The sequence below is a fragment of the Acomys minous genome (genome assembly GCF_964271855.1).
Source record: "Acomys minous genome assembly, chromosome: 7".
Lineage (NCBI taxonomy): Eukaryota > Metazoa > Chordata > Mammalia > Rodentia > Muridae > Acomys > Acomys minous.
This window is the reverse complement of record NC_140488.1, coordinates 76,861,071-77,004,647: the sequence shown is the minus strand read 5'-3', so window position 1 is coordinate 77,004,647 and position 143,577 is coordinate 76,861,071. Positions and strand designations below refer to the sequence as shown.

Here is a 143,577-nt window from a genome sequence, read left to right as displayed (position 1 = left end):
GTTCGGGTGGGAGCCTCTGGGATCCATTGTGTTTGGCTGTGTGTCGCTGGGTTTTGCTGCATTCGGCTAGGATAGGCTGTGAGCCAACTAGGTTCATCTGTGCTCTGCTGGGCTAGGCTTGACTGGGAGCTTCGGGGATCGACTATGTTCGGCTGTGCGCAGCTGGGCTAGGCTGCATTCGGCTAGGATCGGCTGCGCGCTACTGAGCTCGACTAGGTTCGGCTGTGAGCTTCTGGGCTCGACTGTGTTCGGCTGTGAGCCTCTGGGCTCGGCTGCGTTCGGCTAGGATCGACTGTGCGCTACTGGGCTCGGCTAGATTCGACTGGGAGCTTCTGGGCTCGACTGTGTTCGGCTGTGTGCCGCTGGGCTCGGCTGCGTTCGGCTAGGATCGGCTGTGCGCTGCTGGGCTCGGCTGTGTTCGGCTAGGCTCGGCTGTGTTTGGCTAGGTTCGGCTGGGAGCTTCTGGGGTCGACTGTGTTCGGCTAGGATCGGCTGCGTTCGGCTGGGATCGGCTAGGTTCGGCTGGGAGCTTCTGGGGTCGACTGTGTTCGGCTAGGATCGGCTGCGTTCGGCTAGGATCGGCTGTGCGCTGCTGGGCTCGGCTGTGTTCGGCTAGGTTCGGCTGGGAGCTTCTGGGGTCGACTGTGTTCAGCTGTGTGCCGCTGGGCTCGGCTGCGTTCGGCTAGGTTCGGCTGTGCGCTACTGGGTTCGGCTGCTGCATTCCTTTAGGTTCAGCTGTGCGCCACCGAGCTCGACTGTGTTCGGCTAGGTTGGGAGCTTCTGGGCTCGATTCTGTTCAGCTGTGCCCGGGTGGGCTCGGCTAGGTTCAGCTGTGTGCTGCTGGGCTCGTGTTTGGCTGGACTGCCCTGGACGCTTCGGGGAGTCGAGCTTGAGCTCGTAAGGCGGAGCGCCATCTAGCGGTACCGGCCCCCAAAAGTGAGCAACGAGGAGCTCGGCCTTGAGCTCAGAGGCTACCAGACCACAGGGGTCAGCCTTGAGCTGCAGCAGCCAGGCTCAGGCGCTTCCGTGACGCCGCCTTCACGCAATAGCGTGCTGACCAGCCCTGCTCTCCACGTCTCAGGTTTCGCAAAGACGCATGGGAGCACCCGCGACGAAGGCGTGTCAAGATGGCGGAAGCGGAGGAGTCTCCTGGAGAACAGGAAACATCACCATCTAAGCCTTTGGTGAGCTAGATTACTGTGACGGAAGGGACCGAGGGTGAGGCAGAGCTCTTGGTATGGAAGTCGGGAGCGGGGCGAGGCTTGAGAGAGCTGGAGCTGCTTGTCTCTGCAGGCCCTTGCGTCTACAGCCAGTCATTACAACAGCACCTGTTCTTTCGGTTAACTGCCTTCCCGCTCCTTCCGCGGTCCTTCCGCGACTTTCTGTGAATCTCTCCTCCCCTTGCACACTCCAGGGATTCCTTGACTCCTCCATTGTGTTCAATGTTGGATGCTTTCTGAAGTATTTTTTTTTCTGCCACTGTTATTTTATCCAGACTTGTCACCAGCCATTGTCAAGTACTACAGAAGTAATGAGAAACTGCTTCCCACAGGACCTTGTCTTTTTATTGGCTTTAACTTGAATCATTACTTGTTCAGTGACCGTCGCAGGCTAGTTAGTATTTCCAAGTCGTTGTCATCTTTTTCAAGACATACGAGAGTAAGAGCCACAGCGCATACTATTTAAGAACGCAGAGCTTTACAGTCAAACTTAGGTGTACTAGAGTCCGATCACACTGAGGTGTGTGTGAGTTTGAGCAATTCATTTCAGCGAAGGGTGTTTATCTCTTAAACTAAAACGAAGATATCCGCCTTTAAGACTCTTCAGGAAGCTGAAAGGACATAACTTACATGAATGAAGGAATATAAGGAAGTCAGTGTTAACCTGTTCTACCTCCCCAACGGTATTTGCTTATACAGTGTTTGCTCAATAAATGATTCCATTTCCTTTGTTTCGAATTGGCAGCTTAACAGTAGAGAAATGAACTGAGAGCAAAGTGATCTTGATTCTAGTCCCAGCTCTGCTGCTTACTCACACTAGTTGTTCATTTTTTTATTCAGCAAAAATATTTATTGAGCATCTGTTGTGTTCCAGGCAGTCTTTAGGCCCCAGGAATGAAACTGTCAAAGTCTGTATTGAGTTTGGGGATGTAGCTCTGTGAGAACATGATTGCTTTGCATGCAAGACCCTATAGGTCTGATCCCTGGCGCTGAAGGGACAAGTTAATTTGGGTCATCTCATGTATCAATTGTGACCTTGAGTAAAATCATTCTGAACCCCAGTTTACTCATTTGGAAAATGATGAAACTCATCACAGAATAGGCAAAAGTCCACAAACCAATGCAAACAGTATGCTTACAGTGACGTAGTTACAGGTATACAGGTAACCTGGCTGTTTTTAGCTTCTCTTGACTCCAGACTGTTTTCATTTCTGTGAAGCCTATGATGTATGTAAATAGGTATGTTTGTATGTATGTATGAATGTATACATGTATGTATAGACAGGGCCTTACTGTGTTAACCAGGCTGGCCCAGAACTCATGCCTGAAAGAAACTGAATATTTGAAGGCAAGTGTCTGGCATTTACTTTCAGTATTTTTTTTTTTCATTTTATTCCACCACCTTTCATTTAAAGGGGGTGCTTGAGAATTAACTGTAGTACTTCATGTCAGTTGAGCTGACATTTACTTTTAGCTATTATGCAAAGCCCTAAAGAAAGATCCTGCCCCAATGCTAGGAAATAGTGATGCTTTTGAGACAGTTTGCAATTATAAGCTTAATTGTCTTTCCCCCATCTTTTCTCAGTTTGCTGGCCTTTCGGATATATCAATTTCCCAAGACATCCCAATAGAAGGCGAGATTACTATCCCAGTGAGTGCTCGTGCTCACGAACGGAACAGCTCTACACTAAATGAATCTGTTCGTCATACCATCGTAAGTTGCACTTGTTGAAAGAGCCCTTCAGCAGTATGGGAGGAAATAGCCACTAATACTTTGAAATGTTTTTCGTTGGTTCTTTGATTTTTCATATATTTTTCAATTGAAATGTAAGATTCTCCCTCTGAGTGAGTTGTTGCCATCTTCTTGGCAAATGGAGGGGACCGCGTGGTAACTTTGATTGGTACAGCACATTGAGTTGTTTTTCTCTTTCAGATGCGTGATCTGAAAGCTGTGGGAAAGAAATTTATGCACGTTTTATATCCAAGGAAAAGCAATGCTCTGTTAAGAGATTGTGAGTATGTGAGGTTTTGGAGGATTTGCTTCATATCATTTTATAAAGCAAAGGCAAAAGTAGTAAAGCTGATGCTGTTTTACAGGAACCAGCAGTTGTATGAATGAAATTTTCGGCAGAGTTTACAATGGGATTTTATAAGTTGAAAAACTTGGCTCCTTATATTAAGTTCATCAATAAATGTGAACTTAAAAAAATAGTCATAGCTGAACTTGGTAATATGATTCGACTCTAGTTGGGAATTTGAGGTGATTGTCACCTAAGTCCTTTGATGAGCTTCAGATTCTCCTCAGGCCCTGAAGGCACGGGCAGAAATTTTTATTTGAATATTATGTCCATGTTGGGGACAGATTGTCCATAGCCCTCAGTGTGCTAGAATGGGGATCAGGAAACTAAGACAAAGTAATTTATGAAGGAAACAAACCTTGAAGGGTAGGTGAAGACAGGTAGGGAGACAAAAATGGCGAAGGCTTAGGTAAAACTTGCTACTAGAGTTCTGAGTGGAAGGTAAGTATTAGGATAAAGATAGGAAATATGGCATTTTTGTTTCTTAGCAGCTTGTCTTTCATTTCCTTGTAGGGGATTTGTGGGGCCCATTAATACTCTGCGTAACACTTGCATTGTAAGTATTTACATTTCCTTTCTCATTTGAGCTGGGCATTTTTTTATTTTGGGTTTTTTTTTTTTGTTTTTTTTTTTTTGGTTTTCTTGAGACAGGATTTCTCTGTGTGGCCTTGGCTTTCCTTGAACTCATAGAGATCTGCCTGCCTCAGCTTCTGAGTGCTGGGAGTACAGGCATGTGCCACCACTGCCCAGCTGACTTTTTTTTTATGCAGTTCCAGAATTAAGTAAAATTTTGACTGGGCCTTTAGGGCCTCTGTCTGTCTGTCTGTCTGTCTGTCTGTCTGTCTTTCTATTAATTTATTCATCCTTTTTTTTTTTTTTGAAGACATGAGCTGTGCTATGTAGCCCATACGATTCTGGAATTTTCTGAGTAGCCCAGGTTGGCTTCAAGCTTGTGCTTCTCCTACCTCTCCCTTCTGAGTGCTACAGTTATAAGTATGCACCACCATACCAAAACTTTTTTTTTCCCAGGGCAGGGTTTCTCTTGTAGTCCTTGCTGTCCTCGAACTCTCTTTGTAGAGGAGGCTGGACTTGAACCTCACAGAGATCCTCCTGCCTCTGCCTCCTGAGTGCTGGCATTAAAGGTGTGCGCCACCACGCCTAGCTCATATACTCATTTAGATTATAATGTAGCATCACTTTCTTGTACTTTTAATAATCATAATCATATTAAGGGAATTAATTCTGTGCTTTGAGAGGATATGTTAAGGGCTCTTGAATGAACATATATACATATATATATATTTTGCAAGATCAACCTTGGAGCTCATGTAGTTTTACTACACTTATTTGCAGAGAAAACAGTAGGTCTGAAATAAAATTGAGTGACATGTCAAGTGACAGAACTAGGATCAATGTCTGGGTCACCTGCCTCCCATATTAGTTAGTTGTTTTGTTTTGTTTTGTTTTCAGCATACCATGCTCAAATAATAGACAACAAAGATTTACAGCTCATTCTTTGCACTTGATGGTCAGGATTTGAAATGGAATACACATAGCCAAAGAAAACAAAAGCCTCCACATTCTTCCAGGCCACATAACCAGATAAGATTTAATATATGACTTCTCTTTCCTATGTAGTAAGAGGTTATGGACTTTTTTAAAAATTAGGTTTCAAGGAAAACATACCAAATCTTAAGTATTCTAAGTTCAGAATTCAAAACATTTTACATCTGTTAAATTCTTAGACATAGAATATTTAAGTGAATCTTCAGTATTTGCTCAGTTTTCAAAGCAAAGTCCTTTAGTAGTGATATTTACATTCTTATTTTTTAAACTCAGCAACTAAATACGTTTCAAGACTATATGTTACTGAGCATGCGCTCTAAAACCTTAGTACAGGAATTGGAAGTTCATAGCTGAGGATGCTGCCTGTAATCCTGAACTCAAGAAGCTGAGGCAGCAAGATGACACGTTAGAGGCTCGGCCTAGGCCATAACGACAGACCTTATTTAAAAAGCAAGCATGTAAACAGTCAGATTTGCTAACAGCTAGAAAAGTAACCTAAGCACACAGAATATTGCTCTGATGACTAGAAAGGCCTTACTGCTATGCCAGCTACACCCAACGCTGTGTTGGGATGGAGGTCACATGTGAAAAACAAATCCCACTTCACATAAATACAGATTCCTTTTTGTTTTGCTTGGGAATGTAACCCAGGGCCTCAGAGATGCTAGGTAGATACTATACCACTGAGCTAATCCTGACCAGAAAGGTACTTTTTTTTTTTAACTCAAGAGCCTTCTGACTCCAACCTTCCCAGTATTGGGAATATGATAACAGACCACCAAACCCATCTTTAGAAATACATAGTGTTAGGTGAAGCATCCCAACTTAAAGATACTGTCAAACTAAATTTTAAGCTACTTTACATGTTATATGAACAACAACAACAATTGGCCCTTAAGTTCAGTAACTTCTGCTTGGGCTGAAGTAAGCAAGCTAAACATTCCAGAATGGTCAAAGAGCATTTGGATGTTTAAATAAGGAGACCTTGCCAGATTCTGTTAGTGTTTTCCTTACTACACAAAGTACACGTTACAGGACAGATAAAGTATGCATGTTCTAATGAGGTATACCATAGCAATCTGGCAAGAATGCATGCCTTTGTTGCTTTCTATAAAAGGTTATGTAGTTTTCATGTTGTTTTCTTAGGATGCTACAGAAAAATTCTATGGATGGAGAAAAAGATGGAGGACCACAGTTTGCAGAAGTATTTGTTGTCGTCTGGTTTGGAGCAGTCACCATCACACTCAATTCAAAACTTCTTGGCGGAAACATGCAAGTATCATGTGTATCACCTTTTTCCCCCTTTGCTAGGTAAACATATCATGGATTTTAGGGAAACAGTGCTGTTTTGATTTTTTTAAAAGAAAATTTGACTTAAGGACCGAATAAAAAGTTACCTTAACACCACTAGAATAGAGAGACACTTCATTTGAAATAAATTTTGGAGTTCACTGGTAAGCTTCAGATTTTCTCTCTAAACTTTGAAGTTATAGGCAAAATTATTCTAAGAAGATACATACATTTGGGAGTAACCTATGGTAAAAACACATTCTCAAATTGATCTCTAACTAGAACAGATTTAAAACTATAATAGAGGATCAATGGAATATCTCTAGGAATTAAAAATATATCATCTGATAATAGAATGTTGACTCTTGTTTTTCTTTTTATTTGTTTGTTTTGTTTTGTTTTGTTTTGGGCTCATTTGGTTTGCTTTGGTTCGGTTTTTTGAGACAGGATTTCTCTGTATAGCCCTGGCTGTCCTGAAACTCTCTTTGTAGAGGAGGCTGGCCTCCATCTCACTGTGCTCTGCCTGTTTCTGCCTCCCAAGCGCTGGGATTAAAGGCGTGCTCCACCACACCCAGCCAAAAGTTGACTCTTAAAGGGGCCTAGGGGAACAGGAAGAGTATAGAGAAAATGAAAGTGTTTGATACAGGAGACATGAAGTGACCATTAGGATAAAGGAAATCAGAGGAGGCAATGGTCCATAGAACCTATAGGACATCTGTACAGTAAGCTATGTCTTGATACTACTCAGTGATACTTATGATCTGTGGATGTGTGTTGTTTGTAGTTCCTTCTTTCAGAGCCTCTGTGTGCTGGGATACTGTATACTTCCTTTGACGGTTGCAATGCTGATTTGCCGCCTGCTGCTTTTGGCAGGACAAGGACCAGTAAACTTCATGATTCGGCTTTTTGTGGTATTGGTGATGTTTAGTTGGTCTGTGATTGGTGAGTATGCACTTAAATGTATAGTTCTAAAACACTGAAAAAAAAGTTAAAGGTAAAGAGCAGATTATGATCAATGAAATTCTGCTGTCAAATGAAAGTAGTACCCATGGAACCCTAGGTTCTAAATAAAGATTGAAGGTAATGGTGTCCATGTGTTGTGAGTTGGCTATCTGAACTTAGAAGATGTGGAAAGTCGCTAGGTATGGTGGTGTGCACTTATAATCCCAGCTACTTTGGAGACTGGGGCAAAACAATTGCAAGTTCAAGGCCAGCCTGGGCAGTTTAGCAATACTCTGTCTCAGAATGAAAACTTGAGAACAAAGCTGGGAATATAGTAATCCTTACGTCCTTGTGATAGAGTGCTTGCCTACTATCTCTGGGCCCTGGGCTCAAGATACTGTACCACCGAACTAAACAAAATAAACAGGTGTACATAGCCGCAATTTTTGAGACAGAATCTCTGTGTTACTCATGCTAGCCTTGGCCTGTGCCACTCTGTCTAGCCTATAGGCTTATTCTTGAGTAAGGAGATGAGTAGGCTTTGCGTGGATGGATAGAATCATAGCAGAGAAATGATAACTTGCAGGCACTTGGGAGGTAGGAGCAGGAGGGTTATGAGTTCAAAGTCACCTTCAGCTACCTAGTACGTTCAGGGCCTTGTTTGAAAAAGAATGACAATAGCAACAGTAACAAAACAGACCCCCCCCCCAATTAACGCACAAAAATGAAGGGAGCAGTGTAAGACCATTTAGCATAGGAGCAAATAACCTTACACATATTTAAAGCTGCTAAGCATACTTCGGCATCTTTCCAGAATAGGTCAAGAGACCTGCTTACAAAGCGTTTCTGTTCAAAATAGTCAAAAACAAAAAACAAAAGACAAAAAACTTTTGTAGCTTTAGTATTTGAAAGAAGCTGCCCTGGGCTATTGTAAGATGACAGATCTGTGAACTCTGCTTATGAGTGTGTCCTTATAGATGGAACCTAGGGCCTTGCCCATGCTAAGTAAGTGCTCTCCCGCTGAGCCACACACTCCTGCTTTGTAACTGAACCAATCACATTGGAGTTTAGTAAATAGTAGTTCTGATAATATGGTTATATTAAATAATCTTTTTTTGTTTCCTTTAGCATCTACAGCCTTTCTCGCTGATAGCCAACCTCCAAACCGCAAAGCTCTGGCTGTGTACCCAGTCTTTTTATTCTACTTCGTCATCAGTTGGATGATACTCACCTTCACTCCATAAGTCCGAATCCGCACACTGAGACCCAAGGAACTGAAGGTTCACCTGAAAGATAGTGGGTTACCAACAGCAACTTCCCCACTCTCTTGTTCAGTATTTGAGGTATTAAAAGGGAGCCATGTAGCACTGTTGTCATTTACATAAGGAACGGATATTTGCAAGGCTGTCCTTTTCCTCTTAATGTTATTACTTTCAAATACTTGTGCACATCACACATAGTAACATGCCTCCTTAAGGCAGGAAGGATAGTGTCACTGGTTCATTTGTGTGACAACCAGTGACTTGAGCAAGTAGATCCACTCTACAAATTCAAAAGAGTTGGTGACCATCTTTCAGCTTGGAGAATATCTGTTCAGGTGCAGCTCTAAAACACATTGCCTTATGACTGTTAGAATATGCCTCTTTTCATAAATAATAGTCTGTATCCACTTTTTTCTTTCCTGCCCTAAACATGAGAAGGCAACGGCAGAGGTTAGGAATGAGGTTTGTAGATGTGGGAGAAAAAACCATGCATTAACCAATTTTTAGATTTTGATCAGAGGTACTGCTATACTTGGTTTGTTTGTTTTTAAGCCAACGACATCTTAGGACTCAGCTTTCTGTCAAGTGTAATAGGAACTTGGCTAACATTCCTAGTTTTGGTTTGGTTTGGGGTTTTTTGTTTTGGTTTGGTTTTGGTTTTATGAGACAGGGTCTCTCTGTGTTAGCCTTGGCTGTCCTGGGCTTGTTTTGTTGTTCAGGCTGGCCTCAAACTCATAGCTGCCTCTGCCTCTCGAGTGCTGAGATTAAAGGTGTGCACCACCATGCCCAGTTTTTACATTCTAGTTTTTAATTTTTCTTCCACACCATGAAAATACAGTGCTAGCAGTCAGATATGCAACTGTCTTTTGAAGTTCTCAATGGGCCAATGGTTGAGCTTTTCTAAGTAGCAGAAGATCGTAGACATCTAGGTTCAGGGTTTGTAATGCATATTATCATGTGGATACCTTCCTTTAAGGTATAGCTAACATATAAGGTAATGTATAACATAGCTAAAAGGACCTATTATACCTATTATTTTGTATGGTCCAGCCTCAGACTAGAAAGGAAGGCTACATCAGAAGTGCATTTAACCAAATGAACATAGAGAATCTAGTGTTCTGAAGGCTGGGTAGCAGAAGGACACTTATATATGTGACGAAAGGTGAGTTGAGTTTACAGCTGCTGCCCTTCTGTAGTAGGCTCAGCGGCTTTTTTCATTACATATGGAGGAGTTTTTTTTGGGGGGGGGAGGCTGAGGAATAGCAATTTATTTTGTGTGTTTTAGACTTTATTTGTAAAGCGGATAAGCTCCCCTTTAATATGTACATTTTGCACACGTGCACCTACCTGTACTGTCATATATATGCACACAAGTGTGAAGGTTTTTCAGGGAACAGAACATCTGAGACAGGCTGATTCTCAGCTAAACAGGACTCCTGTAAGGTAGTAAGAACTGATGCCTTCTATATATTTCACATTGAAGAACTCTAATAGACAAAGATTAGGAGTCAGAGAACATTCATTGTAAATACACAGTTACTTACCAAGATAGAATTTCTTATTCCATGTGTTTCCTTTATCATAGAATTTAAATATTTATTAATTTTGGTATTTAAAGACTATCTTCATATACTATATAATTCTAAAAACATAATTTCTCCCATTCTCAGAGTAACCAAATGAGCAACACTAGGCCAAATGTGTTCATGGGACAAGTTACGAAGCATTACTCAGTTTATCCTCCTTGTCCCAGCCTTGTCTAATGGTTTGGGGGTATATGAATTCATTGTAATTTATCTTCTAAAGTATAAACCCTGTGAGGATAAATCTGGTGTTTCACTCTTGAGTTAGTAAAGGAAAAAATTTTAAACTAAGCCTAATTTTTGAAATTTGTCATAAATTATCTCTTTCCATTATCTGAAAAATTTAAATGTTCTACTGAAATATCTTTCCTAAGTTGTTTTCCAATCTGCCCAAGTAATTATAATAAAGAAGTGACCATACTTCTCAAAGGAAATTTAATCTTTACTGGATTTTACTCAGGTGAAACATTTACTCTGAAATTCTTAAGACCATAAACTCTAATGGTTTGGGGGGGTTAGATACATTCAATAGAAGGCACATTGACTCTGTGTGTTAATCGTTTGCTCTTGAGTGATTTGATGAATGGTTTTATATGGTTTGAAATGGAAATGTAGGCCTGAAGCCGTAGAGCATTTGCCAGGCATGCACAGTACTCTAGGTTCAATCCTTGGCATTGCCAAAAAAAAAAAAAAAAAAAGTGGATAAACTGTAGGCTTAATTACATTTTTCTGGAACTGAATGAATGATCAAAGGGTATAAATATTTTTAATATATGCAAAAAGTGTGTTGCTTTCTGTGACAAGTGAAGTCCTGACTCTGGAAATTGTAATAGAGCTTTTCCTGGTTTGCTGCAAAGGCACATGGTTGATTGTAGAAATGAAGACTGGCAGGGCAGAAACATCCAGCAGAGGAACTCCTAGTCTAAGATGGAGAAGTTTCATGCTTCTGGTGAATTCCAGCTTTTGGTTATCCCTGCAGAATGTGCATGGGTATCATAGCCAGCTCGGATGACCGCCTGCAGCTTCTACATCTGAGACCGTGACACTGTCATTACCTGTCTTAGCAATAGGAATGGTGAAGATTTGATTCAATTGGCATTCTGATTACAAGAACTCTACTGATAACAACGTATTTGAATGTTGTGTTTCTTAAAAGTCATCAGTAAGTGTGTGTGTGTGTGTGTGTGTGTGTGTGTGTGTGTGTGTTGTGTGTGTTTGGGGCCTCAAAGTTATGTAAGTTGAATTTGACCTTTTCATTATGGGATCTTTTGTTGGGCAAACTTACATAGCATGAGACTGATAAGCATTTTACTGTTGACTCTGTCTTATAAATAGTACCCCCCCAAATGTGATTATAAAACTAATAAGCCTGTACTTGGAGATATAATATAATCTGTGACTTTCTGCATTTGAGCTGCCTGCTTATTTCTGGAGATGAAAATGAAAAATTTTCAGTTGGTATTTTTGGGTACCATCAAGTCATACTGGTTGATGTTCTAGTATGGTTTGAGCACTGAATTGATCCTTAACTAGGCTGCCAGTTTCTGAGATGGTTGGATGGAAGTAAATGTATGAATGTTGACGATCCCTGTATGTAAATTAGAGACCCTTCTCTAGATTCTGTGTGCTTTTGTTATAAGTATGAGACTGACAGGGATAATAATTTTATGATTATTAATAGCTAGCATTCCGATTATTAGTAGCTAACAGTAATTGGGAATTCACTGTATGCCAATTTACCATTATAATTTTAAAAGATGTTTTGTAATAGCTTTATTAAAGTACACAGTACCATGAAAATTCATCCTTTCAAAGTGTGCAACTTCGCAGTTCTTGCTATATTCACAAAATAACACAACGGTCACCACTATCTAATTTGAGAATGTCCATTTTTATCACTCTGCAGAGAACCCAGTCATTCCTGTTCTCTAAGCCCCTTCAGTCCTTGCCAACCACTGGTCTGCTTTCTGTCTGCTCATCTGGCCAGGCACTGGTCTTAAGGCTTGCTCTACTTCCCCCACTCCTCAACATAAAGTGCTGTAATTCTCATTTTACAGTAGAAAACCGAGGCACAGAAATGTTAAGTGGTTGCGCAAGGTCATACAGGAGTGAACTGATGGTAAGAGCACATTAGATGAGATGCAGTTTGTGTTGTACTGTTAGGCACATGGAATGAACACGGTCCTTCCCAGGGCGTGTCTCCTCTTACTACCCTTTGCTCCCTAGAACTGAATGCAGGCAGATATATCTTGTCCTTTTTTTTTTTCCAGAGTTATGGAACTCTGGCATCTGAGCATGGAAAGCAGGTGGACTTAGACAGCTTTGCAGCCCTTACTCCTCCTTGACCAACCCTTTTTCTCCTTTTCCTCTTTTCACACACATATAATCTGTTTTTCTTTTTAAGTGTGAAGAATCAAACTACTTTAAAAGTTCCATTCCACCTATACATAGTCTGTTTCTCTTAAAGTTTGAAGACTCAACTACTGCTTTTAATTTTCTAAAGCAATGGTTAATGCCTCAAAATGTACCGTCTCTTCAAATGTTTATAGTCTAAGGGTGTAAGTCATTACATCGGGTACGGGCTATATTTCTGGGATTTAAGATTAAAGTCATTGGAGAACTGAATGCCTTTCTATTTGGATAGATGTGATGAGAATAAAGATTTTGCCTTAATGATGCTTGTTCATTTCTGGTCATCTTTGGTACTCTAATCCTGATCTTTTCTATGAACAATAGACCTGTGCAAAGAAACCTGTAAAATGGTTTATGAATGTTGTACATGGCAATAAAAACATTAGAAAAGGGAAATTTGTGTCTGCCTGTGTACTGAAGGCACAGAAGTACTTGCACTTTTGATGGCAAGGTGATACATGTATTCTAAAGAAACAATATCAAATGTGTAGTGCTGTGGAACAAGCTTAAAGGAAGTCACATTTGTTGAGCAAATACGGTATGTCAGGCTCTATATTAACCCCTAATACATTGTATCTCCTGTATTCATAACAGCCTTTTTGTAATTAAATGCAAGGCCAAGCCCATAAGAACAATGAGGACATCAAAGAGTGAAAAAAGGTTTCTTGGAGCAAATAGTCATTGAAAACTTAGGGAGTAGTAACAAATTATAGAAATGATCCCTGAAGCTGGGGCTTCAGGTGGGTCCCCTAGTAAGGGGAGCAGGGACCGTCTCTGACATGGACTCTGTTGCCTGCTTTTCGATCACTAACCTCCCCCTCCCCCTCCCCATGGGGCTGCCTCACTTGGCCACAGGGGAAGAGCATGCTCTCCATCGTGTGACTTGGTGTGCTAGGGTGAGTTGGGGAAGGGGGATCCCCTTTTCCGAGGAGTGGGGGAGGTAGGATAGGGGGAAGAGGGAGGGAGATTGGGAGCTGGAGGAAAGGAGGGAGGGGCAACAATCGGACATGTAAACTGAATTAAAAAGATGTATGAGGGTATAGAAGTGGAGTTTGCTAGGAAGTAGACGCCCTTCAGCATAATATCTTGCTGAAAGTAGCTTCAAAGCAATATGCAAGTACATGGAGAACAATTGGATTAAGAGGGAAGTCGAGGTAGGGGAAAGTCCCTGTAAAATTTGGAAGCCGGAAGCGTAGAAGAATGTGTGCTTCTGAGAACAGCTGAGTAGGTGCTTCCTCTGGCTGGCAAAGTGATGCTGTTTTTTTGAGGACTGCAGATACAAGCCTGCCGGGTAGCAACCATAGCTTACAGGTGTCAGTGTTGAAGGAGCATGCTATCTTGGACCATCTTGATGCGTGAGTGGCATCAAAGGGCAAGAGTGAAGGACTAGAAGTATATTATATACCTCGATTTCACATGTTTTCATCTAACACTTAACCCCATAAGGATGCTGCTATCTTACAGTGCTGAGGGTCAAACTCAGGGCCTTGTGCATGGGAAACAAGCGCTCCACCACTGAGCTCTATCCCTGACCCTTGGTATTTTGAGACATTCTTTGCTTTGGCCTCCTGAATATTGAGATTACAAGGTATATACATCACAAGGTTCAACTCATAAGGAGGATGTTCTGATTCAAGCCTTTGCCCATAGTAAAAAACAGGTAAGTACATCCATTGAAGCATAGTGTTGACACTTAAAAGTCACGAATGAAGGCTGTTAAGAGCCCACAGAGGAGACATGTTCATGCTCAGTTGTGAAAGTAGCCCGTGAAACTGGTTACTCTGCAGTCTTCTCTGAAAAGAAGAGAGCCCTCTGGTAACAATGGAGAGACTGTGCTGCACATTTCATGTGTACCTTCATGGAACACTTCATATTAGTCCAAGACACGGATGAGCACCAACATGCCACATAAATACTAAATAACAAAGCTGATATTTGAACCCAGACCTGCCTCTGGAGAGCATATTCAGGTTGAATTAGTTGAATATGGGCTGCATATAATAGGAAAATCAGAAGTGGGTGATCTAAAGGCTTATTTCTCATCAAAAAAGCTCTAAAGCTGGGAGTGGTGGTGCACGCCTTTATTCCTAGCATTTGGGAGGCAGAGGCCGGCGGATTGCTGTGAATTCAAAGCCAGCCTGGTCTACAAAGTTAGTCCAGGACAGCCAAGGCTGCACAGAGAAACCCTGTCTTGAAAAACCCAAAAGCAAACATTCTGTAACTCCATTTCCAGGGGATCCAGGAACTGGATCAGAAACAGGACATCACTAGCCATCAGGCAGGTACATGATTGACATACCTACGTGCAGGCAGAGTAAACTCTTTTTTTAAAAAAATTAAAGATGACAAGTTACAAACAGCTCTGGCAGTTCCCTGGTATCATCTAGAACCCAAATTTCAATTCTTTGTGTCATCATTTTCAGTTTCCCTCCTAGATGTGGCACGGACCAAGATTGCTGCAGGCTGCAGGTGCCTAATTCGTTATGCCCACACAATGCTTAAACACATAAAGACAACAAACAGGCAGCTTTTTTTGTGGCTGAATTACCGTCTTAGACGCTGACAGAGAACGTCTGTTTTCTAAGGAGATGTATTTGGGGCATCTCTAGCTGCAGAGACAGGCTCGGAAGCACACTCTTGCCTATATGTATCACTGCTCCACATCAAGTTGGATGCTGCTCTTAAGGAGGGCTGGATATTGGTTGCAGCAGGTCTCTTCCTTTACTGTGCTTCACTGAAATCAATTTTTAAAAGATTTAGTTACATGTCTGCACCCCAGAAGAGGGCACAAGATGTCACTGTATATGGTTGTGAGCCACCATGTGGTTGCTGGGAATTGAACTCAGGGCCTTTGGAAGAATAGACCAGTACTCTTAACCTCTGTGCCATCTCTCTGGCTCCACTTAAATCAATTTTAAGAGTGCTTTTTTAGGGGTCAGGGTTGCCAGGAGTTAGACTGAGTTTATCACACATGCTAGGCAAACACTCTACCACTGGAGCTACATTCCCACCCTTACAAATGCACTTAGTTTTGGAAACAGGATTATCTTTATTTTTTAAATCTTTCACAATTGCATATACCCACAATGCAATTTGATCTTATTCCCCCTACATCACCCTTTTCCTCCTCCTACCAAACTTTTTTCTTCTTCTCAACAAGTCCCCTTCCTATTTCCATATCTTTTTGTATGTGTGTACTCCACTGCATTTCATTGAGGTTGCTTCCATGAGCGTGGAGTGGCTGTTACCTGAGCAAGGGCAGTTTACCAGTGGCTACACCAGAGGATGACTCTGCAGGGAAGGGTGGAGCCGAATGAGACCCTTCAATTCACAACAGAGCATCGATGGAGCCATTCTTGTGCTGAGCCCTGGCTTCTGGGAGCTAAGACAGTCTCTCTGCAGTTCCTTTGACCCCAGAGGTATCTAAAACCAGATGGCTTTAAGACTGTGGTGTTTTGTTTCACTTTTCCTTTTATTATTTTCTTGTCTCACTCTTTAGCTCAGGCTCTGGCTCGGCCTTCTAAGTGTTGGGATTAGCGGGCTATGTCACCATACTTTTCTGGGACTAGAACCCATGGTCTTTGCACCCACCAATCTTTCTTCGTTTTTGGTGGTTCACATTTCTAGCATAACTTCAATTCTGTGTGAAGAACACTCCTCAGTGATCATTATGGAATGCATCTGCTGGCAATGGCTTTTCCTAGTTTCAATTTGAGAATATCCCTGAGAATATTTTTACTTACTTTCTCAACCATATTTCCACCTAATACAAAACTCCAAGATGACAATCAGTTTTCACACTTTGAGTTCCCTGCTCTTCTTGTTTTCTGTGGCACTTTGTTTACAGTTCCATAGATCAATCAAAGCCAGGGCCATGCCAGGCAAGCACTCTGCCACTGAAACACACCATATGTCTCCCCCTCCCTCTTTTTGAGACAAGGTCTCTAGGCTAGCCTCAAATTCCTAATCATCCTGCTTCAGCCTCCCACGTGCTGGGGAACTTGTAACTTTCAGACTGTCACCAACTTTTGGAAATTTTTTTAGCTATTACTATTTTCAAAAAATTTCCTTCATTTCACCCTTCCTTTCCTCAGAGGTTCTAAAGGCATGTTAGGGTTTGGGAGAATTGTCCCACTATTGTTTGAGGCTCTGTTAAATTCTTTGCTTTTCTTTGCACGTTTTAGATAGAATGACTGTAAAGGAGTTTTTAACCCAGCACACCTTTAATCCCTCTGGCTGGAATACAGACACACCCTTAGTACACACCTTTAATCCCAAACAATACAGGTAAGGTTAGTTTCTAGAAGGAAGCAACCATGTTTGATAGTGACATCTAATTGAGAAGCAGACAAAGTGATGGATCACAGCAAGATTTGACAGAATAGGATATGCTCAACTCTCAGGAGAACAAAGGGGAAAGAGAGATGACTTAAGGGTAAGCAGCACAGAGGAGTGGACAGGGTGGGGGTGGGGGGAGGAGAGGAAGTTTTACTGGGACAGTGGTACAGAGACAGGTTGCAGAGAGAGAACAAGCTGGACAATGAGAAGATTAGAACATATTGCCAAAGTTACTATGAAGCCAAACAGAGCAATTCAGTCAGAAGTCTAGAAAAGCCCGTTTGAATCAGACAGCTTGGAGTGGAGTTTGAGTCAGAACAGCTGAGTTGAACCAGCAAGCCAGAGTCCAGAAAGAACTAGAAAGTGTGAGCTTATTAAGCAGTAAGTCGGGCTGGAGAGATGGCTCAGAGGGTAAGAGCACTGACTGTTCTTCCAAAGGTCATGAGTTCAATTCCCAGCAACCACATGTTGGCTCACAACCATCTATAACAAAATCTGTATACATAATAAATAAATAAATCTTTAAAAAAAAAAAAGCAGTAAGTCTCAGAGGCTGAAAACATTCTAGGCCTAGATTAGGTTGTATAGAGGCTAGAAGCTTCCAAGACTAGGCGTAGGTTAGCAGACAGATGTAGTAAGCCTCCAAGATGACAATCACATCTAGTGAATTATAATTATACATGACTATTACTTAGTTTGCTCTTGTTCTGTGTTTTAATACTGCTCAATGTAGCCCTGTTGCTAATCCTGACTTTATTTTAAAATGTGGTATGTTGTTCATTCTGGAGATTTTTAACTTTGTTTTGTTAAAATTGTGTCACTTGGTCCAACCACTAAGAAAATAAGTATGGAGGTTCTTTTTTTTTTTAAACCACTGGTAATATAATTACTATATGACTTTTTTATAGTACTTCTGGATATATATATACATGAAGTCATAACACAGATGTAGGTACACATGCATGTTTATAGGGCTGCTATCCATATAGGCAAGTTATAAAATCAGCCTATGTAGCTATCAGTAGGATGAGTGGAGTGAGGGTGATTGGAGATCATGTTAAATATATTAACAAAATAATTCAGGTGGAAAAGGAAAATATCCCATATTTTCTCTCATTTATAAGCTCTAGAATTCTTTATAGAGGATAAAACCATGCATGTATATAAAAGCATGAAAGCAGAAAGGAGACGTGACTGGGGAAGGGAGGAGACTAGAAGAAGAAAGAAGAGGGTAAGGAGGGGTTAAAAGGAAAGAATAGGAGTGGGTGCACATGGTATACTTGAAAGGAATAGACTATATGAAAATAGATTTTTAAAGGATTTATAATACCTTATTCTTTTGTCAGATTTCCAAGACTAGTGCTATTGTTATATTGATCTTTGGATTTTTTCCCCCTTGTACGTTAAAGTTCTTTATATACCCTGTAATTTTGTATACTATTCTGGACACTTTAAATAATATTATTTCTTTTTTATTTTATTTTATTAATTTATTCATATTACATCTAAATGGTTATCCCATCCCTTGTATCCTCCTATTCCTCCCTCCCTCCCATTTTCCCCTTATTCCCCTCCCCTATGACTGTGACTGAGGGGGACTTCCTCCCCCTCTATATGCTCATAGGGTATCAAGTCTCTTCTTGGTAGCCTGCTATCCTTCCTCTGAGTGTCACCAGGTCTCCCCATTCAGGGGACATGGCCAAATATTATTCACGGTGCCCTGAATAATGTTATTTCTTATTCAAACCTTAAAGAGAATGGTTGTAGCTTTTGTTTCTACAGGCAGCTGGGCAGGTGGGTTCTGACCGGCAAGCAGGCTGCAGTTTCTGGGCCCATTGTTTTCAAAGCTGCCAAGGCTGGTGCCATCTAGTGGTCAGTGTGAGACTTTGCAGTGTTCTTCCCCTTCCAATCTCTTGGCAAACAGTAAAAGGCAAGTACCACATGTTCTTTCATATGTGAAAACTCAAAAAGTTGACTTGAAATATTATCAAGGGCTAAAGGGGTACAGGGTGGGGTAAATGTGGAAAATAAATGTTGAATTTGATTGGCACATACTGTATGCATGCATGACAATATCACACCAAATCTATTATAGCATTACTTTTTAATATTAGTATTAATAGATATTAATTGAAAGATTGTTTTATTTTGGGTCATTTTCATGCATATTCTACTTGATGTATAAGTGTAAGGGTCTATGACTGCCATTAAGAGCTCCCAGTGAGCTTCCTGACACTTTCTTTTCAAGAATACTCTGTTTGGCTACTTCAGCCAGAAATCAGGGACCCTGGGAAGTCGGCTCTGCCATCTACTTCATGAAACTGCTTACATTTTAGCTAAGTTGCATGAGAACAAAGTGAGGTAAAAATGCCACAGGGGTGTGTGGGACCATGGCAGTTCCACTTGCAGATGAATTATTTCCTCCCTCTAGTATTTTCCTTTTGCATCCTAAGGGATAAGGGTGCTGCTCCTGGCACTGCGGCACAAGGCTTCATGGGACCTCGAGTGCCAGGGAAAGCAAGCATAATAAGAAGACAAAAGCAGTGACCGGAGAACTTCCGCACCCTCTTAGGGCACCAAGAGACATTTTTCTCAGCTCATTGTATGGGAATTATAGGGTCTCCAGAAACCATCTACAGCTGATGCTTACTTTTGCTGTGGAGCTCCATTGAATCCAAGCTGGCGAGCATTGCACAAAAAAAAAAAAAAAAAAAAAAAAAAAAAAAAAAAAAGCGTAGACTTCCCCAGTGGTGAGTACTTTGGATTCCAAACTTTCCCAATCCTCCTGCTCCTCCTCTGTTTTTCCAGAACCTTTCAATCTACCAGATGTCAAAGCCGTCCTCAGTGAGGCAGCATACAGTCTGCTTACCTAGAACTGGAATTGCTGGCTGTTACTGTTAACATTTATTGATTGAATGATTTGCTAGGAATAGCAGGGATCGACCCAGGACCTTGTGCATACTAGAGAAGCAGTCTGCCACTGAGCCACCTCCTCACAGTATCACTGTCATTAAAAAAAAAAGAATTACTAAAGGTTGGGACTGTAACTCAGTGATGGAGTGTTCATCAAGCCCAGTCAAGTCCCTGTGCTCCATTTCCAGCATCCCAAGGAAACAAAGGGAAAAAAAAATCACTACCTGAGATGATTTGCTGTCATCTCAGAAACAAACAGTGAGCCACAGTCTCACTGCCCCAAGCACAGCCTGTCTCAGTTACTGACAAAATAACATCTAGGTTATTTCCTAAAGATCTGGTTATGATGTTCCCTTGGGAATCTCTAGGGCAGTTCAATGTGGCGATGATGGTAGAAGTGAAGAGGCGAGGTGAGCTACAAAAACAAGGGTGTCAAAAATCTGAGACTCTTATGGGATATTTCCCCTCTTTTTAAAAGATTGGTTTATTATTTAGACAGTGTTCTGCCCACATGTATGCCTGCACTCCAGAAGAGGGCACCAGATCTCAGATGGTTGTGAGCCACCATGCCATTGCTGGGAATTGAACTCAGGACCTTTGGAAGAATGGACAGTTCTCTTAACCTCTGAACCATCTCTCCAGCCCCATTTCCCCTCTTCTTAAAAGCCAGCTTGTAGGCCCAATTTTCTTAACCAATATATTTTATTAACAACTTAGTGACTGAGCATACATCACTTATAACCCGACTAACCAAAACAATAGGAAATGAGGATTAATGGACACAATAACAAAACCTTAAGGATATCAGTTCCGAGGAACGATTCTCCGGTTGTGAGCCGCAGGATTTCTTCTGCTGGAACCTGGGGTAACCAGAACCCAGAACCTCAGCAGAAGCCAGAGCCCCGAAACCTTCCCTCCAGCGGTTTTCTCTAGGAGTGTCTTGAAGTGCAGCGATGAACAGCCAAATCTATCCCAAGTCTCCAAAAAGCCCCGCCTCCAGTTCTGGGCTCATTTATATATCTCCTCCCAGAGTCTGTTCACAGGATCTTTTCAGCTGGCAACAATTGAGCTCCTGCACAAGGTGGTTGCTTGTCTAGTGAATTAACCTCACCTGCTCTCTCATGAGACTGTTCCAATCCTGAACTTGGGATCCTAAAAACCAGGTCTATCTCTCCTTCACCAGCTATTTTTTTTTTCTTTTTCTTCCTGAGACAGGGTTTCTCTGTATAATAGCCCTGGCTGTCTTGGAACTCGCTCTGTAGACCAAGTTGGCCTCGAACTCACAGAGATCCGCCTACCTTTGCCTCCTGAGTGCCGGGATTAAAGGCAAGTGCCACCATGCTCCGCAAAAGCAAGCTATTCTTGACTCAAGTGAAATTCCATGAGGAAGCTCAGTCCATCTTCTAGATGCACAGAGGAGCAGCCTTGGCTAATTGACTGAAAACACCTTCAATGCTCTCTGTCTCTCTGTCTCTCTCTCTGTGTGTCTGTCTCTCTCTGTCTCTGTCTCTGTCTCTCTCTGTCTCTCTCTGTCACTCTCTCTCTGTCTCTCTCTCTCTGTCTCTCTCTCTGTCTCTCTCTCTCTCTGTCTCTCTCTGTCTCTGTCTCTCTCTGTCTCTGTCTCTGTCTCTGTCTCTCTCTCTGTCTCTCTCTCTCTCTGTCTCTCTCTCTCTCTCTCTGTCTCTCTCTCTGTCTCTCTCTCTCTGTCTCTCTCTCTCTGTCTCTCTCTCTGTCTCTCTCTCTCTCTCTCTCTCTCTCTCTCTGTCTCTCTCTCTCTCTCTGTCTCTCTCTCTCTCTGTCTCTCTCTGTCTCTCTCTCTGTCTCTCTCTCTCTCTGTCTCTGTCTCTCTCTCTCTCTGTGTGTGTGTGTGTGTGTCTCTCTCTGTGTCTCTGTCTCTGTCTCTCTCTGTGTCTCTGTCTCTGTCTCTCTCTTTCTCTGTTTTTTGTTTGTTTGTTTTTCGAGACAGGATTTCTCTGTGTAACAGCTCTGGCTGTCCTGGAATCACTTTGTAGACCAGGCTGGCCTCGAACTCACAGAGATCCACCTGCCTCTGCCTCCTGAGTGCTGGGATTAAAGGCGTGCGCCACAACTGCCTGGCTTCCAATGCTCTCTTAATCACCAGGTCAATTTTGATCTCATGAAAACTTACTAGTGTGGTCTCACGTTTCAGAACCACACAGGACCATTTTGAGCAAGTCAGATCAGCCTCCTGTGCTTCTGCATCTTTAAAATATGTTTCTAAGGACTAGGCTGGTGCAATGGGTCAGTGGGTAAAGATGCCTGATGTTAAGCCTGAAGACCTTTAGGCTTGATCCATGGTGGCACACCATCCCACACATATGTATGTACATACCAACAAAATAAATGTAAAAAAAATAAAGTTGGGGGGAAGAAGAGTGGGTAGGGTAGGATTTGGAGGGGTAGGAACGTGTGTGTGTGTGTGTGTGTGTGTGTGTGTGTGTGTGTGTGTTTATAGAGGTAGCTGAGAGTTCTACATTCAAATCCACAGGCAGCAAAGTCCACCCCGAGTTATACACTTCCTCCAATAAGGCTACATCTTCAATAATGCCACTCCCTATGAGTTTATGGGGGCCATTTTCATTCAGTCTACCACACTTCCTATGATCTATATATATCATACATATGAAAGTGATAATACACAACCCTTTAATGCAAGCAGTGTCATGCATCTTAACTAGGCTGATGTATGCAAAATATTGGGTGACAGTGGCACTTGGTATAAATGAGCTATTTTCTGGGTAAGAGGACAAGTGATGTTGCAGTGAATTACTCCTCCATGACATAGTATCACCTGAGTCCCATCTTTTCTCCTCTGGCAACCTTTAGTCATTCCTGAGCTGAAAGCTCTGCTGACTTTGCTTGCTGTGGTTTGGAATTTGTTGTTGTTTATTTGTTTCTGTTCTTGTTGCTTTGAGACAGGGTCTTGCTCCCAAACACTGAAGTTATAAGCATGAGCCACCACACCTGGCTTTACTGAGTCATGAAAATTATTATGGTTTCTCAATCAAAACAACTTCTCTGAGCCTTTACTCCCTCCACGCCCCACCCCGCCCCACCCCGACCCTGTTTAGACTAGAGAATTCTGCAGACCTCCTCTGGCCATAACACCTGGGAGAAAAAGAGTCTATGATAATTTAAAGCAGCAAGGGCCATTGGTACACACCTGTAATTCCAGCACGGAAGAGGTAGAGAAACAGGAGGGTTGCGTACATAGTGAGGCACCTGTTTAGAAAAAAAAGCTCTCCTTTGCTGCAAACTTTTTTGATGCTCTTCCTTCATCCAGCAGTTTCAGAGACCCACCACCAAGCAATAGACCGAGCTCGTGGAGTTCTGTGGAAGAGTAAGAGGAAGGATTGAGGGATTCGGAGGGGCCAAGGCTACCACAAGACTGTAAACATACAGTTAGTAGCAGTCTGAGCTTTGGGGGAGGCAGCCGATAAGGGTATACATATAAGCAAAAACTAGTGGAAAACAAAGGAATGCTGTTACTTAGTGGCAGAAAGTTTAACAATGTTGTTACCGGAAACGTCTTAGAACATAGGAAATGTGTGTGATGAGATGGATGATCCAGTTACAGAAACTTCCCACCAACTGCATGCAAGGTGCTGCCTGGTCTCTTCTTGCTGCAGAGAGCAAAATGTGCAAGGACAGAGATAAAGTGAATGGAGGCCCTGTTAAGCTGGGAGTCTGGAAGCACTGGCTCTGAAGATTCATTCCTAGATGGTGAACAGTGCTAAAATAAGAAATGGCTTTGGGAAGAAAAAAAGAAAAACATCAAATTCAAGGCACTCTTAGGAAAGCATGCTCTAAAACTAAAGCTAAAGGTCAGACTGTAAAATCTTTACCACTAAGACCATAAGAGGATCCAAGGTCCTGCCTCTAAGACTCAGTCAGCGGGGTGCTTAAGAAGCTTAGGCACTTTACTGTTCAGTGGTATCTGCCAAAGCCTCAGGTGAGGAGGGGCTTAGCTCAAAGCTCTTTTTCTTTTTTTCAATGAAGCTTTGGTGTAATGGAATAAACCTTAATGCGATTCATAGAGTTTTAAAGACAAGTATACTTAGAAAAGTGCTCCAGCACGGACCAAAAGGGATAGAGACTGTAGAAAACAAGAATAGACCTTGGGCCCTTCAACCCCTACTGGTAAGAAGAGAGCCTAAATAATCCCATGCTGCTGCGAACACGAACACTGATGCTCTGTCACTTGGAAAGAAAAATGAGTCAGAGGATGGGCCCAAGAGCCCAGAGGCCAGAATCAGGGACCGTGGCTAATTATTTCCAGGCGGGTGGCGAAGAACAACCTGACCCAGAACTTAACATTTCCCCATGTACTTTTCAGAATCGTTTCTGCAACTATGGCTCCTTTTAAAAAGTGCTTTATTTTATTCCTGTGTGAATATGCATGCCACATGTGTCTGGGTATCCACAGAGGCCAGACGAAGGCATCAGGTCCTCCAGAACTGGACTCGTAGGCAGTTGTGGGCCACCTGATGCGGGTGGTGGGCACTGAAGTCAGGTCCTCTGCAAGAGCAACAGGCGTTAAGGGCTCTTAACTACTGAGCCTTCTCTGCAGCCCAACAATGGTTCATGTTTTGGGGCGAGGGGCGGGAGAGAATGGTGAAGAGTGAAACCAAGGGTCTGATACATGCTAGGCTGATCTCAAAGTCCAGGCCCTCCTCCCTGGTGTTGGGATTAGAGGTGTGTTCCACGGTGCCCAGCTTCCCACCTCATTTTGTTCACTAATACCCAGTGAAGTTATCTTCTGGTCACCTACTGTTCCACGCTGGCCGTGGCCTGGGGCTAGTAATGTGTTCATAGGTCATCGGGTTGAGATTTGTGCCTGCCCTGCTGGAGATGATGGGCGTCTTTGCCCTGCCGCTGTGATGAGAGGACTGCAGGGCTTTAGAAACATGTCCCCAATTTCTTTCTCATTCCTTCCTTCCAAAGGCAGACACCAATTTCTCTCCCCTTGGATGTGAGAAATCGGAACATCTTGCTTCTGATGAATGTGCTAAAGACAGTTGGAGTAGCCTGTGTGACTCTGATTTCAGAGAATGAGGGTGCGGTGGGGTGGGGTTCATAAAGAAGGTCGTGCAGGCTGCTGTGTACCCTGCATTAGATGTTTCACTCCAGAGTATGTTTGGAGACGTGTTGTTTCTTTGTTTGAGACAGGGCTTTATTCTGTAACCCAGGGTGCTCAAGAATTCTTGGTGTTTTTGCCTGTACTATCTATGTCCTGGGATTGCAAACACCTGCCATCACACCTCAGGATGCCATGATGACATCTGAGTAATTTGTGGAGGTCTACATGGTGAGACGCTGAGGTTTTCTGGCAACAACAACATGGCTGGGCCATCAAGAAAACAGATCCTCTAGCTCCATTCAAGCCTTTAAGTGCCTATAGTGCTTGCCAAATCCAGCTTGAGTCCAGCATGCACGAGACTTGAGTCATGACCTCCCAGCTAAACTGCTCCTGATTTTTTTTTACCCATATAATGTTTTCTAAAGATATTTAGTATAGGGGCTGGGTGTGGTGGCGCACACCTTTAATTCCAGCACTGGGGAGGCAGAGGCTGTCCTCGACTCACTTTGTAGACCAGGCTGACCTTGAACTCACAGAGATCCTCCTGTCTCTGTCTCCCTGGGTGCTGAGATTGAAGGTATTCACCACCACACCCACCTGGCCAACTTCTGATTCTTTTGTTTCCTGAGTACTGATTACAGATGTGTGCGAGCACAGATGAGAAGCTGACATTTTAATGAAGGCCTGACTACAGTGAAATACTGACCATGGGGAAAGGGGTTTAAAAGAAGAAAGAACAAGTCAGCAACAGCCCGAGACATGAACAGACCAGTGTGCATGAGGAATAGGAGGAACACCAGGCCACTCGGAGCCAGTTTATAAAGATTATAAGAACAGATTCCTACATACTATGCCATATATTCTTGACTATCTGAGGTACCAAAGGAAGAAACTCCGAGATTTTTATTACTACACAGGTCATTACCTTGGCGGGGCTCTAACTGCCTCTGTATCTACCATTCTCTTATTTGCGTTTAGAAATGATTTCACTTCTTGGAGTTTTGTCCAAAAAGAAACAGTATGAGGCCCATCTCCCCACCACCAAACCCACGACTCTGCCACCGTCTGTTCTCATTCTCTCTGCCTTTTCTGGTACAAAGTTTGAGCCCACTGTGCCCTTAGCATAGCTCTATATCTCCCTACTGTGCACTGGACCTCACATCCTACTCTCAATTCAAAGATGTCACTCCTGTAAACAAATTATTTCATTCTTGTGCAACCATAACTGTTTTTCTGTCTGCTTGACCACACCTCTATGTGTAGAAGGAATCTCTTGTGTATTGTATGGATGCAACACCTGTCAATTAAAAAAAACCTATGGTCTATACTTTAGGCAGGAAATAGGGGTGAGACATCCGGTAGGCAGAAGGGATTCTGGGATAGAGGTAGGTATGCAAGATCCAGCCATAAAATGGGAAGAGGATGGACGAGGGTGGATGGATGTTGTCTGAGCACAGGTAACCAGCTACGTGGCAGAACGTAGATTAGTATAATGGGTTATTTAACGTGATGAGCTAGTCAGAGAAGAGCCTAGCTATATGGCCTAAGTATTTGTATAACATTTAGTGAGTCTCATAAGTTGTTATTCCGGGAGCTAAAAAATGGGAGGAAAAACCACCTGAAACATAATGGCATCCTATAACATCTACACTTTTCTATACCACAAGTCAAGTACCAAGAACACTCCAATCATCTGCTATACAAAGAGCTCTCCTTTTATCTTCTTGGTTTGGTGTTCTCAACTCTTATTCATTCATTCATTCATTCATTCCATTTCATTTTTTTTACAACTCCCACAGACTTATTTTGAAAGTAGTGGACCAAGGGAGAAATGGGACATAGAAGTACAGAATAAAAACTAAATACAAGCCGGGCACAGTGGCACATGCCTGTAATCCCAGCACTCAGGGAGGTAGAGGCAGGCAAATTGCTGTGAGTTTGAAGCCAGCCTGGTCTACAAAGAGAGTCCGGGACAACCAATGCTACACAGAGAAAATCTAAATCTAGAAAGCAAAAATAATAAAAAATAAAAAATAAGGGGCTGGAGAGATGGCTCAGCAGTCAAGAGCACTGGCTGCTCTTCCAGAGGTCCTGAGTTCAATTCCCAGCAACCACATGGTGGCTCACAACCATCAATAATGTGATCTGGTGCCCTTTTCTGGCATTCATGTATACATGTATATAAAGCACTCATATAAAATAAATAAATAAATCTTTAAAAAATAAAAAAGATATAATTGTAAACTCTGTCCCTAATTACTTTATAATCACAAACTAGTATAGAGGCTGCCTTGTACAAAAACGCAGTAAATAATAACTCATGGACTATAATTGGTGCTCCAATTTGTGTATGTGGAGCCATTCACTAGAGCCTGGTTCCTGGGACTCTTAACAAAACAAAGACAAAAATTTCAAAGGCACCTTTGAATTCTTATTTTCTTTAAACTCTACAAGTAATCCATAAACAATACCTATCAAGTCTGCTTTAGATGATGACCATGATCCAAGCACGATATCATCAACTTCACAGCTGTCCTCTGTTATGGAAATTTGGTTTCTCAGCTATGTTATGTAAACATGTTTTTGTTTTAATCCCAGGTATGGGATATGAGATTGTCCACAGCAGCAGACTATTTGCCTCGTGTGGCTCTGAAAAGAGTGTGGTCTTTGCCAGATGCATTTAGTTTAATTCTGAAGACTCTGGAGAGGGAATAAATTCCAGAGCCCAGAGAGAGACAGGGGCCTCAGAGAAGGAAGATGAATGCTGCTGCTCCTCCCTGCTGCTCCTAGTTGCTGTTGATGAAGTGTTGCAGAAGTGATGCAGAAGTTGGAGATATTCGGAAAAGAAGATTGGTAGTGCTCCAAGGAACCCAATGACCTTTAAATAGCAGGAAGTAGCTAAAGAGACCTACGCCTTTCTCTCCTACCTAGTGTTGGGGTGTTGAAAGGGATTGGGGTGGGGAAGGGAAAAGAGATGTAAGAAACTAAAATAAAAATAGATTTTAAAAGTACATCAAGAGATGCCAGGTGTGCTGGCGCACACCTTTAATTTCAGCATTCAGGAGGCAGAGGCAGGTGGATCACTGTGAGTTCGAGGCCAGCCAGGTCTACGAAGAGAGTCCAGGACAGCCAAGGCTACACAGAGAAACCCTGTCTCGAAACCAACAAACAAACAAACAAAAAGTACACTAATAGTCCTCCAGCACACGCCATCATCATCGCTCTCCAGGGTAATGGATAGAGTCTGTGGTCTGAACCCATCAAGAGCCTGAAAGTGGAGGAATAAGTGAACCTAAATGGCCTCTATTTATTTTCTAGATTCCATATCATTCTTTGAGCTGGATGGCACATTGAAACTCCCATACTTTCTCTACTGGCTAGATTTATGTCAACTTGACACAAGCTAAAGTCATCTGAAAATGCCTTCATAAGATCTAGCTGTAGACAAGACCGTAGGGCATCTTCTTTTAAAATTTCTTTTGTTGTTACTATTCTTATTGAAACTAGTTTTTTCAGCTAAGAAGTGGTGGCACGTGCCTAGGCTTGTGGTCCTGGGTTCTATAAGAAAGTACGCTGAGCAAGCCATAAGAAGCAAGGCAATAAGCAGCACTCCATCATGATTTAAGCATCAGCTGCTTCCTCCAGATTCCTGCCCAGTTTGAACTCCTGACTTGGCATCCCTCAGTGATATGTAAGCCAAATAAACCCTTCCTTCCCCAGGTTGGATCAGCTTTTTAATACTTTCAATTTTTAATAATTAAGTTTATTTATTATAATTTATCCACATTACATCCCAACTGTTATCCCCTTGCTCTTATCTTTCTGTTCCCACCCTCCCTCCCTCTCTCTATTCCCCTTTCCTGTGGGGGGTGGCAGGGGGAGAGAGACACTCCCCCTCCACTAGCTGACCACAGACCTCAGGTCTCATCCTGATAGCCTGCATCCCTTCCTCTGTGTGCCCACAAGGCCTCCCTGCCAAGAGGAAGTGTTCAAATAGCAGGCACCAGAGTTCATGTTAGAGGCAGTTCCCGCTCCCTCCCTACCCCCACCATGAAGATTGAGCTGTTCATTGGCTACATCTGAACAGGGCATCTAGGTTCTTTGCATACACTGTCTTTGGTTGGTGCTTCAATTTGTAATACTTTCATTTCTTTCCTTGTGTCATGTTTCAAACTAGCTTTCATAACAATAATGCTGACTCTTCGAGACTATGCTTATAGTTACCCATGGCTGGATTGTCGCTGGTCTCTTCTGATCCCACTGGAATCACCTTAGCATTATAATGAGGTAACATGGGGTCATCCTATGCTCCTTAGGATGGCCTATTTTGAAACATAAATGAAAACTGCACCTTTTTTTTTCCAAATATGGATATGTAGGAAAGAGTTTTGACGTGTGATTCTGTTCTCCTCCTACTGCCTGCTGGAGAGGAACAAACATAGATATCTAAGAGAGAGAGAGAGAGAGAGAGAGAGAGAGAGAGAGAGAGAGAGAGAGATCTACTGACTAGTCTAGCTAAGATCACACACGTTAGTAGATGTTAGTTACCATTAGTGAATATCAATGACTCTAACTTACTTATTCTGAAAACTAAAGGGCTCTTGTCCTTCTTTACCTAATATGGAGAAAGCATGCAAATAATAAGTATAGGAGCATTTTTTTCTTATCTAGCCAAAAATGAAAAATAGTTATTATTATTAAGGCATAGCTATTTCCAATGGGAACTCCAAAAAAATTGGTGGATTCAGGCATTGTGCATTAGTAGTCAGTAACAACAAAACAAAATAAAACCCAAAACCAAAAAAAAAAAAAAAAAAAAGAAGAAAAAGAAAAAGAAACAAGCAAACAAAAAGCAAGACTCTAGATACTACAATACTACATCCCCAGTGTTAACTAGCACACTAGCATCTGGGGAGATGGCTTGGCTTTTAAGAGCACTGGTTGCTCTTCCAGAGAACGCAGGGTTCAATCCCTAGCACCCACATGATGGTGCACAAGTACCTGAAACTCTCTCCTTTAGCCACCTTGGACACTAGGCATGTAAGTGGTGCACAGACATGAACAAAAGCAAAATACCCCCCCCCCACACACAAGTAAAACTAAATGATAAAATATCAAAAAAGAAAGAGTATACAATTTTAACTTGGCCTGTTGATAAGCAAGCAAGTTGATTCCATATTTTTGTTATTTAGAATAATCTCCAATTAACACAGAGTAGCTATTTGATGCAGACATTTTATATATCCTTTGAATATATACCCAATAGTGAGATTACTAGAGCATATGGTTAGTTCTACTTTTAATTTTGTGAATTACTTCCATGCTGGCTGTATTAAGGCAGCTCTACTGCCCATTCCCAGCAAAAGTGTATGAGATGGGCCTAATAAGATGCTTCTGGGGACAAAGGTGCTTGCTATACAAACCTGACAACTTGAGTTCAATATCCTTGGAACCCACATAAAGATAGAAAGAGAGAACTGACTCCACACCATGGGCCATGAGCTCTCACATGACATTTTTCTCTGTGTCTGTCTGTCTGTCTGTCTGTCTGTCTGTCTGTCTGTCTGGGTTTCACTCTGTAGCACATGTTAAGCTTGAAATCACAATACTTTTGTCAAAACCTTCCAAGTCCATATTGGACCTCACACTAGACTCTACTTTAACTCTTACTGATTTAGAGAATGCCCATTCTTACAAAGGTGAGGTATATCATTGTCATTTTACTTTGAATCTCCCTGTTAGGTGATGTTGTATATTTTAGATATTAATCCCTTATCAGATATAGTTTGCAAATAAATCCTCCTCACCTGTAGGTTTTGCTTCCCTCTGTTGCTTGCTGCCTGTTTTCTGAAGAAGCTTTTATTTGATGTAATTTATCTTTGCTTTTGTTGCTGGTGCTTTAGGGGTAATAGAAAAATATCAGTGTCTAGACCAACAACATAGAGGTTCCCCTTGTATAGAAGATTTCTCTACGACTGAAACACTTTATTCTTGAAGGAAGTGCCTGAAGACATAAGATAAAGCACTCCGACAGTTTCAGGAAGTCACTGAAATTAATCAGATGCGCTAGGGTTCTCCATCCCAAGAGTAAACAGTGAAGATGTCTAACAGTCAGTCCCAGGCAAACCAAGTGGCAAAGCCGACTCTGAGAGAAGCAAAGCAGCCTGAGAGAAGCAGAAGCCAGCTGAAGGGCATGGAAGAAGTTTAGCCTAACCAAGCTACCTGGGAAGGACACTCTCCAGCATGTTGAGCTGCCTGCAGGCTGTGCAGTGTGCTCCAGGCTTTCAGCTTTGTGAGTTGTGGCACGCATACCAGATGGGCTTTGGTGACACAGCTGTCTTTGAGTCATTTTTGCTCCTGTAAGTAACCTCTCACCCATATTCCTATAAATAACCTCAATAAAACCAAGTTGGTTCACCAAGTTGGACTTAGGTGGTATCCACATGTTGGTCTGGCACAGGTTTGCTATCTGGGTGAGTAGATATTTGTGTTGAGTCTCCCCAGGAAAGTAGTGTCACAAAGCATACCCATATTTTCTTCTAGTTGTTTTATAGGTTCAGGTCATGGGTTCAATTTTCTCAATTTCAAGTTTGTTTTTATACATAGTATGGTACAAGGATCTAATTTCCTTCACCTGGATATGGTAGTTGCACTACTTCACCACCAGCCATGGCTAAGGATTCTGATATTCCCACACATTTGTTACACTTTTCTCATTGGCTATCTTTTGTAATGGAAGTTTTGGGTTCTTTGTAAACTCAGTTATCCTATGTAAATATGTTTTTGTTTAATCCCAAGTGTGGGGTTTCAGTTTGGGCTTTAGTTTGTCTACACCTGATAATTGTCTCATGTGAGACTTAGTCTTTGCCAGCTGCTGACAGCCTGCCTCTTTCAGCTCAGAGAAGGGCGTGGTCTGGGACTCTGAGGAGAAAGTGTAGAATGTGGTAGTGGTGTGAGGCCTATAGCAGTTTGGAGAGACCAGAGACCAGTATGGCGGATGGAGTGAAACGTTTTGACACAGAGGCTCGGAGGAGACTGCTTGCTGCACTTGCTGTTGGTGGAGATTGGTATTGCCCCAAAAGAACTCAATTTGACCCTAAACAGCTGGGGGAACTAAAGAGGTCTATACCCCTCTCCCCACTAACATTCTTTCTCATACTCAGGGTTAAGGGGTTAGGTAGCCCAAATAAAATAGAGTTTAAAAATCAAGCGTCAACAGTCTTTTGATCCTCACCACTCTCACAGGTATAAAGCGTATCTGCTCTGATTTGTATCTCCCTAAGGACTGCTGATGCTGAACATCTTTCTAAGTTTATTGGCCATTTATTCAGATATTTTCTTTGGAGAAACACCCATTTAGATTCTTCCCATTCTCATATTAGGTTAATTTCTTCTTTGTGTTGTTAAATTTCTTTACGTATTCTGTGTATGAGGCCCTTATCAGAGATATGATTGGTAAATATTTTCTGCCATTCTGTGAGCTGTCGTGTCACTGTATTGATACAGTTCTTCAATACACATGTTTTTAGCTTTGATGAAGCTAAATTTGTTATTTTTATGCGGTTGCTAGTGCTTTGTTTACTGTTTGTTGTTGTTGTTTTTTTTCAAAACAGGGTTTCTCTGTGTAGCCTTGGCTGTCCTGGACTTTCTTTGTAGACCAGGCTGGTCTTGAACTCACAGCCATCTGCCTGCCTCTCCCACCCTGAGTGCTGAGATCACAGGTGTTTGATAGCATGCATTAGAAATCAGTGCCTGGGGGGCTGGAGAGATGGCTCCGCGGTTAAGAGCACTGATGCTCTTCCAGAGGTCATGAGTTCAATTCCCAGCAACCACATGGTGGCTCACAACTATCTATAATGTGATCTGATGTCCTCCTCTGCCTGCACATGTACATAATAAATAAATAAATCTTAAAAAAAAAAAAAGAAATCAGTGCCTGAGTGAAAGATACTGAAATGAAAGAGGAATACCAATGTATTCGTCTCAGAGTTTTATAGGTTTGACTTTGACGTCTTTGGCTTATTTTGAGTTAAATTCTTGTGTATATGTGCGGTAAATGTTTATTTTAATTCTGGTGCATGTGAATATCCATTTGTGCTGGAACATGTGTGGACAAGATTATTCTTCCCCTTGTTTAATTGCACTGTTGCTTTTGTCTAAAATCAATTGACCATAAATGGAAAACTTTATTGCTGGCACCTTGATTCTGTTACATCGCTCTCTGTGTAGTTTCTTATTCTAAGCTCTGTGCTCCTGACAAATAACCCCAACATACAGGAAACAAAAATTCCAGAATTGAAAAGATAAATAGACAATTTAACAGTAAGGTTGGAGAGGCCAATACCACATTTTCAATTGTGGATATAACAGCTAAATGGAAGTTTAATAAGAAAATAAAACTAGCCAGGTGTGGTGGCGCATGCCTTTAATCCCAGCACTCGGGAGGTGGAGGCAGAGGCAGGCAGATCGCTGTGAGTTCGAGGCCAGCCTGGTCTACAAAGTGAGTCCAGGACAGCCAGGGCTACACAGAGAAACCCTGTCTCAAAAAAACAAAGAAAGAAAGAAAGAAAGAAAGAAAGAAAGAAAGAAAGAAAGAAAGAAAATAAAACTCACTCTACCAATAAGATGTGCAAGGATAAAGATAGAAGAGATAGAGCTGAGATCGAGGGAATGTCCAACCAATGCCTGACCTAGCCTGAGACCCACCCCATGGAAGAGAGCCCTGATACTATTAACTATACTCTGCTATGCTTGCAGACAGGACCCTAGCAGAGTTGTCCTCTGAGAGGCTCCACTCAGCAGCTGTTTGAAACATGCTGAGACTCAAAGCCAAACATAGCATGAAACATTGGGAGTCTAGTGGGAAAGTGGGGGGAGGATGAGAGGACCTAGAAGTGACAATAGCTCCACAAGAAGGTCAGCAGAGCCAACTAACCAGGGCCCAGAGGGGCCTGTGGAGTCTGAAGCACCAAGGACCTTGCATGGACTGGACCTAGGTCCTCTACATAGATGTAGCCGATGGGCAGCTCAGGCTTCATGTGAGTCCACTAGTAAGGGGAGCGGGGGCTGCCTCTGACATGGACTTTGTTGCCTGCTTTTTGATCACTTCCCCCTGTAGGGACTCCTTCCAGGTCACAGAGAACAAGGATGAACTCGGTCCTGATGCAACTTGATGAGCTGGGGTGCATGGGTAGGGAGGCTCCCCTTTACAGAGGAATATGGGGAGGGGGCATGAGGGAGGGAACGTGGAAGTGGGAGGAGAGGAGGGAAGGGGATATGACTGGATGTGAAGTGAATAAATAAATTAATAAAAAGAAAATAGAAAAGTTGAATAATACTATATTTCTATTATACATCTATAGACTATTTCACACAACTAAAGCAGAATACATATTTATATCAGTTGAACTTGGACTGTCGACCAGGGTAGATTGAAATGGAAGAAAAGTTTTCAAATTTTCAATAGACTTAAAAGCCTGAAAAATCATATAAAATATCTTCAGCAATAATAATGGATTGATATTAGTAATTACTGCATATAAATTAGGTAGCACAATTCTATTTTTTATATTTGTATTTTTTGATACAGTGTTTCTTTGTGTAACTCTAGTTGTCCTGGAACTCACTCAATAGACCAGGCTGGCCCCAAACTCATAGAAATCCACCTTCTTGTACCTTCAGAGTGCTGGGATTAAAAGCATGCACCACCAGCATCTGGTACAATTCTACTTTTTAAATTTTTATCTTATTATTATTGAGGAAAGTAGGGCACTCATATGCCCCAGTGTATGTGTGGAGATTAGAAGGAAACCTTCAGGACATTATTAGTAGTCTTACAGAAAAAAAAGACTATATGCACATATATATTTCACATATATTAAATAGCTTAGATGAATTAGATAAATTTCCAAAACTATGTAAGTACCAAAAATGACCAAAAAAGAAAGAGAAGATATGAATAAGCCACAAGTAAGGCAATTTTTTAAAATATTAAGAAACATTCTACAAAGAAAGGCCCAGGGCCAAAATGGCTCCAATAATGAATTCTATCAAATAGTAGCATGAATTTTTAACAGGGCTTTCCAAATAAATGAAAGAAGAAAGAATAAGATGTTTATTATTCAGTTACAATAAACAGAAAATTACATCATAGGGGAAAAATCTAGCACCCAGGTATCTTAAGAATACAAACACAAATCAGCAGGATACTAACATACTGGGCCAATAACATAAAAAAGACTGATTGACCATGAAAGAGTGTACTATCCCAGGATACAAGGCTGAGTCAAGATACGAAAACAACCCCACCCAACCACTGATGTAATATACCATGACAGAACTGAAATCATATCAATGTCTCCAAATAGAAAAACACATTTATCATTGTTTCACAAGAAAGTTCACCAAACTAAGACTAGCAGGGAACTTCTTTAACCTGTTAGAAGATTCCTATGAATTATCTAACAGAAAAAAAATCCTAAGAAAATATTAAAATATTTTTAACATTTCTATAGGAAAAAGAAGTGAAAGCTGTCCAGATCAAGAAGAAAGTGAAAGTATAACTATTTGCAGATGATATTATATTGTGAGTAGAAAACTGGGAAATGAGTGTGGTGGTACATATACGCAATACAAGAACTCAGGGGATGAGGCAGGAGAATCCCAAATTTGAGGCCATCCTGGGCTATATATCAAGATCCTATATCCTGTATATGTCTTCCTAGGAAAAGTATTGCACAAAACACACCCCCATGTTTTCTTGTAATGCTTTTATGGTTTCAGGTCTTGTGTTTGAGTTTTTGCTCAATTGATTCAAGGACCTAATTTCATTTATCTAGATATGACCCATCAGGTGGCCTTTAGTTTTAGCTGCTCCTTCCCATATTCCCTCCCTCACCCTCCTCTCTCTTTCTCCTTGTTTGATCCTCCCATTCCAGTGCCCCATTCATCCATAACTATCTAGTCTATTTCCCTTTCCTGGCTAGTCCCTTACTATATACCTAACTTCTATGGTTATATAGATTGTAGCGTGCTTATCAAATGCCAAAGAGCTACCATACACTAAGTGAGTAATGGTAACAATTTTTGTCATAGCTATTTTTTTCTGATATTACTATAGTCACTGAAGCTCTTTTGACTAGTGATTACATTATATATACATACACGCACACACACACACACATACACACACATACACACATAACACACACAATCAGTTTACTTTCAACATATTTGTGCCTTTGCGGCTAATGTGCCAGCTGTAGCACACAGCTGCATTTTGTTTCTCATTATGAAAATCTTGAGACTGAGATGTGCATAAGGACCTTGGAGGAGCTCTGACAATTCCTGAGAAGCTAGAAGATTCTGTATATGCATATAATGTAAGCATGATGAAAGCCTTATGCAAACTCAGAAAAACCTTAAGTTAGGCCTGTGTTTGTGCCATTTAAAAAAAAAAGATGTATTTATTTTATGTACGAGTGCTCTAGCAGCACATACACCTGCAGGCCAGAAGGGGGCATCAGATACCATTAAAGATAATTGTGAGCCACCATGTGGTTATCAGGAATTGAACTCAGGACCTCTGGGAGAGCAAACAGTGCTCTTAACCACTGAGCCATCTCTCAAGTCCCTCCTCCCTTTTTTTTCTGAGACAGGGTTTCTCTGTGTAGCCTTGGCTGTCCTGGACTTGCTTTGTAGATCAGGCTGGACTTGATCTCAGAGAGATCTGCCTGCCTCTGTTTCTGCCTCCCAAGTGCTGGGATTTACAGGCCTGTGCCTCTGTGCCCAGCTTGCCATTTGTTTTCTTAAGCCTCCAAGGTTAAACAACTGTCTCTGAGTCTTTAAAAGAACAATAACAAAATACCACCCATGGGTAAGAAAGAGGTGAGAATTTTTTTTCCCTGATGAGGTCTCTCTATGTAGCCCAGGTTGGCCTTGAACGCAACATCATCCTTCCTCTACCTCGGGAGTGCTGGGATTGCAGGCATATACCCCAGATGCAGCTGGCAGAGAATCATTTCTTCATACCTTCTCCGCTCTATGAACAATTATTTAAATTATTTTCATTAGCAATCCTGATGGTAGCTGGGAAGGAAGCAATGAACTCTCTGTTTCATGGCATTTTATTGATAGTCATAGTGATATGACAGCTTTTCAGATGTTCCTTATGAATGAACTGTAGTAGTCGCGAACATAAACTGTGTCTAAAGCGGACACAGACACTTCTGAGTCCTTCTGATCCATGCTGCTGAAGCAGCTCGTTGAAGGCTCACTAACAAAATGGAATTCTTAAAATTGATTTCCATGTACAGCACAATGTTTCTCATGAAAGGATCGCCAACAAACACATGCTAATTTGAACCAGGAGAAGGAGCCTATACTTTAATCCTGGCATTTTTGAGTTTCAGAGCAGCCTGCCCTACATAAGTGAGAGCCCTTCTCAAGAAAAGCAAAACAAATCATGCTAATTTGATACTTGTGCGTACATTAATAAAACACAGCAGCGGCTGCAACCGTTGTTGTGTCTAAGGCTTTACATCTTAGAATAATACAAGCTTTTGTTGCTTGAGGAGTGATTTTTTTTTTCATCATTTAGAATTGCTGCCATGTGGTAGGCAATAGTAAAACCGAGACTGGCTTGCTTGCCAGTGGGGTTTGGACACAGGGCACTGGGCAAGTTAGGCTTACCCGAGGCCTAATTTTCTCTCTAAAGTCTGCACAGATAGTGCACACTTATCCAGGGTAGACCAAGCCTATCCCTAGGCCCTTGATAAAAAAAAAGATGCATGGGAGTATTTTCGGGCAAAAGGGAAGGAGAGAAAAGGGAGAAGGCAGAAGGAAGTTGAATGAAGATGTAACTTCGGCTAGAGACAAGCTTCCAGTGGATCCCCCAGCAGCCGTAGAGCAGGAATTCCATTGCAGAGGCAGGGAAAGGGGAAAGCACAATCTCAATGCCCTCACCTTCACCCAAGAGCAATCCTCTAGAGGTCAGATTTATTTATTCATTCTTTCTTTCTTTTCTTTTCTTTTCTTTTTTTTTTTTTTAAGACAGGATCTCCTGTAGTCCACTCTGACCTCAAACTCCCTATGTAACCAAGAATGACCTTGGATGCCTGATCCTCCTGCCTCTTGCCAGAGTGCTGGGATTATGGGTGTGTCCTACCACCCTGGATTCAGGTGGTGCTGAGGCTTCAGTCCAAGGCTTTGTGCATGTTAGACATGCACTTTCCCAACTAAAGCATGTTGCCAGTTCTGGAGATGAGGGTTTGCGCCAACACCCACAGTGCCAAAAGGCGAGACTAGCCGGTGAAGGGAAATGGAGGTGGAGGACCAGTATCAGTGAATGAGATCCTAGCAGGAACTAAGTGGATGATGTTTAAATGTATAGCAACATACATAGCAATGCTCAAAAGGTGTAACTGAAAGAAATAGAAAGACTATACATTTGGGAAGTCAGAATAGGAACATGGAGAGGCAGAGTTTTCAATTCATTAAAGCTCATCTGAACTATTTCTCTTTAATATTATGTATGTCCATTACATTTTAAAAATTCGTTGAAGGGCTGGAGAGATGGCTCAGTGGTTAAGAGCACTGACTGCTCTTTTAAAGGACCCACATGGTTCAATTCCCAGCACCCACATGATGGCTCACAAGTGCCTGTAACTCCAAGATCTGACACTCTCACACAGTCATACATGCAGGCAAAACACCAATGCACATGAAATAAAAATAAAAATTTAAACATTCGTTGAAATATTTGATAATGCCAAGTACAATATAGTGAAATAGAAGCCCCTATCCACTCCTAATACAAGCTAGTAGAAATATTTTGAAGAGCACTTTGAAAATATTTGATACATGACTGACTTTTCCTGTGAAGATGTGAATTAATGTCTATTCACTCTGGGCAGGACACTGATTAATAACACAGAAATACATTCATCCGCGTCTGCTTAGGTGAACCAGTGAGTTCACTGAGGTTACTTACAGGGTTAGTTACAGGAGCATATGTGACTCAAAGGCAGCTGAAGCCTTAACAGTTCACCCTAACAAAACTGTACTTCTGGAGCACCCTGCATAACTGGCTGGTCTCTGGAGCACCCTGCATAACTAACTGGCTGGTCTCTGGAGCACCCTGCATAACTAACTGGCTGGTCTCTGGAGCACCCTGCATAACTAACTGGCTGGTCTCTGGAGCACCCTGCATAACTAACTGGCTGGTCTCTGGAGCACCCTGCATAACTGGCTGGTCTCTGGAGCACCCTGCATAACTAACTGGCTGGTCTCTGGAGCTCTGGAGCACCCTGCATAACTGGCTGACAGTGCCATTCTACTGTTCCCCAGCAACTCCTTGTAGCTTACATAACTGTGCAGAGGGAGAGGACTTGTCAATCTTTTCCTTCTTCTTTTTTTTTTTTTTTTTTTTTTTTTTTTTTTTTTTGAGACAGCGTTTCTCCTTGTTAACCTTGGCTATCCTCCTGGACTCACTTTGTAGACCAGGCTGGCCTCGAACTCACAGCGATCCCCTTGTCTCTGCCTCCCAAGTGCTGAGATTAAAAGCATGCACCACCAAGCCTGGCTGCTTCTGAGCTTCTAAGGTTCACTAGGTTTCGGGAGTTTTCTAAGGCACAGCCTCCTCTTCTCCCTCCTGGAGGGAGTGTTTCAGTTCAGAGAAAATGGGTATACGACATTCAGTAAAGTTGAAAATGCATATACTCTAAGGCCTAGTACAGTCAATTCTAGGTATATCTCAGAAGATAAATCTGTGTATAAGGATATGAGTGCAAATTTTTCCATTGTCAAAGCATTTAGGGGGAAATATTAAATCATCCAATAATTAGTATAGGAAATAAGTTGCAATATATTTATACAATGGTGTATTTATGCTGCATTTTTAAATTGTTAAACTGGATTTCTCTACATGGAAGGGGAAAACTAGGAGGAAGTGTACAAAATAACAGTGGAGGCCATAATTTAGCCATAGTGCAAGGCTAGCAGTCCATAAGCATATACCCCTAAGAGAAGTCATCATGACTTCCCCCAAACGATAACTCCAGTCATAATCAAAACACAAAAGGAAAGTATTGCATTCCTGAGTGAAGTTAAACCAATCAGCCTAAACAATAGTGCCTTGTTCTACTTGCCCCGAGGAATCTTAATGTATAATATGTAAGAGGAAATAGGTCAAAATACATCCTCCTTTATGCTTTAGAAAGTATACTGGGCTGCCTACGGAGTGCTTCTGACCACTTTGTCTTCAAAGTCTCCTGGTTCAGGAACTGGTCTTTTGTATGCACAATAAACATTTACACGCTGTAATCTAATTAATACTTTGACAAATATAACATGAACATGTTCAAAATCCCTAAATGCTGTTAATTGAAATAGAGATAGAGGGCTGGGTGGTGGTGGCGCACGCCTTTAATCCCAGCACTCAGGAGGCAGAGGCAGGTGGATTGCTGTAAGTTAGAGGCCAGTCTGGTCTACAGAGTCCAGGACAGCCAAGGCTACACAGAGAAATCCTGTCTCAAAAAACAAAAACAAAAACAAAAAACAAAAAAAACCAAAACAACAAAACAAAAAACCAAAACCAAAACAAAACAAAACAAAAAGAAAGAAAAAGAAAAAAAAGGAAAAAAATAAAGATAGCTTATCTTCCAAGAAAATGATACTTTGTAACCTAATATCAAGGTAATACATGGGCAAGGGGAAAAAATGATGTAAAAATGGCTAAGGAAAATTGGGAAATATTTGTTAAATGTGAGTAACTGGCACATAGATAGTATATTATTCCCTGTTACTGTGTTAAACTATTCTCAATTTAACAGCTGTTGTTTATGTATGGTACGTTACTGCCAACTCCAAAGGCTCTGCATCTCATAGTGCACTTATTACTTGTACATTTACTCATTTCATGGACAAGAAAATGCTCAGAGAACTTCAGATGTGTCTCCAGGATGTTCATGATCACTGGGTGATGCTATGCTCCTTGTGTTTTCATTTGCAGTGAGAGAAACATCTGTTTAGAAGCTACTGACATGGCCAAAGGTCATCATATCACACGGGCAGATGAGCAAAGGACTTCTCAATGCCCAAGTCCTTTCAGGTGACCAGATCCAAGAAAGATCCACACCTTTCTAAAGGAGAACTGGGATAGGGACAGAATGTCCTCCCATTGCCCTCTAGAGGATACCACTGCATACATACACACACACACATATACATACATACATACATACGTACATACATACATACACAAAGGGAAGGTAAAGGCCTGCTACCAGGAAGACTTTCACTACTCTTTTCCATGGAGGCAAATAATTCAGGGATATCAGCAGCGGGATACAAAATGTAGAAAAGAGGGATAAATGACTCCTGGAGGAGAAAAGCTGCAAAGAAGACTCTGAGACCAGAATGGCTGTTTGCAAGAGGAAGAAACCAGCTGAGCTTCCTGGAAGAGTTTTGGACCAAGGGAGGCTCCTGGAAAGGACACTCCAACTTGTTGAGCTTCCTGCAGGCTGTGCTCCTGGTTTTCAGCTTTGTGAGCCGTCGCCACACTGGGATGGGTTTTGGTGATGCAGCTCTGTCTTTGAGTCATTTCTGCTCCTGTAAGCAATTCCTCATCCATATTCCTGTAAGTAACCCCAATAAAACCCAAGGTCAGAGAAGCTACTTTTGTAGTAGGTGACATTCAATGCAGAGATTTATCTTTGGACAAAGTGATGTGAGTGAGTGACTGCAGAATGGTGAGCCTTAAATGAAACAGCTATAGCATGAACACACACCACCACCACCACCACCACCACTAGGGAACGTCATGGAAGAAGAGGAGGAAACAGTCGAAGAGCTGAAAGATGGGGTGGAGTGCCATGAAATGCTGCCAATCAGATATTACATAGCTACATTTCCTGAACACAGAGCAGCTGTGGGTACCTTTACAATATTAGGTCCTTCAATGTTCCATCATGGACAGAGACAATGGCCATGAAGCCCCACCCCTTCCTGAGAAGCTAAAGATTGTTAATAGTTGCTGTGAGATGGGATATCATTTTCTTCAATGGTGCATTCCCTGGGAGACTAGTTGAGAGGAAGGAGGGACTCAGACAGAAAAGGAAGGATAGCAAAGGATACTAGGTAGTTAATATAATAAAAATATATATTGTGTGAGTGTGAAACTGTCAAGGATACTATGAAGAATATCTCATTTTCCTATTTCAAATGGGAAGACTTAGGCTTTGCCTTAGAGTTTCTATTTCTATGATAAAACTCCACTGCCAAAAACAATTTGGGGAGGAAAGGGTTTATTGGATGTACAAGGAAATGCCAAGGCAGGAACCTAGAAGCAGAGGCCATGTGTGTGTGTGTGCGTGCGCACGCACGATCCTTATTAGCTTGCTTACCCTGGCTTGCTCAGCCTTTCTTTCTTCCTTTTTTTTTTTTTGGAGACAAGGTTTCTCTGTGTAATATCCCTGGCTGTCCTGGACTCACTTTGTAGACCGAGCTGGCCTTGAACTCACAGCGATCTACCTGCCTCTGCCTCCCGAGCGCTGGGATTAAAGGTGTGCACCACCATGTCTGTCATAGCCTGTTCTCTTAATGAACCTAGGACCACCTACCTGCCAGGGGATGACACCACTCCTAGTGAGATGGGCCCTCCTACATCAATCATTAATCGAGAAAATGCCCTAGAAATTTGCCTACAAGTAATATGATGGAGGCATTTTTTTCTCAGTTGAAGGTCCCTCTTCTCAAATAACTTCATCTTGTGTCAAGTTGATAAAAAACTAACCAGCACAGACATTCATTAGTTTGCTCTAGGACAGTGGTTCTCAACCTTTCTAATGCTGCGACCCTTTAATACTGTTCTTCATGTTGTGGTGACCCCAACTATAAAAACATTACTTTTGTTGCTACTTCATAACTATAATTTTGCTACTGTTATGAATCATAATCTGGTTTTGTTGTTGGGGTTTGTTGTTGTTGTTGTTGTTTGGGTTTTTCTTTTTTTCTTTTTTAGGTTTCTCGAGACAGGTTTTCTGTGTGTAACAGCCCTGGCTGTCATGAACTCACTTTGTAGACCAGGCTGGCCTCAAATGCACAGAGATCCTCTTGCCTCTGCCTCTTGGGTGCTGGCATTAAAAGCATAGGCCACCACGCCCAGCTACGAATCATAATCTGACATGCAGGATATCTGATATGCAACCCCCAAAAGGGTCATGGCCCACAGGTTGAGAAGCAGTGCTCTAGAGTAACAGAATTAATAAAATGACTATGCATTTAAAATGGTAAAAATGGGTTGAATTTCTAGTTGCATTACTCCCTAGCTGTTGGGATTGTAAGAAAGCTGTGCAACCTTTCAGAGGTCATTTGTAAGATGTAAGGATGGAGTGAAAGAACAGGGGCTCAGGGAAAGATTCGCTGTTGCAGGAATACCCTTGTGCTTAAACATGCTATTTAGCAGGTACACATTCTTTGGACTATATCCTGATGGGTCGGAGTGTTGGTCTCTTAGTTGCTTTTTATGGCCGTGATAAGATACCCTGACCAAGGTAACTTAGAGAAGAAAGATTTTAGTTTCAACGTCAAAGGGTAAGTCCATGACCATCATTCAGGGAGCAGAGAAGCTGAAAGGCAGGTATGGTGCTAGAGTAAATAGCTAAGAATTTATACCCTTATCCAAAGGTAGGAGGCAGAGGAGGAGGAAAGGTCAAGAATCTTGAGATAAGTACTTCTCCTTTGACCATGGGCTGAATACCCACCATTGTTTCTTTCTAGATTTATTTATTTATTTGCTTATTTATCTATTATGTATACTGTGCTCTGCCTGCATATACACCTGCAGGCCAGAAGAGGGCATCAGATCACATTATAGCTGGTTGTGAGCCACCATTTCGTTGTTAGGAATTGAACTCAGGACCTCTGGAAGAGCAGTCAGTGCTCTGAACCTCAGAGCCATCTCTCCAGCCCCACACCTTTGTTTCTTTACTTTGAGTCGAAGGTAGAGCCTGAGAGTGAGGAGAATAGGGACAGAGACCTACTCTGACCAGGGTAACAGTAGTAGAGCTACAGCATGAGTGAGCTGAAGTCCTAGCCAAAGACTCTCTTTGTTCCCTTGAACTTTGAGAGTTCAAACCATCTAGTGTGAGATGAATCAGGACTCAGAGAAATGGCTAGCTACCTATCTAGCTGGCTTTTCCGGGCCATTCATTTCTTCACTCATTCACCAAGCCATTGAACCAAACACACTCAGGCTCTACTTCGTGCCAAGTATTATAGTGAGCACATTCATTCAGAAATGAATCATATATAGCCTCAGCCCCCATGGGACTCACAGTCTAATGGAAGAGGCAGGCCCACAAACAACTTCCAAGCCAGTATACTGCCTTTTATTTTGTTTATTTGTGTACACACTGGTTTTATTGTAACAAAGCAACTTGTACACTTCAGCATTTAAAATGAGCTTCTTTTTCATTCCACTCAAAAAAAGTTTTAAATAAAAACTTCAAAATAAAGTTACAACAGAAAATGTCAACTCAAAATAAAACCCAACAGATTCTGCTGACCTTCTATACCCCCTTTTTAATTTTATTTTATTTATTTATTTATTTATTTTGGTTTTTCGAGACAGAGTTTCTCTGTGTAGCCCTGGCTGTCCTGGACTCACTTTGTAGACCAGGCTGGCCTCAAACTCACAGCGATCTACCTGCCTCTGCCTCCTGAGTGCTGGGATTAAAGGCGTGCGTCACCACGCCCGGCCTTATTTTATTTTTTATTAAACAAGAGAAAGGAATGTTGGTGAATGCTAACTGTCTGTATTCACATAGAGACACAGTGGAATCTCTGAGCCCAATATATAGAGAAAGAAAAAGAGCTAGAATTCTTTCACTACTACACAGGGGTCTAGCACCCTCCAGTGGAGACAAGGAGCTGGAGGAGCTGGAGGGCTTCTCTTTTTCCCACACAGCATAGTACTAATATTGAATCCACAGTTTTTGAGACAAGAAAGGATAAAAATGAATTAAAAACAGAAAAGTGGAGGTTCTTTTCCTGTTGTATTTTGCTCAAGGTATTTTCCCCCAAACAAATTGAGAACCATGGTGCTAAGAGGGACCTCGAAACGGGGCGACTGAGCACAAGTGGGGGAGGGAAATGACTGCAACTTGCTCTCAAAGACTGGAGAAAATTAAAAATAAAAATAAAAAAATGTTTGAATCCATCAGTCCTCCTCGCCTTCATCCTCCTCTCCTTCCTCCCCTTCATCATCATCTTCATCTTCTTCACCTTCATCTTCACCCCCTTCTTCCTCAGTATCTTCCAACCTTTCCTCCTCCTCCTCCTCCTCCTCCTCCTCTTCTTCTTCTTCTTCTTCTTCTTCTTCTTCTTCTTCTTCTTCTTCTTCTTCTTCTTCTTCTTCTTCCACCTCTCCTTCTTCATCCTCATCCATATCAGGAACCAAATAGTACTACAAGGGATTTGGCCAAATATCACCTTTGATGATATTTGCTAGAATACCGTATATATTAACTAGTTACGGTGCTTTCAACTACAAGTAAGTGAATTCCCAACTAAAGAGATCATGAGTAAAAGTTGGCTCATGGCAGGATGTCCAAACAAAAGTGCTTCCCAGACAGGTCCAGTGACTCAGTAATGGCATCAAGGGCCTGGAGCCTTCTTGTTTACATTACTGTGATAATGTATCTGAGAAAATCAGCTTAAAGAAGAAGAGGTTTATTGTGGCCCATAGTTTCAGTTCAGGATTGACTGTGAAGAGCTGCAATGGAGCCAAGACTGCTTAGTTCCTGGCAGCCTGGAAGTCGGGAGGGAGGAAGGAAAGGAAGACAAGACAGTGGGGAGAGGAGAGGGAGGGAGGTAGAAAATATATTCTTTAAAGTTCAAAGCCTGGCTAGGTAGCAAGTTCCAAGCTGGCTTGATCTATATAGTAAGACTTTAAAGCAAAACAGAAAAGCAACACAAACCCACAAACGAAACCCAATATCTAATTGAAGGACACATCCCTAATGACCCACATCCTCCAATTGGGCCCTACTTCCTAAAGTTTTCAGTGGTCCAATGAGCTATGAATGCATAGATGGATGAACTCATTCATGTGACTGGAGCCCTCATGAGCCAGTCATCTCCCTGCTGCCCCATTACTCAATTCTGGTGCCTTGAGGACCAAGCATTCAAGACATAGGCTTTGAGAACAGTTGAGATCCAAACATTGTCTTTCTGCTCTATTATTCATGATTTGTCCACAGCATCTCTCTTCTTGATGGTAAAGTAGCTCCTGAATCACATGAGGTCAACTACAACCAGGAAATAAGAACAACACTGCAGTCTCTCGTAGAGAGGCAAGCCTGCAAGCTTCCTGGGAGTCTTCCTGCCTCTGCCTTCCATCTCAGCATCAGGACCCTGGGTTACTGATATGAACTGCTGTGTCCCACTCTACATAGTTTCTGGGAATTTAGACTTAGATCCTTTCTTCCATGGCAAGCACTTTCCATACTGAGCCATCTCTCTAGCCCTGGATCATTTTCTTTGGGCTGCCACATTAAGTCTTTGTCCTCCCGAGGGTATGGGAAAGCTATGAGGCCCCTTTCCACCTAAGGCTGGACCATGGTGCAGCATGGTATCCTTTGAGGACCTCAGGAAGACCCAAGGAACTCATTCACCCTGTAGCAATATATGCTCATTTTTTTGATGTCAGAAGCCTTTATCTTCTAGATAGTCAGGCCTCACTGAAGAATCCAAAGTTAGAAGGTTATAGAAGGAGATGTAATGTGATCTACATTTGATAATAGTAACACAATTGTCATGGTGTTTCCAACTTGCAGAAACCATTTCATGTCTATTAACTTGCTTATTTCTTGGTGAAGGTCACCAAGACCTGTATTAGATTGGACATAGGTGTTTGTATATTTTTATTATTTATTTTAAAATTTTAATTAATTAATTTATTTATTCACTTTACATTCTAATCGTAGCCCCCTCCCTCCTATCCTCTCAGTCCCACTCTCCTACCCTCCTATCCTTCTTCCTACTTCCTGTCTTCCCCCTCCCTTCCCTCTCAGAAAGAGGTGCACTCCCTTATTAACTCACCCCAACACGCCAAGTCACGTCAGGACTGAGCAGGTCCTCTTCCCCTGTGGCCTGGCAAGGCAGACCCACCAGAGGGAAGTGATCAAAAAGCAGGCAACATAGTCCATGTCAGAGACAGCCCCCGCTCTTCTTAGTAGTGGACTACATGAAGCCTCCATCAGCTACATCTGTGTAGGGGGCCTGGGTCCTGTCCATTCAGTTTCCACAAGCTCCCCTGGGCTCAGGTTAGATGTCCTTGTTGGTCTTCTTGGGGAGTTCATGTGTTTTGTATATTTTAACATGCTGCATCAGTTTGCATTTAATTTACATGTCTCCCTTGGCAAATGGTTATGTGCAAGCCAAGTTGGATTTCTAGAGTTCTCTTTGCTTGTTTGGTTGGTTTTGTTTGGTTTGGTTTGGTTTGGATTGGTTGGTTGATTGGTTTTGTTTGTTTGTTTTGTTTTGTTTTGTTTTTTTCAAGACAAGGTTTCTCTGTGTAGCCTTGGCTATCCTGGACTCACTTTGTAGACCAGGCTGGCCTCCAACTCACATCAATCCACCTGCCTCTGCCTCCCGAGTACTGGGATTAAAGCCGTGTGCCACCGTGCCCAGCCTGGTTTGGCTTTTTGAGACAGGGTTTCTCTGTGTAGCGCTGGCTGTCCTGGAACTCTCTTTGTAGGACCAAGCTGGCCTCGAACTCACAGAGACCTGCCTGCCTCTGCCTGGGACTACGGGCTGGGATTACAGGCATCCTGGAGTTAGAGTTCTCTTTGTATGACAAAGGTGGAAATGGGGCGACAAGCACAACACTCTCCTTGTCTCAGTTAACTCCCCACGCCCTGCTCCACAGAGCCCCTTCCAACTGTGTGGCACTTTACAGAGTCTGCTTCTCCTCGCATCCTCCCTCTCGTTTACGTTTATGAATAACTCTAGGGGGTTCTCAACCCTCCTAATGCTGCAACCCTTTAACTCAGTTCGTCATGTCGTGGTGAGCCCCAACCATAAATTTATTTTTGTTCCTACTTCATGACTGTAATTTTGCAAATGTTCGGAATGGTAATGCAAATACCTGTGTCTTAGATGACCCCTGTGAAAGGACTCCCGGGGGTTGTGGGGCGGGGTTCGCGACCCACAAGCTGAGAACAGCTGCTCTAGGGTGTGGGAAGGTCAGAGACTCCATTTGGATTTGAGGCACAGAGGGATGTGGGGCTTTTTCCAAGACTATGGAAGTTCCTAGAACTTCCAAGAAAACTAGCCTCTCTGCCCATTGCCTGGTCCTGCCACTAGAGGTCAGCAAAAGAGTGGGATGCAGGGAAAGGGAGTACAAGTGCTGTTTCTAATAGGTAGTAAGAGGATGTTGCCTATGGCGGAACCTACTCAGCATGTATCCTGTACCCTGGGTTTGCTAGGAGATGCTGGAACATAGGGATTCTGGAGGGGCTGGTGAAAAGAAAGACGGAGGCGAAAGAGACAGTTGGATGGCATCAAAGGAAGCTTGAGCTGAGCTGTAATATACTAGGGCTCTAATTCTAGCCCTGAGGCCTTGATGTCTGTGACTTCAAACACACATCCGTTGCTCTCTCGGTTTCCCTTCCTGCTGCATGGGCCTTGTTAGTTCAGAGCAGTGGCTGATAGCCAGGGCTGCTTATTAGCATACCATGAGAAGCTTCTTTTCAAACACAGGATACCCAGATCCCACACCCAGTCTAAGGGGGCAGAACCTCAGGAGGCAGGATCACAGCTGTGTCTTTGCATCTAGTTCTTGGTGCTGCCTGCTGAACTCTGGTGTTTTATGAACCGCTAGGCTGGACCATCACTGGGGCCCTTCCCTGCTTCTCCATGGGCAATACTAAGCAAGGGAGTGGGTGGTCATTTTCTAGTCTAGTGGCCTCTAAGAATCACTCTTACTCTCCTCCTAAGAGTGCCTCCTGGCTGTCTAGGGACAACCCTCACAGCTCCCCCCACCCTCTCTGGACTGGTTCTCTGGCTTTCCTGGGTGGAAGGCATGGGGCTCCAGAAGTGCCACTTCCTTGGCACAAGGGCCGAACACTCAGGCCTCTGGTATCTGCTCTGCCTTCTTCCTGGGGAAGTGTCCTTTGTGTAAAGAGGAACTACCAGGCAGAACTAACAGAGGAAGGGAAGTATCCTTAAGGCAGCGGCTGGAAGAAGGGGGGAGTCCTCCATAGAGACAAAACCACAAAAGGCAGGACTGGAGACACTGGCTGCTCAGCAGTTAAGAGCTCTTCCAGGGGACTGGGGGTTTGATTGCCATCACCCACATTGGTCAGTTCATATAAGCTGTTAACCCTGGGCTCCAGAGATGACTTATACCTCTGATTTCTCTGGGCATCTGCCAGCCCCTGACCCCATTAAAAAATTAAATCTTTAAAAAAAACAAAGGCAAAAGAGGTCTTTCTAGGCACTAGGGCTAGAAGTAAGATTCATTCTTCCCAATTTTCAGTCTTCAGCACTTGATAGTCCAGTCTTGACCACAGCAAGGCGAGGCAGGGGCCATCATCCCCAGATTGCTAGACTCAGCTTTCCTAAAGACATCCTCACTGAAGCAGGCCACTAGTCTGATCTTTGTTGTCTTCTTCCACAGCCACATCTTGTATGGCCTTTATCATCTGTACTTTTGTTTTTACTATAGATTCAGTTACTTCTTGCTTATCCTGTCCACTAGAATACAAACTCCAGGAGGGCAGGAACTGTACCCAGACCAATTACTATTGTGTTGCTAGTGATTAGAAAAGTGACTGGCTATGAGGATAAATATTGGCTCCTTACATAAATGAAATGCACAAATGGGGAACTCAAGATACACAAAGAGATTGGTCCTGAGTTCCATGACTAGAGCTCAGGGTTGTAGACCATGGGTACAATACCAGCACTCAGTAGGCTATAACAGTAGAATCTCAAATTCAAGGCCAGCCTGGGCTACATTGTGAGACTTTGTAAGAGAGAGGAGGAAGAGGATAGAGAGAGGAGGGAAAGAGAAATTTGTGTCTATTTACACTGGACCCCATTTTGCTCTTTGTCCTGGCTCTCATGGCAGTGATCTCTGATCCCCTGGAATCAAAGTTTAACATTACATCTGAACACTAGGTATCCAGGATACTAGAAAGAATATTTTATGTAGTGTACGGATCTGTACCAAGAAGCCAATTGCAATTGCCATAGTCTTAAGCTGTCCCCAGAAGGCCTTGTCCTTAGCCACAAGCTGTGCCCTCAGAGCTGGTTGGCTAAGGCCATTCAGTAGTCTAGGAGACTGAAGAAAGTGTGTGTCATGACTAGCTTATCCCCACTATTGGAGACACTCCAATGAATTGAAAATGAATTGGCAGAGGTAGCTGGGGACTTGGAAAATGATGTGTTAATTGTATATATTAATATTCAGTGTGACTTTACATGCATGCATGCAATGTGCACTGATTAAATCCAACCTCCTTTTGTCCTTCATCCTCTTCTTCCTAACCTCTAGTATTCTCGATTTTACTTTCTTCTTTAAAAAAAATGTGTGTGTGTGTGTGTGTGTGTGTGTGTGTGTGTGTGTAGTGTATGAGTACCCTATCTGCATTTACACCTGCATGCCAGAAGAGGACATCAAATCCTAATATAAAGGGTTGTGAACCACTATGTGGTTGTCAGGAATTGAACTCAAGACCTCTAGAAGAGAAAACAGTGCTCTTAACTGCTGAGCCATCTCTCCAGTCCAAAATATGAAATGTTATTATGTTTTTTTGTTTCTTTGTTTTTGTTTTGTTTTTGAGATAGAGTCTCTTTGTGTAGCCTTGGTTGTCCTGGAACTCACTCTGTAGACTAGGCTGGCCTCGAACTCACAGAGTTTTGCTTGCCTCTGCCTACCGAGTGTTGGGATCAAAGTCATGTGCCACCCCTGGCCAGAATGATTATACTTTCAAGTAGATTCTTTTTAGATTGTGAATAAAAGATGAGACAGTTACTACCAATCATTCTATGTCTGGCTTACTTTATTAACATTATACCTTTCAGTTCCTCCCACTTTGCTGCAAATAACCAAATTTCCTTCTTTTCTTGGCTGAATAGTATTACACCTACCACATTTTCTTTTTTTCAATGTATCATTTGATAGACACTTAGATTGCTTCCATTTTTTCAGCTATTGTGAATAGCACTGCAATGAACATGAAAGTGCAAGCATCTATTTGACATACTAGTTTTGTTTCCTTTGGCTATTTCTCCAGTAATAGGATCTCTGAAACATTTGGAAGGGTTGTTTTTTTTTTTTTTAATTTCTTTTTATTTTTGCTTATGTGTATGTTTGTGAGTGTCTATGTACATATGTGCGCATGTGTACCAGAAGCCATGGAGGTCAGAATAAGATGTTCAATCGCCTAGAATTGGTTTTACAGAATTTCTAAGAGGCCAAACGTGGGTGCTGGGAACTGAATTAGGTCTTCTGTAAGAGCAGTGAGCACTCTGTATTATGTTTCTATTGGTGTGGTAAAAACAGCAGGACCAAAGGGGCTTATAGAATGAAGAGTTTAGTTAGGCTTATAGATAGATCCTGAAGGTTAAGAGTCCATCATGGTAGGTAGACACAGCTTTAAGAGGCAAGCATAGCTACAGGAACAGGAAGCTGGGAGCTCACATCTTCAAACCCACACATGAAGCAGAAAACAACCGGAAGGGGAGTGGTGAGACACCCAAAACCAACCCTGGTAACATACTTCCTCCACAAAGACTGCAACACCCAAAGACCCCACAGCCTCCACAAACAGCTCCACCAACTGGGGACCAAGTGTTCAAACGCCTGAAATTATGAGGACATTTTTTCATTCAACTACCACACACTCTTAGCTAATGAGCTATCTTTCCAGGCCTCATAGTGTGTGTGTGTGTGTGTGTGTGTGTGTGTGTGTGTGTGTGTGTGTGTGTGTGCGCGCGCGCGCGCCTCTGGGGATGTCTGTGGAGGTTAGAGATTGATGTTACTATTTTCTTCTATCGGTCTCCTTCTCATTTTTGAGACAGTCTCTCACTGAATTTCAAGCTCACTGATCGGCTAGATTTTCCAGCTAGTAACTTTATGGATCCTCTGTTTTCACTTCCCAGTGCTGTAATTTTGGGTATGTGTTGGTGCTGAAGATCCAAACTCAGGCACTAATTAATGCTTGAAAAGAAAGCACTGTAGCCAACGAACAAGCTCTTCATCTCTATTTCTGAGGGCCATTCATATTGTTTTCCATAATGGCAAAACTAATTTAGTTTTCATTACCAAGATATGAGTTCCTTTTGACACTTTTGCCAGCATTTTATTTGAAGAGGAAGTAGATATTCTAACTGGGATGAGAGCAGAAAAGCAAAACAAGCAAGTTGAGCAAAAGGAGACAACCTAAAGAATGGGAAAAATATTTGCCAACTCTTCGTCTGATAATATCACTGATTCCCAGCATGTATACAGAATCCAAAACTTTCAAAAGCAACAGAATCTGTGAGTCATGCAGTCTTCTAAAAACTGGCAAGTGATCTGAGTGGGGACCTCGCAAAAGAAGAACTACAAGGGGCTTGATTTACATTTCTCTTTTTAAAGAACTTCCCTGCAAAAGGCAGTTGAGCATGAAGGCTGCTTATGTTGATTCAGAATCAAGCCTACCAGAATTAGAAGCCTGGCCCTACTACATAGCAACCGTATGGGTTGGGGCAAAGCTCTTGGAACCGCCTTAAACTTCTCATCACTACATAATCCACAAGATTTGTGTGAGTGTTAAAAGAGGCAGTCCATAAAATGCGTTCATTGTAAGTGCTCAGTGCATAGTAGCCACAGCTGTGGTTGTTCATTATATTCCCTCCTTGTTGCTATCAGATTTTTGCCATCTTTATCACAGTTATTGTGGTTTATGTTTTTATTCTTCTATGTATTCCAGGTATTCTATGTATTCCAGGAGATAGCTGTGTCTCCAAGGAGCACTCATGGTACCGGGCTCCTGAGCCTCGCAAGGAACCGCAGAAGAACTTGAACTGTGTGCCTTCTAGCACCTGCTCTGCCTCTACCTTTCAATGTACTGGCTCTCTCACAGCTGAGAAAAGAGCTGCTGGGGGAGGGGGGGCTTGCTGGCCAGCATCCAACTGTGGCAGAGGGCAGGAAAGGGACATTTTGCAGGAAGGAAGTGATTGGCTGCTTCCCAGATGCCAGAAGTTACCCTGCTGGGAAGATTTAACATGGTGACCTCTAGGACCTGGGAGACAAATAAAAGGGAGTTCCAAAGTCATTGGTGAAAAGGCTTGGGCCTTGCTGATGAGTAAACTCAGGGGGCAGAAGAGACTTATGGAGTTATTTGAGTAAAGGTGTCATAGATCCCTTATATAATCAAGTCTTGACTTAGTAGCAAAGCACAGTTGGACTAGAAGGGCTCTTAGGGTCAACTGGCTGGTTTGGAAACTCATCTATTCATCAGAATCACCAGAGTCAAACTATACTCAAGGCTCTCACTAAGAATATATGAGGAGTGCATTAGGCACCTGTATTTGTAAATTGTTTTGCTCCAAGAGAATACCCAACAAAACCAATTTAAGTAGGAGGAAGGTTTATCTTGGTTTATAGCTCTAGGAGATAAACTGTATCGTGGCAGGGGAGGGGTGACAAGAGGAGAAGGAGATGGTCAGCTGATCACATCGCACCCACAGTTTGTAAGCAAAGAGTGATGAGTAATGTTTTCCCTATGTTAGCTTTCTTAATTTTATTCAGTTTATGACCACAGCCCACAGAATGGTGCTGGCCACAGTTGCAGTGGGGTTTGGCCCCTCAGTCTAATTCAGAAAGGTCCTCACAGACATGCGCAGAGGCTTATCTGTTCTGTTGTTCTAGATTCTGTCCAACGGACAATATGAACTGTCACAAGTTGACACCCAAGATCATCACTTATGATCCATAACTTCCCACCCCTTTTCTTCCTAGGCCCTTGTCCATCTCACAATGCCAAATAAAAGCAGTTCAACCTCTAAAGTCCCTATAGTCTTTAACAGTTCCACGACTGTTGAAAAGTCCAAGTATCATCTGAGATACAAGGCCATTTCTTAGCTGTGAGTACCTATAAAATAAAAAATAAGCTACATAGTTCCAATATACAATAGCACAGAATAAACAACCCCAATTCAAAAGAGAGGAAAGGGGGATGTAGCAAGGAAAAATTGGACCAAAGCAAGACCAAAATCCAGCAGGGTGACACCAAATCCTGCATCTCTGTGCCCAGCATCTGAGAATTGTGATAAAATCATCTGAGTTTCAAATGGTTTGAGTAGCCCCACCTTTCCATCTCTGCTGCCTGGTGTATCATTAGCCTCTTCCTTAGGCCAGCCCTACTCTATCTCCAATTTTTTTCAGGAGACATTGGGTGGATTTGGTATCTCCATCATCTTGGGGTCTCCATTTGAACCTAGGTTTAGCATTCACAGCTTCCTATAGGGAACCCGACCCCGCTCACATTGCCTTGCCCCAGTAGCCTTCAGGAACCTTGACACAGACCTGCAGGATGTCCTCATTCTTTCCTCTTTCATGTCTATAACACCAGCACATATGAGTGGTCCTGCCGAGCTCTGCTGTCAGCTTCAGATGCAGCCTGGCCCTCTTAGGCCTTAATTGTTGCAGTCTCTGTGTGCCAACCCTAGAGAAACATCTTCCTAGTTTATTTTTCCCTCAGAAAAGGATTTTCTGTGTAGCTCTGGTTGTCCTAGAACACACTAGGTAGACTAAGCCGGCCTCAAACTCACACAGATGTACCTGCTTCTGCACCCTGAGTGCTGGGATTAAAAGTGTGTGTCATTATGTCCAGCTTGTTGTTGTTGTTGTTGTTGTTGTTTAAAGCAGGGAACTACTGCAGTGGAATTGTCAGTTTAGACTCTCTTATCAAATAAATTTGCCTTTTCACAAGCTAAAGGCCCCATGAATATCTCTCCAGGGCACTTTTCCTATTGTCTCAGTGCCTCGTCCAGGTTTCTCTTTCTTTTTCTTTAATTAATTAATTGATTGATTGATTATTGTGTGGGTCTGTGCATCTGTGTACAGGAGGATATGTGTCACAGAGTGCGTACGGAGGTCAGATGAAAATGTTGGGAAGTCGATTCTCTCCATCCACCTTTACCTAAGCTCTGGAGATTGAACTCAGGTCTCCAGGCTTGTTCGGCACATGCCTTTGCCAGCGGAGCAGCTGCTCTATGGCTTCTCTTTAACAAAGCTAATGAAGGTAACAGTTACAGCTACTTTGAGGCCAGTAAGCACACTTAGGGGATAAAAACGCTTGCCACGCGAGCTTGAGGATCTGAGTTTAATCCCTATAACTCACAGTAGAAGAAAAGCACCAGTTCCCCAACGTTGTCCGGTAACTTCCACACAGATGCTGTGTCATGTGGTCATGCACACCACACACACACACACACACACACACACACACACACACACACACACACACACCCCACACATCAGATGCATAATAATAATAAATACAATTAAATATTTAAAATGATCTCTTCTTTTGAACCTGACTCATTCCCTTCTGAGCCTTGTGAGCTGGGCTGCCACGGTGTGAATCTCCATATTCAGCTCTTCTGAATTACCATCACAATGGTCCGTTAGCCCCTACTTACAGCATCAAGAGCTTTTCTACCCCCAAAGTCCTCAACGTTTCCACATTCCTCTCACAAACCATTTCCACAAACCTAAGAACCACAAATTCAGGATCATTGCCTCAATGGCCCCACTCTTCATATCCATTTTCTCTGTCTTCGTTATTTTTCTCATTGCTACAACAAAATTCCTGGCAAAAACAACTTTTAAAAGGCAAGATATTTACATGACCTTGAGAGAAGCCAGAATAAGAAAATCGGCTTATCATGTCCCCTGGAGGGGGAGACCTGGTGGCACTCAGAGGAAGGACAGCAGGTTACCAAGGAGAGACTTGATACCCTATGAGCATATACAGGGGGAGGAGGTCCCCCTCAGGCACAGTCATAGGGGAGGGGAATAAGGGGAAAATAGGAGGGAGGGAAGAATGGGAGGATACAAGGGATGGGATAACCATTGAGATGTAACAAGAATAAATTAATAAAAGATTTAAAAAAAAAAAAGAAAAGAAAATCGGCTTATTTGGGTTAACAGTTTCCAGGAGTGTACGTCATCATGGCAGAGAAGGTCGGGCAGCAGGACGCAGCTCGCCATGCTCTGTCCACACTGTGGAAGCAGAAAGTGGTGAATGAACGCCTGTGCTCAGCAGTTTTTCTCCTTTTTGTGTAGCCTGGGATTCCCGCCCATGGAATGGTGTCTCCCACATTTACAGTGGGTCTTCCTACCTCAATTAACCTAATCCATATAAACCCTCCCCACTTTGCCCAGACACTTGCCACCTTTGTGATTCTATATTCTATCAAGCTGGCAATATTAATCATCGCAACAAGTATATAGTTCAAAGAAGTACGCGCTACACGTAGGGAGTACTGGTATAGTCTACTGTTCTCACATTTACAGACGGGGGAGGGGGAAGCAGGCTCAGGGAGGCGTGCTTTCACGGTCAAGTTGACTACTACTTCACTTGACATTGGAGACCTACTACGATCTGTTTCTGAACTAAATTTTTTCATTTTACCATGCCATTTATGCACCCTTGGAGTTGGCACAGAAAACAAAGGAAACTAGCTAAACTGAGTTTCAGACCCACTAAGAATGGATATGTTGCCTTTCTAGAATTCAAAGTTAACTTGGCAATCCTATAGTCTTATTTGTTCAATATAGCACCTAAGTCAAGTTTCTCATGTGTACCTATGTAATTCCTCCTTTCAGATCTTTGAAAATGCTCTTCCCTCTGTCTGGACTACTTATATCATTATTTCCCCAATTCTACCTGTCTTTGAACCCAAATATCACCTCTTCCCTTAAGTCTTTTAAATCCCTTGACCAGGCCTGCACCTAGGCTCTGAGAACACCCTTCGCATCTCTCTACTTCCATGTTCCTGGCTTCTATTTTTAGATCAAAGCTCTTTGTCTACTTGGTTTAACTCTCCCATGGAACAAGAGCCAGCCCTGTACTCTTGCAGGGGTCGCATCTGAGCGGAGGGTGAAGTGTAACACCACGAGTTCTGGATTCCAGGGGCCTTTATGTGTCCTCCAGCCTGTAACTTGTCTATGTGACAATGGATAAAATTTGCCACCTTCAGGTTTTTTTTTTAATGGTAAACATGTCTTTATTTCATCTCGGATCCAACAATTATCCTTTTAGCTACTTATCTGTGAGTAGTAAAATCATGTTCATAACAGCTCTCATATATAAAAGTTGAAAAAGAAAGAAACCTCAAGTGTCCACCAGCAAGTAAATGAATAAACTGTGCTGTAATATAACAACAAAAATATGACCTCTTCTAAACTCACTTTCCTCATCTGTAAAGTGGCAATTCTAAGAATAGTTTCTGTATAGAGTTGCTTTTCAAAACCAAATAGGTTTTTGATGGTATTTTTAGACCAGAAGTAATATACATAAAGTAAGTGCTCAAGAAGTGTTGAGTATTGTTACAAATGGTTGTGAAATGCTGTCCTCTGTGCTTAATGGCCGTTATGCACTCTTTGTTATTGTTATTGTTTTGCTTTTTAAATTTTTTTTATTTATTACATATACAGTGTTCTACTTGCATATAACTCCTTCAGGCCGAAGAGGGCATCAGATCTCATCATAGATGGTTGAGAGCCACCATGTGGTTGCTGGGAATTGAACTCAGGACCTTTGGAAGAGCAGCCAGTGTTCTTAACCTCTGAGCCATCTCTCCAGCCCTGCTGTTTGTTTTTCCCAGTCTGATTTACTTAGCTAATACGTTAATCTCTGGTTACACCCACATTTTTAGAAACAAACTTTCCTGTACAGTTTTTCTTTCTTCCAATATGGATATCTGCAGTTACGCACTGCTGTATAAACATATGCATGTATATCTATATTTTAGGTATTATATATTTATGTGTATTTTTAATTACAAAATTTATTCACATAATTATTTTTGCTTGTTAAAATGGTTTTTTGTTTTTATATATAAACACTTTTTTTTTTTTTGGAGACATAGCTTCTCTGTGTAGCCTTGGCTGTCCTGGACTTGCTTTGTAGACCAGTCTGGCTCCAAACTCACAGAGATCTGCCTGCCTCTGCCTCCCAAGTGCCAGGATTAAAGTGGTGTTCTAACACTGCCTGGCTAATAATTTTTATTTTTAAATTTTACGTATTTCTACTGTATTTTTCTCTCTAACTTCTCTCAAGTCCTCCTACTCCCTCTTAAATTCATGACTTCTTTTTATTTAATTATTATATGTGTGTCTGTATATATGTATATGTGTATATATATGAGTAAACATATATATGAGTGCATATATATGTACTTATATATATATATATATATTTTTTTTTTAAGTACAACGTGCTGAGTTCATTTAATGTATGTATATGTTTTAGGGCTGACCACTTGGTACTGGATAACCAAAGACTGATTCTCCTTCTTTCAGCAATCATTAATTGCTTATAGCTCTTAATCTAGGGGTAGGACCTTGTTATATCTCTTCCATACATATTTGTGTGTCAACTGGTGTCATTGTTCATGTTTTGTTTAAGTGACCATATTCTTGAGATTTCATGGGTGCAGCTTCCATGACATATAGAAGGGACACATATTACAGCAGTTGTCTAGTCATGGGGTTTTTGTCACAGTAATAGAAAAGGAATTAAAACACGTTCCATTGCGCATGGTCTCAGGAGGTGCTAGTGGATTTAAGGAGTGAAGCATTAACTCTATGCAGTTATGAGGAACTCACCATCCATGCTGGGGGTCATAATTTAATGATATGGCTACCTTGGGTATGCCCACAGTTTTGTCACCATCCCTTCAGCCATGTTTCTGTAAGAAAGTCTAGTAAATTCACTGGTTCTCCAAGCTAGATTTGGATGGAATGTGTAAGTTTACACTGCTGCTGGATTTTAACTTTCCAGGAAAGTTCACGCAACACAAATCATCATCTCTGTATCTTCAAGGTATTGAACACTAAGTCCTACCAGATGAATTAATGACTAAAAGCAATGGGTCTGGATATAAGATCATGTCATCTGTTGGTAGAATGTACTGGATGCCAATCTGAGTAGCTTCCCATTGAAGATGCATGTACACTGGACAGCTGTTCTCTCAGGAGAATTTCCTGCCTTTGAGCATCTGTCTGTAATAGCATAGCTATTATAACTTCTCTCCAGAGAAGGAAAGCTGTTGCTTGGAGATTGTAGCACAAATGTTTGTCTCCTAGAAGCACTTGTACATTTCTATTCCTCCAGCAATGGTCAGAAAAGGAAATCTAACCTTTCAAAAGTTTCTTCTTTCATACAACAGACCTTGCCTAATACACTGTAGATGTCAAATAAATATTTATGGTGTGAATTACAATAAAAGATAAAATAAAAGATAGGGAGTAAATGGATAAATAAATAAATGTTTTTAATGAAATGTAGCTTTTACTTTTTCTTTAAAAATGTAATCTCAGTTACTGACTTGGTTGTGTAGTTTAGGACATGCTCAGTGCCACAGCACTGGTAGGTCAGAAGATAGCTTGCAGGGACTTCTCTCCTTCCTCCAGGCCAGTCCCAGGGACAGAAGTCAGGTTGTCATGCTTGGCGACAAGAACCTTTACCTACTGAGCCTTCTCATGGCCTCCAACTTTACTCTCTCTTTTTATGTTGAAGCCTGTGCTTTGATCTTTTGATGATTTATAAAGCTGTAACTGCTTCATCGGTTACAGACCTGGTGCTGGTACCCAAGCCTCTCTGTCAGCAGAATGCAGGACTCTCCACCAGGCCACAGATTTCACCCACAGAATTAAAAGGGTTATTTCATTAAAAAGCAGTCAGAAAACAACTTTCCTAGGAGGCGGGAGACCTAGATCCAGCCAAGCTTGAGCTCTGCCACTGGCCTGCTGTGTGCAACTGGGTAACCCCTTTCCTCAGTCGGGTCATGTGTTCCCATTTTGTACAATGAGAGCTTTCAAACTGGATGCTCTGAAAGAATTCTAGCTCAGATGTTCCAGGATGCTCTGATGTGGTTTAATTTGGATCTTCTAATACAGTGTTTCTCTGCGTGTGGCTCAAGAATCTCTGGGAGCCTTTTCTTTACAAAACCTCCTCATTCTCTTCCTCCCTCCTTCCCCCTTGTTTTGAGATTGTGTTTTAAATTCAACATTTCTCCCTCCCCTTCTTCCCCCCAAAGCTTGCCATATGTCCTTCCCTGTTCGCCTTCAAATTCATGGTCTTTTTTTTTTTTTGAATCAATGGCTATTGTATGCTTATATGTATTTATATATACATGTATCCCCAAATATAAGCAGTTGAGTCCATATAATGTTATTTGCATGTACGGCTTCAAGGCTGACCATTGGGCACTGGAAAACCAACTAACGTGCTCTTTCCTGGAGAGGGCCACCTCTCCTGCTCTCATTTTTACTCAGTTGCCTGTAGTTCTTTGTGTGCTTTTGAGGCCTCATGGGCCTTTCCTCATGCAGATTGGTATATTCATTGCTGTCCTCCTGCTCAGCTCACGTCTGGGCCGCCATGGGTAGAACTTTGCTGGTGGAGCTTCTGATGTTACTATGAGACACAATCTCACAGCATTCTGTATACAGAATTGTGGATCCCAGTCCCGATGGCTACATCTACAAAGTACTCTCACACCTAAGGCTCAAGGAACATTGTGAAGGGGCAGAAAGATTGAAAGAGCCAGAGGATCTGGGAACCTCGTAAGGAACACTGAGGTCTCCCATTGTAAATTACTTACTTGCAGAACGCAGGATTTCTTCATATATTTTAATCTAAACCACATCGTCAATGGGTTCTGTGTCATAGCAACGCAGAAGTTGCTATGAGAATCTCCATGTAAGATACTTCCAGAAATGTAAAACAGTGATGCTCAGCAGCTTTATCTTTGCCCTGTAAATATCATTATGTATAGATTATATAAGATATGCTCTAATATTTATGTTAGTATTTAAGAATTTCAAATAAGCCGGGCGCTGGTGGCGCACACCTTTAATCCCAGCACTTGGGAGGCAGAGGCAGGTGGATCTCTGTGTGTTTGAGGCCAGCCTCGTCTACAGAGAGAGTCCAGGACAGCCAAGGCTACACAGAGAGACCCTGTCTCAAAACAAACAAACAAATAAACAAACAAAAAAAGAATTTCAAATATGTTTAAAAAGTCAGTCAATATTCTTTAAGTGTTTTCATCTTGATTCATAGAATGATAAATGCTGCTAGATACAAGCCAAATCCAATTCCTTGGAGCCCTTCATATTTAGTAGTGTAAAGCAGTCTTGCTTTTGCATTTCTCTGACATCCTGTTGTATTCTATTCCACCCACTCCCTAGTGCCACAGTTCTCATCTGATCAAGAGCCTGCACACAGTTACCTTGGAAACAAGACCTCTCTTTCGTCTTCTCCACCTTTGACTATAGTGGGCCTTCCTTTACTTGGGTTTCTTGACATAAAATATTCATTGGGGCTCTAGACAGGATACCCCATTGTATCTTATCCAGAGACTGCAGTGTCAGTCACTGGATGACAACATAAGGCAGCGGGAAAGATGAGTGCTAGATGAAGCAGCCTCCTTGGCTGCCCGTGCACAGCTGTCCAGCCACTCCAGTCTACCGTCCTTAATGGTTACATTCTGCAAAACCTCTCACCCTAAAAATGAAGGCTAACTGGCCACGCTGCTGACCCATCATGGCAGGCCTTTCTGTCAGGTAAGGAAGCCCACTTGGATTTAGAGCCCTCTTGTGTGTAGAGAGGGGAAGGAGAACAGAGATCTTGTGTGGCTAGAGACACCCCCCCACACACACACACTTCACATTAAGTCTACTTGTTCCCTGTTCATAATGATGACACCCCTGGGAAATGGTTAGAGATTTGCATGCTCCCAGGATGGCCAGAAAACACAAGGCTTCGTCCTAAGGTGCTCACACAACCCAAAGTAAACAAGGATTAGATTTGAATTCACTTAAGGATGATGCCAAATCAAGGCTAACCTTGTTCTTCCAGAGGCAAGGAATCAGGAGCATCTAGGACAGAAAAAGGAGGCAGGGACTAACATGTAAAGAATGTTCAGTGGAACCCAAGCACGTTATCTCATGAGCTCCTAACAGCAAAGTGTCAAGCCACAGCCAGGCTTAGAGAAGGATGGGGCTGTGATAAAGCCACGTTGCCACAAGATAAACTCAAGATTTAAGTCAGCCAGGCTCTAAAGCATCTGTTTCTTCACAAACAGTAAATAACATTGACAAAGAGCCTAAATTGTGCTAGACATAGCTCTAAATCCTGTACCCCATTCAGTTTACCCCCCAACGAAATAGGTGCTCTTATTATCTCTTGCTGTACAGATGGGAAAACTAAAGCATTAACCGGCCTAGGGCCACCCAGTTAGAGAGTAACAGAACTGGTTTGGAATCTAGGCAGTCTACGTCTGGGGCTCACGGACTTGGCCACTTCAAGGCTACACCCGTGTGGAAGGTCAGGGTTGAAATAGAAATCTGTGGCTTTCCAAGGCCAGTGTGGAATGTTGTGCACTATTGCTTGATGAGTGAATACCCAAAGCTGCAGAGGATGTACTTCCTCCCTGGGGCTGGTTCCAAAGACAGAGATCAACTCCAGGGAGCAAGAGACTATGCAGTCATTGAGAGCAGCCACACTCTATCCCATAGCAGTTGCTGCATACTTGTTTGTGCCCAGGCTTCTCGACGAAGGGGCAGAGGGTACACAGTCAAATAAATGCTTTCTCTGTCATGGCTTGCCATGCCATGTAGAGGAGTTTCTTGCTTTAAGCCTGGACTCAACTGGAGGTGGCCGAGAAGGAGCCATTTGCCTTAGCTTTGGTTATCTTTCTGACCAGACCCCATGTAAGATAACTCTCAAACCAGAGATAGGGAAAAGGTGGGAAAAAAAGAGTTCTGTAACTCCTCGAGGTATAAATGGGGAAACTGAGGGTCATAGGGTAAGTTATAAGCAGTTATAGGAGCAGACTCTGAATAAATTTCAAGGCAAAAACCACTGATGAGGAAACTCCTCAAAGGCAGGCAGAGGCTTGCTCAAAGCAGGCTTGGGATCTTTCAGGGTCTCAGAACTTGGCCCTTTGCCGGGCCAACTTAGCCTCTGAAAGGGAAGTAAGGCCACGGGGAGTAAGTTATTCTGGGCCTCATGGTGACACGCACCCCGCTCCCCAGAGACCTAAGTCTGGCTCTTTGTCATGGGGTCTCCGAGAGCCTCTGGACACCAGCCATGGCACCCTGCCTTCTGAGGTCTAGGGAAGGGTGGGTGCCCTGTGGAAAGATCACTGTTTTCTAAATGGCTTCCTGCCCAGAAAGCCTCCAGAACTGCCCACTGCTCTATTTCTGCTAATAGAACTGGCTTCATAACATCCAGAGGGCTCAAGTTTAGATTTTAGGACTTGACGGGCTCTTGGCATGGGTGCAGATAAAGGAAGGAAGTCGTCATTTCTTCAGAAGCTGTTCATTAAAATGTATACACCCAATCTATGTGAGCTGGGGAAGAGCTGCTCTGTCCTGAGGCAGGCGGGTGGATGAAATGACATTTTCTGTCTGGGGGTGTGTGTGGTCTGAATTTCTGTGGACTCTCAGGGGCAGTTCAGGAATTCTGAGAGATGTTCTTGTCCACAATAGGGTTTTTCCAGACTTGCCTTGTACCTAACTCCATAACAGGAGTCAAATTCATGACACAGTGAAACCCCCTAGCCTTGCCTTTCACTGTACAGTTGGGAACACTGAGACCCGGAAGGCTATGCCCTCTGTAGGGTGCCAGACTGAGGCAAGACTGCTGGCGTTAGAACTGGTCTGGAAATCGAACATGCTGATGCAGGGCTCAGAGGTCCTGTCTGAAGGATGTCCAAGGCCACAGACTTTTCCCCCTTCACACTTTTCTTGTTCTTCCTGTGCAGGATGTGCTCCCCCAGTCCTTTCCTGGCATGACCCACAGCTCCCGTGTGGTCTTGGTTGTGTCTGGAGTTGCGGGGAACAGCTTGTATGTTACTTAGTAGACCAGGAGGCAATCTGGCCAGTGTACCAGTGCACAGGTAGCAAGGTGAGCATGTGAGCCAAGGAGACAAACTGGACAACCAGGCTGGGGAAACTGTAGTATTCAGGGAATTTCAGTCAGTGTCGCTGTTTGTCCTGGCCAACTGGCTAACTGTGCGGAGTTTGAATCAGTGACCCGCCTCCTGGTCCCTCCTCCTTAGCCAGCCTCTCTCCCTCCCTCCTTCCTTCTTTCCAGTCTTTCCCTCCCTTTAACCCTCCAGGAGGGGCCTGCCGATGAGCTGTTGAGCTGAACAGGCTGCTGCTGTTCGCTCCTCTCCACTCCCAGTGGCGCTGATGGAGTGCAGGGCGAGGGCTGGTTCTTCCAGAGCCCTGGGTCTCTTCTCGGTTTTCCCCTAGACAGAGAGGTTCAGGCCCAGCAGATCCCTGCTGAGTCCCTCTAACCTCTCACGCCCCAAGATGCCTCTGCTGGATGTGTTCTGGGCTTGCTTCAGGAAAGTGAAGGTAAGTGTCTGGCCAGCTGCAGCCCAGCTAAGGCCCCTGTTCATGGGGGAAGCAGGCAGCCGAGCCCATTGAATGATGACAGGGAAGGCCTGGCCAGCTTTGAGACTGGGCAAGGCTCTTGGAGCCAGACAGGGTTTGATTCAACCCCTGCGCCTTGCCACTTGACTGAATCTCTGAACTTCTCTCCTATGGAAACAAGGACGTTAGCTGGCTCTTGTTTTCACCAAATCTGTCTCTAGGTTCTCAAGCCTGGCACAGAGATAAAACACTTGACCTCTTTGAGCGTCCGTTTTTCTAGCTTTAAAGGGGGGATGGCTAAGCTAACCTTGGAGGGTAAGGAGGCTGCTGTTAATTGTTCACATAGTAAATATTCGCAAACACAAAGAGCTAAGGTGTGAGATTTCTAGCCTGGTGCCTGGCATGTGGCATCCACACAAGAAATGGTGTGGATTATTATTACTCACATTGAAATTCATCAACATGGAGCAACCATCTACTGTGCACTAGGTACCAGGAACTACATGAGGCAGAGAGGGTGTGGCTTGTACGCTTTCAAAAGGAAATGAGGACCATGGTAGAGAGATGTTCATCAAGCTTTCTTTACATGCCAAGCGCTATACTACATAGCCCGGCAGGCAGGCAGGCACTAAATATTCGTTGAAGACCTGCTCTGTCCTGGTCATGGGGAATGTGGGAACACAGGAGAGTTCATAAGTATGTGCAATACAATTTCTGTTCTCAAGTACCAAGGCACTAACATGTATTTAGTATCTGCATGTGCCAGACCTGGGGGATCTTTACCACTATCTGGTAATTTCCTTCTTTGATAGCTGTGGAAGAGACACTGTGAATGGCTAAGCGCTACTTACAACAGCACTCAACTATGGCTGGCACAGTTGGAGTCTGGACTCCAAAGTCTGTGCTTTTCTTGATATGCTATCACTCCTCAAAGCGCAGTCTTCCGGGAAGACTTTTGAGTAACTATCCTGAGTGTAAGATAGGTTGGAAGACTTGCCAGGGGCTCTTAGGAGGGGAAGCTCCCTTCCTCCCAGGGGGACTTGGAAAGATTTCACAGGAGGTCACATCTGGGTTGGGTCTGAGGGTGGAAGGAAGAGAAAAGTTTGTCAGTCCACAAAAGAGGGGCAGGGAATTCCAGGCATGCCTGACAGAGGGAACTACATGAGCAAGAACTGGCAGAGGGTGGTGGATCTGGAAGCTGGCACACGATCAGTGGGGCTGCACATGGGGCACAATTCACGGTGTGGCTCAAGTCAAGAGTTGAAAATGGGGCTGCCTCTCAAAGGCTTTAAAATTGATCTGGGGGGATCATGGTCTTCTCTTTTTTGTTTTTGTTTTTTCAAGACAGGGTTTCTCTGTGTAGCCTTGGCTGTCTTCAACTCACTTTGTAGCTCAAGCTGGCCTCGAACTCACAGCGATCCACCTGCCTCTGCTTCCCGAGTGTTGGGATTATATGGTCTTCTATTAGTGGGGATTTTTTTAAGTGAAAAATTCGTCCATATGTGGTAGAATTTGAGAAAAGTAAAAAACAATGTGCAGTTTTCGTAAATAGAAATTATTTCAACTCAATGAACAAATCTTTTGAGACTTTCCTATGAGGCTAGGGTTCAAATGGTATATATATATTAACAAAAGATTGAGAAAGTTTTAATGACTGTTTTCAGCAAAATTAAAGATTGTGACACTGTTTCGCTATATTTCAAAATCGTTAACCTTACCCATGAAATTTTAACATCTAGAGCCTGTTGTTCTGGGGCTTGGGGGGGGGGCAATTTTAAGAAAGCAGGCATATAATTAAATGGGTGTTTTTAGGAGAAGCACCTCAGCAGCACGAGCAGGCCAGGGCAATGTGAAAGGGTCCAAGTGGAGACAGGGGCTGGGAAGGAGATAGCTGCAGTGGCCACGGTGCTGGATACGGGCGGGGAGAGCTGGTGACTTGGCTAGAATGATGAAGATAAAGGAAAGGGGCATTGAAAGTGACTTTGGGGTTTGATGCCTGAGAGCCTTCCCATATACCGTCCTATTAATGAGCAATGCTAGGTGCTTGACATGAACTTCCATTGCCTTGTCCTCATTAGTCCAAGATGCTCAGCAAATACTCATGATTCATGACAGTCAGTTAGAAAGCACTGGACTAGAGAAATTAAAAGAGGAGGTCAGACTCCAGGGGTGGTGGTGCACACCTGTGATCCCAGCACTCAGGAGGCAGAGGCAGGCAGATTTCTTTGAGTTCAAAGACAGCCTGGTCTACAGAGCAAATCCAAGAAAGCCAGGGGTACATGGAGCAACCCTGTCTCAAAAGCAAAAACAAAACAAAAGAACAACAACAACAACAAAAAAGAAGTGAAAAATATCCATCCCAGGTCAAGAAACATATATGATTCCATGCATGTATATGGCCACAGACAAAAAAACCCCATACATTTACATTTGTGACATTCAGCCATATACAGCTAGGCATATCAATCAAGTGTACATACAAAAGCACATGAATGTAGATGTATACACAGACAACACACACACACAAGTATGTAGATTAGTCGTTCTCAACCTGTGGGGTCATGACTCCTTTGGGGAACTAATGACCCCTTCACAGGGGTCACATAAGATCGTCAGAAAACATAGATATTTACATTATTATTCTTAACAGTAGTAAAATTATAATTAGGAAATAGCAGCAAAATACAATTTTACTCATGAGGGTCCTCACAACATAAGGAACCGTATTAAAGGGTCGCAGCATTAGGAAGATTGAGAGACACACGTACATACAACTGCATACACCTCTGAGCACATGTATAAAGATATATAGATCCGGGCATATCCACAAAATTATATAGAGTACAAGGTCACATGTGCATTTGTGCATGTGCGTGCATACACATACGGGGTTGGGGGGGTAGTGACAAGGAGAGGAACGCAGGCGTCCTGTGGTCATATGAGATCTTTAGAGATACAAAGCGACACATGACTAGATCCCAGAGCTAAGAGGCACATTGCCAGACCCACACTTAAACTTGGGCTTCATGTCCCCCTTTCCAATGCTGTTGCTTTAAGACCCCAGTCAAAGGCTGGGTGCTCAAAAGAAGGTACTGTTCTGAGTTACCCTTCTTTTCTGAGCCAGGCCTCCCATGAACAGCCACACAGCTGTGGGCACACTGCCTGAAGGTGGCCATGGTTGTGCAGGGGCTGCTGTAGCCAAAAGACCCCTCATGTCATCCAGATCTGCTTTTTTGGAGGCCTGATAGGGAAACGAAGCCCCAGGAATTTTGTACTCCATGAGCTGAAGAGATGAAGGGGAGGAAAGCAGACAAACTGGGTTTAAATTCTACCACAAACCTTCATGCATGCATTTTAGCTATGCACCTTTGACATGATCTTTGTGAGCCACAGCCTACAGGCCTGAAGAAGTATATTGCCAGTGTTGGCAGCGCAAAGGAACTGTGAGGACACTGTGAGCCGGTCCTGCTAAAAGCAGATTTTCCAAGCAGTGCACCGGGAGTGACCAAAGCAAAGGGCAGAGTTTATTCTTTGTTTGGAGAGTGAGGTTAGGGTCTCATATCTTGTCCAATCCTTTGTCACCATTATCTCTCAGCTCTCTACTTTGACCCTGCCTTGATCTAAGAGCAGCAGTGACTCATTGAGGAACTGAAGGCTGACAACTCAGAAGCAAAGGCTACTACAAAGGTGCAAGAGGCCTCGGGATTGTTTTCCATTTCTCTAGTTTAGGGGTATCCTAAGCAAAGGCATTTGGGAGTGAAACAAGCCTAATATACAGTTCCCAATGTGTCTTCCTTGGGGTTAGCAGGGCTAGGAAGGTAGCTATGGCCACCTCTCTATATGATAAAGCATGCATAAGACCCTCCTTCCATGCCATTGGGCTAATCATTTCTTTGATTCTTTGGCATGACCTTTTGCTCCTTCCTAGAACCTAGCTTGGTGCTGTGTACATAATCTGCGTGGGCATGAATCCCCTGCTTCAGTTGAGCACACCAGTCCCTAGAGGGTACTACTCTAAGAGGTAGAGCTCTAGCTCTGTCATCACCTCTGGGGCACTTTGAAACCGGTACATTTTCCTATTGTCCCTCATTTCCTTCCTCTTAAAACTTAAGTATGCAACTGCACACTATATAGAGATTGCATAGATATAGAAAGGCCCTAAGAAGTCAAATGTTTCCTCCTCTAAACTTCTCATAAGGAAACTGGGTCCTGGAGAGGAGTGAGATGCCCAAGACCATATGAGGAGGCAGGATACAGACGGGTCAAGTGTAGTCTCTCTTACGTCCTGTACTCTCCATACTGGCTGTGTTACAAAATTCAAATGCAGCTTAACTCTGGTAGAAATCTAACAGCGATGCTAGTGGGGGGAATCGATGCACATTCCACTCATACACACATAATGCACATATGTTTATATGTGAAACAAGCCTCATTTACCCACAAGGAGTCTGTGGTAGTTGAAGAAATCATGGTTAGGGAAGTCTCGTGGGAAGGCTCACAGAAGTTAACCTGCCAGGTGTAGTCCAATGTGGGTCAACATGCCTTTTCCCACTCACTATATTCATGTACTGAAGGCATGCTCTGAGTGCATATGTGTTTAGAGCTCTCCCGAATTCATCTATGTACATAGTCTCAAGCACTCTCTCGTAAATGGTCTCTTCCAAGTGCATATAAGACTTCTACATGGCTGCTCTTTTTGTTTTCTCTTTATTTCTGTTCTTTTAAGACTAGGTCTCACTTTGTAGCCCAGGCTGGATTCGGGACAATCTGCCTGCCTGAGCCCCCAAGTCCTAGGATATGTTTGTACTCAGCAACCAGCTCCATGCAGCTGTTCAAACACCACACAGTCTCACATTCACGTACCCATATACATGTACATGAAGTGAGCATCCATTCTTATACGTGTTTGTTCATACCCCAGGCCTTCTCTGCCCCTATGCCAACTCATGGTGTCTCATTGTGCTGGGAATCAGCCTGGCTGGATAAGGGGTGTCAGCGTGACAATGATTCAGTGCTTCCAGTCCTAGCCAGCAGGACAGCCCTGCCTTTTCCATTCCTCTGCCCTTATCTCTACAAACAAGATACACATCACGCGCACTGTGTGTTGATTGTGAGAGGGGCGAGGAGAATGTGGAGAATGTGAGTATACACAAATGTATACAAACTCTCAGGGCTAGGGAAGGACTTCAGCCTTCTGGATCCTATCTCTACATTCCATAGGTTAATTAACCCGTTTCTGGTAAGTGTGTATATGTGTAAATAAACATGCACATGCAAGCTGTGAATATACAGTCACCTCTCAATCATTGGATCCAAAGAAATTATCACATACAGTCTCAGGTCATGAGAAAACTTCTTTTTTGTTGTTTTGTTTTCATTTTTGTTTTTGTTTTGTTTTTCAAGACAGGGTTTCTCTGTGTAGCCTTGGCTGTCCCGGACTCACTCTGTAGACCAGGCTGGCGGCAAACTCACAATGATCCGCCTGCCTCTGCCTCCCGAGTGCTGGGATTAAAGGCATGTACCACCACACCCGGCCGAGAAAACTTCTTTAAAGGAAAAAGGCAAAGCCCTGGGTCTGAAAGATAGAGGGGTTAACTGGCTTCTCTGTGCAGAACTCTTCAGCCAAGTCAACTGTTATACTAGCTGAGTAGTGGGTGCTGCCTCTCCACTCTCCTATGAACAATCCATACTGTGGGTTATTCCTGCATGGCTAAATGTAAGTTGACTAGGTGCTGAGAACTTTACTGGCCTAGTTTCCAGGTACTCTGAGAAACTTCCTGGGAAAAGCTTTTAGCATAGAATGGGAGACAACTGGGTAGAGAAGAAAGCATTGGACAACTGCTATATTTTGGCTGAGGGGTCTTCTTGGCCCAGAAGCTTCTTTAGTGGGCTTGCCAAGGAACTGATAGATAAGAGTCAGGCACATGAATCTTAATCTGAAGGATTGGCCTATTGATGAAAAGAACAAGAAAATTTCAGGGAAAGTAAGGATAGAAACAGGAGAAGGAGGTAGAGATTCAGGGACCCCACCCCCACCCCGGGTTTAGGGGTTGGAAATGAATGACGATTGGAAGAGAAGGTGTTGATTATGAGCCTGAAAGACTACTGATTAAGTTCTGCTGGCGGTGGGTATACAATCCAGCGCCTTTTACAGACTATACAAGTGCTCTGCCACTGAGCTATGCCTTCATCCCGAGACCTGGAAATGTCCATGTGGAATTTCTACTTTGATGTTCGTGATGTAGTCAAAAATCCCAGGTGTTTAGAGTGAGAAGACGTGTCATTCATCCTTTTCACCTATTTGATCCATAACTTTGCCTTCAGCTTCTTCTTTGGTGCCAAAATAATGTATGGACGACTGTGGGATGCATCTGACACCAGAACTGCTGAGGAGAGAAGAGGTGGAGACAGCTATAGACTAAAAACTAAAGAAGGTTCAAACTCCTGCTGCTTAGTATTTGTAATGTGCACACCATGGCACTTACCCTGTAAGAGAGTACTGTTATCTCCATCATCTTCATTTTACGGAAACGCAGAAATGTTAGCTATTATGTGGTGACCTTGGACATTTTAACCCAGGGAATCTAGTTCCAAAGTCTACTGTGGTTATATGCAATCCAGGCCTGTTCTTCTGCCTACAAACTTTGAAGGTTGGATTGCTTGTTGAGTCCTTCCTGCTTTGATAGTTTTACTCTCAGAGTTACACACACACCACACGAATAAATAAAATATAAAATACTGCTCCTAAAATGTCAGTGATTTCCATTCCCAGTTCCCTAGGGAGGGAGGGAGGGAGCCCAGGCTCAGGGAAAAGAGCCTGTATTGATGATTGTTCTTCATAGCAGCCCCTGGGGCCTGAGAACAGCTGGAGACCCGGGAAGCTCTGAAAGCCAGGCTTTGGCTTATGTTTCCAAATCACTGGTAAAAATAACAAGAAGAGCAGCCCAGATGGCCTGTCCTGGGGTTTGGAGTCAGAGGTTTCTGAGGAGGGTAGGGGAAGGGCATTCTTCAACCCCATCTCTCTGTTCAGACTTTGGTGGCCACCTGTGCCTTTGATACCAGGGAGCATATAGTCCAGTGGGTAGTTCTGAGGCTGGACTGCCCAGGCACAGAGAGAAGGAAGTTGGATACTTGGAGAATGGAGTTGGGGTGGAGGGGTGGGCTTGAAATGGTCACAGGCAAACCTTCTCTTGGCCTTTCCTTTGCCCTGAGTTGGATCACCTACTGAGAGCTGGAGGAAAAAAGGGGGATGTAGTGGTGCACTGAAGCAACTGCAAGCGATTGACCCAGGTTCTGCCTCTTCACCTTTCTTGGTGCCTCAGTTTCCTTATCTACAACACAGTGAAGAATGCACGCTCCATCTCGTAAGCACGGGAATGTCTATGTGACAAAATCCTGCCATATAGTAGGGGCTCTGTAAGTATGGCTGCACATGAAGATAGAAGGCTTACTACTCTGAGATCTCAGACACATGACTCGGGCCCTCGCTGGTCTCACTTATGAAATAAAGGAGACTTACACCGGCCATTTCTTTCTTCCTTGGACTTTGGAAAGCCTGTTGCTGAAGGCATCTTGTGGAAGCAAATGGTTGACAGAAAACACTGATAATGCTATCACCTTGTATTTCAGGAAGTGAGTTGTTTAAACAATCTCCTATTCTTCTTATCCCCAACTCTCTCCTCCCAGCTCTGGTCACACGGGTTCAGAGGCAGGAGATGAGACCCCACCCACACTGAAAGCACTGTATCTTTCCCCACCAGCCACTTCCTACCCCGTTCTCTCTAAGGCTGCTCTGCTCTTCCTACAAAGATTCCCAAGGTTTCAGCAGGAAGGAGCATCTGTGTTGACTGGTGGGAAAGTCAACTCTTCGGGACAGGACATTCCTGAGATTAGCTAGGCAACCCCTGGGGGTTGCAGCTTCTCCCTTATTCTCTTTCTTAGCTTGGCTGTTAGCCTGCTAAGGCAACACAGTGGAGCGAAACTGGAGACTTGAGGGAAAGGGGCTAAATGCAAGGGGCCAGCCCTGAGGGACAGCAGAGGAGTTAGGGTGGAGAAAGAAGGAAGCCCTAACAGAACTGGAGGGGAATATGCCCAAATCAGCTGGAATTTCTATGTGTGTTTGTGAATGTAACTTATAGAGTGACTGGTGAGAATGAGGCTACTGGTTAGGGACTCCTTGCTGGAGGTGGTGACCAGACAGAAGATTACAGTAGTTGTAAGGGCATGAATGGACACTCAGGTCTTCTGAGAGGCCATAGTCTCCAAGTTGGCATGGGACAGCTAGCACCTTCAGTGAGAAGACAGGAGGACAGGTGTGATGTTCATTCAAAAAAGTTGTCCCAGGGCCCCAGGACGTAACTCAGGTGAGAGAGTGCTTGCATGCATGAAACTCTGGAGTCCATCCAGAGTGTGTGACATATAACTAGATGTGGTGATGCACACCTGTATTTTGCAGGGGCCCAGGAGGTGGAGGCAGAAGGATCTGGAGTCCAATATCATCCTTAGCTCTAGTGACTTCCAAGCCAGCCTGGACTACAAGAGACCCTGTCTTAAAAGGGGGGAGGGGTTGTCTCAGAAGAAGCCTTGTAGAAGCATTTCTTCTATTGTTTTCAACCAACTAGGAGTCTCTTTCCGCCTTCTGTTACATGGAAGGATATGGATTGCTAAGGACCTATCGTTATAAGGGGCAAGCAAAGTCTAGAGTACCCATGTGAGATAATCCTTCTTAAAACCAACTCTCAGGCCGGGCATGGTGGCATACATCTTTAATCCCAGCACTCGGGAGGCAGAGGCAGACGGATCTCTGTGAGTTCGAGGCCAGCCTGGTCTACAGAATGAGTCCAGGACAGCCAAGGCTACACAGAGAAACCTTGTCTTGGAAAACTAAAGCCAAAAAATCCCCCAAAACAAAAACAAACAAACAAACAAACAAACAAAACCCCAGCTCTCTGCTGCCCTTTTTAGGGCAGAGATTTATATCTTCCGCCATCAGCAGACATATACTGAACACTAGTGCATGTTCTCAGGACACTGGCGTGGGGTGGAACCATGACCAAAGTGTTCCAATGTAGGACTTAGTGCCAAGCTCAGTCTAGTCCCAACCAACATACCATCTTCCATATAATCCAGCTGTTGTCATACTAAACTGTGAGCTTCTTTAAGAGCCCAGCATGTGTCCCAGCTGCTCATATCCAGTGCAAGCCTGGCTCGATCCAGCACTAGTTCTAGTATAGTAAACAACGCACACGTGTGCATGCATACACACATAGGCTGGAAAAGTCATGTACCCACCTACCAGTTGAAAGACTTTGGGAGGCTGAACACTCAGCTCTAGAGGGGCCGGGGGAGCTTGCTTTCCACAGAAGCCATAGTCTATGTTGGCAAAAGCTGGGTTGGGCCTGGGGGTGGTGAGGTCCCAGTGCAAAGGGAGGAGGGCCAGGCCATGAATAGGGCTCTGTGTGGCCAAACTGAGAGGACTGGGGGAGGCTGGAATGTGAGGAACGTGCTCTCATGACTGTGGCCTGAGGCCTGGGTCTACAGCACAGGGTTGATTAGGGGTGACGGGATGTCGGGGAAACAAAGGTGGAGCTTGAGGCCGAGAATACAGACAGGGAAAGGACAAAATGACTTTCCAGGTCTCTCCTCAGATAGCAAGTCAAGGACTGTGGAGGGTCTGTAGGCTGGGCAGAGAAGATACTAGGAGCAGCGAGCTTGGGTCCATCCATATGGCTGACAGTTCTTTGGGTTTCCATCAAGCCTGTTGGCAGCTTTTGCAGTTTCTATTCAAAGTACCTGACTAAGACCTTTCTACTTTCCACCAGCAGCAGGCATCTTTATGCTTTTTCATCTCTCTCTCTCTCTCTCTCTCTCTCTCTCTCTCTCTCTCTCTCTCTCTCTCTCTCTCTCCCCTCCCTCTCCTTCAATCTATTATTTGTCTCCTTTTTGCTTTGATGGAGGGACTCTAACTACAGCTCATGCTGGCCTGGAACTCATGATCCTTATACCTCAGGCTCCAAAAGACTGGAGTATAGGTGTGTTTCCCTAAACTCAGCCTCTCTTTCTTTCCAAAATTCATCTTTTCCCCCTGCCTGGTCACTTTCTTTCCTACAATCCTGAAGGTTCTTTGATGGCAGAGACGGCATCTTCCTTCGTTTATCTTTGCATTAGCAAGTGTACCCAGTACCTATTAGACCTCTCTAGAGAGATGTTCCAGTCTCCTAAAATCTAGCAGATTCAGGACAAGATTCATGGGAATAGGAAGATTTCCTCCCATAAACTCCAGAACCGCCTTCTCTTCTGTTTCTGACTGTAGTGCCAGCATTCACCCAGTAGCCAGGCCAGATACCTAGATGCCATCCAGGAATCTTTTCTTTAATTTTCTCATCCTCTGTCCTTTATCTGGCTTCTACCATGTGAATAGTCCATTTGCTTGTTGGTACCCCCATTCCTATTCCAAAGGTCTCCATCCAATCCAGAGCTCCAATCTCCCTTCTGGTTTTGCTTAATGCCATGCCCATCCCTCACTCAACATCTAGGGCAGTGTTCTCAACTTTTCTAATGCGGCAACCCTTTAATATAGTTCTGCATCTTGTGGTGACCCTCAACCATGACTGTAATTTTGTCACTGTTATGGACTATAATGTAAATATCTGATATGCAGGATATCTGCTATATGACTTGATATGTGACCACTGCACAAGTGAGAACCGCTGGTCCACGGTAACATTCTGAAACATGACTCTATGGGCTGAGATGTATGTAGTTCACTTACCAAGCATCTGTGAGGCCCCAGGTTCAGTCCCCAGCACACAAACCAACAAATACAACATAACTCAAATAATATGACCAGCTCAAAGGTGTTCATGTCTGTAACCTCAACATTTAGGTCATTGAATGGATAAGATTGGATTGTTTGAGGCTAACTTGGACCGTATAGTGAGTTCTAGAATAGTCTGAGCCATGAAATAGTACTGTCTAAAACAGCAACAGAGGCAACAACAGCAGCAGCAGCAGCAGCAAACCAAACCAAACCAAGCAAACAGCAACAACAACAACAATTCCAGACCAAATCAACCAAATTACAACACGCACCTAACTGTGTTCCTTTTTTCCTCAGGTACTTTCAACGATTTCCCAAACTGACAGGCCCTTCCTAATCTGGGCCCTATCTGTTGATCTCGTTGCATCTGAGGCTCTACACTCCAGCCAGACTACACACAGTTTCAGTTTCTCAAAGAACCTGTTTGGACACCTCCTTGCCCTTTTCTATGTTCTTCCGTTTGACCGTCATTCTTTTTCACCCCTTGTCTGCCTTTAAGATCTGACCCAAGTGCTTTGAGAAGTGTCCCCCTCCTACCCAAAATGGTTCCCCCTGCTCAGTACAGAAAGCTTTATGCAGCGGGTTGGTAAGATTCAAACATATGACAGCTTGCACATATAGCTTGAATTCACATGCAGAGAAGGAACCTGTCTGATTTGTCTAAATGCCTGAGTACCTAACATAGGACCAAGTCCTGGGGGGACATCAACGGAATGAATAAGGAAATGAATAAATACATTATGAATAAATGGCTCACTGAGGAAGAAGTGATCACTACTAATCTTGGCCTTTTTCATTTGTCTTTTTTGTTATTTATTTATTTATTTATTTATTTATTTATTTATTTGCCTTTTTGTTTTTTCCTTTAGGATCTTACTGTGTACCCAGGCTAGCCTCAACCTTGTAATTCTGCTTCAATTTCTAGATTTCTGGAATTACAGGTGTCCACCACCACTTCCAGCTCAGAGTGACTGTGTTTTGTTGATGTTGCCCTTATAGCTCTTGGGTTCAGAACTCTCAGATCTGGCAGGAATATGTTCCACAACCAGGAGACAAGAAGTACCACTGTAGCCTAACACCAGAGCGCAGAAATTCACGCCCCATCTTCTTCTAGAAGGCTTTCATCTACCAGATAAACATCACACCTGAGGACAAAATTAAGTCAGAATAGATGTGGCAGCCTGTAGTCCATGCAATTCATTAGTGAAGGTAGAAGAATCATGGATTTGAAAGCAGCCTGGATTATTTGAGACCAAGTCTGGAGGATGGAGTGGAGGATGAGAGAGGGAGCACTCCCTTTTCAACTTTTTATTTTGGGACAGGGTCTCACTACATAGCTCAGGATAGCCTTGGCTTCACTCTGTAGCACAGGTGGGCACTAGACTTGTGCTCTTGTCTTGGCCTCCTGAGTATCTAGTTTTATAGGCCCACACCACCGGGCTCTCCTCTGTCTTTTGAACAACCTTTAATTTTATTATGCCCATGGTTACTTGGTCTGGTAGTAGAATAGGAGAGAAAAGATATAATATGACTATAGAAGGACTGCAGAGTAGATGTCTGTCCCAACTGTTAGTTCATTTCCTAATTTATCAAAATTGTCATATATAGGAACTCTGGGTCCCTGCTTTGTCCTTTTCATCCACCTATTCATTCTTTCTCGTTCCTGTATTCCCTTTTGTCCACTAGTGAGAATTATATTGACTTGCTTATTCAAAGTTCCACTCTCTTCCTCTTCCTCTCTGACTTTCTTCCACTGTCTCTGTTTCAGTCTCTGTCCCTTTCTCTATCTCTCTCTGGGGTACCCCTCCCCCTTTCCTTCTCTCCCCATGCTCACTTAATAAACTCCTCTATAACATAAAAACAAACAAACAAACAAACAAAACAAAACAAAACACCCAAAAGTTCTACTTTGTAGCTTTCAGGGGGACTTTTATATCTGTACCTCTCTGATTCTAGAACTTTCTGCCTACCTGACTGACATCCTTCAAGGGCCTTACCAGTGAACACTAACATGGATATGCTTCAATGCCTTCTTTTTCTTGTGGACAAATGTGCTCCTCGAGGACAGACCTGATTTGTAGCTATTCTAGGGTGATCCAAGATGGAAACAAGTCCTCCCGGGACTAGGGCTCATTGAGACTAAGTGTCTGTACCACCGTGTCCTTAGGGTAAGAAACATGGCACCGACTCTGACAGCCCCTTTCCTGATAATCTTTTGGTTGATTTCAAGTTGTATAAAGGACAGAGCAAGCAAGAAGATGCTATCTCTGAGAAATAGGCCTTTCCTTCCTTCCTTCGTTTTTTTCTTTCCTTAACAGATCGATCACTATCATTTTAGTCCGACATTGTTTGCCCGACAACACACAAAAGCCTTCTGACAGATCTCTGCTTCCATGGCAGCATTGCCAGCCCTCCCTGTGCAGCAGCCCAAATGACCCTTTGGAGGTTGAAGGCACTTATCATTTCACCCTTTGCTCCCCAACTGCTGCCTGCTTGCACTTCCCAGCAAAGCCAAGAGCCTCTTGTCCGGTTTTCAAAGCCCTGCAGATTTTTTGGCTGTTACCTCCACCTCCCCCACCCCCGCCCCCTCTCTCTCTCTCCAGATTTTTCCTGGAATTCCCGGAATGTTCTGCATCAGGTAGATCTCTCCTTATCATCCAGGTCACTGTTCAAAGTTCAGTTCCTGGGAGAGCCTCACCTTGCCCATCTTCCTAGTCACACTTTCCTATCATAGTGTAGCTCATGGTTTTTTTTTTTTTTTAAAGTTTCTCCTTGGCTTTTGTAATGCCTGAAATGTCTTTGTTTCTTTATTGATTGTTACTTCCCACTAAGAAGTACCTGCCACAAGGACCTTATTTGGTTGGAGGGCTGTTATTCTCTTAACATTTCTGGCTTTCTGTAAACATTTGTCCAATGAAGTCATAACATTTTTTAAGGTACTGAAACCCACTTATATATGTTTCTTTTTGTTGTTGTTGTTCTGTTTTTTTGTGTGTGTGTTTCCCAATACAGGGTCTCTCTGTGTAGCTTTGGCTGTTCTGGACTCACTCTGTAGACCAGGCTGGCCTAGAACTCACAGAGATCCACCTGCCTCTGCCTCCCAAGTGCTGGGATTACAGGTGTGTGCCACCACATCTGGCTATATATGTTTCTTTACAAAGCCTGTGAGGTCAGGATTTTTACTCTCCTGTTCCTAAGTATACAGAAACCGAGACTCAAGTGATTGTGTTATTTGGTGTCACATAAAATCAATAAGAAAAGAAAGGCTGTCCTCAACTTGGGCTTCCCAGTTCTAAATACTACTATTTCCACCAAAGAACCTTACTTCTAGACTGCCCCAAGCTAAACATCTGTGACATCAGATGCTTACAGATTTTCTGACAGTCTCTATGTCAGATATTGAAACTGTGCTGTGTACTACTTGGAGCATTCTCCCTTCCGTAAGACAAAAATGAATCACGAGAAGCAGCCAGTGGAGTGGGAAGTAGTAGAATGGAGTAGGTAGGTAGGAGTCTGGGGTTGTCGGCTCTACTTTTCCCTTCAGTCATCCTTCTCTTCTGCGGGCCTCTATATGCCCTTCCATAAAATGGGTAGATTGAGCTTGCTAGTCCTAAAGACCCTTTTCAGTTTTGAATATATATATTTGTCTCTTGTGCGAGTGCAATGTGTGCTTGCTGTGGCACAGATATGAAGATCAGAGGATAAAGTTGCAGGAATTGGTTCTCTCCTTCTGTCCTGAGGAGCCTGGTAATCAAACTCCGGGGGACAGGCTTGGCAGCAAGCACCGTTACCAGCTTAGCCACCTCACTTGGCCCACTTTCAATTTTAACATTGTTCTCTCTGTGATGCCATGACTTTTTCTCTGTTTCCTTTGCAGTGCTTCCCATTGCTGCCAGTGAGGAAGAATGTTGGTAAGTAGCCGAGATACACCTCACACCTCACAAATGACTTACAGTGGGATACAGCTTCCTTGTGATCTGTATGGGTCAGCTGATTGCCCTAAGGAATTGAGGCAAGGGCTGAGTGGCAAAGCTGGAGACATTCTCTCTGTCTCCCTCCCCTGGGCACATCCTGGCCTCTTTCCATCCTGCTTTTTGGCTCTCGCTTATGGGCAGCGCCTCTTTATTTCTCAGATGAAGGTCTGGTTCTTGTCTGTGAGGCAGGGGAGGATTTCCCTCCGGAGCTATCAACAGGCGGCAGCCACCCATGTGCTTCCCTTGCTCTCGGCTGCCTTCTCACTGGCACGTGTACTACAGACAGGCAACGTGTCAGGAACGGGGCGCAGGTAAATGAAGGGAGAAGGAAGGAACTTGATATTGGAGGTCTGTGCCCAAGACATGCCAAATACTTGCTGTGTCTGGAAGGATTCCAAGAGGAGGTAGGCCTCCAGACTAGTTAGATTAAGCGGACATGTGTAATTCAGTAATTCCCTCTGCTCTCTGGCAAGTTCCTTTGAGTCTGACCAGCTCTCTTCCTTCTGCCCCCTGGTGTCAACTTGGATGTGAGTAAGGCAGTTCGCAGTCTGCGATCAACTTCACTGTGCTGAAGAGAATGCAGCTATCTAGAGAGGGAGGATTGCTTTGGCAAACCAGAGAAGGTGGGATGCTAGCCAGGAAACGGCTGGCAGTCACTGGCAAAACTCATAGCTGAGGTCAGACTTTGCTGGGGTCACCAAGGCCTCAGCCGTTGCCATTCGCTCTCCCCCCCCCCACCCCCTTCCATCAAGAGCAGCTCATGCATGACTTGAATGTGCATTACTCCTAGGTGGCAGTTATGGCTAGAGGTGGTCACTGAAAGAGTGAGGCATCAGTGAAGTGTCACGCTGAAGGCAGAGGTGAGGCATCTTGTGAGGGTGTTGGAAAGGGTCCTGGCTGCCAAGGACCAAGAGTTGGAACTGCTTTAGGTACAGTCTTAGCAGGAGTCAGGGGGGCTTTTGGTGACTTCCCAAGGACTTTTCCACTTGAGGAACCCGAGTTCTGGGGGGGGGGTGGCTACTAAAAAGGAGAACTGCCAGGGTGGGGTGTTTGTTTGCATTTGCTATGACAGCACATGAGAGGCTCCTCTTTTGAAGAAGCAACATTGCTTTGACAAGCACACAGCATGCATCTGCCTCTCAAGCCCCAGCATCATTCCAGGACTTCTTGCTGAGCACAGTTTCTTCTCTGCACCAGGGACCTTGGGGAGGACAAGTTCTGGGTGCTCCCCATATTAGGAGAACAACAAACTTCTTCATTTTCCAGACACCAGCTGCATGGGCTAAAAGAAACCCCTCAAGGCCCTGAAATAGTGACCCTCCCCCTATAGCAGACAAATGCACTTACAGCTGCCAGGTTGTCCCATTAGAATATCTGTGCCGGAGGAGGCAGATACAGCTCAGTTGGTAGAGCATTTGCTTAACACGCACGAAACTCTGGGTTCAATACACAGCACAGAAACAAACGGGATATGGTAGGGTAGACAACAAGGCAGAGGGATCAAGTTCAAGGTAATCCGTGTATACAAAGTTGACAAACTGGTGCTGAGCCCTGGGAGGGTGGATATCATACCATGTGGCCTCCAGAGAGGAGAGGAATGCCTTCTCTAGGGTGGCATGGGAGGTTGCTGTCTATGAAGCCGGGCTGGCACTTCTCTTCCTGCTATTGGTTTGGGTTCAAGCTTGGGAAACAAATCTCTATTGAAGGGTAAATGTGAGTACACAGTCTCAGGCCAAATTAAGGCCAAATCACCAGAAATCATGGGTTTATAGGAGGATGGTAAGGCACTAGCCTGGAGTTCCTTACAGCTCCTATGGTATGAGCCCCAGCCAATTGTTTCCTCTCTGGAGTGCGGTCCACATCAGTAACATGGACTTCTTCTATGAGACTCATATGGATCACAAGGACTAGTGCATTACAGACATCAAAGTTGCGCTTACCAGCACCACATGTACTACAACTGGAACAAGTCGAAGAAAAGGAGCATGGTCCTTGTACAAAGACTAGACACAGAAATAGTGAGATGCTGAGCTGGGCGTGTGGCTTACACCTGCAATCTCAGCATGTAGGAAGCAGAGGCAGAGAGGTCCAAGGATGACGGCTTCTAGGCTGGCCTAGTTATAGTGAGAGCCTGTATCCGAAAGGTGTGTGTGTGTGTGTGTGTGTGTCAAAATACTGAACAAAGTGATTCTTTCTGATGTTTTGCTGATAGAAGGAGTAGAAACACTGCTTTACTTTATTATTTTTTGGTTGAAAAGGCAGTGCTTTTGTGTCTCAAAACTCAGGAGTTTTACAAAACCAAAATGTCGTCTGTTCCTTGTTAGCTTCTTGATCCCTCAATGAGTTTAGATGGTCTGAAGAAAGTGAGCTGCTTGATAGGGTGGGGGTAGGGGGAGGGGTGTGTGGAGAGGGTTGCCAGAGGAAGAGCTATAGGGGAAGGAAACTCGCTGTGGTAGAATCAGCATTTGTTTGGGAGTCTTGACTCTACCCCCTCTGCCGGAACTAGCCTTAGGAAGATGCTTTCCCTCCTAGGAATCTCAGTACAGCCACACAGGAGTGAGTGCTAGCATAGCAGAACAGGGTGGTGGAGGAGAGGACCAGCCAGATTCTTTTTAGAGGCGAAGAGCCAATCTAGCACTAGGAATCTGGTAGTTGCCTATGATTAGCACATATAATCTTATTAGGAGCAGTCAAACAAATAGTTTTCTGGATAGTTCTGCTTTCCTCTGTTCCATGGGCAGAAACAAAACAAAACAACTTGGTATGAGAGTTCCTGGGATCTCTTGCTATGGTCTTGTCTTACCTTACCAAAGAGCGAGACGAGTGTCCAGCTCACGACAATTCAAGTGGACTTTCCAAGACCCCTGCTAGCACGATCATCCTGCAGATCCCCTAGCACAGTGCTCCCCAAATTTCACATTTCTTCACATCTGCTCCACCCCCGACCCCTGCCACTTCATCCTGTGACCTGCGTACTCAATCTCTTTCTTTAAATCAATCAAGGAGGCTACTCTAAACAGTAGCGTTTATTAGGTTTTATGGTACTTAGTTATGTTTTTTCCTGATATATGGTAGATGGAACCAATGGCTATTTCAAGTCAGAGGGCTAACTAACTTGCTGCAGCAGATCACCTCTGGCTAAAATATAGTGAACAGTAGAAAATTACAGAGTATGGGAATAGGAACCAGCAGGTCAAGAGGAGTGGAGTCCTTGGTGCCTTTGCTACACTCAAGCTTTCAGCATCCCTGCCTTACCCTTTACTTCAACCAAGGCCTTCTGCCATGTTTCTTGAGCATTGATAGTTTCTGGAACCTAATAGAAACTAACTTCCTCCAAATAAAACCATATTTCAAACCAGTCTCTAATACTTGAATGGGGTGGCATGAGGCTGGCAGAAGATCTCTCTATTTTGGTTTTGGCTTTGTCCTTTACCAGCTGTGTGATTTTAGGCTTCTTCCTTCTCCTCTATGGGTGTAAGTGTCCCTAGCTATACAATGAATTAGCCTTCACTAAAGTGTCACTAAGGTCTATGTTGCTCTGAAATCCAATGACACCACCACAGACTCCACATTTCTATGGAAGCCATTAGCTCCCCTGTCCAGCAGCATGTAAAGATGGGGGGGGGTGCACAGGCCTTTCTTCCTACCACTTTTATGCCAAATCCTCTCTGAGGCCTCTTGCTCCTACTGCACAAAGCTCTTTTGTTGCCCAAAGCCCTGCAGAGCCTCTCTCCAGGCTGCTGCTAAAGTGGCTGCAACAACCTGGGGGGTAATACTTTGCCTGTAACCAGAGCTTCCACTCCCAACCAGACTGGCTCCAGTCTGGCTGCAGGCTTGTCTTCTTACTGCACTCTGCCTATCAGCTGTCCAGTACCCTCCCTCCAATTCCTGGGGGTGGGTAGGACTGCCTGTGTAAATGGTAGAAAATAGAAACAGATTTCTTCAATTGAATACATGAATTCACGATGCTATTGGGTACCACCTCTCAAACTCAGGAGGGCAGGAGACTAAAACACCAAGCATATGAAAACCATCATCATCATCATCATCATCATCATCATCATCATCATCATCATCACAACTCAAAGCATTTTATTCATTTGAAAAGCACCAAATCATTCTTATATCTGATTCTTGATGGATTCAATCACTCCATATTTGCTATTTTGCAATGAACATTTGCAGATCATGACTTGATTATCATTTGACAGATATTTTCTCCAGCAACTTAGAAGATTATAAACAACTACTTAGTTGGAGGGGTATCTGGAATGGATTATCATTTGAGACAGGAAATCTTTCAGCCATAATCTAAATTCAGCTAAGGCAGAAACACTGGCTTTGAGCTGAGAGGACCTAGCATCTCTGCCGTTAACTTCTCCTCTGACAGTGAGTCAGTTGCTTTCACTGAACCTTAATTTCATTATCTGACCAAACCAAAAAGTCACCACGATCTCCTGCGTTTTGACTCTGTGTTGTCTCCTATATCTCAGCCCCATACTATGCTGCATCATGTCAGGAGTCAAACTGAAACAGGAGTATGCTTGGTAGAAGGGTAATTTCAAGATTTTTCGGGGCAGGGAGGATGTGGCAAGGGTTTCTAGGACTGTGGAGAATCATAAGTACTCCCCTTGAGGTGAAAGGTGCTATGAAGCCTAGCCTCATGGTTCCTGTTTTTCTTTTCTTTTTTTTTTTCTTTTCTTTTCTTTTCTTTCTTTCTTTCTTTCTTTTTTGAGACAGGGTTTCTCTGTGTTACCTGGACTCACTCTGTACACCAGGCTGGCCTCGAACTCACAGAGATCCACCTGCCTCTGCCTCCCGAGTGCTGGGATTAAAGGTGTGTGCCACCATGCCCTGCTCCTGTTTTTCAAGAGTACAAAGCAGAGTTTATCACAGGCTTATAGAGGCAGGTCAAATGAATGCACCAAGGCACAGTCCTAAGCCAATCCAGAAGATTAGAGGGTATAGAGGAATAGGAATTGTAGGTAAAGTGCCAGAGAAGGATCTGGAAGGTGCTGTTGGACACTGTCACAGAAAGGGGCCTGTGGTTCCTTCAAATTCACCACCAGTGAGCACAGTCTTTCTTCAGGCCTCAGGAAACTGTCTCATCCAGGACTCCCTTGGTTAATGCACCAGTAGCCACTCAAGCAAGAATCATGGGTGTCACATGGACTCTGTCATCCTTCTTACTTGCTACCATTCAGCCACTAAGTCTTGCACAAGAGATCTCATTGTAATGTAATGCTTTCTAAATCTGCCCTTTTTTTGCTACCCACACCTGTCACAGCCCTCCTTCTGGACCTACAGGAGCTCAGTCATGAATGGATTCTGTTTCATAACTGCTTCTTCTTCTTCTTCTTCTTCTTCTTCTTCTTCTTCTTCTTCTTCTTCTTCTTCTTCTTCTTCTTCTTCTTCTCCTTCTTCTCCTCCTCCTCCTCCTCCTCTTCCTCCTCCTCCACCACCCCTCCTCTTCCTCCTCTTTCTTCTTCTTCCTCCTCCTCCTCCTTTCTCATTTTACTTATAGTATCGAGACACAAACCTATGGCCACATATGTTAGGCAAGTACTCTTCCACTGAACTCTATCCTTAGCTTTGCCAGCTTGTCAAGCCACCATTATGCCCATTTTTCCTGTTTCCATTATAACACATTACCTTATCTGATTTTGTCTTATTCTCTTGTCTCTACAGTAGACCATGAGCTTTCACAGACTGTCTACATGCCTGACCCCATATCCCTAGATGTAAGGCCAGGACTTCACATAAACAGGGAATCTGCCATGGGCTGCCTTTAAAAATTTTTTTAATAGTATAGATAAAGAACTTCTGACAATAGGATTGGTGAGTCTTTATACTTCCTTCCCTATCATTTCAGTTCCACTGGCTTCAGATGATAAAGTGTCCTAAGGCATGGCTGTGAGGGTACAGAAGCCTCAACCAATGGTCCAGATCCATGTGAGCCATTAGAACTTGGAGCCTGCCCCACATCTCAACATAGAAAGAAAGAAAGGGCCGTGTTAGTTAATGCCTCTCACAAGGAAAACTGAGGAGCCCTAGAAGCCTTAGAGAGTCCTTGGGGGCCATGAGAGAGGACAGAGTTGAGGGCTAGCTCATATCTGCTTCATTTGATTAGTTTTTTGTTTTTGTTTTTGTTTTTGTTTTTGTTTTTGTTTTCAGGACAGGGTTTCTCTGTGTAGCCTTGGCTGTTCTGGACTCACTTTGTAGTCCAGGCTGGCCTCAAACTCACAGTGATCCTCCTGCCTCTGCCTTCCAAGTGCTGGGATTAAAAGCATGTGCCACTACTGCCGGGCTCAATTAGTTCTATCTTTACAAATTGGAGATCTCCTGAGGATGCCATTTGGAGTCTTGAGTTTTCTACCTAAAAGCAATTGTTAGAGATTACAGCTGAACCTGGTATTCCGGTGTTAGCTGGCTCCCCTTTTATACCATTCTTGCTATCTGACTACTTTGGTTCTGACCAAACTCTGTAGGTATGGTGAAGCCTTTGTTATTCTATACTCAGTCCAAAGACCTCCTCCTCCTCCTCCTCCTCCTCCTCCTCCTCCTCCTCCTGTTGTGTTGTTTTGAGGTAGAGCCTCTCTATGTAGTCTAAGAGGGCTTCAAGCTTGCAATAATTCCCATGTCTCATTTTTCTGAGTGTTAAGACTTCAGGTACCTGCCTCTATGCCCAGTGAATGTTATTAATATTGAGTCCGAATTGGGGGTAAATCAAGTTTTACTTACTAATCTCATTTTTACTCCTTGGAGATTCGTGAGGGCGGTATATTCCTTATTCCCTCGGACCACTGGCATTTATGCTTTTCTGGTGTTTGAGGGAGAAGGGAATCTTTTCATTTATTTATTTATTTTTATTATTATTATTTATTCACATTATATCTGTGGAAGGGATCTCACTGCTTGTGTAGACTGATGTGCTCATTGAAGTTGGGAACTTAAAGCTCAACGCAAGTAAGTGCCTGCAGCAGAACTTATAGATAGCTACGTGAGTGATGAAAGAGAGACAAGTGTTTACTCTTCTACAATGCTCTCCTCAGACTCTGTCCTTCCGCAGAGTGAACAGCCTTGTCTCTAAGATTTTCTCCCGAAGTCCCTGTGACCTTCCCAATTAGCCTACCGATGGACAGGGAGATCAAGCCTTTGGTCTGCCACGGAAAAACAGGCTAAACTGGTGTCAGAAGCAGGCTTGATCCTTGCCACAACCCGGATGCTGCTTCTCATCCCACTCTTCTTCTCACAGGTCTGAATCCACTCAAACAGCCACCCCCCACCTCCCCACCCCACCCCCCACCCCAGCCCCACTGCAAGACAGCCCAGGGCCAGCTTTCTGAACTATTTACTGGAGGTTCCTGCTGTGTGACCTTCCACATCCCAAACCCAGAAACAGGAAGAGTTGATTTGGTTTGCATTTTTTTAGAAGAAAAACGAAAACATAGGAAGCAGAGTTCCTGGGAACACAGGCTTCCAACTCTGTGTTCATTTATCCCTGGAACAGGCTAGCTCAGGGCATACATTCCACAGAGGAAGGGAATGGCTTCCCTTGTTAGAAAACAAAACGCAGAGCCCTACAAGGTTCGGAAAGAGAAATAGGCCGAAAGGGGACTTTTAAGGAGGGGAAGAGCCGTAGGTTGAGAATCTCCAGCCCTTTCTCGCATTCCAGTCTCATTTGCAACTGCCATACTACTGTCATCGGCATATCTGACTCCAGAGATGTCCTGCTCCTTATGCTATGGCTAAAGAAAGATTTGGACTTCTCTATTCTCTGAGGATAACCGAAGTACACAGGTACTCAGAGCCTTCCCTTAAAGCTTAGAGGGAACAGACATTACTTACACATGCAAAAACAGCATATAGCACATATAGTACATATAGTATACGCTTCTTGGTTTTAGAGAGCCGGTGAAGAGAAGTGACTTACCATACCTCAGCTGTCTCCTACGATAACCACTTTACCACTCCTGAGAGCTGCTGTGAGTTTGCCTGGCTTTGGTGTCTCAGCTCATTACTCCTGAGAAGTGGATACCATCATGTGTTCCACGCAAACTAATAGGGCCAATACAAAAGGGTGAACCAGAAAAACAGGGAAAAAAATCCAATATTCCTGGACCTCTATACTTTTTTAAAGTTCTGGTTTCTGGGCTGAAAAAAAAAAACATGAATAGTCCATAGGGTGGAAGTGTAGTCCACCTTTGGGTCTCAGAGTAATATAAACAGCTCTGTAAGAAAAATCAATGCTCCCTACCTCTGGAGTTTCTATAGGCATATGTGTCACAGGGGCATCTATTGTCTCCCTGAAGGCAAAGGAGACAGAATCTCCTTATGGAGGATGATTCCAGGACTATCCATCCACATATGATGGCTTGATTGCCCTCAAAGATTGGAGTGTGTGGAGGGAGGACGTCATTTTAGATTAAAACTAGGATGTGGAATTTTTCTTCAGCTCCAGAGGCTGGTGTGGGAAAGGGTTTCACTGTGCTTGGTGTCTGGGAGAGAGGAACGCTTTGGTACAAAAGCCTGAGCAGCAACCTTGTCTCATCTCTCTTTGTAAACTCATATTTGATGTAGAGCCAGACACAGGGAGGACATTTGGGAACTGTTTCATCATGCAGCACCTATCCATCCATTTGTCAGAAGTGGCAGTGGATGGGAGTCAGAGACACAGCAACAGTCTAAGGAGGGCCCTAATCCTTTAGGGACTCCACTTAGGAAAAGTTGCGTTCTTGATTTTGTTGTAGAAAGTTAATTGCAGGACAAAGTAGTTCAGGGAGTGAGGGGATCTTCGCTGTAAACACAAATTAATGATCTTGCTTGTGTGATTCCCAGGAAGAATCCAGAGGAGTAAGGCCATGCTCAAGGCTATCCATGCTTAGACCTTAAGCACAGTTTATTGCTATTTTTACATTTTCATTTGAAAATTATATATAATACTATGTAAAAGAAATACTGTCTCTATGTGGACAATGTCCCCTGAAAATGTTGATTGTGCTAAAATTCCTCATTTTCACTTGACCAATATCCACCAGACCCCAGAGTGAGAAATTCCTTTTACTTCCTGTATTGGCACTGTTTTTCTATCCTTCCTTACAATGACCTATGGACCCTTGCCACAAAACCAGAAAAAGAAAGAAAAAAGAAAGAAAGAAAGGAAGGAAGGAAGGAAGGAAAAGAAAAAGTAACTCCAGAATGGCAAGAGAATTTATACAGTTCTGAGTCCGAATTGTGACTGTTAGCCCTGTACTACCTCTCTGAGCCTTAGGTCTCCCTCTCTTTTGTTTGTGGTCTAGGCTGACCTGGAACTCCTTATGTAGTCCAGGATGGCTTTGAACTAGTGCCGCTTGTGTTTTAGCCTTCTGAGCACTTGGATTAAGGCATGCACCACTACCCCTGGCATCTCTCTACATTTAAAAACAGAGCTCCCGATACTTTGCTCTTAGATTGTAGGCTCTATGCACGGGTGTGCGAATGGGAATGCCCTATAAATGCTCAGACAAGACATAAATGGCATTTATCAAATGATGATTAAATTACCACCATCACTGACTCAGGCAGCAAAGTGGCTTTAAGGAGAGACTTTGTCTTCCATCCGGAAATCTGACTTGAGAGCACAGAAGCATCAGCTGAGGCTCAAGGAATAAATCAGGATTCCAGAGCCCCAACACCCCCCCCCCCACTCCAGGGAGGCCATAGCATGCAGGCCAGGGAGAAACTGCTGGTAGAGTGGTGGAAGGATCAGAAACAAATGCCTTGTGATTTCAAGTCTCTAAAGACCAGATGTGCTTTCCGTCTCATGTCTGCGAATGAGCATCTTTGAAAAGGCCCAGTTCCCAGGCCAGTCATTCATCACCGTCATGCGGACTAAAGTACAACCAGGCAGGATGTGTTGACTTCACTCCTAACAGACCCTCTCTGACCTTCGCCAGATCCTTGTTCTCTCTGGATCCCAATTTTCTCATCCTTAAAATGAGAGAATTTGAGTCTGGTTTTAAAGGTCTGTGTGTGTGTGTGTGTGTGTGTGTGTGTGTGTGTGTATCTACATTGTTTCTATGATCCTTAGGTAGAAAGTGATTTGGCCTTGACTTACCAAAATCGTGATCAGTCTGATCATCGGGTAGTATGACACAGAAGCCTGGGTTCTGGTACGCAATGGCAAAAAGCAGTTGGAGGAGGGACCTTGACTAGTCCCTATAATCCCTTCTGTCTGTGTCTAGCTGAACTGGTCCAGTTGGAGCTGCTCAGGGAAAACTGAAGGACATATGGATCAAAGCAGGTGTTTCCCAAGCCTGGGGCTCCACCACAGGTACCACAATATAGCATGAAGTAAGGTAGGAAACAGGAAATCCTACATGGCCTGTGCACCTAATTGTTCATGAAGAATTCCTTTGCTGCAGGCCTGTTGTCTCGGAAGTTAGCAACTGCTGCCAAGTGTGGATGGCAAACTTTCCAGAGTCTGCCATTCTGGATGTCCCTTCCCCCATCATCTCAGTCTGTTTAGACCTTTGCCGTTCTTGGAAGCCTAGGTCAAATATTGTCTTCTCCTTCTTCCAGATCCCCAGCATACTGTATATCTGCTGTCTCACAGGAATCATATCCTGCCTTCTGTTTAAGCTATGTCCTTTCATATAGAGATAATACATGCCTCCGGTCAAGATGTAAACCTCTCCCCCCCCCTCTCTCTCTCTCTGTGTGTGTGTGTGTGTGTGTGTGTGTCTTTAAGGAAAAAATGCAAAAGTCTATAAAGCCTAGTGGCCCAAACCAATAATCCCAGATAGCAGGATGCTGAGGCAGGAGGATTACAAGTTTAAGGCTAGCCTGGGCAATTTAACAAGACCCTGACTTAAAGTAAAAAATACCAAATACAGTAAAATACAATAAAATACTGAGTATATAGTTCAGCATGCAGTGCTTGCCTAGCATGTATGAAACTCTGGGTTCTGTTTCCAGTACCTTAAAAAAAAAAAAGCAGGGGTGTGAGGGTTTTGAATGAACAACTCCAGTGTTGGCTCAGGAGTCCAAACACTCAGGGTTAAGGTCTGGCTAGCCTCTTGCTGTCAGATCAACTTGAGTAGATTCTGTCTCCTCTTTGATCTGTAAATGGGATAACCTTCCTATCTCACTATCTGTACAGGGTTGCTGTAAAAGCAAACCAGATGAAAGCGTCTTGGGAACTGCAAGGGGGCTCTCTATTAATCTCCATGTTGTCTCTGCACCTTTGAAATAGAAACCTCAGCCCATCGGGAGCTCTGTCCCCGGTGCCCCTGGCTCCCGCATGTCTTGTGCAAAGCAGGCAGCTGGTGACAGTGGGCAATGTGGGGCAGTACCTCGGGTTCTGTGCTACACACCTAGAGTGGCTGATGCTCTGCTCCTTCCTATCTGCTGACTCCAAGTCCCTTGACCTCTCTTTGAAGCTAAACCTGCCTAAGGGGACCATTTTTCTAAAATTGCTTGGCTTATCAAATATTGTTGCTCCACCCAGTGGCCACTGGCCTGGCCTTGTCCCTGAGCACTTTCATCACTTTGACATTTCTGCAAGCCTTGTTTCCGCTTTCTGCCTCCTTTAGCATCTAGTTCCTCAGATTCTGTTTTCAATGGATTCTTTCAAAGTTTCCTGCCCATAAAAGAAATGTGTATTCATATAAAGGAAGTAGAAGGATAGGGAGAAGAATATTGAGCATCTAAGTGAACCAGATATAAAACTTTTGGCAGTGAGAGGTGGAAAGTGCCTTAGAATGTCAAGCACTCCAACCAATCTCTATCTGTCCCTTTTTAAACAGTTGACAAACAGATGGGGGAACTGAGAGACCTGGAAGAAGATAAGGGACTTGTCCAGACAGTGAGCGCCTTGGATGGCTAGGTAAATTAGGAAGGGGCAAGCCTCTGCAACATACCTGTAGGCTGAGAGGTTAAAGTTGAGGGAACTAGCCTGGGGGAGGTAGGAGTGCCCAGAATACGGATGAATGTGGCCACTGAGAAGGAAGAATCAATCAGAAGAAGCAGTCAGACCAGCTGCAAAATTCCCCTGGAAAGTGGAACTAGAAGAGGGCTGTGGCTTAGCAAGTTATTAGGAATCTTGCTGAGCAAGGAGAGGGAGGAGAGAGGAAGACAAAGGTAGAGGGGCCAGAGGAAAAAGTGAAAAGAGGAAGGAAGCAAGCTAAACTGGGAGGATGGGGGTGATCGATTGGGAGTAACCAGGTGGATAAAAACTGAAAAGGAGAAAATCTGTAAAATCCTACACTGTGGGGGGTACCCGACCCCCTTCTAAGACCCACCACAGCCGCTATTGCTTGTTTTTTTGCTTTTGTTTTTTGTTTTGGGTTTGTTTGTTTTTTTTGTTTTGTTTTGTTTTGTTTTGTTTTTTTGGCTCTGAAAACATCAACTGAGCCTCATTTCAAAACAAAACAAAAACTCGGCACTGTGACACTGCCGGCTCTTTGGAGAAATGGCCCGAGGCAAGATTTGCCTCAGCAAATCTGGCACATCCACGGGAGCACAAGCTTCCAGAACAAGGCCTAAGTTACCCCCAATCACTTGTGTTTGACCACCAGATGCAGCCCTCCTTCACACTGTGTGACCTTGAACAAATTGCCAAAGTTCTCCGTGCCTCAGGGACGGGATTTATAAAGTGAGGGTAGTAGCCTTCAGAGAAGGTGCTGAAGGGGCAAAGAGGTGGATTCGGGGTTAGCATGTGAACAGTGCCTGGGTCATCCTGAGTGCTCACAACTGCTAAGTGGGCCAGTGGCATAGCTCAGTGAGTAAAGGAACTTCCTGCCTAGCCTGACAGCCTGAGTTAAGTCCCAGAACCCATAGAATAACACGGCGGAAGGGGGAATCTATTCCAGGTTGTCCTCTGACTGCCAGGCAGGTACACCATAACAGAAACAAATAAATAAGTAACTGCCATTTTCCAAATGGGAAGAAGTACTGTGATGTGCTGGGTTCAATGGTAAATGGGTAGACCACTGAGGCTCATGTGCAGGAGCAATACATCGAAAGCTGGCCAAGGGGATGCAGGCTTACAATTCCAGCAGCCCAGAATCTGAGGCAGGAGGATTTAGAGTCTGAGGCCAGTCTGAGATACTAGTGAGACCCTGTTTCAAAAATGAACAAAAACTCTTCTTAGGACAAGAAATAATGCTAGCTAAATGTCAATAAACTATTTTTACTCTTTTCCCGTGAAATGTACAATCCTTTGGGTTTGGCAGGTGCAGTGGTATTTCTTGTCACTTTATATAAACACTTTAGCACTTTCATCAATATTGCCATCGCCTGTTGATGATCCCAGTATATTTTCTCAGTCTGTTTAGTTAAATTGTATGGAATGACATGACTAATAACCGATGGAATCAAATTCAACACACACACACATATACACAAACACACACACACACACACACACACACACACACACACACACACGTCTTAACCGTTGAACTATCTCTTCAGCTCCTCCCCACTTTTGAGACAGGGTTTCACCATGTAATCCTGCCTGGACTACAATTCACTATGTAAAACCAGGATGGCCTTCAAGTCACGGAGCTCTTCCTGACTCTTTCTCCATAGTGGTGGAATTAAAGGCATGCACTACCATGTCTATTGGCTTTAAATTTCTCCTTTGATGGACACTCACCCTGGCCTCATCCAGCTAAATCCTAAATGAAATCCACTATATAAAACATATCCAAACAATATGGTTTTGATCGGAACAAGGAAGGCCAGGCATGGGGTCCATCTTTTTCTAGGTCTCACTTCACTCAACTCCCCCATGGTAAACCTCATGATAAGATGAAGAAAGAACAATCCAGAGAGGGCAGGTTATGGGGCCAGAGTATAGCAAGTAAGTGGTGGTCAGAGTGGGACATAGGTGGCACTACTAGGCTTGGAGGACAGATAGTAAGTTGGACAAGGAGAAGAGCCTCCTTGGGTCAGCTAGAATATAGAACATCCATCCCAAGGCTTAGGTAGAGAAAAAGTAGGGAAAAGGCTGAGCAGGACAGAAGGGAGGTGCCTGAGTGTGATCAGCCTTACTGGATAGCCTTACTGGGCTACCTCAAACTTCAAGACAGCAAACCAAGGACCTCTTCTTGCTCTTATTGTGCTGTGACAAGGGCTGTAGTTCTTACCCTTGGGTCTCCAGTATGAGGGATACAGTCAAGCTGAGTCTAAATCCCACCCTACAGATTTTAATCAGGCTCTTGGCCCAAGTTGACATTTTTTCACAAAACTCCTCCCCGGGGGTTCCAGCAGTTTGAAAGCCTGACTTCTATATTTGTAGAGGAAGTACAGGCATTGGGGGAAAGCCTGGCATTCCACCCTTTGCACAGCGGATGTGTGCATGGGCCTCTAGCTGGCCAGGGTGTTCTACCACCACTGCAATTTATCTAAGAACGCCTGAGTTGCTGACTTTTATTTCCAGGACTTTAACACGAGTTATCTGGAGATATCACCCTGAAGAGAAATTACGGACTAAATTCTCCCAGTCAACATTAGGGTTTCTGTGGAATTAGTTTTTCCTGGAAGATCTCTGGAGCCACTGAGGTGTAGTGAGAAGCCTGGAACACTGAATTTGGGAGCCAGGCAAGGCAAAGGCACATATAGGGTACAAAGATGTGGATGGCTTGCTTCTCGCTGTATGGCCTCAGCACCTCTCTCTGGACAAGAAATGGATTTGCTGCTCACTGAAGATGCCAAGTCTAGGCTGGTCCTGCTTTACAGGCCCTGAACCCCCAGTGTCCACTTATACATTGGTTTTTGAATCCCAGAAGAGCATATTAAGGGATGAGCTTCCAAGAAGGCCCTCATGGTTAAAGGGTGAGTGGTAGATTTTTGAGTCTCAGGATGCAAAATCAAAGATTTTGTTCATGGCCAGGCCAGGCTACTTGCTCAGATAGACAGGATCTAGAAACCCAAGCCAGCTTTCAGGGCATTGTATATTAGTGTTCTTCCCTGTCAGGTGATGAGCAGAGGACCAGGGGCTCCTCCAAGTTTTGACTGAGGTTGAGGTAAGTGTACTAAGGCCAGGGAGTGTGGCTAGGGATCAGAGTCACCTGTGAGGACTCACCAGATGAATGTAGAAAGAATTAGTGGGCATTGGAACTGAGCACCCTGCTCAGGGCGGGAACAAGAAGGTATTAATGAAGTAGAGAGAGGGCTGTGCTTCTTATTAGCGTACACATCTGAGGGATGCTCTTGTCTTTGAGCTACTTAATAGGAAGGTAGGTATTCATTGTCTCCCATTTTCCAATCCCCTTCTTCTAGCTGTGCAGCTGAATTCAGGGCTCAGTCTTGGTGGTTGAGCCACGCTGTCCCACTACTGAGCTACAGCCCCCAGTTGTATTTCCCTTATTTAACAAGTAGTGGTATGACACAGCATCTGTTGAGAGTAGTGTCTACCTACCAGGCTTCTTGAGAGGTTCAGTCATCAGTGGCTGTTTTTTCAGCACTGGGGAAAAAAAAAGCTATACTCATATGCCTCTTGGCCACCTATCTAATAAGCACCTACGGTAGTGGTTCTCAATCTCCCTAATGCTGTGACCCTCATGTTGTGGTGACCCCCAACCATAAAATCATTTTATTGCTACTTCATAACTGTTAGGAATCGTAACGTACACATCTGATATACAGGATATCTGATACGCGACTCCCTGGATGGGTCACGACCCACAGGTTGAGAACAACTGATCTAAGTTTTGTCTGCAGATGCTTAGGAATTTTCCTTTCATTCTACTTAAGGCAAGCCAGGCTACTGGGTGTCTAGAATTGAGCCATAAACATTCCAGGCAAGGCGGAGGAAGGCCTGAGACTCACCTTTGGGAAGGGGTGGCCTACGACTAGAAGGAGCGCCAAGTCTGCAAGACCATCTGTGTCAAGTCATTTTGTACTCACAAAGTGCTCATCTGCCCACCCATTCTCTCCATGTTTATAGCACAGAGGGGAAAAAAATCTACTTTCCGGGTGAAGAAACTTGCCAATGGTTATATAACTACTGTGTGCCATAGCCAGGACTCAAGCCCAGAGTTGTGCCCAAACTTCCCCTTTCGTTTTCCACAAAGTACATTTGGCCAGGCAGGGGAGGACAGAATAAGTTCACCACTGAAGCATAGTGTTTCAGACCAAAAACAACAAACACCAACTCCCTGGGGTTTCAATCTTTTCCATATGAACTGAAATGTGGAGGCAACCATGGGGCCTTTGAGAGGGAAACAGGGGGAAGCCGTTCCGGGCGCGCAGGGGGTGGAGGTGGGGGGAGGGGTGGGGGGAGGGGGAGGGGCAGAGCTGCTGGCTTAGGAGACTAGCTAAACACCTCCTCATCCAGAGCGACACTGAGCCTATGATGCTGGATTGTCACAGGATTGTCTTCTTCCTACCACCTGACATTGCAATCCTTGCTTGGTTACTGAGTTGGTTTTCTGCCCTTTCGTTCCACACACTGGGGAAAGAACGTCCCAAGGCTTTCGGACAGCGTTGGATTCGGTTAAGGCTCCTTCCAGGCTTGTTACTTACCTGCCCAGGCAGTCCTTCAATTACTGCTCATTCAAGCCTTTCACAAGTGTTCTCTGAGTACCAGCCCTGTGCCAAACTCCTTCCTGAGAAATGAGGATTCTATAAACAACATAAGGCAGTCTCTACACTCAGAGAATTGACTCTTATGGGACAGAAAGATATGTATAGATAATTAAGTTCAGTGTGGAATCGCCATTAATATAGTTGAGCTGTGGATTCATCAAGGAAGGGAATGGGGGGAGGGCGTAGAGAGATGGCTCAGTGGTTAAGACCGCTTACCACTTTTGCAGAAGATCAGAGTTCAGTTCCTGGCACTTACATGGTAGCTTACAACCACCTTGAACTACAATTTCAGAAGATCAGACCCCCTCTTCCGGCCCCTGCAGGCTCCTGCACACACATGGTGCATCTATACTCATGCAGGCTCACACACGTGCACATCATTTTTTAAAAGAGAGGTAATAATTTGTATTCTCTATAGGGGAATCTCTAAAAGATATGTGAGGCCTTTTTGAGATGCAGTACCCAGGGCAATACTTCAGCATCTTTGTGCCTCAGTTTCTTCACTTGTAAAATGGGATGATAATAGGACTTGCAGAAGCTGAGCAGTGCTAGCACATGCCTTTCATCCCAGAACTAAGAAGGCAGAGGCAGGTAGATCATTGAGTTTGAGGCCAGCCTGGTGAGTTCCAGAACAGCCAGGGCTACACAGAGAAACCCTGTCTCGGGGGGGGGGGGGAAGTACCTGCAATGTTTCAAGTACACTGGAGTTTTCCAGGTAAATGTTTGTGGTATAAGAAGGAAATCAGATAAATATTCCTGGAAGAGGGATGGGCATGTGGAATATGTTGGAAAAGTTAGAGCATCACAGCATGTTCTGGGAAGGCCAACTGAGTTGGCTGTGTGAGCTTAGGCAGAATTTTGAATGCTAACCTTAGAAGCATGGACTTGTTCCTGGAGGTGGTGGGCAGCATTTCTGAAGCCTGGTTTTTGCACGAAGGATAGCAGAGGACCAGTGTGTAAAAAGCCAGTGCTGTCTCGAAGCAAACAAATGAACAAGCACTATGTGAATTATACAAATTGTATGGAAAAAAAGTGCTCAGAATGTTGATTCCTATCACAAGCACTCCGCAAATGTTAGCTGTTCTGATTGACTGGAGGGCTAGGCTACTCCAGGTGTCTGGAATTCCTGGGATACAGAGAAGTGATGTAGGAGCATTTGAATCGGTGAGACCAAAGTTAGCCATCTTCCTTGGGTGCCAAACCAATTTAAAGGCTTAAAGAAGAAAACACCAATGAGGATATAGACCAGAGTCAACTGGATAATTCAAAAGGATGTTTAAGATAAGAACAGAGACTTCAAAGACATTCCCTGCTTGGAACCAAAGCTTCAGGTTACATCTTCAACATTCTTCCCTTCAGCCCCTAGGGGGTAAATGAGCGCAAAAGTTGCAGCAACTCAGAAGTGTGAGCCTCCGTCTGTGGAGGTGAAAATAGCAATCCAGCTGCGACTTCTGCCGTTGCTACTTACAGGCTGCGCGAGCTCAGCCTCCATCAGTTTCTACATGGATAAAGTGGGGGAATGTTGCAGATAATAAATACTAAAATATCTATCTTAGAATGTCTTTGTTAGCATTAAATATTGCTTTAAGTGCTGCCGTACAATGACTGACACAGCTAGTGCCAAATACACTTTGGCTTTTATTAAATTTTTCTGTGCCAGGTGTGGTAGCACCCATCTGTACTTAGGAGTCTGAGGCAGGAGAATTGCTGCTAGTTCAAGGCCAGCCTAAGATTGATATAAAGGCCCTGTAATTTTAATTTATATATTTTTATATATAATTTATGTGTATTATATAATTTATATATAAATTTAAATTTATTTTTTTGCATACCGATTTATAGCAACATTGTTGGCTAGGTGTCCATTTTGTGGATATGGTCCTTTGACACCGTAAGGGATTAGGTAATATCCTCTCTGCTGCAAGGGCTGGCAGTCCTGTAGGGAGGGAATAAGTGATTTCAGTGGTCTTTCCAGCTCAAAGGTCTGGGTTTCAAAGCAATCTCTGGAGTCCTTTCCTTTCACTGTTCTGGCCCATTGCAGGCACAGAACTCGGGAAGTCGGGGAGAGACAGACAGGGAGGGAGGTGCCTTTGCAGGATAGGAAATGGCTACTGCCGCCCTTCCTCCTAAGTTGCTGCCATCCAGGGGCCGCGCTCCATACTCTTGCCCAAGGAGAGAGCGAAAGGGACTCCTGGCATTGAAGGAAGTTGACTGGAGCCTCCTTTTCCTCAGGAAGATCTTGCCCCTGTGTCAGCGACAGGACAGGGGCTTGCTTTAAAAGCAGAAGTCCCAAGGTCCAGTTGGTAGTACCAAACTGGGCACAGAGGAGCCATCCCGATAGCGAACTGTCCTAGTCCAGAATACGTCTGATGATTGGCTGGAAGGTAGGGAGAGAGGAGAGCAGAGTCCTCACTGATTTGTGATCATTTGGGAGAGGGACAAAGACAATTCTGTAATGTAGAATGGCTGCGTGAAAGGCGGCACACAGTCAGATTTCTAAGTTCTGAAATGGACTCACTGTGTGACCTTGAACAAATCCTCACCCCCACTTGTAGAGCACACGCATCTGATCAGCAAACATTTTGTCAAAGCCTCTATTGCCCTAGGGAGGAGAGATGAAAATGCAGCCCTCTTGGTTCTTTTCCAGTGCCGACAGTCTCCGGAAAGAGACCTTCTCTGGCTAGCTTACACTAGCGAATAGAATTGATTCACTTAAATTAAAAGGACAAGGCGTGGAGCTAGTGTGTGTGTGTGTGTGTGTGTGTGTGTGTGTGTGTGTGTGTGTGTATGTGTGTCCTGTCTTACAATAAGAATATGGAACATGCTTTGCAAATGATAAGAGGTGCAAACAATGCTCTGTTTACAAGCTGTGTTGATTATTCCCACTGTGTAATGGGGTTAGTATCCTTATTTTACAAACAAGGAAGCTGAGGCCCACCATCACGGCCCAGGTTATGCCATGGTTCTCACAGAGCCAGAATGAGGGTGGTGGCCCCTTGACTGGCTGTCAAGAGAACTGGAGTAGAAGTGACAAAGTCTGTGACAAAGTCTGGCGATTTTCTGCCTTTTCCTTCCTAGAAAACAGCGAAATTAGGCCCGACACCACCTCTACAAGAAAACAAGTTTGCTTGTAGCAAGGAGAGGCTATATGCTTTACAATGAACGGCTAATTGTTCTTTATGGAGCTTGGACTCCATCCCACATGCCATCTATGTTCAAAGCTTTTCAGATCCTCAGGTAGTCCTGAAACATTGAGGTAATTGTCCCTGCTTCAGGATGGCCAAATCATTTGCATTCTTGGCCTTTCATTTACCATCTTTAGCATAGGGGAGTCTCTAAAGACTGCCTCCACGCCAGGAGATTCCTAGTACTAGGACACCAATATGTCTTTGTTGATATTAATAGCTTCATTGTACACTGGGCAGCCAGTGTGAAAGTGGGGTGAGGGTGTGGGTGGAGGAAGCTGTGCCAGAGAGTTTACCAAGATGTCGAGAGTCACCATCATTTGTCTCTTCATCTAACTGCTGTACAAGGTCTCCTTCCTTGCTACTCACTCAGATGGTGAAGTTTAAGGCCTATAGGAAGAGAAGGGACTGGTTTGTGACTAATAAGCCATGCCTCTCCCCCAGTGCCTCACATTGGTGGAAGGAGTAGTAGCAGTGAAACACTTTGTGAAGGCCAAGCAGGAGAGGGGGTCCAATGGGGTGACTTGAGTGGTGAGGTAGAGTTACCCAAAGAAGACCCGGCTAGAGAAGGGGAAGTTCCTAAGCAAAGTGGCTGCATGGAACTTTCCAGTCCTCACCTGTGGGCCAGTGGGCTGGGGGGTGGGGGCAGGGCATCCACAACCTGGCTGTCCTCGCAGCCCTTCCCTCCGAGCTTTCCTCCCTCAAACTTCCTGGCCAGGAGCTCAATCCAGCGCAGCCACCTGCAGAACTCCTCCTGCTCCGGAGCCTCCTGGTGCAGGGTGCCCAACAACACACAGCTGGAGTGCAGAGCCTAGAGTGTGGATGCTCTGGCATGTGAAGGGCACCCGGTGGGACTCGCTGCGCTGGAAACCAGGTGGACAGAGGCCAGCAGACCTGGACAGGGAGGTCAGCGCCAGGTCTCCTCCCCGCAGGCTCTGGAAGTCCTGAGCTCTCCTCCTGTCCTAGGTTCTAGGTGTGCTTTCATCTTTTAGCCCTGGGTCCCTTACTTCTAATGCTCTATGCCTGGCTGAGAGTCGGTCCCCTTTTCAGGTCTTCCACTCTTCATGCCTGCTTCTTGTAATTCTTAACCAGTCCTCGTTTAATCCCATCGGTACCCCATCCTCTAAGAACCCTGCTACCAGCTTCCACTCAACGATCTAGCGACAGACAGACAGTTGGCATTTGTAAAGACTATGTCCGTTACCATCTCTTCCTTTGAGACTTTACCTCTGCTGTCAAACTGTCCACTCTACTACCTGTCTTCCTGTCCCTCTGTGTGACTAACCTGGGATGATATTATTCCCTTACCATTCCTTTATTGGTCTGTCCTTTCATCCTTCCTTTCTCTTTTTGGACTCCATATCTTCTGGATCTTAGCATCTAGATAGCAGAATCCTACATCCTCTGTCATTTCAAATAACTAGCCTCTCACCCCCTCATCCAGTGTCTCAGACCCATACCATGGCACCCGCTGCTGACAGCACCTTTTGTTTGTTTGGCTTTTTGAGACAAGGTTTCTCTGTGTAACAGCTCTGGCTGTCCTGGACTCACTTTGTTGACCAGGTTGGCCTCAAACTTACAACGATCCACCTGCCTCTGCCTCCTGAGTGCTGGGATTACAAGCATGCACCACCAGGCCCGGCTCCAACAGCACCTTTTTAGCAGGCATTTATTGCCTGAAAACCCCATCCTAGGCTGTCTTTCGAACCCCCAGGAGGATGCCAAAGTGTCTGGCATTTCATCCCTTTAAAAGTTGAAAAATAAATCTGTGAGGATTTAAAATTTCTAGCCACTACTTCTTTTTTTTTTCCCTAGAATTTCCTCCTGTTCCCATCCAAATTATAAGGAGGAAATAGGCAACTGTGTCGGGTTTCTTGCTGTGGGCTTATCATGGAATTTGAAGTGCTGATTTATAGGGCACTGTGAGATCCTCAGGTGGACTTTGACCGACTATATGGGGTTACCAGCATCCAGAGAAAACAGGACACTCTGTCAGGTCTCACAGCTTCTCCACAAAAGAAGCAGGATGAGGTCAGAGTTATCTTGGTGTGTGAATGGATGAGTGTTTGTGACAGGAATCAATTTCCTGGGGGTGATCTGTTGATCCAGAGATATGAAGTCACCTCTGAGCCCGGCTGCCCCTTCCTTTTTGTCCTCTGGGACCTGGCTTCAGGCTACTTACCTGTTTGGATTAGGTATTCTCTGTGTGGGGGCGGGTCACTGCCTCCTCACAGTGATAGGGCAGTTCCAGAAAGGCAAAGTTGATGATAATCTGTTGAAAGCCTTAGCTCTGGCTAAAGGCTGGATCAGGACTTTAACGGTGTCTGGGTGGGTGGGGGTGGGGGGGCGTTGGGAGGGTTGGTCGAGGGGGCCAATGTTAGATGTAGGCCTTTGCTTATCTCCCCTCTGCACACTGTGACCCTCTCAGCAGGACAGGAGTGGGTGTGGTGTCTGGGTGAACATCCTGTTCTGGATACCTGTGCCAGGTTCACCAACCACCAAGAACTCAGTCTAGGGTGAGTTCTTACCTCAACCCCATCTGTTGGTTTGGGGTAGGTGGCAGTCCCTTAGGAGGTAGGAATATGTGTGTACTCCATCCGCCCACTGCAGCAAGCCTCTGGCTCCCTTGAGATGTGCAGTTGAGGAAATGAAGAATTTTGTGTTCTCCTTGAGTGAAAGGAAGGAGGTTCAGAGGCCCCCGACATCCCTCCTAGCTAGAGGCCCAGCCTCCCTCTCTGCCATCCCAGAGTTCTTGGCCAAGCATCGAGGTTCCTTTCAGTGTGCCCTGGGATGGTAGGTGAATACAGCCATACTGGTGTCCTGGGCAGTGGGTCTACAGGGTTCTTTATGCTCCCAGAATTCAAGTTTCTGTTCTATATCCCCAGTTGGAAGCACAAAACAATGAGGTATAGGTGTGTCCATATCTTTCCCATTCTTCCCACAGCTGCAAAGATCCCTCTTAGTCCACAACCCTTGACGTGAGCAGCTGTGATATTTATCTGTCTGAACCATGACTATGTCATGTTCTGTGAGCCTGAGCAATAGGCTTCTTCCACGAGGCTTGCTGGGGGCCCTCCAGCCTACCAAGAGCCATTTTTTTTCTTGTGGCCTTGAAAGAGGCTTGAAGGAACGTGTGGAAGCCCTATGTGAGAGTCATGTGCTGGGTGTAGCAGCTTCGATTATAACTCCTTTCCCCCTTAAGGAGCCATTTTCCTCTTTTTACATTCCCATGGTGAGAATTCCCTCCAACCAGTGTGCTCCTGGAGATGCTATTGAAAAAGCAGAAACAGTGTATGGTTCTGTCTGCTTTCTTCATGCCCATCTCTTCCCATCTGGTGTAGAGTAGGGCCATGCTACAGCAGCCAGATGAGCTTCCATTTCAGGCAGGGGGTCGGGGGTGGGGGTTGGGGGGGTTGGGTATAGGGGAGGAGATTCTCATCTCAGTCCTTATTAGGACCCAAAAGTCTAGAGGAAGGTTCTATGTAATTGGGTCTGAAAGTAGTCTCTGCACAGCCTAGAAGAAGAAGAAAAAGAAGAAAAATCCACTACCACCGCGAGTCAATGGAATTTAGCTCCTTCGTTGCTGTTCTGCTGCCCTAGGCCAGCCTTTACAGGATACTATCATATCCATTGTCTCCACTTTACCCACTGGTTATGACACACTACTTTTTTGGGGGAGGGGGTTGAGACAAGGTTTCTTTGTGTAACAGCTCCAGTTCCAGGCTGTCCTGGAACTCACTTTGTATGTAGTCCAGGCTGGTCTCAAACTCACAGAGATCCACCTGCCTCTGCCCCCCACCCCAGTGCTGAGATTAAAGGTATGTGTCACCACGTCTGGCTACACACCACTCTTATTTTATAGGTGCAAATATGGGTAGTTGCAATGCCATGGTGCCTTGTTCTGGGTGGCATTGCCAGAAAATGGTAGAAGTAGCACTTCTCATACTTCCAGAGCCAGGATATGTTCTACCTTGGCTCAGTGGCTTTGACTATACTCAGAATTTAGTTCCAGTGGCTATTCAAGTGTTTGTGATCCCAGGGCATCTGCTCAGCAGCCATGCAAGGTAACAGCACGGTGATTTTCCTTTGCATTTCACAGGTGAGGAAATTGATGCATATAGTCCTGATTAGATTTGGGCTTTGTACACTGAACCCCTGGCTTCAAGAGCGCATTACACTCCTTATATGAAAAAGCTGTCCTGTAGTAGAGGCAGAATAAAGAAAGCCTCGTGCTTTACACACACACACACACACACACACACACACACACACACAGCAGGGGAAGGGGGGGAGTTTTGGGTTTTGCAAACCCAGCTTGCTTCGTTCTCCCAGCTGATGATTAGGCTGGCATGCACAGTATCAGTGAGCTACTTCAGAGCAGAGAACAGCCAGGCCAGAGTGGGATTTGTGGAGAAAAGGAAGCCAGGACCTGCAGGCTCACTTATTTCCAGAGCTGATTGGGCTGCATTCCAGAAAGATTCCCGTGAAAAGGCACATTTCCCACATTCTTTCTAGGCACCATTATGGACTATCTGTGTCTTGTGCAGGGTGCGCTGAGGCTGGCAGAAGAGGCTGGTACTGTTGAAGGTGCTGTTGAACTATCTTGTCCCCTGTGAAGAGGCTGAACACTCTTCCCTTTCTGAAGCTCTCAAGATAAATTGGGGAGTTTTTTGTTTGTTTGTTTTTGTTTTTAAAGATCCAAAGAAATAACCCTTGGACTGTTTCAAAGTGTCATGACTGTGTGTTATAAAAGTTAGGACTAAAGTTTTCCTTAATTACTGTGTTCACTCATTCATCAAAATTTGGTTTTCGAATCAAAGTGTTTATTAAGAGAAATGTTTTGAGGTGTAGTTAAGTGAAGGCATTGGACAAGAGAAAGGTACTAAAAGGAAAAGGACAATACATACCAAAAATTGGGTGTGGGCTTCTCAAGAGGGAGTGTTGCAACAATAACAGCAACAAAATGTTTTCAGTATGCATGTCAGGCACTGTGGAACAGGAGCTGTATTTATTTATAGCAGTTTCTAGGTTTTGTAGTTTTTCATGCTGTTTTAGTGTTTTTGGTATTTTGTGTACTTTTGATCCTTTGCAGTTTTTTTTGTTTTGTTTCATTGCTTAAAAAACAAAACAAAGAAATAAACAAAAAACAAAAAGCAAAAACAAACAAACAAACCACAAAAATCACACAAACAAAAACACAAAAAGCAAAAAATGAGGGGCTAGGGAGGTGGTCTGGTTGGTAGCGAGAAGGAGGCCCAGAGTTTTATTCCAGAACCCACATGAAAACTGCCCTACTTGGCAGAGGGTTTATAATCCCAGCACTGGAGAAGTGGAGACAAGGGGATCCCTAGGGTTTGCTGCTTAGCCGGTTTAGTCAGCCAGCCAGCCTGAGGCCACTGAAAGACCCTGTCTAAAAATAAAAGCAGGTAGGCATGCCCTGAGGAATGACACTGGAGACTGTTCTCTAGTCTCTACACACATGTGCACTCTTGTAGACACCCACTCACACATGTGCACCCACACACACTCACACACACACGCTGGTATTTCAGAACCTAAATTATCTTAATCCAGAATCCAGTTAGAATAATCTACTAAATTACAGGTGGTGGCACAGACCTATAACTCCAGCATTTAGGAAGCTGGGGCAATTTTGACTTTGAGGGCAACCTGGGCTACATATAGAAAGCTTGTCTAAAAAGTAATACCTATTACATGTTAAATCAGGCTTCCCGTTATTCATATGCTTATGATTTCTTCACGGTTATCCTTAAACGCCTTTTAACATTTCTTCACCCACTAGTGACCATTGCTGGGAAGCCACTGGAAGCATTATGCTCAGTGCCATGGGGTAGATGAACTCAGCTCTGACATGGTTTTCTGTCTTTAAGGATAGGATCGTGGCAGGTCTTCCCCTTTTTAAGTCCTTTCTAGCATTGTGTACGAGCAATATACTTTTGGCTTCAATTCAGACCCTTAAACATACTTACAATATTGTATTCATCCCTGCCTCAAGAAAGAGGCTTCCTACATAGCCAAAGGATTATGTGCTCCTGGTGGGGTTTTTGGCTCGGGGAATGAGTTCAGGTATATAGGCTACAACCACATTTAATATCTGTGGGGAGGGATTAGGGGATGGAGGTGGAATGGCTCGCTTTGCAAAGAAATTGGCACAGGATACCAGTTGCAGCCCTTCTGTTGAGAAGAACAGAGAGTACACACTAGGGATTGCTTGCTTCGTGGTCACTCATTTGGTTCTTGTGAGGGCTAGCCAGGAAGGAGGAGGGGGTGGAATTTGTTTAGCCTGGTAGACTGGAGGCAGAATGCCTGGTTCTGTCATTGCCGCCAATGACCTTGAGCAAACTGCTGTGTTGACTGCTTTAGCAATACAGTGAGATGGATGCAGTCCGTGTAGTCTAATGAGTAGTCTAATGACCTTAGCTCCATTCCGTTCATCTATTTGATATGGAGAAAGTAAGCAGTGTGCAAGTAGTGGCCTGCCATGGATTTGCTGAGTAGCCCAGAATAAGTCACCTCTTTTCTTCTGTTTCTGTCATTGCAAGCATAGCTGCAGTGCCCTGAGATCTTGGATACTCCTAGCCCTAGCTAAATACAAGTCCTCAACTCAATAGTGAAATTAAGCTTGTCAACTGATGTTGGAAACTTCACAGGCAAGGCAAGGAAGAAACCAGTTCTTAAAACTATTTCTTCCTGAATTGGAACAGGCTTTCTTTTAATACTTGGTTTTAGAACTCCTGGAAGCTTTGGTGCCCTGAGTTCTCCAAGTGTTTCTATCTGGAAGTAGAATTTGGACTTGGCAGGGGCCAGAGGGTTAGGTATTGGGGAGGTTGCAGAGTGTTGGTGCCTGAATAAGGTGGGAATGGCAACTTCCTGGTCATATATGGAGTTTCTTCCCTTTCCACTTTGTTGCCGCTACTAATTGTGTATCTCACTGATGCGGTCTTCTGGATTTACTATAAATTATCCTGGACAAGCCACTTAAACCCTCTCGTGCACATAGCATTTATATTTGAAGCCTGCATGCAGAGCTAGACACATTCAGAACTCAATAAATATAAGTCTGTGTGTCTGGACAACTCGTTCCTTCAAGCTCTGCCCCTTCTAAGCTGTCTTGGGCCCTGGGCTTGTGCCTCCAGCCTCCGGGCTCCGGGCTCCAGGCTCCAGGCTCCAGGCTCCAGCGGAGTGACCTGAGGGAAAGCCAGGACATTGGAGGAGCTGGCTGGCAGAGCCCCGCCCAACCTATTTGGACAACTTTCGGGGGAGACGGGGGTGGGAGGGGGAGGGACACGACTGAGCCCTCATTGGTCTAGGGACCTGTAGGTGGGTGGAGCACCTTTGCTGCTTACTCGCCAACGCTCCCTCCCTCCCCACCTGCGGGGCGAGCAGAGTCTGGTTGACAACGGCTAGGCAGCTGCCGCAGCTGCTGTTCTGGCTGGCACCGTTACCCCTGGCTCCACGCGAGTCCTCATCGAGCAGTCCTACCGGCGCTTGCCTCCCGTCCCTGTCCCTTTGCCGCGGTGTGGACGCGGCTGCCAAGTAAGAGTTGGGGCGACTTCAGGGGGACACTCAGAGGGACTAGGGCCCTGGGCTCCGGTATCCCGCTTAGCCGCTGCTGCGTTCCGCTCCGGCCCTGCTGGTCTCTTAGCAGTTCCGCTGAGCTTGTGGACCGAGTAGGCAGGAAGGAAAAGTAGCTGTGCTGCCTCTGCTCAGGGGTTGGGGTTCAGAGTTATAGAAAGTGGAGAGCCCTGAGCTCGCTCCCTGCACACTCCCATCGGAGTCCCACAAACGGGCTGGGTTTGGCGGCCTGAGGACCCCGGGCCTGACTGGCGCCACTGCCTTCCCGGGGACTGACTCAGTTGTGGGGTGGGAGCTCACCTATTTTGCCCTCCTTCTACTTTGAGGGGCATTTCCAGGAAGGCCTCGGCCCCATGGACCCCCACCTCACCTCACTGCCTTCCCACTTGGACAATGAGTGTGCTGTCCTCGAGGTAGCTTTGCAAGCAAGTTAATAAGTGTTTCTGGATAAGTCACATCGTTCTGGGACTCAGTTTGCCATGAAGTCCTCCGTAGGTTTAGATTAGAAATGTTCAGATGAAAGGCTATTAGACAGAAGTTTAGGGAAGCGCTAACTTGGGCAGTCTCAATGTCTCTTCCAACACTTGCTCAAGTTCAGTACCAAATTACCACGCAGGAAACCGGGGTTCCGCCAGTTCATGTGACCATAGGCGAGTCATGCTTTCGTGTCAAGTATTTTTAATGGCACCTCAACTGGCAGCTAGATTTCAGTATCAGAAGGGCCCCAGTGTCTTCTGCTCTGACGTTGGCTAACTTGGTGCCTAGGTCCAGTCTCCTAACCGGTAAGTAAAGAGAGATGGTTTCTGGGGGCACTTGGGGCGACTGGAACTAGGCGTTGGCGAGTCTTGTGATGATTATGCAGCTAGACTAGCTGGAAAATTTCTGTTGGGGAGACAGCAATCAAACTGAATGTGAGGACATGTAGGACTTTCTTCCGGACACTAGGCTTCTCACTTTGGGGACCCGAGAGAGTGCACTTAGACATGACATTCAGGCAAAGTACTGGTGTCCTGGTTTGCTTGGTTCTCACTCAGAGCACCTAGTAATCCTGGGAGGGAAGGATAATGAATCACCCAGGGCTATTTTCAAACCCTGACTCCTGTTGCACCACCAGCGCTCACACCCACTCTAAGGGTTGCAGTCTCTGCCTGTGCAGTCTGTATCCTTGATGTCTGGCTTTCCTGTCGCCTTCACCTTCCTGGAATGAAAGGGAGACATTCTTTTCTGGGGACTGGAGGTAGGCAGCCCAAGGCAGAGGTGGCGTCTAGGTGAGTGATGGAGGGAGGAAGAGTGGGATGGGGAGGCTCATGTCTGTCTGGGAGGGGTAGGGGATAAAGTTTTTATCCTGAAGGTGTAGTTGCCATTTCGCCGGGTATCTGGTGTTGGTTGTTACTTTAGAGCTTTGGCCTTTCATCCAGCCTCCGGACTTGGGATTTCTGCTCCTTTGAACCTCTATAGTTAGAGCTGAGAAACACCATACTGAACGGAGGCTGCTCTCCCCTGCTCCCTTGCCCTCATTCCACACTGCAAAGAGCTCTTTGAAGAATACCAAATCTCTGTGCACATCTGCAGGCCTCTTCTGCCCGTGCGCGGAAGCTGCCGGGAGATGGTATCTGGAGATGTAAAGATGGCAAAGTGGCCATGGGGCACTGCCTCTTGTAAAGATGATGGCCTTAATACTTCCAAAGCTGGAGGAGAGGAGAAAAAGTAAAGGGGTGTCTTATCTGCTAATTTTTAGTTTGAAATAATGAATGCCATTAGAATATTTCCATACACACATGCTATTGTACACTGCTCATAATCATCCCCTCTATCATCTATTGCTCTCTATCTGTATTGAATTTTTAAATATATATATATATTTTGGGGACTACAGATTGGAATGGGAGCACAGGGAGTCTGGAGCCAGGTATAAGGACAGCAGCAAGGACACAATAGCAAGAGATGGAGAGGCAATGTCTGGCTGTGGTGCTTCTTTGCCCTTTGTTAGCTGTCTTCTGAAGCCCTGTGGTCCAGCCATGCATACTGTGGGTTCCGTAAATGGCAAGTTCTTGGGGGGGAAGGATGGAAAAGGAGTCCTCAGATGAAAGAAGGAGATACTTTATTCTTGAGTAAAAAAAAGAGAGCTTTTTCTTTGAGCTCCCAGTTTGGGTAGGATCAAACCTATGGCCTTGGGCCACTTAGGGCTCAGTTGGGGCAGGGGGCGGGGTTTGTCAAAGATTTCAGGGTTTGGAATAGGAAGCATGTGTCCATCAATGTCAGTCCTGTGAGGATTTGGTGGTGGGGGTTGTTTTGTTTTGGTGTTGGGGTACGGGGATGGAACCCTTGGTCTAGTGCATTCTGGGCACTCACTTTAGTACTAAGATACACCCCTAACCACTGATGAGTTTTATATTCCCTGCCCCCCACAGCCCCCGATGAGATGTTTGAGCACCATCAGGTCAAGTGGTTGGTGGTGGCAAAGGCTATTAATGCTTTGATCAGTTGTGACTAGGGGTGGGGGTGGGGCTCGGTGCTTCTGTGTGTGTGTGTGTGTGTGTGTGTGTGTGTGTGTGTGTGTGTGTGTGTGTGTACATGGGCCCTCAGAGATATGAGTCAGTGAATTAGAGGCCCCCAGGCTGCGCCATAGTCACAAGTCTGAAGTGCTGACTGTCTGTATTGAGTTTCCTCTGGTGGCCCTCCATCCTAGGGACTTGCATGCTGAGCAGTTGCTGTTCCTGTTGACCTCAGCCACATGCTGCGATCTGAGAAACCAATGTTAAGTTCCTTAGCAGGCCAGGGTGTCACAGAACAAAGAACAAGGGATTGGAGGGCTAGGCACATGGAGACCTAAATCCAGTCTCTTCAACACTTTCAACCCTCAGTTTCTTTGTGCTTTCCACTTCATCAGATTAAACGAGGGGATTAATAGCTAAATGTTTTTGTCAACCTACAAACTGCCTTGTATATGATTAGTCATCAAATTCAAGCTTGGCACTAGTCCTCATGGAGAACCCACAGGTATAACACACACCTTTGGGAAATCCACCCTCCAGTTTAGGGAGTTGGTGGCCTGAAACACCCCCCATTGAGAGTTTAAAAGTATTCTAAGCAATTTTCAACATATTTAAAAAATAGAGGCAATTAGTGTATAATTAGGTCTCAAGGAAGGTAGTCTCACTTACTCCACCCTGTTTCTTGTCACTTGAAATCTCAGGCATGTTATCAATTCATCCAAAAATATTTTAATATATCTTTCTAAAAGATAAGGACTTGCAACAAAATATGCACAGTATCAGTGTCATAACAAAACCTAGTCCCTTGGTGTCACCAAGAGTTTGGTTAATATTCACATTTCAAGTTGTTTTGCCCTAGAGTTCATGGGGTGGGGGAAACCTGCTAAAGAGAAGGTGACTGAGGAGTGTGGGTGACATTTGGTCTGAACTGTAGAAGAGAGGTTAGAGGGATTTTAGAGCCTGGGCTCTTCATTTTACAGATGCCACACTGCCAGCAGCAGAGGTTAACTGCCTCTGGGATCCCGATCCCAAGGCTGACCTGTAGAAAGTTCTTGTAGCCATCAGAAATGCCATGCTTTCATTCCTCAAGTGGCAAAAGAGAGATTTAATTCTCACTTGCCTTCTGTGCTCAGAGGCCACCCAAGAGTTTGAGGTCAGCAGGCCTGGGAGAATTCCTGGGAGAATTCCTGGGAGGCTGCTCTCTATCCAAGCCCCTCCCCAGCTCTGGGACCCCGAGGCCAATTTGAAGCAAAACAGGATGCATTCAGGATGAGCGTCTTTTCCAGCTTGTCATCTAATCACCAAGGCCCAGCTTGGAGCTTCCTCTTTCATTTATGATAAAAACCCTTCACTGTTTCTCTGTTTTCCCTCCTTCCCCATTAAGGGGGTGCTGACTTCCTCCATTTCCGGGCCAGCCCCGTGTGAGCAGGGAGAGGCCTCTGCCCTTACCTACTCCATTGCTGGCTGTCTTGTCAGGGTGAGAAAGATCCCAGGATTGTCCTGCTTGGCTACAGCTTCTTGCTCTTGGGCTGTCCTTGGGAAAGGAATGGCCTCATTCCAACAAGCCTAGGGTCCTGCCACTGCTTGGTTAATGATTGAGCCACATAATAACCACCTTGGAAAGTCACCTCTACAGGATGGCCATTAACTAATTCCCTGTCCACTCTAAGCCTTAAAGGAACCCCATCCTAAGCCTTTACCTCCTCCAGGAAGGGGAACTGATAAATATCCAGTCATGAGAACTGAAGCCAATTAAAAATCTGCCCTTCCGTCCCATGTTTGAACAAACAGAAGTAATCATTCCTATTGTTTGAAGTACTTATACTCAGATTAGATGTGATTGGGTTTTTGGGGTTTTTGTTTGTTTGTTTGTTTGTTTTGGTCTGGTTTGGGCTTTTGTAGGCATGAGAGTCAGAAAGGGCTCAGGGTATTTCCAGTAGCTTAAAAGAACCAGAAATAAGCCTGGTAGCAGAAGCTTGGAATCCTAGCCATTCAGGAAGCCGTGGCAGACCACTCAGACATTCAAGGCCTACCTGGACTACAGAGTAAGTTCAAAAACCATCCAGACAACTTACCAAGAGCCTACTTCAAACAACAACAAAACAAAACAAAACAAAACAAAAAACAGAAAGAGAGCTAGAGCTATGTCTCAGCTCTCACACCTACTTAGGCTAAATGTCCAATCCCAAATGCTGCTGAGATGGGGAGCAGAGAGGGAGACAGGTGTCTGCAGCCAGTTAGCTGAGAGCCTGGTATGGAAGAAAACGTCTAGTGGGAAGAGTCAGGCCAGAACCCAGACACAAGTTAGAAAGTTCTAGGCCACAGCACTTTTCTATAGTTTCAGAAGAAACAGAGGAGACAACATTTATGTAACGACCCCTGTGTGTCTAGTAGAGCCAGGAACTTGGCCTCTGTTTCTGTCTCTGAGTGACTTTAGGCAGGTGTCTGGGCCTCAATTTTCTACATGTGTATATTGGGTGGGGCAGGTACCTGGACTCCGGATTTCCCAGCTCCCTTCCAGCTGTGAAGCATGTATTTCCCACTTAACACCTCTTGCTTATCCACAGGGTGATGTAGGGCTGGCTATACATTCAGCCAGGCCCAGCTCAGGTTGGGCTGTTTGAGTCCTGGACTTGCCACAGCTGGAGTTCTCCTAGGCGTGGACAGCCTGTTTCCTAGCTCCTCCCCATGTTTGCATCTGTCCTAGGAGGTCTCCCTCTGACCCATTCCTCCACAAGTTAATGAGTGACTTTTCCCTCTGGGGAATAGGAGCCCAAGGTGTTCCTGAGAGCTCAGAACTCGGTGGGAATCCGGGAAGGCTCGGCCTCTTTCTTTCTTTCTTTTCCTCACAATCTCCCCTAGAGGTTAGGTATGCAAACAGTCCAGGGAAGAACGGCCTTTGGAGGACAGGATGCCACACCTTCTGAAGCTAGCATCCCTCCCCCTTGGGCTTATATAGTTACTATTTCCCTGGCTTCAGCATCCTGGAGCAATGTAAGTTGCAAGCTGTTGTTTCCCATCAAGGGGATGACTGCAACAGGATGTCTCCTGTTGAATGTAAAAGTATTTTCTTGAAGCTTCTAGCCCTGACACGCAGTTCTGCCCCTTGGAACTAACTAGAACCCTCTTTTCTGTCTGAACATCTGAAGGCTGAAGAGTGAGCACACACCCCTGTGTTTTCACCAGCCGAAACAGCTCAGCTCCTGCAAATATTCCTTCTGGCCTTGGGTCAACACCCTCCTTAGCCGCATCATTGCCCCCTCTATGTGCTACTGTTTGTAGCCCGTTTACCAATGGGCCCTCATTCTCCTCTCTTTATTTTTACTCTGGACTTTCGAGATAACCATCACAATAATCCCTTGCTGGTGATTCCAATGGGCAGACACTAAGCCCCCAGGATCTTGAGCCAAGATACCTAATATAAACCTATCTAGGTCATTTGTTGTTCAGGTCCAACCAGATCTCCAAATTGGGGAACCCTTGGAAAACAAGGCCTTTCCCTTGGTGTCCTCTCTCTTGACAGACGGCAACACTGTTTGACAGTAGGTATTCGGCTAAATGTGCTGATTATAATGTAGCCTGGGTGGGTGGGTGGGGGCTTGAACACTGTGCTTCTCTGCCCCTTTGCCCTCGGCAACTGGTGGGGAGGAAGGAAAGGGAGCGTTTTAGAGAATAGCAAAGACAGAAATGGGTGTGAGCCATGCCTATGGTGGGGACTGTAAGAGTGAATCAGGCTGAGAGAAATACCAACTCAGTCATTCCTTCCTGTGGCTAGTGATGATGACAGCAATCAGTCCTGTTTCTTTAGTTTCCAGGACCCTTTCACGTCCACTGTCCCTCTGTGTTCTCAGAGTAGCCTGGCAGAGTAGCCACCCTGATCCCTTCAGTGTGATCCTTGGCAGTCCCCAGCTAAGGCTCAGGAGGACAAGAGAACAGTTTCCAGTGAAGCAAGATTTGGAATCCAGATCTCCTGACGCTCAGCTCTCCCTGTTTTCCTCAAACCACACCTGGCAGCCAAGGCAGGCGGCTGGAGCTGACTAGGCAGTGTCCTCCCCACAGAGGAACCTCTGCCTGGGCTACAATTCTGTTACCCTGGTAGAAGGAGCAACCTCCAGGGGAGGTGGCCTGGGATTTCCTGTCCTTTTTCTGGACCGGCCAAAGACTGGCCTGTCTGAGGTACGTAATTTTAGCCCACCATTTTGCTCCAGGCTGAGGTCAAATCAGGCTGCATAGAGGTCAGAGATGTTGTCAGAAGGGCTTGGTTCTAAACAACTGGCTCACAAAGCCTGTACCCCAGCATCACCTTCTCCATGGGCAAAAATAGAGGCTGAGGATGTAGCACAGTTGATAATATACTTGTCTAGTATGCAAGAGGTCCTGGGTTCAAGTCCCTGTACCTCACGTAAACAGGATGTGGTGATGTACACTTCATCCTAGTACTTGGGATGTAGAGCAGGAGGATCAGAAGTTGAAAGTTTGTCCCCAGCTATGTAGCAAGTTTGATGTGAGCTTGGGATATATAGGACCCTGCCAAACAGAAATAAAGGAAAGGAAAGAATGCAGTGTGGGGAAAGGCCCCACATAGAGCAGAGCTCTGGACACAAGAGGGTGTTGATGAAGAACATGATCTCTGCTTTGATATTCCTGTACAAAGCCCTGGGGGGCATCTGCCAACAATGAAGAGACCTGTACCTACCTCCCTGGGTTGTTTAGTATTCACTCTGATCAAATAAACAAAATCTTTGTGTGACTGCTGGCAAGTAGTACTTCGTGCAGCTTGTAACTTGGCTGTTTTTCGCTGATCTGGGGTTACGCAGGGCTCCAGCATACCACCTCCATGCACTGGGTCTGGACTTTTCTGTGACATCAGACTCTACCACATCTAGAAAATTTCTCTGTACTTTAAGGTTGTGACATTGCAACGGGCTGTGGTAATGATGGTAATAACAATAATAGTGACCTCTGCTATGGTCACTTGACACATTTTTACCATACTTAGCCCCTGTGACAATTCCATAAGGCAGGTAGAGCTATTAACTTCCCTACCCTATTAACTTCCCTACCCTTACATATAAAGAAGATGAGTAAGGAGAAACTGAAGAAGGGCCATGCCCAATGTCAGATAACTGAGGAGTGATAAAAATGAGGACGCAAGCCGGGCGTAGTGGCACATGTCTTTAATCCCAGCGCTCGGGAGGCAGAGGCTGGTGGATCACTGTGAGATCGAGGCCAGCCTGGTCTACAAAGTGAGTCCAGGACAGCCAAGATAACACAGAGAAACCCATCTCGAAAAACAAAAAAACAAAACAAAACAAAAAAATGAGGGCGCAGATATTCTGATTACACCTCCTATCATCTTAATGGCCTACTCTTTTCCTTGATGTTTGCAAGGCTTGGAAGGGCACGACAAGTTTGGGCCTCTCTTCTCCCTCCAAGTGCACAACATATCCAGAAGCAACTTATCTTTCTGGGTAGTCAGGCCCTAGACTACTTGCCTACTTCCACTGCCCCCCTCCCCAAGGTAGAAGGAGGAAAACCATGAAGTAGTGGGGGTAAAGACTCTAAAATAGAGCCTCGCTGGAGTTGGGAGGGATCTGAGGGAGGGATTTGTGTGTGTGTGTGTGTGGGGGGGTCCTGGCATCAGCACTTGGTGTGCTTTATTAGCACCTTGTAGCTCTGAGAGTAGGGAGCAGGGTGCTGGGTGTCATGGTTGGGGGAGAAGAGACACTTTAATGTGCTGTCTTGACAACGGGTTGCATTATTTAGAAAGTGTGGGTGGGTAGGGGCAGGCAGAAGCCTGGGCAGATTAACACTTATGAGTGCCTTCCAGCTCACGGAGCCCATGCTTGTATTAGGATTATGTGGGTGGGAGGAGTTGTCCTGAACATCTAGCCTCTCCACCCCCACCAAGTTTACACTTCTCAGACTTTGGGGGCTGCAAACTTCCTTCCTTAGGCTGCACTAGCTGCCAGATCCTCTGCTTTGGAGTTGGCTCCGTGTTACCTTGTCTCCAAAACAAGCATCGCGGGTGTCTCTCTCAGAGGACAGTTTGTCTCAGTCTCTGCCTTCCTGGGTAGGGTGGGCCAGACAACATCTCTGACCAAATACACCAGGCAAGCTCAGCTTTTGTTGTGTTTTCAGACATTGGTGCCCAGCACAGGGCCTGGTTCTAAGTAGGTACCATTCTGTGAATACACCCACAGGGCACAAGGGCTGGTTTGGGAGGGGGTTACCAAGACAGGATAAAAATGGGAGCTCATTAACAGGAAGTGTTCTGGCAGGTAGGCAGGTTTCTGGCCCCACCTGTACACCTGTAGAAGACACCTGATCTTTCATAGGCTTAGTTTTACATTTGTGCAACAGGCACCACTTGCTTTGGACAGGGTTGTTGCGACCACCAAATGGAGTGGGAGGTGATCTAGTGCTCATCCCATGGATGGGAACTACTTCAGGCTAAGGCTTCATACTGTGCATCCAAGTGCTCGCGCATTGGCATGGAATGTGCAGGGGCGGGGGTGGGAGGGTGGGTAGGTTGGGGTCAGTAATATCAGTGGAGGGACGCCAGTGATATGCCCCAAATACCCATGCACATACCATTCACCACACACACAGGATAAGTGGGCTGTTATCTCATTTGATCTTTAGAAAAACATCATGTTGGTTCTGTGATTATATCCCTATTTTAGAGATAAGGACACCAAGGCACCAGGAAATTACACAACCCAAGGAACGTCATCAGTGCGCAGTCCTTGGCCTGAAACGCAGCAACTGTTCTGTTGCTTCTATTACTGTCTGTTATTTCTTGTTGCTAATAGTTGAAGTTGGTATCACACATATTGCCATTAATGAGCAGAGTCCATCAGCAAGGAGCAAAATCAGGACTGAAAGCTGTATCTTCAGATTGTTAGCCTCACTCTTTCCGCCTTATCCTACAATGCTCTTCATGTAGGCCTCACACAGTGGAGCTCACAAACTCACCATTTGGAGTTCTTCTTCCTGTGACTCTACCATGGCCCAAGCACTCACAATGTCAGTCCTATCCCTAGCCATGTGCACACCACGGCCCTCTCTCTGGCTGCCTGCAGGGCTCAGGGGAGGGATTATGTCTGCTTGCTTCTTGAAGAGGCCACTTCTTTCAAGCCCATTTCCTTTCTGTCTGAGACAGTTTTTTTTTTTCTGGATCCTAGGGTGGGGCCAGTCTACTTTAAGGCATTTCCTGCCCGGAGTTTATATTTGGCTTTAGCAAAAGGAAAGGGAAATAGGCAAGGGGAGTAGGATGAAGAGGTGGTGGCGCATGGTCAAAATAAGTGAACATGAAGGTTTTGTAGGCCAGGAGAGGGAAGTAGGAGGTAATGAGTGGCCGTGAACATCTCAGGTGAACTTCATTGCCCATACTTAAGCTCGAGTGGAGGAGCTAATAGCTCCCCGAGGACAGAATGCCTCCACCCTTAGGCAGAGTTCATTTTCTGTTCTCATACCTGGATGCTCCTGAGGCTTTGCTTTCTGCTCCGGGGCTTGGCGTTCTGCTAAGGAGTGCGGCTTCAAGTACGGCAGCTGTGGGCTTCAAGGTAGATGCTCAATCCTGTTGAATGACCGTGGAGAGAGATAACAGAAGAGGAGCTGGAGCCAGAAGCAAATACACTGTTAGGTTGGGAAGCCGAGCTTCCTGTCTGGGCGTTGACCAGAACATTCAGTATCCCTTATCACATTGCCTTTGGGAGCATGGAAACAAATAGGACCCAGAGAAATGGAACTAGCTACCAGTCAAATGGGGAAGCCAGCCTCACATGCTGATGGCTGTTGAGAGGTGGGGAGCTTTATGGGTTGGAATGCTTGTTCTAGTCTCGAGCTTGAGTGTCGGTTTAGAAGTAGGCTGATTTCTGCTCTAGGCTTTGGGCAATGAGGCGTCAATTAGGATGCAGAATAGAAGAGTGGTCAGGTTAGGGCTGGGACCTTTGGGAGAAGAAGCTGGTAGGGTAGCCTGTTGACAGAGACTGGAGACTAGAAACATCAAGGGCTGAAGCACTCTAGCATGAGACTCTAGAACATAGTCGTGTTTAGGAAATCCGACCAGTTAGCGGGAGTTGTTAGAAGCTGATGACTCATTATGTGGGAGGAAAGAGGAGGACAAGGTGTTGGATGGCTTTTGAGGCAAGAACATCAGCAGAATTCTTCCCTCCCATCCCCTCCTGGAGGATCTAAAGTCCAAATGCACCTTCCTCCACTATCCAGGACAGCTCCTCTGCTGAACCACCCAATGTCATTCGCAGCTCTGACTCTAGGGGTTGGGGAATAGCCACGACAAGATGAGAAACTAGGTTCAGAGGTAGTGGCTTCCCTAAAATTACACACAGTGGGTAAGGGAGCTAAAGCTATAAGGTGGTATGCCTGACCTTCAGCCCAAAGGTTTGAACCCGGTCTGCAGTAGAGGGCAGTTACTACTGGTCTAGCGTCTGCCTTAGACTAGTTTGTTTGGCATCTCTTGCCTCTAGGCTGGAGACTGGACTGGGTGAATAGCACATAGCTTATTACAACAAATGTCTTTCTTTGTCACCTCTCACCTTGTCAGAGCACCTAAGACTGAGTTAGAGGACAGTAGCCCTTGGGGACAAGAAAGCTAGTAGAGCAACTGTAGCAGAGCAGGTGGCAGCTTTGACCTTCACTGTCACAGGGAAGCCCTGGACTGGGCAGGAATGTCAGCTGTCTGTTTTGGCCCTACTGTGTCAATTACTAGTTTTAGGAGACCACAGGCCTGGCTGTCTCTGGACCCAGATTCTCAAACAGCTCCAGTGAGCCAGGATTTACTTAACCTCAGAGATCATGTGAGTCTTTTTACTCATGGCTACCACAAGACTCAAACCACCACTTTAGGGAATGGGAGAGGATCAATAGCACTGTGTTTGGGTGGTCCCGTGTGTGTGTGTGTGTGTGTGTGTGTGTGTGTGTGTGTGTGTGTGTGTGTGTGTGTATTTTTTCATACCAAAGCTGCCATCCATCTCTCTAAAGTCAAGGGACCACTACTAACAGACAGAGGTATATATTCTTTTCTTTCTTTTTGAAACAGGGTTTCTCTGTGTAGCCTTGGCTGTCTTGGACTAGATTTGTAGACCAGGCTGGCCTTGAACTCACAGCCATCTGTTTGCCTCTGCCTTCCTGAGTGCTGGGATTAAAGGCGTGCACCACCACACCTGGCTAGGTATGTATTCTTTACCTCACCACCACAACATCTCTCAAAGTAGATATGGCTGCCTGAAGCATCTGAGGCCCTCTTGGCAAGATTGAAATGAACATGTTAGGCTCCCCTCCCCCAACATCTGGTTGGGATGACCAAAAATGTCTGCAGACATTGTCTGATGAGAAGGAAATTTGTCCCCAGACGGGAATCCCTTTGGTAGGGATTCCAAGTTTTACCCTGTGAGCCGGTGCAGACATGAAGTGTCAGAGGACAGGCACATGCACACAAACTAGCCAGAAACTGTAGTGGCTTGAGGGCTTGCTACTTCCTGCTGCCGTACAGCCTTCCTATGCCGTTTGCTTTGTGGGTACTTCTGCGACAGGAAAACTCCACAAGTAATGCTCACATGGGCCCAGGAGCTTGGCATCCAGCTGCAGCTCCGGCAGGGACTCGGGCTGGCATCTGAACAGGTGCAACAGGGCCCCCAGTTCTGCCCTGCGACCTAGCAAGCAGGAAGCCAGCCAATGTCTAGTACTGCCAAAGCAGGCCGGCAGAAATACAGCGGCTCTTGCTGCGGCGCCCCTCCAGTGAGGTTTGGAATGTGGGATGGGAGCTATTTTGGTCTCCCTTCCTCCCCGTGCCTCCTTTCCCTGCCAGAATTGAGTTAGGGTGGCAATTTCAGCTAAGAGCAGCAATAGCAGAAAGTGCTGTGGACTGGTTGGGCCTTTCAGTAGGCAGGGAATTACCTACCCTTTGCCACCTCATGGTCAAGAAGGGAAGTGTCAGTGGCCACAGAATAGTTCAGTGAACACCCCCTTTGTCTCTGTCCTGGAGAAGTAGGGAAATCAGCTCTGTCACCTGTCACAGCATTTCTCTCAGGACAGTTGTTAACCTGGGCAAATTTAAATGAGGTGATACCGCTAAGAGTCACGTTATGGTGCCGACCTCAGAGGCTAGGTGGGTAAAGTGTGTCCGTATGAAGGACGTGAAACTGCCCATAAGCATTTGGGGATGCCAAGGATGGTAGCTTCTGACCAAAAAGTCCCCTTCCAAGGCTATTTTGTCTTGAAAAGGCTTCTCTCTGGGGTGGGGTCGGGGTGTGTGAAAACAAGAAATGGACCTTGGATCAGCCAAGAGGAATGAACTGAGCAAAATTTAGGCAGAGTTTAGCATCCCCCAGCTTCAGTGACAAAGTCTGTAGTGTTATGTAGCTCCATTCCTGGCTCTTCTCTCTTAGCCCAGCACAGGGTCTCAGCTTAGTTTCACAGAGCCTACCCCGAGAACTTACACCATCCCACAGACAGTGGTATTCCAGTAACCTTGGGATTCTAACTTTTCCTCCCGTTCACACTAAAAGTGGAGGAGACCAGTGTTGATACCAGATTGTGCTTGAGAGGCATCCAACCTATGACAAGGGCCATGGAAGATGTCTTTCCAAACAGGAAGCTGACAAGTAAGGTAAAGGCGACCACTATGTTTGCTGAAAGACAGTAACAGTCAGCAAATGGTTTCATCAACTTTCACAAGCACCCAACAGACTCCTGCCCCTCTCCCCAGCATAGGCACTCATGTTAGCGTTGGTTGTACTCTCTTGCCCGTACCCTAAGGCCTGGAGCAAACAAACTTCAGCCAGTGGGTTGATTCTGGGCTCTGGAGAACACCTTTCCAGGATGGTGTGTGTGTGTGTGTGTGTGTGTGTGTGTGTGTGTGTGTGCGTGCGTGCGCGCGCGCACATGTGTCTACTTCATTGGCCAAGACTATTAAGGCAGAAGTTCTGTCTTTACCGTACTTCAGAAGCACCTGAAGAACTCACAGAAGCAAATAAGCAAATGAAAGCCAACTTTATCCCAAGATACTCTAATATAATCAGTAATGGGGAGGGCCAGGGCACACTTCAAATCTCCTCAGGAGCTGATGCATACCTAGAATAGAAGCTGAAGGAGAAATGGCATATCCAAGAGCAGTAGCTAACAAAAGACATTTTCCTATCAGTCTTTGTGACATTTATTCATTCCTTGCTTTGGGCCCATTGTCTTACCTGGTATCCAGGCCTGAGATGGACTTTCTGGTTAAGAAAGAGAAGGATGAATGTAGTTTTAAATTAATCAATATTGCCTAATGATTGTTTATTATCAGGCCTATAATTAGTATTACTTCAGTAAAACCTGCTCGCAATCAATCAAGACACAGACACCTCTTATATTTTAAAATAGCCTTAGTTAACCTGGGGCGGGGCAGATACTAATCCCCTAAACTACTTCCCATGGTGTGGCAGGTATGGGATACCTGCCCCAATCCCATGCCGTTTGCTTCTAATAATTTCTATCAAGCTACCTCCCATCCATAATCTTGCTAATGTTCTTCATCTGGGCCAAATCTCCATCCATGCAGGCCATGTGCTTTTTTTCCATCTAACTCATGGAGGCCTACTTCTCCTCTCTCTTCTCTGGTCTTTTTCTTTCTCCTTCCCAGGATTCCTCTGTCTCTCCAAACCCTGGAACCTTAGCCACACCTACCCTCCCCAGGTGGGATGGCTTTTTATTAATTAGCATCAAAATACATCAGACCAACCTCCAACAATTCCCCTTTTCTGTCTAAATAAAAAGGCTATTTTTTTTTACATCAGACCATCCCCCCCAACAGATGAATCTGGAGCTTGGGCATCTCTTCCATGGACCACTGATTATCTATAGGCTGAAGGACCTTAATTTAAGGCACAAAGAGGAGAGGGGTAACCATCCCTGGACTAAGGTTCGTGCTGCTGTCTGAGTGAAGCCTTACCTCGTGCGGCATAGTTGCCTAGCACCTTATCTTCCTCCTAGCTCTCTCTTCTCAACGCCCTGTAACAAACACAGGCCCCCTATGTGTCTTAAAGTCTTATGACGTTACAAAGTTCAGATAGCCTTAACCAAACTAGCCCTCTGTAATGATAACTTTTATTTGTCAGATTTAAAACCAGCGAAGGAAGACTGTGGGGTGTATGGCTCAACTGCAGAGTGCTTGTCTAGCCTGAAAAAAGGGGGCCCTGCATTCTATCTCCAGCACAAAAACAAACAGGAAGAGGAGTGGGAAGGAGAGGAGGAGGAGGAGGAGGAGGAGGAGGAGGAGGAGGAGGAGGAGGAAGAGAACCACCACCAAAGGTTACCATCTCTATGGTAACCAAGGAACTCAGCAGGAGAGTCCTTTTTTTTTTTTTTACTTTTAATTAAAAATAGAATTTCTTCTCATACAATAATATATCCTGATTACAGTCTTCCCTCTACTCCTCCCAGTTCCTCCCCACCTCCCCTTCACTCCAGATCCACTCCCTTTCTGTCTCTCATTTAAAAAGAACAGGCTTCTAGGAGATAACAACGAATCACGACAAAATAAGATCTGATAAGATGAAGCAAGAACTATCACCATCGAAGTTGAATACAGCAACCCAGCAGAAGGAAAAGAGTCCAAGAGCAGGCAAAGATTCAGAGGCCCACTTGTCCTTACAGTCAAGAGTCTAACTAAATGGAAAGCCATAGTGTATACGCAGAGGACCCAGTGCAGGCCCCGTGCTTGCTGCTTCAGTCTCTGTGAGCTCCTGTGTGCCTTGCTCCGTTGATTCAGAGGGCCCTGTTCTAGCAGGAGAGTCTTTAATCTCCATTGTAAAAATGTGGCAACCATAGTTTAGAGAAGGAAGCAAGGTGCCCACGATGACTTAAGCAGTAAGCAGGGGGAACTAGCTTGATTAGAATTTTTTCCCTCAATCTACTTAGGCATTATCCTTTTAGACAGACATTGCTGCTTCTTCCCTCCTGAGTGTATGCAATGTTCCCATGTTCATAGATTGTGAGCTACAGGACCCCTGCTTTTCACCTTGGTCCTTCCCCCTGGGGGGGGGAAAAAGCTCGGTGCTAAGAAGATCTATGGTATGTGAGTTGTATACATGTAGGCACATACACATAGGTCATTGGTTTCTGCAGTCTTGTGCTATGCTACTCTGTAGTACCACCCTCCTTTTTCTGACCCTCTCTACAGGAGAACTCTGGGTACGGCTGCGAGGCCTGGTTCTTGTCTGGAGCTTACCCTGTGCCCTGACTCTTCAGCTTGTATCAGTTAGCTTGTACCTCCCCAGAGATAGTCTGAGCTTTCATATAGATAGAATCCAGTTTGTGCCAACTAAATGCTATAACTGGCCTGTCCCGGCTTTGGCCAGAGCACCAGCTGCAGAATACAACAGCTGAAACTCCTGGCAGTTGTGCTCTGGAATCTGCACATCTGGACACAGAGGTTAGGGCCAGGGGCTACAGACATTCCTGCCTCACTCGCTTCAGCCTGCCCAGTGTCACTCTTCCTGCTGGGCACATAAGCCAGTTCTCAGTTCACCAATTCTCAAGGCTTGTTCCAGCCTCAGGTGAGTTGACTCTAATGTAGTGGGGGGTGGGGTCACTTCCGGCCTCTCACCTGACAGGCGGCGGCATGTTAGACGGATGAAGCAAAGTACTTCAGCTCACCCCTTAATCACCAAGACATATGTCCCTGACTGCTCCATCTGAGAGGGAGCCTCAGGGCCCCCAAGGCCTTCCTGAGATGCTGTACTGTCAGAAGTCAGTGTCCCTGACATCCTGCTGGGTAATAACCCATTACATTCTCTGGATTCCTCCCAAAGAGGGCTGCTGAGGAATCCAGTCCTGAGACCTAACCCTAAACTCCTTTGTGCCTTTCCTTTGTCTTGCAGCCTCTTCAGTGTCTCTGGTTCTTAACCTCACTTCCCTAGGCCATTTGGCTCCAATTCTGAGATTGATGGGCCTCATTGCTTAGACACAGAAGCACATGTCGGCCAGGCCATTCTCCAGTTCCCCCTTTTAGTTAGGACTTTGAAAACCAGGTCTGGGAGGGAACACTGTTAGTGAGTGCTTAGCAGAATGTGCCAATGGCTTTTCTCTTCCCAGGTGTTTCACTTAGTGTTCCTTTTAGTGGATGCAATAGAGAGATTATAGGACTTGCCCTTTGTCAAAGAGTTTGAGAACGACAACATCAGGATTTGAACACGGGGTTGTGATTTCATCAAATGAGAAGAAGCAGCCAAAAAGTTTTCAGAACTTAGAATTGGTTCCTTGGTTGTCTGGAATTGGAGGGCTGGTAGTGTAATGTCATGGAAAAGAACACTAGACATGGAATTGCATGCTCAGCATTGTAGCTTCAGTTATGACACTTAATTCTGGGTGACACTGGATAGTTACTTTTTTGGTTTTTTGTGTGTACATGGATTATAGCTTTAAAAATATTGGTACAAGGCTGGTGAGATGGTGAGATTACATGTGTGTATGCATGTGCACACATGGACATACACATACAAATAATAAATAAATAAATAAATAAATAAATAAATAAATAAATAAGTATTTCTGGCATGCAGAGGATTAATGACCATAGCAGACTTGTTACCTTGTAGGGGTCACTGTCTCCTGATCACACCTCTCTGGAAAGTCTGACCTCATCCATTCTTTAGATTTTTCTTTTTGTCCTAGTAACAGGAAAGCAAAGCTGGTTGCTCTGCAGGGTGCTCAGATACTAGAAATGCCTTCTGTTGGGGCTAGAGTGAGAACAGAGGACAGGGGAGGTGTAGACAAACCATATGCTTCAGATGCTCCCTTACTTGGTGTGTAGTCCCTTCCTCTTTTCCCTTCCATCTCCTTCCATTGGCCTGGGGAGGTGAATTTTTTATTAGACCTGTATCGCCCCCTTGCAGACGAACTGAGGTACTGTTAGTGGGGCTCCGACCCTGAGAAGCCTCACAGAGGAAGGTGCACTATGAGAGGACACACACAGTGACATGTGGGTGCACACATGGACCAAGACACCTGCATGCATAATACAGGTGCACACTCCTGTAGTGCTCCTCATGGATCATAGCCATGAGAAGATTTGGTTGTGACCATATAGAGAGACTGTAGATGCTGAGTTGGTGCATGTGCTTGGAGAAATACACAGATGCTCACCCCTGCCGTGCCCGTTTGCCCCGGAACCTGCTAATACACCAAAAACTTACCAGACACTCTCTTTTCCTCCCCACAATTCTCACCAGTGTGTGATCCTTTGGGTGCTTATTACTATATATTTTTTTTATAGCTTCCACCTTCCCCTGCTCTTCTCTCCTGAGTCTACTTGCATTTCTGAAAGAGTGTTATAAGAGTTCCTTTCCTTATCAATCCAGGCTGACAAGGTCTCCTCCTAGATTTCCTTGTAAGTGAGCTCTAAGATTATAGAGCTTTTTCTTCTTGGAAAAAAAACAAAAACAAAAACAAACCCAGCAGTCTCCTTAGAGTTCCTTGGTCCTCAGGGCCACCACACACAGAAGGAATGCTGAGGGCAAGAATCTACAGTCAGCGCAGCTCTGCTGAGACCAGCAGCTTTGCCTTGCAAAGCCCACAGTGCCACCGTCCATGGCTGCAGGATCTCCCTGGGCAGTACCTTGGTTCCGCCTACATGAGGAACAAGTAGCTGCTGCTGCATAATCCCAGAGCTCTGCTGTTACTGTTTAGCCTCCCCAGTGGCCAGCAGGGCCTCTTCTGTGCCTTCTCTCTGGCCGTACATGTGTCCAACTCTGGGCCAGGTACCCCTATAGCTGAAGAGCTAGACCAACCCAGCTATTACCCTCCAAGACTCCCACAGGCCAGCACTGTGACATCCTAAAATTCAGCACTGGAGTGTTCCACAAACAGCCTGAGCCCAGACGGAGAGCTAGGACTGTCCTGGGAAGCCACCTGGGGAAGAGGCAGTGGACATTAGCGAGTAGCTAGGGAGGAAAAGAACGGGGGAACCTGCAAGTCTCCTCTCCCATCTTTTCTACTCCCATCCCCTCCTCTCAGTGTGCCAAGCCCAGGCTGGCCTTGAACTCATAATCCTCCCACCTCCACCGCCTGACTGCTGGGATTATAGGCATGTCCTGTGCCTGGCTTAAGTAATTTCCTTTCAAAGTTACACTGAGGACAAGTGCCTTCTTTACAGGTGATTATGTGTGGAATGACATTTGCCTTTCAGCGGATTGGGTGATGTTAAGTATGATAGTGACAAAGGAAGCAATAAGTACGGCTGGGCATTTCAAATAGCCTAGCTGAATGAGGATGCTCTGCCTAGGACCTGGAAGGTAGACAATCCTGGAAGCCACTGGTGATGGTGTGTTTGGGTCTAGGTCATGGGTTGGGAGAGTGGGAGGGATTGGGGACAGGTGGGATTTGGGAATGCGTTCCAGGAAGGCTGTGGCTGACACAGGAAATGGAGCACAGGGAGCAGAAGGTACCTTCACTGGCCAGTCATGTTGTGTCTTCCTTGTGATTGCTAAATTGCCAGAACTAGGTATGCTTGCCTACTGGGTGTGAGGCAGTGTTCACCCCACACTCTGTTAACCCCATTTCTCTACCCGTTTCTTTTCTTCTGTTCTGTTTTAGAAGCTGAGGCCAAAAAAGCATGTGAATGGCTTCGGGCAACAGGATTCCCTCACTATGCCCAGCTTTTTGAAGGTAAATCCATTCAATTGCTCCCCTATACCCTCACCCTATCCTCAAACTTGCTTTCCCCATCACTTTTTCAACTGCAAAATGGGTCAAACACATGCTCGGTGAAGCCACACCAAAAAACGACTGTGTATCCTGGTCTGGATCAGCTTTGTGCAGGGACTTCACTCCTGAAGCTCAGTCCTCCTCGCTGTGAGACTGTTCATCAGTTTCCATGTTTCAAAGGACCCCCATCTTGCTCACCATGTTGCTTTGTGTCCCTCCTGAGGACAGCGTGAAGGAGGAATTAACTGTGACTCCTGGAAGCTCAATTTGGACCTCACTTGGCCCACAGCGATGGCCTCATTTCTGCTTTTTCATCATTTCTCTTTATTTTTTCTGGGTTTTGTTCTTGGAGTTCTTGATGCCTATTTCTTCATCACTTGTTTTTTCATTTACCCCTGTTGCATCCTGACTTCACCCCTACTTCATCCTGTCAACCTCACTCGTCACCTCCACGGCTACTCCCCCACCGTCATCTTACTTTTAACTTTCAGTAGTGGTCAGTGCTGGTAGCCACTCCTTTTTGTCTTCTGGGATGTCTCCACCTGCCTCTTCATCTCTCGCTACTGCCCTCAGGCTGCTTTCTGGACTCTGCTTCCTCTAACTGGCATCTAAATATTAGGGTATCTCAGGGCTCAGCACAAACCCTTGCCTTTCCCCACATTTCTTTGCTATGAGATCCTCATTCGTCTCTCCTGGGACAGCTCCAGAAATGGGTCTGTCCAGACCTCGTTTGAAAGCTTCTGATTCATCAAATCAGCCACCAACTCAGCATCTTTACTCTGAGATCCAACAGGTGCGTCTGAAGGTTTGCCAAGCCTAAGACAACTCCTAGAGGCACGGGCCGTCCACTCTGTTGCTCGGGTTCTGTATATCCAGGAATTAGCGCGAAGTCCCTTCTTCCGCATGACTGAGTGTCCTGAAAGTCTTCTTCCAAAATGAAGATATTTCTTACCATCTCCGCTGCTGGGTCTGCTGTGATCCACCACTGCTCACCCAGCCTGGAGCACCAGGATCCTCCTTGACCTCTGTGCTTCTATTTCACTTCCTAGACCTGTCCACAGCAGTGACTGACCATGTGACTCATATGCTTTGCTAAGTGGAACAAATGCGAGTCCTGCGCTCTGCCTGACCACTCTTCTCTGTTCGCTACAGCCTGGCTTCCTTTCTACCTTCTAGTCCTTCCTACCCAGGCCTCTTCCCTCAACAGAACCTTGGTATTTGTGCTGCTTCTGGCTGAAAATCTTCCTAGTTTCTCTGCTTAGCTAGATTTTTCTCAGCCTTCTCCCTCCCTCCTCCCCTCTCTCCCTCTCCCTCCCTTCTTCCCTCCTTCCCTATCCTGTCTCCCTTTGCCCAGGAAAGGCCTGGGCTGTCTGCATCTTATCAAGTAGCCCCACCTCCACCAGCCTCTATTTACTGTGCTGTCATGCTCAGGTTTTTCATGGCCTTTGTGTTATCTAGGTTTAGGGTATTGTTTATTGCCTGTTTCCTATGATTGTATAAACTCTCCGAAGGCAGGGACCCCACGTTTGTGCTGCTCACTACCTTGCATGGTGCCTGGCATGACCTGGAACCAATATCAGTTGGATGAGTAAATGCGCGAATGGGTTTAATGTCTTATTCCCCGCCCCCTTTCCTTTCCCTGGGTCCTGGGAAGATGGCTCCCACTGCTCTGGAAGAAGGGACTCAAGTTGGCTTTTGGCCTCCGTTGAACCTCGCAGGCCTGCTGTCTAGACCTGGACCTCTTTTTTTTTTTTTTTGGTTTTATTTTTTTATAACACATTTTTATTGAAAAATAAAATAATTCATATTACATCTCATTTTCTATCCCATCCCATGCATCCTCCCATTCCTCCCTCCCTCCCACTTTCACCCCAATCCCCCTTCCCTATGACTGTGGCTGAGGGGGACCTCCTCCCCCTGAATATGGTGCTAGGGTATCAATAGACCTGGACCTCTTTACTTGCTTCTTCATTTCAGCTCAGGCCTCCAAGACATTTTCTAGATTTTCCCCTCAACTCCCAACTCGAACCTCCCTAGCTTTTCTCTGCCTCGTTAGCTTTCTTTCCCCCACAAGTACCTCAGTATCTCAGTACCTGAGATAAACAACTTAAAAGGTGGGACAGTGTATTTGGCCTTGTGGTTTCCCTCCATGGACGCGTGGCCCCGTTGCTTCGGGCTTGTTGCCAGGCAGAACATCACAGTGGACATGTGGAGTGGAGAAAAGCTTTGTGCCTCAGGGTGGGTTAAGAAGGAAAGGTAAGGAAGGAGGGCTAGTGTGGACCGGGGCCAAGCTCTGATACCCATTCAATGACTCAACTCTTTCCACTGGGCCCCGCTTGCTAAAGGCTCCACCACCTTCCAGGCACCTGCAGCTGGGGACTTAAGGCTTCCTGATTAAGACTCTAAGGCAGCGTTCGCGAGGTCTAAGTTCTCCTCAGCCTTCCTAATGCTGCAGCCTTTTACTATAGTCCCTCATGTTGTGGTGCCCCCAGCCACCGAATGATTTCATTGCTACTTCACAACTGTAATGTTGCTACTGTTTTGAATTGTAATGTGGATATCTGATATTCGACACCCATGAGTCTAAGGTTAAGAGACACCTTAAGAACCAAACCCTACCACTCGTATTGTATTCCTAGATTTTCCTTTTGCTGTGGCCCTGGCCTTCTTGCTTCCTTCCTTCCTTCCTGCAGCTCCAGGGTACCTGGGACCGTTTCTGATCCCCTGCCAGCCTCATCTTTGCTTCTTTCCACCACACAGAAGGTGTGTTCCCCCTGGATCTTGACTCTGTGAAGAAGGACTACAGTTTTCTGGACCAGGACTCTCTGGGGGCCCTGTGCAGGTAGGGGGATGAGGGCCAGACCTCAGAAGCCTTGAGCCCAGTTTTGAGCTTCTTTGTGGAAAAGACAACCCCCTTGGACCTTCTATTATATGGGAGCACAATTCTTTATTAATGAGGCTCCTTTTCTGCAATCCTATTTGCTCATTATGGTTGGTTACTGCGCCTAAGACACCCTCCTTTAGCCCTATCACTGTAGCTAGAAGATCCAGATAGGGTCTGATTCACGGTCCTCAAAGCATGCCTTGGATTCAGACTCTTTCTGCTTAAGCCACTTCTGCTGTTTCCTGAGGCTAAACCATGATTGATTTCTCCTTGCCTCTATTAAAGCCCCCTCACTGTATTCTGCTCACTGTATGTTAGCCTCTGTCTTCTGATCCTCCTCCCCGATAAAGCCATTCTCTCTACAGCCACCAGAGTCACCTTTTTAAAACCCCAGGTGGATGTTCTCCTCTGTTAAAACCTGCCGCTGCCTATATACAAAACAACAAAACCTTCTCCACATGACACGTTTGCCATCCTTCTTTTGACCTCCCTTGGCTCTGATCACACCCCTCCCCCTAGTTTCTTTGTTGATTGACTGTGCCCTTTCTTCTTGACCTTGTCACAGGCTCCTGCTGACATCTGGAATCGCTGCCCCTGCTTCTCTTATCCTCAGAATCACACCTCTGCATTTCCGGGAAGCCTTCTTTGACTGTATCCTATCTCTTCCTGAAAGTTCCTGGTCTTGTCCTCAGTGTGTCTGCTGTGCCTTCTGCATGCTCTTCCTGAACTTACCCCATCTGTAGTGCTTTGCTTCTGTATCTCAGCACTAGGAAGACCGAGGGTATGCTCTTCCCAGCATCATACTTAGGACATCATGGAGATTAAGCTTGGAAGAGTTTTGGTCGCTTGGTTATGGGAGATGGTGGAGGGCATCTTGAAAGTGTCTTGGTAGGCTATCTCAGGCTCTGGGGGAATTGGGAACCCTGGGTGAACATGTACTTTGTATTGCAGGAGGCTGATGACCTTGAACAATTGTGCTTCGATGAAGCTTGAGGTTCATTTTCAATGCAAACAGGTGATTCCTGGCAAGGGTGAGGTCTGTGGTCTCACAGTACCTGGGAAAATCCAAGGACATGCACTTGTGAACAAGTTCCCTTATCCAGAGGGTCCGGGATCTCTAGCATGGGGGTGCAGGTGCAGAGGCCTCCTATACTGCAGGTCCTATGGGATCACATAGGGTTTTGGTGAGTCTCACCTATAGGAACATATGAGAGCAAGCACCCTGGCTCATGCCTGACTCTACTTCCTACTCAAACCACCTCTCCCTTTGGTTTCTTGTTAATAGCTTGATCTAATGATGGCCTTCCTCAGAGAAAAACATTTACCGTCACTACTTCATTTACCGTAGCTAAAATTCTTTGAACAGTAGAAGGGACAGGGCAATGTGGCAGAAAGGTCTTAGAAGTCAGGAGCCTTACCTCCATGAGACTTTATTCCCCGATCCCTAGCCTCATTTTCTCATCACTACAGTGAGTCAGGAGACTGGACACATTGCTCTCTGAGACGTTTCCAACTTGTCCACTCCTTACAAAAGCCATAAGGCCTCTTTGAATATAGCCTTGCAAGTAAGCCTCATGACCTCATTGCTTGTCGGGGACACATTTGTTGTCTCCTCTGCAGCTTTCCCTACCAGAGGCCTGCAGTCAGGTAGGGTAGCAAATTCATAAAGTGCTGGCTTGGGGACACTTCTGCCACTGACTACTAAGCACCCTTTGGCAAGCTTCAACTCCTGTCCGGGTGTTTCCTCCATTTACCAAGGAGAAATGTAATTAGAAGATCTACAATCTCCTCTAGCTCTCAGATACCATAATTTTAATCTAAGGCCATAGCCTATAAACATTTAAGAACCTCTGTGCTTGACGTAACCATGACAACAAGTGACCTTGGGTAAATGTCTTCTGACTTATGTCACTTTATCTGTGAAATGGGGGTAGTGGATTAGTCAGATGACTGTCACCATATGTCTAGGCTCCATCTGTGATTCCCAGGTTCCTACAGTACTCTGGGAGCTAGCTTTCCATTCCTAGTCCACATTTTCTACCAGAAAGCAAAGTTCTTCACCCTGCCCTACCCGAAAGCATTTGGAAGTAGAGTAGAACACATGTCTTGTCTGTTGGGCTTCTGTGACGCGCCCCCTCCTATGATGCCTCCCCAGGATGAAGACTCAGAAGAGGAGCAATGCACCATCAGCAGACATTGGGCCTTTGAGCAGGAAAGCAAGTGTGGGTCTCCCATGGGCTCTTCTGCCCTGCTGGCCCCACCAAGCCCTAGCCTCCTGGGGACCTCAAGCTGTGAAAGTGTCCTCACAGAACTTAGCGCTGCCTCCTTGCCAGCCATCTCTGTGAGCCTTTCACCGGAGTCAGCAGACCCGTCCTTGTTAAGTCATGTCCCCAGCGCAAGTAATCAGCCCTTCCTTAGTCCCACCCAGGGCCAGGAGAGTTCCCAAGACAAAGCAAAGAAGCATTATTCCCGAAGCTTCCTCAAACACCTTGAATCTCTGAGGAGGAAAGAAAAGGGTGACAGTCGTCAAACAGAGCCTGAGCAACGCCTGGCCACCTCAGAAAAGGCCACCAAAGCTTCATCTTTTCGCAGTTGCCGTGGCTTCCTCTCAGCTGGATTTTACAGGGCCAAGAATAGGGCCACCACTTCAGCCAGGAGCAGAGATAGTGAGACTCACAAGGCCTGGGAGGCTTGGCCTGTAGCCACATTCCGGCATCCTCAGCCTATACGCCGGCGTGACTGCCTGGTGCATGTGCCCAGGGACCATAAGCCAGGCACATTCCCTCGTTCTCTGTCCATTGAAAGCCTTTGTCCAGATGATGGCCATCACCTGGCAGATTGGCAGCCAGGTAGGTGCTGGGGCTATGAAGGGCGCCGGGGCTCCTGTGGTTCCACAGGCAGCCATGTCAGCATTTACGACAACTTGCCCGAGCTGTACCCAGCTGAGCCTATACAGGCTAAGGCTGAAGATGAGGAGAGTGAAGGCAGCTATGCCCATTTAGATGACATCCTGGAGCACGTGTGGGGGCTCCAGCAACGGGTAGAGCTCTGGTCTCAGACCATGTACCCAGACTTGAGGCTTGGAGATAGGGAGGAGGGAGAGGAGGAAGAAGAGGAAGCTACTTCATCGGTGGAAATAGCCACAGGCGAGGTGGAAGGCCAGGATGAAGACCTAGCCCAGGCAGAGTCTCAGGTCCACAGAGAGTTCCCAACCCAAGCCAAGGAGGAAGTCCCACTGATAGTCCTGGCTCAGGACCCCACTGTGGTTGAATCACTGGTACAGGCTGAGGCTAAGAAGGCTCCAGCCGAGGCCCAGGATCATGAGCAAGAAGCAAAGGCAGCTGCAGAGCCCACATCAGCCTCCAGCCTGTCTGTGGAAGAAGGGTGCTCCGTTTCTGATACCGCGGTTTCCTCCAGTGAACTTGACAGTAGTGGCAACTCCAGAAGCGAGGCTGAAGGTGGAGAAGCCCTGGTAGGACCCCAGGCATCAGTGCCCCTGGAGCGGCGGGATTCAGGTGTTGGGGCCTCACTTACCAGACCTTGCAGGTAAGAGTTTGGGGTAGGGATGGGAATGGGGTTCCCTCTCAGTCTCTACCTTCTCTCTGCTCTTCTTTCTTAGTCATAAAGATGGCGGGGTGGGGGTGGGGGAAATGTTCTTGGGGGGTGGGGATCAGGAGACCATTTCCAGGCAGCCAGTCCCAAGAGAAAAAGAGACCAAGTTCAAGAAACTGGAGTTCCGAATGTTCAGTACTGGCTCTAAGCCTGGTGTGGCCTCGAGAAAGTGGGGCTTTTTCAGGATTTGGTTTCCTCATCTTAGCCGCAAGGGTGTTAGAGATGGCATCTGCTGCTCGGTTTTAATGATGAGGGTTTCTTGCCATGGTGGCATTAGAATGGGTGGAGGCCAGTACTGCCTTTTGGGACTAAATGGATCTGAACTTGCTGCCACCCTCCATGAGAGTTTCTTGAACCCAGGCTGACCCCAAAGCTGAAACCAAACTTTTGCCAACCCACAGCCCCAGAGCGTTCCCATTTCCCTATACTTCCTTTTTGGATGGGGGAGGCAATAAAAAGGGACCAGAAGGACATGATGTTTCTCTAAGGCTTAGCAAGCCTGTGTCTCCGGTGCTCTCCGCCTGTCTGTCCCCTAGGAAACTCCGTTGGCATAGCTTCCAGAACTCCCACCGACCTAGCCTCAACTCTGAGTCCTTGGAGATCAACAGGCAGTTTGCGGGCCAGATCAACTTGCTGCACAAGGGCTCGCTGCTGCGGCTCACTGGCTTCATGGAGAAGTATACTGTGCCCCACAAACAGGCCTGGGGATGGTGAGTGTCTCTTGAGCCGTGCAGGACAGGAGCTATGGGCTTGCCTAGATTCTATGTCCGAGGAGCACAGTCCAGAGACAGGACAGACGGGCAGGCTGAGGCCACAGGCCAGTGGAGTGGTACTGTTCCAGGAGGCTAGAGGGGCCGTGTGAGGATACACGTGGTCTGGAAATCCCCAGGTCCTCCAGCTGTTCTTTCTCCTTCCCAGCTTCCATGCTGCCATCAGGGAGGTTGTTGTCCTAAAATACACTTTGGTTGTCGCGTATCAAGTACATAAACAGCCTTGTGGCTTCCCATTGTCCACATTCCTTTCCGTCTGGATCTTCTCGTGTTCTGGGGTAGTCCCGTCCTCTGGCCCTTTAAGTCACCTGTTCTCGAGCAGTGTCATCTTGATGGCCTGTGGGATGAGTTGCCCTTCTCCCTGTGTTTTAGTTCATGCTGTCCTTTCTACCTAGAGTGGGTTTGCCTCACTCCCGCTGTGGGACAATACCGCCCTGTCCTGCAGGAGCCTGCTGACTTACCACATCCTCTCTATAGGCCTCTCTGACCTAGTAGGTGTACTTATCCTTCCTAATGGTTCTTCCTCTAAGCTCAAAACCTACGGCTGGCCACCTGATGTACTGATGAGGGCTCCTATGTCCCTGTGGCTTTCGCGGGCTGAGGGTAAAAGCAGGTGCTCGCTGAATGTGGCTCCTGAGGACACGGTGTGTTCTCTACTCCTCTCGCTTCTAGGCAATAGAGAGCCTTCGAACCGAGTTCTCTCCTCCTGATTGCTTCTTCACCCCCAAACAGGTCAATGCCCAAGTTTATGAAAAGGAACAAGACTCCAGACTACCGGGGACATCATGTATTCGGAGTGCCGCCCCTCATCCATGTGCAGCGCACAGGCCAGCCTTTACCCCAGAGCATTCAGCAAGCCATGCGCTACCTACGGAGCCAGTGCCTGGACCAGGTGGGTCATCCTTGGGGAGCCTGCAGAGAAGTGATGCTAGGAGCTGAGGAAGGCCCAAGGCTGACCGCTCTGTCTCTCCTCTTGGGTTGGGCTGCTTGCCGGAAAGCCTTCCCTTCCTTTGCAAGGCGCAGCAAGGGATGACGCCAAAGCTCCTTTCCTTTCTTTATGGCTGGAGTCTCCTGCCCACTTTTGGAGCAGCTTCTTCTTTCTGTCCCAGGCTTTGTAGTCTTTCTAGTCTCCAAACCTGGCTTCATCTAAGGCCACCTGTTCTGCCTTATCTCCATGACAGCCATCTTTCTCTGTGGACTTACTTGCATCAGGAAACCTGCCAGGCATCCCAATCTCCACGATGGCCTGTATCCCTGACACCCCAGTTCTGGGCTGCCCTCACAGTCTCCCTTCTCCCCTGCATTTCACCTTATTCCTCCCTCTCAATGGGTCAGGTGGGCATCTTCCGGAAGTCTGGGGTCAAGTCGAGGATTCAGAGCCTGCGCCAAATGAACGAGACCTCCCCTGACAACGTGTGCTATGAGGGCCAGTCGGCCTACGATGTGGCTGATCTGCTGAAGCAGTATTTTAGGGACCTGCCTGAGCCCATTTTTACCAGCAAGCTCACCGCCACTTTCCTACAAATCTACCAGCGTAAGTCCCCTGTACTCTTTCTTACTAACCCATCCTACCCTCAGCCTGCCCGATGCAGAGGGGCTTGCAGAAAATGGACCTGGCAGCTGGCCACATGAGCTCATGGGGACCATTTATCCTCTGGATTTGAAAAGATGCTCGGAGAGGGGCCACATTCTACTACTCCCTCAGACCTGGTTTTGGTAGGGTAGACTGAGACCCTGAGGAAAGGCCTTTCCCAAAGGCTGTCTATCCTGTGTGCTAGAGCAGAGCTAGAGCTAGCTGCCAGGGGTGACCCAAAGCCCATCTGACCCTTTCCATCGGAGCCTGTCAGGCCTTGTGCTTTCTGGAAAGCAGGAAGCCTGCTGCTGGTGCTTCTGGGGGGAAATAAAGACGGTCCTTCTGCCTCTTCTGTCCTGCAGTCCTCCCCAAAGAACAGTGGTTGGCGGCAGCACAGGCTGCCACCTTGCTGCTCCCTGACGAGAACCGGGAAGTGCTGCAGACCCTACTCTACTTCCTAAGTGATATCGCCTCTGCTGAGGAAAACCAGATGACAGCTGGCAACCTGGCGGTGTGTCTGGCACCCTCCATCTTCCACCTCAACGTCTCTAAGAAGGACAGCCCCTCACCCAGGTGAACGGGGTAGTACACGCTGGGGCCTGCGCAGGAGAATGTGGTTCCATGGAACTTTTTGGACTTTGGGAGCTACTAGTGCTGTTCTTGCCCCTGCCCTAAAGGGGTTTTGGCCTTAGCCACTGTGGAGGAGGCCTTTCCTGAAAGACGCCAAATGATTCTATCTATGCTCAGGACTGGGAAGGTGGCTTCCCAAGAACTAAGAGGCAGCTGCCATCCGTCTTGTCTTATGCCTTAGTGCCATCTTGTTCTGTCCCTATCTCCCTCCAGGATCAAGAGCAAACGCAGCCTGGTCGGCCGGCCAGGCCCTAGGGACCTGAGTGAGAACATGGCTGCCACCCAAGGCCTATCACACATGATTAGTGACTGCAAGAAACTTTTCCAGGTAAGTCGGGCAAGACTGTGGGACCTGCTTATCAGAATCACCAGGCCTGACCTTTGGACTCTGTATCAGGAGGGTTCTAGAGCAGTGACTCTCAACCTGCGGGTAATGACTCCTCTGGCAAATTTGTGTCTTCGAAAATTTTGACATTACGATTCATTACAGTAACAAAAGTACAGTTATGAAGTAGGACCAAAAATAATTTTATGGGGGTCACCCACAACATGAGGAAGTGTATAAAACATTACAAAGGTTGAGGAACAGAACTGATAGAATGTGTATGTATGTACACACACACACACACACACCACACACACACACATACACACACACACACACACATACACACACACAAAACTGATAGATTGAATATGGATATATATATATATCATGGCTTTAAAGGCTGTGGTCTGGCTAGTCCAACAATGGCTATCTCCCAATAGAAAGGCAAGAATCCAGTAGTTGTTCAGTCCATGAGGGTGATCTTTGATCTGTGTTGGACTCCTCAAATAGGTTCTAATACCAGCGAAGAAATGCCTCAGCAGCAGGAGAGATAAGCTTGCCAGCAAGAGCCAGGGCAAACAGGATAAAAGCAAAAAAGCTTCATTTTAACATGTCTTTTCATGCAGACTGCCACCAGAAGGTGTGGCCCAGACTTAGGGCGGATCTTCTGATCTCAAATGACCCAGACGTAGGGCGGGTCTTCTCACCTCAAAGCGTCCAATAAATAAACTCCTCCACAAGTGTGCCCGGCTGATTGGTTCTTAAGTGATTCCAGTTTTAGTCAAGTTGACAACCTAGATAGCCATCACAGACCCTAAGTCAGGCAAGAAGCCCAGCTTGACACTTATCCCTCAAGCTCCAATTTATGAACCTTCTTCATCAGTTTCTTATGCAGTATAATAGCCATGCTTCTCCACTTACTCTTAACACTGACATTTGTAGGGGTACTCTGCTCTTTATAGCACCCACTCAGTGTGTGTGTGTGTGTGTGTGTGTGTGTGTGTGTGTGTGTGTGTGTGTGTGTGTGTGTCTTCCCAGGTGCCCCAGGATATGGTGGTGCAACTATGTGGCTCATACAGTGCAGCTGAGCTCAGTCCTCCTGGCCCTGCCCTGGCTGAGCTGAGACAGGCACAGGCTGCTGGGGTGAGTCTGAGCCTTTACATGGAGGAGAGTGTGCAGGAGCTGCTTCGGGATGCTGCAGAACGCTTCAAGGGCTGGACCAATGTGCCGGGGCCCCAGCACACAGAGCTAGCTTGCAGGAAGGTGAGCGCCACACTCTTCCGTTTTGTTGTAGGCTGTGAGAGAGGACTAAGTTCGTTCCATAGAGTTGCTCTGTTAGCCATAAAGGGCCTGTGCTTGGTACTTGGGGGGTGACAGCCAGCTGAACAAGTGTGTGAAGGAGTCAAGAGCCATGTGAGGCCAATGCATCTGGCTGGGGCCACGTGCCTGGGTTGTCTTCCATAGCGCCACTTCAGACTCACTGCCATCATACTATATAGTTCACTGAAACGCCTGGGTCTCCTTTAGTCCTGGACAGGCAAAGCCCCTTGCAATACCCACTCGATCTTTCTATTTCCTGCTGCCTGGACTGATCGGCCTCCAAGTAAGACCTCTCTCAGGCCACATTTAGTTGCCACATCATAGCTTCCTCTATCCAGCACCTGCAGTGCAGGCCAGGGGTGGAGGTGGCTCCTAGCAGTGCCTCTCTGTTAGTACCTTGCTGTTTCTGGGATGTTGATCATGAGTGACACTGCACCCAGACATTTCCTGTATATAGAATGACCATGACTAAACCCTCCCCATGAAGTTAAGGTAGGGAACTGGCAAAGAACCTGGCACATGCAAAATGCTTAGATGGCAAATCCATTAATAATAATTGCCCCCTTGCTTCTCCCTCCCATCCAGAAATACCATATACTGTACCCACATTATCATAGGCCCAGTAAGCATCTGAATGTGTGGGATCCATCTTTGCTTTGTGCTCTAGAGCAGGCTGAGAAGCAGGAATGTAAAAAGGACAGAGAAGTAGGGGTCCGTGTCAGTTGGTCTGCGTCTGGGTCAGGAGGCCTGGTCTGGCATGAATTTGGAGCTCTCTCACCTTGATAAATGTTTTTATCCCCACCCCTTTGGCTTGTAGGCACCAGATGGGCACCCGCTTCGGATGTGGAAAGCATCCACAGAAGTGGCTGCCCCTCCAGCTGTGGTGCTGCATCGTGTCCTTCGGGAGCGGGCCCTGTGGGATGAGGACTTACTGCGGGCCCAGGTGCTGGAAGCCCTGATGCCAGGAGTGGAGCTTTACCACTACGTCACTGACAGCATGGCACCCCACCCTTGCCGTGACTTTGTGGTGCTCAGGTGAGAGGCTCCTGCTACTATTCTGGCTGGGCTCCAGGAACCAGGAAGGTGGGGCGAAAGCCAATAGCAGGGATATGAACATGGCCTCTTGCCCCTCCTCTGTGTTCCAGGATGTGGCGCTCAGACCTGCCTCGTGGTGGGTGCCTCCTTGTCTCCCAGTCCCTGGATCCTGAGCAACCTATCCCAGAGTCTGGAGTGCGTGCCCTTATGCTTACCTCCCAGTACCTCATGGAGCCCTGTGGCCTGGGCCGCTCTCGCCTCACTCACATCTGCCGTGCTGACCTCAGGTACCAGGCTTAGGATACCTGCCTCACCCCCTTGGCTCTGAGCCCATTCCCTGCTTCTACCTTATGCCAGTGATGCCCAGTGTGGGAGAGAGTTCCTTTCTTCCTTTTCCCCAACAAAGGCCCCAGTGGAAACCCAATTTCTCATGTCTGCCTGCCTCTTCCTCCCCAGGGGCCGTTCTCCTGACTGGTACAACAAAGTCTTTGGGCATTTATGTGCCATGGAAGTGGCAAAGATCCGGGACTCTTTCCCTACACTTCAGGCAGCTGGCCCTGAAACAAAGCTGTAAGCCTTAGGCTGACATTGCCTAGGCCCCTGCCACCAAAGAAATGAGAGGGAATAAGTCCTGAGACACCTCTAGGGACAGAGCCAGGTCTAGGTGGCCCGGCTGTCCGTCCTCTTACATCCTAATGCAACTCTGCACAGACACAAGAGAAGAGGGTGTAGGTGTTCTGCCTCCACCCACCATCATCCCCCATTCTTCTCCCAAGAGAAGATAATCCTGTTAGTGGCAAGAAGACCGGTGCTGCCCACCTGACCAAGAAGACCCTACTGTATCTGGAGCCCCAGCAGCTACCTACTGACAGAGAGGAAGAAGATGGAGAGCATTTGTGTGGCCTGGGCTCTCTGCCAGAGAAAGAAACCAGGCCATCTTGTTTGGTGCTAGGGTTCCTTTGAGTTTGGATATGAGGTCCTGATCCTGCCTTGGGGGCCAACATTGACCCTGAATGCAGGTCTGGAACAACTGATGGGGAACAGAATAGGGAAGCACAAACCACCACAATCCGTTTTATTTCTATAAATGTGATGCTGACTCTTATGGAGCAGATTGAGAGTGGCCCTATGGGCCCTTAGTAGATAACATGACGAACTGGGATAGCTTGGGATATGAGGGTGAAAAACCTTTTTTTTTTCCTCAAGCCCCAAGATACCAATTAACCATCCTCCCCTACTTCAGCCCACACTTTAAGCTACTACTCCCTAGAGTTGTGGGCAGCCTTTGGCTACTCATGGCCAAAGCTATAGGTAAATTAGCTCATTCCCACGACACAGGCCAGGCCAAAGCTGAGAGTAGCAGCAAGATGCACAGATGTACCCTCATGCATTTTGCCCATAGTGGTGGTCAATAAGAACAGTCCTTTCCTAGAGTAGATACCCTGGACAGAACACATGGAAGGGCTTACCTTAGCCATCCTGACTTTGATCCCAGTCTGATTTATCCCACCCAGTGGTTACGTTTGTTCAGACAGAAATCCGGCAGCCATTCAGAGGCCAAGTGGTGCTTTCTTTGTCTTTGGTTGGGTAACTGGATTGTGGTGGGTTGCAGCCATCATTATAATATTAATCCTCTTTTTCTCTGTACCTATAAATACTGTACAGCCAAAATATATATGTGTATATGTATATATACATATGTATATACCTATACATATACACGCATATCTGCATGCACATAAACCACTCCCTCTTGAGTATATTATAATCTCTGGGAGGAAGCAGGGTCTGGAGGGCTGGGCTAAGGCCCTCCTGTTTTAAGGAGAGAGGAAAGGTGAGGGCAGTTCCCTCTGCAAAACAATAAAGCACGACTGGAGATGCACACTGGCTGTGTAGATGCATTTTTGCTGAGACAATGGGCTGGGGACAAAGGTTACAGCTCCAAACCATAAGTCACAGGTTGTAAGCATTTACCCTGGCTTCTGTTGAGTCTCAACATATTGTGTCAGGACTTGGGGTAACACCATGGGAAAAAGAGAAGACCTCATGTCTTGGGAAGGTGGTTGGGAAGGCAGGCAGAATTTGGAGAAGCCAAGACTCAGACAAAAACTTGAAATTCCATTCCATGACTAGGCTAGGGTCCTGGATTTGAGCAGCAGCTTGCACCAGGAGCTCAGGAGTCCATAACAGCCCTGAGGATGGTTGTGCCTGGCTCAGCTTGCTTTTGTTTCACTCCTATGCAGTCCAGGCAAAGCAAAAACAGTAAGGATACAGCCCTCAGTGGTTTGGAGGAGGGTCCTGTGCCATATACACAACTGTTGCTACTAAGGGGGTGTCCAAAACTCAGAGGTGCCCAAGGCTTCTGCTAAGGGCCCGGGAGATAGTGGGATTGGCCTGGGAGATTATTTCAAGATTAGGGGGTATGCAGTGTTTCAGGGGTAAAGCTTCAGTACTGGGCCTCCATATACCTAGCGCTGGGAGGCAGAGAAGAACACATTGGTTTCCTTAAGACAGATTGGAGTTTTCTAGTTGATATTCTATCTGGCTCTTATGTCATAGAAATTATTTCTCCAGCTTACAAGTTTGATCCTGCCCAAGTTGATATCACTTCAAAAGAAAGAAATTATAGCAAGATATGTGAATTGCATCAAAGCAACAGAAGTGGTCGGACTACTCTGTCTTCTCTGAATGAAACCTTCTAGTCTACCTTCTTACAGGGTTAGGATGGAATCATAGGACTTGACAGACACTCTGATGCAAAGAGAGTCACGACAATGGTTTTTCCATTACTGATATTTGTGCTTCGGCCAAATGTGGCCAACACAAGTATTTGCAACAGCAGAAGCAGTAAAACATGCAAAAGGGGGGGGACAAGCAAAAAACAAGCTAATCAGGGTTACAGCTGCCATCACAGAAACAAGCCAATGCCGTGTGGCATCCATATCGTGATGCAAGATGGTGTGAAGCCACTATGGTAAACTGAGTCATCCTGAAAGTTGGTCTTATAAATTGCTCTCAATATTAACTTCTTAGCACCTGTTTTGTACTTGGTACACAAGAAAATCCAGCTTTTATCCTTTGTCTTTATGAGGACAATACAGATGTCACTGAAAATGACATGAGTAAATTATATGAAGTACTAGTGTACATTGTATATATTAAAAGAACTGTCAATCCAGAAGGGAAAAAAATCCTTGTAAGATCCAAGGCACAGGTGAAAAGAAAGTCATACAACTTAGATATCTGAGCAATATATGTATGGACATTTTTGTGACCATATAGTATGCTTAGGTAAGTCAAATGAAACTATGACATCACTCAGGGACAGACTCTGATGGAAAGGTCAATGAGTAAGCAGCCTATTACTATGCCTGTTAAATGGCACACCAGAGCACAGGCTTTGGAATACTGAAAGCATTTGCACTCACCCAGGAATGCCATTACCTGGGTGCAAAAGTCCTGCTGCCTGTCACAGCTCAGCTTCATCAGAGCTCCAATAGGGACTTGTGAATGATGCTTTGTCACATATCTGGCTACCTGAGCATTCAGGTAGGAATCCTATAACTTGAATCACAACCAATCACAGCCAAAACAGACCTGGGCCTCCATCAAATCCCCTTTAGCTCCTCCTTTCACTGACCTTCAGCTTCTACTTGTCAATGCATATTTTTGGCTTTTCCTCATCAGTACTCCATAGGACCTTGGAAGGCAAAAATCCAGCCAGCCTCTGGGTATTGGGGGGCACAAAAGGGTAGCTTTGGGCTGGAAGGGAGCATAACTAGGGGTGTCCTTTGTGTGCCTTATCTGACAATGAGACAGATCATGGAAAATGGGGCAGGCTCCTGGAAGAAACAACAGTCCTCAAGCATTCTCTATGAGGCCTCTGATACCCTGAACTGGCTGCCAGGGCAGAGGTGCCCCAGGTAGGCCCTGTTGCATCAAGAGACCATGGGGTGGTGAGAGAAGCTGGGAGAACAGTCTGTAGTTCCACATGGACACCCCCCTCAAACCCTGCGGCTTCTTCCCAGGCAGTCATGGGCTAAGTAACCCAGCAAGATATGGTACAGCTGCTTAGCCAGCCTGCCTCATACCCACGTGTTTGCTTGTAATCCTTCCAGAGACCTTCACATTTCCTAAGAACCAACACCTCCAGTAGGGCTTGTGATCACATGGAGCAATGGCCTGAGAACTTGCATTTCCGGCAAGCTCTCAGGTGATGCCAGGCTGCCGGTTCTCACTTGGTGCCCTCAGATCTCTGAGTCCTGGATGTCAATGCACATCAGGCTGTATTCTCAGTCACTGGATCCCTGTTGCACCGTGGTTTAGCCACCCTCTAGAGTCAGGGCTAGGACCCCATCCCTCTTGGGCTTGGTCTGGTCCTGCCAGGAGTCAACAGCCACTCAGAGCTGCCCCATAGTGCGCATCACTACACGTGCTGTCACCAGCCCCTGAGCTTGGGTAACCACAAAACAGCTGTGCACATGCACTGGTGGGAAGAGGCCCAGGTGGGTGACATGGGCACTGTGTAGACACTGATGGGAAGCTGCAGACTCCAAAAGGAGGGCATGCATCTTGGGCTGCTCTTGCAGCTGCCCCTATAGATAGAAGAGGCTGATCAGCTACCTGGACTAAGCAAGCCTCTGAGAGCTGGAAGCTGCAGCCTGGAGCCAGCCTTGGTATAGTCCACAAGAGGGCAGTGGTACTCCATGGGGGATGTGGGCCACACTAGCCAGGAAGCTACTGAAAGTAAAGCCCACCCTCAGCTACTGCCTCCCAGGCTTGCCAGGGTCCTCTGCTTTCTAGGCCTTTCCATTCTCGGGGTCATCCTGACCTTGTGCCTTCCCCTGCCCCTCAGTTCTCCCCAAGCCTTTGAAATAAGGAGGCCTTTTTTCATGTGGGCCAGTGATTGGTCCAACAAAGCTTTACTGAGTGTTTAGTATGTGACAGCCCCTGCTGTTACACCAGGCATAGCCCAGGGACTGATGTGAGTAAGAACCCCTGCACTTGCTGAACAACCTTTCAACATGAGGAACACATATAGTAAGTCATCAAAGTGGTGAGTGTGTTTGAGAGTGACCAGTGCTATAGCAAACAGAGTAGGCAGGCAGCAGAGACTGTATTTTGCTTCCATTGATTTATCCATCCATCCATCCATCCGTCCGTCCATCCATCCATTCATCCATTTATCCATCCATCTGTCCATCCATCTATCCACCCACCCCACCATCCATCCATCCATCCATCCATCTGTCCATCCATCCATCTGTCCATCCATCCATCCATCTATCCATCCATCTATCCACCCACCCACCCCACCATCCATCCATCCGACCATTCACTCATATATCTATCCACCTATTCATCTACCTGCCTCTGCTGGCTCCTTTTATGTCAACTCGACACAAGCTGGTGTTGTCTGAAAGGAGGGAACCTCAATTGAGAAAATGCCTTCATGAGATCCAGCAGTAGGGCATTTTATTAATTAGTGATTGATGAGGGAGGGCCCAGCCTATTGTGGGTGGTGCCACCCCAGGACTAATGGCCCTGGGTACTATAAGAAAGCAGGCTGAGCAAAACACAATGAGCAAGTCAGTAAGCATCTCTGCCTCCACAGCCTCTGCATCAGCTTCTGCCTCCAGATTCCTGCCCTGTTTGAATTCCTGTCCTGAATTCCTCCTATGATGAACAGTGCTATA

The 143,577-nt window shown here is 45.3% G+C and overlaps 2 protein-coding genes across 8 annotated transcripts; both read left to right on the top strand.

Moving 5' to 3' along the window:
- The first annotated feature begins 79 nt into the window (after positions 1–79).
- Positions 80–11,745, top strand: YIPF6 (Yip1 domain family member 6). Of its 5 annotated transcripts, none has more exons than XM_084791069.1 (8): positions 80–216; positions 1,082–1,184; positions 2,806–2,934; positions 3,154–3,232; positions 3,812–3,854; positions 6,011–6,136; positions 6,939–7,096; positions 8,225–11,745. In XM_084791069.1, exons 2-8 carry the CDS (start codon positions 1,128–1,130, stop codon positions 8,338–8,340), a joined length of 708 nt encoding a protein of 235 aa, XP_084647195.1. In that variant the 5' UTR covers positions 80–216; positions 1,082–1,127; the 3' UTR covers positions 8,341–11,745. The 5 variants fall into 5 exon arrangements, with proteins under 5 accessions (XP_084647195.1, XP_084647194.1, XP_084647193.1 ...); XM_084791068.1 differs by lacking the exon at positions 80–216 and adding an exon at positions 315–446; XM_084791067.1 differs by lacking the exon at positions 80–216 and adding an exon at positions 517–686.
- Positions 11,746–64,118: 52,373 nt separating this feature from the next.
- Positions 64,119–139,763, top strand: STARD8 (StAR related lipid transfer domain containing 8). 3 transcript variants are annotated; one of them, XM_084790437.1, is made up of 15 exons: positions 64,119–64,357; positions 79,072–79,105; positions 125,619–125,690; positions 128,490–128,571; positions 129,565–129,628; positions 130,769–132,159; positions 132,762–132,935; positions 133,728–133,887; positions 134,331–134,529; positions 134,931–135,141; positions 135,412–135,526; positions 136,565–136,789; positions 137,664–137,881; positions 137,992–138,168; positions 138,338–139,763. In XM_084790437.1, exons 1-15 carry the CDS (start codon positions 64,313–64,315, stop codon positions 138,453–138,455), a joined length of 3,285 nt encoding a protein of 1,094 aa, XP_084646563.1. In that variant the 5' UTR covers positions 64,119–64,312; the 3' UTR covers positions 138,456–139,763. The 3 variants fall into 3 exon arrangements, with proteins under 3 accessions (XP_084646563.1, XP_084646565.1, XP_084646564.1); XM_084790439.1 differs by lacking the exons at positions 64,119–64,357; positions 79,072–79,105 and adding an exon at positions 106,352–106,485; XM_084790438.1 differs by lacking the exons at positions 64,119–64,357; positions 79,072–79,105 and adding an exon at positions 107,159–107,306.
- Positions 139,764–143,577: the final 3,814 nt, after the last annotated feature.

Bases quoted from the DNA above. Each gene is read 5' to 3' on its own strand.
- STARD8 (XM_084790437.1), top strand. From the start codon at position 64,313: ATGCCTCTGCTGGATGTGTTCTGGGCTTGCTTCAGGAAAGTGAAG. The intron at 64,358-79,071 runs GTAAGTGTCTGG...TTTCCTTTGCAG, and splicing joins CTTGCTTCAGGAAAGTGAAG to TGCTTCCCATTGCTGCCAGT. The intron at 134,530-134,930 runs GTAAGTCCCCTG...TCTGTCCTGCAG, and splicing joins TTTCCTACAAATCTACCAGC to TCCTCCCCAAAGAACAGTGG.
- YIPF6 (XM_084791069.1), top strand. From the start codon at position 1,128: ATGGCGGAAGCGGAGGAGTCTCCTGGAGAACAGGAAACATCACCATCT. The intron at 3,855-6,010 runs GTAAGTATTTAC...TTGTTTTCTTAG, and splicing joins CTCTGCGTAACACTTGCATT to GATGCTACAGAAAAATTCTA. The intron at 6,137-6,938 runs GCAAGTATCATG...TGTTGTTTGTAG, and splicing joins AAACTTCTTGGCGGAAACAT to TTCCTTCTTTCAGAGCCTCT.